Genomic DNA, 144,179 nt, shown 5'->3' on the forward strand with positions numbered 1-144,179 from the left:
TCTTGTGCCATTACCAGGCTGTTTTGATTACAGTGGCTTTGTAGTATAACCTGAAATCTGATAATATGATTCCTCCAACTTTGTTCTTCTTTTTCAAGATTGCTGTGGATATTTGGGGTCATTTTTGGTTCGACATGAACTTTTGAAGTATTTGTTTGGGTTCTGTGAAGCAAGTCATTGGTATTTTGATGGGGATTGCATTGAATCTGTAGATTGCTTTGGGCAGTATGGACATTTTAATTATGTTAATTCTTCCAATCCACGGACAAGGTATGTGCTTCCACTTTTTTATATCTTCCTCTATTTCTTTTTTCAAAGACCTATAGTTTTCTGCGAATAGGTCCCATATTTCTTTGGTTAAGGTTATTCCTAGGTAATTTAATTTTTTTGCTGCAATGGTAAATGGAATTTTTTTTTTTTTTTTAGTTTCTTTTTCTGTGAGTGCATCATTCTTGTATAAGAATGCCGTCAAGGAGGGATTCCAAAATGGCAGTGGAGTGAACGGAAGCTACACAGACCGTCTCCCAGAACCAAACTGGAATTACAACTATAACACAGACAAATCGATGGGAAAAAGCAACAGAAAAGCAGCTTGCAAGGATCATATAACCAGAGACATTGACTCAATCCTGGTAGGATTGCGAAGGTGGGAGATGGGGCTGGGAGCCTACAGGCAGCAGCTCAACAGTGGCCTTAGCTGGGAGTAGAGCCCTCGGGTTAAACTTCCAAGCGGCTCCACAGAGCAGAGCCATGACAGAGGCTAAAAAAGCCACAGCAATTCACCTTTGGCACCGGCAGAGGGAGGGCAGACTGGACTGGAACTGTGTGGGGACACTCGGGATTTGGAGGGCACTCAGAGCTTTTTCTGAGTTGCTGCCATGCAGGACGGTGGCCATATTGCTCCTTCCCAGGGCTCTGAGGAGAGGCAGCAGCCCCTACCTCCAGAGATCCAACCCCACCCTGTGGGCCATTAAAATGCTAATTGAGGCTCATTAACAACCAGCATCTGCCCCACCCTTGGGAAATCACCTTGTGCTGAGCACCTGAGGGAGTTTTTCAATCAACTTACAAGCCTAAACTCTTCAAGTAACCTGGACTGCTAGCCTCCAGGTGAAAAACTAGAGGATAACAGTACCTTTCCTGGGCTGGCAACTTTAACCAGGAAAGTAAGTCTTCACAGTGGTGTTTAACGTGGGTCCTCCCTTGCTCATCTAAATCCAGAAGAGGGAGCCACAAACAGCAGAACACCAACACCCACACGAAAACCTGACAGGCTCCAAAGCCCACTGTGATAGTCAAAATGGTGAAACAGAAAAACAGAAGCCAAATGAAAGAACAAGAGAACTACCCCAGAGATGAGATCAATATGGAACAGTTAGGCAAGTTAACAGAGCTAGAATTTGGAGCCATGAACTTGAGGAAGCTCAACAGCATTAGTAAAGACATAGAGATGCTAAAAATAAACCAATTGGAAATTAAAAACCACCAAGAAGAGACCATAAGTGAGATATCAGAAATGAAAAACACATTAGAAGGTCTAAAAAGCAGAGTAGAGGAAGCTGAGGACCGGATCAGTAAATGAGAAGACAGGGTAGAAAAAAATCAACCAATCAGATAACCAAAAGAAAAAAAAAAAAAACAATTAAAAAGCAGGAAGACAGCTTAAGAAAACCATGGGACAACTGGAAACATAATAATATTCGCATCTTAGGAATCACCAAAGAAAAAGAAAATGAGCAAGGGTTAGAGAATATACTCAAAGAAATAGTGACAGGAATCTTCCCTAATTTGGAGAAGGAAGAAGGCTTCAAGTTCAGGAAGCACAGAGAGCCCCAAGTAAGAAGAACCCAAACAGGCCCACACCAAGACATAGTAATTAAAATGCCAAAAATTAAAGACAAAGAAAGAATCCTAAAAACAGCAAGAGATAAGCAACAGGTTAACTACAAAGGAAACCCCATAAGACTCTCAGCTGACTTCTCACAAGAAACACTACAGGCCAGAAGGGAATGGCATGAAGTAATCAAGGTCATGAAAAACAAGGATCTGAATCCAAGACTACTCTACCCAGCAAGGCTATCGTTCAAAGTAGAAGGTCAAATAATGAGTTTTCCAAACAAAAATAGGCTAAGGGAATATATTAGCACCAAACCAGCACTCCAAGAAATGTTAAAAGGACTGTTGTAATTAGCAGGAGAAATAGGAAGAAAACTATAACCACACTAAACAAAAATGGCAATAAATAAGTACATATCAATAATCACCTTAAATATAAATGGACTGAATGCTCCAATAAAAAGACACAGAGTAGCTGATTAGATAAGAAAGCATGACTCACATATATGTTGTTTAAAAGAGACCCACCTCACAACAAAAGACTCACATGGGTTTGAAAGTGAAGGGATGAAAAAAAATTTTTTTCCAAGCAAATGGAAAGGAAAAAAAAGCTGGGGTAGCAATACTTATATCTGATAAAATAGATTTCAAAATGAAGGCCATAACTAAAGACAAAGAAGGCCACTATAATATTGAAAGGATCTATCCAACAGGAAGATATAACCTTGAAAAACATATATGCACCCAATATAGGAGTACCAAAATATACTAAAAATCTTCTGGAGGACTTCCAAGGAGAAATCAACAGCACTACAATCATAGCAGGGGACTTCAACACCCCGTTGACACCACTGGATAGATCCTCTAGGCAAAAAATTAGCAAAGAAACAAAGACTCTAAATGAAGAACTAGACCAAAAAGATTTAATAGATATCTACAGAGAATTACACCCCAAAACTACAGAATTCACATTCTTCTCAAGTGCACATGGAACATACTCCAAGATAGACCACGTGATAGGACACAAACTAAATCTCTACAAGTTCAAGAAGATTGAAATCATATCAAGCATCTTCTCAGATGGTAATGGCATGAAGCTAGAAATCAATTGCATCAAGAACATGCAAAGACATTTCAACACATGGAGGCTAAATAGCATGTTATTAAACAATGAATGGGTTATTGAAGAGATCCAGGAAGAAATTAAAAACATCCTGGAAACCAATTGAAATGAACACACAACAACACAAAATCTATGGGATGCAGCAAAAGCAGTTCTGAAAGGGAAGTTCATAGCACTACAGGCCAACACCAAGAAACAAAAAAAAAATTCAAATTGACTGTAGAACCTCACAACTTAAAGAATTAGAAAGCAAACAAAAAGAAACCCCCAAAGGAAGTAGAAGGAAGAAAACAGTAAACATCAGAGCAGAATAAATGACATACAGAACAAAACATCAATTTAAAGGATCAATGAAACAAAGAACTGGTCTTTTGAAAAGATAAACAAGATTGATGGACCCTTAGCTAGACTCACCAAGAAACAAAGAGAGAGAACCCAAATACACAAAATCAGAAATAAAAGAGAAGTAACAACCGACACCACAGAAATACAAAAGATCGTTAAAAGCTACTATGAACAGTTATATGGCAACAAATTCAACAATCTAAGTGAAATAGACAAATTTCCGGAAACATACAGTCTCCCAAAGCTGGACCAGGAAGAGAGAGAAGACTTGAACAGGCCAATAACAACTAAGGAAATTGAAGAGGTAATCAAGACTCTCCCAGCAAACAAAAGCCCAGGCCCAGATGACTTCAGGGGGGAGTTTTACCGAATATTCAAAGAAGAACTAACACACAATCTCCTCAAACTATTTCAAAAAATTCAAAAAGAAGGAAGACTTCCAAACTCGTTTCATGAGGCCAGCATAATTCTAATTCCAAAACCAGAAAAAGACACTACAAAGAAAGAAAAGTACAGGACAATATCCCTGATGAACATAGACGCCAAAATCCTGAACAAAATACTAGCAAATAGGATCCAGCAATACATCAAAAAAATCATTCACCATAACCAAGTGGGATTCATCCCAAGGATGCATGGCTAGTACAATGTTTGCAAATCAATAAATGTGATACACCACATAAAGAAAATGAAAGATAAAAATTATATGATCATATCAATAGACACTGAAAAAGCATTCGACAAAATCTAGCATCCATTTCTGATAATATGCTCAGCAATGTGGGAATAAAGGCATCATATCTCAACATAATAAAGGCCATATATTAAAGAGCTACAGCCAACATCATACTCAATGGGCAGAAACTAAAGACATTTCCATTAAGAACAGTAACAAGACAGGGATGTCCATTTTCACCACTCTTATTTAACATAGTACTGGAAGTTTTAGCCACGGCAATCAGACATGAGGAAAAATTAAAAGGGATTTAAATTGGAAAGGAGAAAGTGAAACTGTCATTATTTGCAAATGACATGATATTTTACATAGAAAACCCTAAAGACTCCATCAAAAATGTACTTGATTTAATACATGAATTTGCAAAGTAGCAGGATAAAAAATTAACGTCAAGAAATCGACGGCATTCGTATACACCAATGATGAACCCACAGAAATGGAAACTGAGAAAACAATCCTATTTACCATTGCCACCAAAAAATTAAGATACCTAGGATTAAACTTTACCAAAGAAGTAAAGGACCTATTGGCAGACACTACAGGACATTGGAAAAAGAAATAGAGGAAGATGTAAAAAAGTGGAAGCACATACCTTGTTCATGGATTGGAAGAATTAATATCATTAAAATGTCCATACTACCAAAAGCAATCTATAGATTCAATGCAATTCCCATCAAAATACCAACGACATATTTCACAGAACTAGAACAAATACCTCAAAAGTTCTTATGGAACCAAAAAAGTCCCCGAATAGCCACAGCAATTTTGGAAAAGAAGGACAAAATAGTTGGGTTCACAATACCAGATATCAGGTTATACTACAAAGCCACTGTAATCAAAATAGCCCTGTACTGGCATAAGAACAGGCATATAGACCAGTGGAACAGAACTGAGAACCCAGAAATGGACCCAAGGCAATATGTTCAATTAATATTTGACAAAGGTGGCAAGAGTATACAGTGGAGTAAAGAGACAGCATCTTTAATAAATGGTGTTGGGAAAATTGGACAGCTACATGCAAAAAAATGAAACTAGATCATCAACTTTCACCATACACAAAACTAATCTCAAAATGGATAAAAGACTTAAATGTGACCCGTGAATCTATAAAGAGTTTAGAAGAAAATGTATGCAACAAAATTTCGGACATCATATGCAGCAGAATGTTCACTCATACATCACCTAAGGCAACAGAAACAAAGGAAAAAATGAACACATGGGACTACATCAAACTCAAAAGCTTCTGCACAGCAAAAGAAACAACCATCAAAATGGAAAGGGATCCCATTATATGGGAGACCATAATCACCAATGATGCATCAGATAAGGGGTTAATTTCCAATATATATAGAGTGCTCATACAACTCAACAAAAGGAAGACAAAGGACCCAATTAAAAAATGAGCAGAGGACTTGAATAGACACCTCTCCAAACAGGACATACAAATGGCCAAGAGGCATATGAAGAAATGCTCAACATCACTAATCATCACAGAGATGCAAATTAAAACAACAATGAGGTATCACCTCACACCTGTCAGAATGGCCGCCATCAACAAATCATCAAACAAGTTTTAGCGAGGGTGTGGAGAAAAGGGGACTCTAGTACACTGCTGGTGCGAATGCAGACTGGTGCAGCCACTATGGAAAACAATATGGTGTTACCTCAAAAAATTTAGAATTGTACTTCCATTTGACCCAGTGATCCTGCTTCTAGGAATATACCCTAAGAATCCTGAAACACCAATCTGGAAGAATATATGTACCCCCATGTTCATAGCAGCACTATTTACAATTGCTAAGGTCTGAAAACAGCCCAAGTGTCCATCAGTAGACGATTGGATAAAAAGCAGTGGTACATATACACAATTGAGTACTATGCAGCTGTAAGAAAGACAGATCTCTTATCCTTTGAGACGACATGGAGGGACATGGAAAGTGTTATCCTAAGTGAAATAAGCCAAGCAGAAAAAGACAAATACTGCAGGATCTCACTTACATACGGAATATATTGAACATAACAGTCTGACGAATACGGTAGACCCAGAAACATGGAAGTAGGGCACAGACTGACATCTCTCAGAAGAGGGGTTGGGGGGATGGGAAGAGATAAACCACAGAACTTAAATGCATGTTTTCATAACCAATGGACATGGACAACAAAGCTGGGGATGGGGTGGGGAGGATGGGGAGTGGGGTCCAATGGGGTAAACAAGGAGAAATATCTGTAACCAAAAAAAAAAAAATTAAAAATTAAAAAAAAAAAAAGAATGCCGTAAAGTTCTTGACATGAATTTTTCATCCACCTACTTTGCCAAATTCATTTATTAAATCTAGTACATTTTTTATGGAGTCTTTAGGGTTTTCTTAGTACAATATCATGTCATCTGCAAATAATGACAATTTCTCTTCCTCCTTTCCCATTTGGATCCCTTTTATTTTATTTTTTTCTGTCTGTTTTCTGTGGCTAAGACTTCCAGTACTATGTTAAATAAGAGTGACAAAAGTGGCATCCTTGTCTTGTTCCTGTTCTTAAAGGGAATTATTTTAGTTTTTACCCATTGAGTATGATGTTGGCTCTAGGTCTTTCATATATGGCCTTTATTATGTCGAGATATGATCCCTCTATTCTCAGATTGCTAAGCATTTTTATCGGAAATAGGTGCTGGATTTTGTTGAATGCTTTTTCAGCGTCTATTGATATGATCATATAATTTTTATCTTTCATTTTATTTATGTGGTGTATCACATTTATTGATTTGTGAATATTGTACCAGCCTTGCATCCTTGGGATGAATCCCACTTGGTCATGGTGAATGATTTTTTTGATGTATTGCTGGATTCGATTCACTAGTATTTTGTTCAGGATTTTGGCGTCTATGTTCATCTCGGATATTGGTCTGTAGTTTTCTTTCCTTGTAGTGTCTCTTCCTGGTTTTGGAATTGGAATTATTCTGGCCTCATGAAATGAGTTTGGAAGTCTTTCTCCTTCGTGAAGTTTTTGAAATAGTTTGAGGAGAATGGGTATTAGTTCTTCTTTGAATGTTTGGTAAAATTCTCCCATGAAGCTGTCCGGGCCTGGGCTTTTGTTTGCTGGGAGATTCTTGATTACATCTTCAATGTCTTTTGTTGTTATTGGTCTGTTCAAGTTTTCTATCTCCTCCAGGTTCAGTTTTGGAAAACTATGTGTTTCTAGAAATTTGTCCTTTTCGCTTAGATTGTCAGATTTGTTGCCTTATAATTGTTCATAATATTTGTTAATGATCCTTTGTATTTCTGTGGTGTCAGTTATTATTTCTCCTCTTTCATTTCTGATTTTGTGTATTTGGGTTCTCTCTCTTTGTTTCTTGGTGAGTATAGCTAAGGGTCCATCAAACTTGTTTATCTTTTCAATGAAGCAGCTCTTTGTTTCATTCATCCTTTGAATTGTTTTTTGGTCTCCATGTTATTTATTTCTGCTGTGATCTTTACTATTTCCTTCCTTTTGCTTACTCTCGAGTTTTATTTTGTTTGCTTTCTAGTTCTTTAAGTTTTGAAGTTTGATAGTCTATGAGAAATTTTTCTTGTTTATTGAGGGAGGCCTGTAGTACTATGATCAGAACTGCTTTCACTTCATCCCATAGATTTCGTGTTGTTGTGTCTTCATTTTCATTGGATTCCAGGAATTTTTAAATTTTGTCCTTGATGTCTATGGTAACCCATTCATTGTTCAATAACATGGTATTTAGCTCCAAGTTTTCATATGTCTTTGCATGTTCTTGATGCAATTGATTTCTAGTTTCATGCCATTACCATCGGAGAAGATGCTTGATATGATTTCAATCTTCTTGAACTTGTAGAGACTTAGTTTGTGTCCTAACATGTGATCTATGTTTGAGAATGTCCCATGTGCACTTTAGAAGAATGTAAATTCTGAAGTTTTGGGGTATAATTCTCTGTAGATATCTATTAAATCCATTTGATCTACTGATTCATTTAGAGACTGTGTTTCCTTCTTAATTTTTTTCTAGATGATTAATCCAGTAATGTCAGCAGGATGTTGAAGTCCCCTGCTATGCTTTTATTGCTGTTGATTTCTCCTTTGAAGTCCTCCTGAAGATTTTTAATATATGTTGGTGCTCCTATACTTGGTGTATATATATTTACCAAAGTTATATCTTGCTGTTGGATAGGTCTTTCCAATATTATGTAGTGGCCTTATTTGTCTCTAGTTATCTTCTTCATTTTGAAATCTATTTTGTCAGATATGAGTATTGCTATCCCAACTTTTTTTTTTTTTGCTTTCCATTTGCTTGAAAGATTTATTTCCATCCCTTCACTTTCAACCTATATGTGTCTTTTGTTGAGAGGTGGGTCTTCTGAGAACAACATATATGTGAGTCATGCTTTCTTATCCAGTCAGCTATTCGATGTCTTTTTATCAGAGATTTCAAACCATTCACATTTAAGGTGATAATAGATATGTACTTATTTATTGCCATTTTTGTTTAATGTGGTTCTATTTTTCTTCCTGTTTCTTCTACTAATTGCATCGGTCCTTTTAGCATATCTTGCAGTGCTGGTTTGGTGTTAATATATTCCCTCCCCCCCACTTTTTTTTTTTTTTTTGTCTGGAAAACTTTATCTGATTTTGTATTTTGAATGATAGCCTTGCTGGGTAGAGTAGTCTTGGATTCAGATCCTTGTTTTTCATGACCTTGATTACTTCATGTCTCTCCCTTCTGGCCTGTAGTGTTTCTGCTGAGAAGTCACCTGAGAGACTTATGGGGTTTCCCTTGTAGGTAACCTGTTGCTTCTCTCTTGCTGCCTTTAGGATTCTCTCTTTGTCTTGAATTTTTGGCATTTTAATTACTATGTATTTTGGTGTGGGCCTGTTTGGGTTCTTCTTACTTGGGGTTCTCTGTGCTTCTTGAACTTGAACGCCTACTTCCTTCACCAAGTTAGGAAAGTTTTCTGTCACTATTTCTTCAAATATATTCTCTAACCTTTGCCCATTTTCTTCCTCTACAGGGACTCCTACGATGTGAATGTTATTACATTTCCAGTTATCCCACGGTTCTCTTAAGCTGTCTTTCTGGTTTTTAATTATTTTTTTCCTTTTGGTTTTTTGATCGGTTGTTTTTTTTCTACCCTGTCTTCTAATTCACTGATCTGGTCCTCAACTATCTCTACTTTACTGGTTTGCCCTTCCAATGTGTTCCTTATTTCTGCTATGATATTCTTCATTTCCACTTGGTTAGTTTTCAGTGTTTCTACCTCTTTACTCATGGTGCTGATGTCCTTACTCATGCTGTTGAGCTTCCCCAATATCGTTTCTGAACTCTACTTCTGATCATTTGCTTAGCTGCGTTTCATTGATATCTTTTATGGAGTTCTCTTGTTCTTTTATTTGGGATTTGTTTTTTTGTTTCACCATTTTGGCTTTCTCAGTGGGTTTTAGAGCCTGCCTAATTTTCCCTGTGGGTGTTGGTGTTCTGCTGTGTGTGGCTCCCTCTACTGGGTTTGGATGAGCCTGGTGGCCCACATTAAACACCACTGTCAAGTCTTACGTTCCTGGGTAGATTTGCAATCCCAGGAAATGTTCAGTTATCCTCTGCTTTTTCCTGGTGGCTAGTTGTCTCAGGTACTCAGTGCCTTGGAATGTAGCCCTGGTGTTCTGCATAAGAGGATTTCAAGAGGGTGGGATAGATGCTGGTTGTTAATTAGTCTCAATTTGCATTTTGTTGACTCACCTGGGAAGGGATGAATCTCTGATGGGGTTTTTCTGCTTTCCCCCACAGCTCTTGGAAGGAGCACACTGGCCACCATCCTTTGTGCCCGCAACTCACCAAAAACTCTCAGTGCCCTCCAAATCCTGGGTGTCCCTACAGAGTTCCAGCCCAGTCTGCCCTCCCTCTGCCAAAACCCTCACGTGAGTGGCTGTGGTTATTTTAGCACTCTGTCCAGGGTCTCTGTGCTGTGGAGTAGGCTTGGTCTTTATTCCCCAGGGGCACTGCTCCCAGGTAAGACTGCTGCTGTTATTGGGTTCCCAGCCTGCCATCCTCTCGTGCCTCTGCAGATCATACCAGTGTCCCTGGTTATATGGTCCTGTCCTGCTGCTTTTCTGTTCTTTATTGATTTGAGAGTGAGAGGAAGAGAGAGGGAGAGCGAAATAGAAACATCGATGAAAGAGAACATCGATTAGCCACCTCCTGCATGCCCCCCACTGGGGATTGGGCCCACAACCTGGGCATGTGCCCTGACTGGGAATTGAACTGGTGACCTCTTAGTTCCTGGTTCAATGCTCAACCACTGAGCCACACCAGCACAGTCCTTTCTGCAGTTTGATCTCTGGCCTTGCTTGAGCAACTATGACGTTCTGCAGTTTGAATTCTCAAAATAGTTAAAGAACTTCACTCCCTGAATTGTTCCTTTAACCACACAACTTTTTTTTGCCAATTTAATATGCAGACTCCAAGGGAACTTAAGCTATTGGCCCATGCCACGAACCATGTCTTATAACACTGTATCTCATGACTGCAACCTTGGCCATATCTAGTGACTTTACCTCCTGACCATGAGTCGGCAGAAACTGAGGATGCCCATGGTCCTGACCAATCTCCATGCTCCTTGCATGTATTTGCAGTTTCCCTGCTTGCCTAACACATCCCCTGAAAGATGAGCTGTCTGTGGTTTCTACTTTTAACCCTCCCTCTTCTGAAGGTACTTTTGATCTTTGCTGAAGGCTACTTCTGCTTAGTTTGCAAACCATGTATGAATTTAACTCTCTTTTGCCTACCAACATGATCTTCTGGAATTTCTGTTGACAATAGACATGCATGTATAGGAAAAAAAATAGTGTATAAAGGTTTCAATTATCTGTGGTTTCAGGCATCTATTGGGGGGGAGGTCTTGAAACATATCCCCTGTGAATAAGGGGAAACAAATATACTGTGACTATAAGATGTATTTTAAGCGTTCTTCAGCAGATTTTAAAATTCAAGGCAAAATAAGTGAAATCTTAAATCTTATTGTTTCAGATATATAAACATTTTAGTGAACAAAATGAAACCCAAAAAAGTCAATAAATAATGGCCTCCCTCAAGAACACAACAACCAACCCCACCAACCAAGAAGAGTATGATATTGTAAAAGGGATGAATTGTTTTTCATATTTATGCTAGAATGTCTGTCATATTTAGTGTTAACATTTATTTTCTGTTCATCTTTTGTTAAATAGCTTTCTACTTTGTTTAGTATTTCCATAAATGTATCATTTTTTCTGAAAAAATTACTGTACCACATTGATTCTGATACTCAAACTACCACCTTTATCACAATTGTCATCCTACAGGAAAAAAGATCAAATTTCTACTCTTAGCTCTGCAATTGTGCCAAACATATGATGTTCATTTTTAAATTTAATTTCTTTAACAACCCTGTGAGGTCAGTGTTGGTAACTTCATTTTATGGTTGAACCAACTGAAGCTTAATGGCATCAGATAATTTGTGCAGAGAGAGATCACAGTTGACCTGGGCATGATGCCCAGTCTGCAGGCTTTGATAGTGTGTGTTCTTAGCTCCTATGTCTCCTGGGTAAGAGCACTTCGCGGTCCGTAGGGCAGTCATGACCATGTCTAGACACTGAAGGATTTTCTTCTCTTGACCCAAACGTCTTTTTGTATCCTTGGATCATTTTTCAACCCATTATGAATGTTTGGATTGGTAAAAAATAATTCATAGTTTTGACACTTTTGAGAAATGTGAATTTCCATTAAACACATCTTGAGGACGATGGCTGCCGGCTGACTAGATCTAAGACATTAGAATCTTGAATCTTTGTATACCAAATAAGTGAATAATTATCATCAAAAATCTGAACTTATATATTTGGGATCATCCATACATATCATTGTTTTTGTTCACACCCAGGTAATTATTATGATGTAGACACAATTCTGCTTTAATTCTTTGAAGATGAACTTGAGAAATGTTGCAATGTTTAAAACAAAGAGTATTTTGCACAGTATCTCAGCATTTTCAAGAGATAGGAGCATTAGAACCATTTTATAGTTACACAGAATTTTGAAAGATTATTGACTTGATGAAATTCTTACAATCTGGTCTTCACCAGAGTCTATGAGTCTAGCCATTAAACATATTGCCTTCTGTAGAGCAAGTAAGAATGCCGCCAAAGGATCTGATATATACTTTGTGATTCACAGGGAAGGTCGGCCTCATCCTGGGAGTGGATAGAAATCTTCGAAGAGCCCCCAGATGGGTTTGAATGATTGTTAATAATCCAGCAATTTACATATTTCCAATATTAACTGATGAAGAGGTCAGGTTATAACAAAGAACCAGAAGCATTGATGCAAAGCAAAAGGATTGCAGTTGGAGAGGCAAAGATCCAGGTAGCAACCCAAAGTGAGCTCCGGTGAGAGCAGAAAAAGAAAGGCAGAATTTATAAAGACAAAACCCACACAACATAATCATTCCATACCAATGACAGATCCTGGCTAGGTGAGTAGGGATTGGTTAGTTCAAATATGCAAACCAGGGAGCAAAAACTACAAGGTGATGTTCATCTGTGTCTATGTGGAAGTTGCTGGTACAGGATGTTTGTGGCTCAGCCTTGGCTGAGTTTAGCAACAGATTTAGCAACTTAGTAGCCACTTTGAGCAGGAGACACAAGATGTGCAAGTCTTCCCAGCTTCTTCATAGACTCCTGACTCTGTAGGGGACTCTCTTCCCAATGTTCACTCCGTTTTATTCTTCACTGTTACCAAGTTTGCAGACTCTGAGTGAGTGCAGCCAAAGCTCCGAGGAGGGTGAGGCCTGCAGTCATTTGCTTTCTGACACTGAGGACAAAGCTGTGTCTCCCCTGAGCTCCTCCCTCGTGCCCACCATGTGCCGAACGCTGACTGCCAGCCGCTTGCTGCATCCCATCTGTGTCAGCCCTTCTGCGGCTGCATGCCGAGTTAGCCCTCTGGCTTTGAAGCTTTTAGGACGATGATTCTTTTTAGTATAATAACGTGTACAACTGGCATTGTTTGGAAAAGTCTCATTTTTTCCTAGAAATGACTCTTTAGAGAGGAAAGAGAGTTCTCAGCTCACTGCTCAGACTTTAGGTTGACTATACATAGATAAAATTAGGGAGCAAAGGAGGTTGCCATCAAATCCTGGGAAATCAAGGCACAAAGTGAGGACAATGTTTGTGATGGGCCAGGTATTGGTCTCAGCACTAGAAACAGAGGAAACCTTACGATGAGCAAATAAGCATATAAATTCACAAAGTGACCTCAGATTACTGCAAGTACTATGAAGAAAAATATATCAGAGTTAAGGGTCTGAGTATCTTTTTAAAAAAAATATTTTTCTTTATTGAGTTTAGAGAGTGAGCAAGGGAGAGAAAGAGAGACAGAAACATCAATGAGAGAGAACATTGACTGGCCACCTCCTACATGCCCCCCACTGGGGATCAGGCCCACAACCTGGGCATGTGCCTTGATATGAATTGAACCAGCGACCTCTTGGTGCAGGGGTCGACACTCAACCACTGAGCCACACCGGCCGGGCAGGGGCTGAATATCTTAAATGCTCAGAGAATGCTTTGTTTTTCGATCGGCACCTTCAGTAATCAAGGGTTATGTTTGAAAGGATTATTTTCAAATGCTAGGATAAGTAGTATCATGTGCAATGAGGGAAGAGAGAATATCTCCCATCCTCTGAACAAGGTTGTCATTTCTGACAGGGTTCAAAGGGCTCCGGGAGCCCTTGCAATGTGTCCTCCGTCTCCCATCCAGCCCGTCTTCCTGCTGCTTCCACCAGCACAGCTTGACTTGTTCCACGTGCCAGGCTTTCTTGTCATTTTTCCTTTGGAAACGGGTTTCACATTTTAAAAAACTTCCTTTCACTAAATATACATTTAACACAGCAGACAACTGAGCTCCAAGGGAAGTCACTAGGCGAAGAGTGCCCGTGCTCCTAGTAGCTGAGGTGCTGCCCCTGGTCCTCGTGGCGAGGGCAGCGGTCGAGTCTGTCTGTGAGGCAATCCACCTTGTCCTAACCCGGGCAGGCTCAGCCTCTGCCCCAGCTGTGCGCACCGGGAGCTTGATCAGCACTGTCCCCTGGGGGCTGAGCGCTGCTTGCCTTGGCTGCAGTTCAGACACCAACGCCCGGCAGGAGCAGAGGCACCCGCTCCTCCATCCCGGAAGCTGAACCAAGCCGGGGGCAGGGGGAGCAGGTGGAAGGCCCCTAAAAGATCCTTTAAAAGCCACTGATCTAAGGGAAACCGTAGAATGGTTGTCCTTTGCCTGGGTTTGCAGTTACTTAGAAACTGATTGCTCTGTCCCTCATGCTCACTGGGAAGCCCAGAAGGTGAATGTCACTGGTTCAAGGTGCACAGGCATGATGAACAGCAATCTCAGAAGGTGAATACAGAAAGTTGGGTTTATTTAAAGAAAAGGGGGTGGGGGATGGGGGTATCCAAAGGGAAGGGCTGCACATCACAGAGCCACGGGGTATGGGTGGATGGTGGCAGCCCCTATGAGCTAGAGTTTTGTCCTTATAAGCACCCACTGGCAGGAAGCTTTCGTCAGTCAGTGGGTTTGGGAGTCTTGGTTTGTGGGTTTGGGCAGGGCGTTGGGTCTACAGCAATTTGAATACGCGATTGGGTGCTTCTTCGTGTCCTGTGGCTTTTCTTGTCTGGAAAGTTCTCCTGTGGCAAGAAGTTCAGTCTTTGATCTCCTGTGGCAGGGAGACTTGCAAAATGGCCCTTAGGAATTATGTTGCTGTGTAAGTCTTAACAAAGCCAGTCTGAAAACAGGATCACTTTCCCGAGTGCAGAATAAGCCAGAACAATAAAAACAAGTACACAGATATATGGGAAAATGTCATTCCGTGGGTAACAGTAACACAGAGTTGGTGGGACAAGTGGAAATGATCTCTCATAGTCCCACAGGGGATATAAACTGGAGCCAGCGATTCAGAAACATCATGGTGATTTCATTATAAATTATCTGACAAATGACTTTAGTCAGCGTATGCAAAAATTCTCCAAAACTCATCTAATGCACAAGGATGACCATCGTTTTATACAAGACAAAACAGCAAATACTCATCATTTAGCAAAAGGTGGACATCCCTACCTTAAAATGCATGTTCTCAGAGCATAGTTAATGACTTAGAGCACGTACTGTTCACTACAGTATAATCCCAATCTTATACAATAAAAACATATGCTTATAAAAAGATCCCTCATTCCTCTAATTCTGTGGGGTGCTAGGCCTCCCAGGAAGCCCCAGTGCCAGGGGCGGCGGGAGCTCCGGGCCCTGCCCGTGCCCTGAGGACCTCAGCGGATGGCTCACTCACCATTCATCCCATTTCCTGGGCCAATCACTGTGTTATGGCTGCCTTGGTGTTTGGCTGAATTGTTACTGAATTCCTCCCTGACTTTTTTTTTTTTTTTTAATTTCTGAAGACGAAAGAAAAACAGCGCCCCCTCCCAGGGACACGCCAGGCCCAGCCCTCGGCATCTGTGCAGCAGGGAGCTCAGGAGGGCAGCTGCGCCTGTGCCCACAGCAGGCAGGTGGCGGTGGGTTTCCCGCGGAGGACCGAGGGGAGTAGGTACAGAGCCCGGAGGGCCGCTGAGTGGGCTTTCAAAGCAGCAGGCACGGGTGGGAGCTCTCCGGCTTTTCCTACCGCTTCTGTGTCTAATTATCTCTTCTTTTCCCCTAGGGAGGGTGCTCATTGAAGGAGTAGCTGGATGTTCCAGGGGAAAAGTCGGCGGGGATTTCAGCGGAAGGATGTAATGCGGAGTGAGACGTTGCCCTTTCGCAGGTGTGTGCGCGCTTTGCCAGCTCCGGAGCAGGTACTAAAGGCGGCGTGAACGCTGAGCTGGAACGCGGCCCGTCTGGTCAAGTCTTGGTTCAGCCAACAGCTTGCTGTGCTTTATGTGTTAGGTATCAGCACCCTGGGAGCTGTGAGTCTTGTATAAAATAAAGAACAATCCGGCTAAATATTCTGTGGTCCCTTACAGTGCTAAAATTCCGCTCTCAGTTATATTTTTAAAAATCACATTTCAAGATGGTAGCTGGGAAGTGACATCACACATCTGGACAGCGACGCACTGTGATCTGAAGAGCGCTCGTATCAGTCCACTCCGAAGTACACGCTTTTCTGCACACATGTACACACCCACGAACACACACAAACATACATGCAGTCGTGTTCAGGTGCCTGGAATTCCATCATTAAAACCAATTATGGCCCGGCTGGTGTGGCTCAGGGGCTGAACTTTGACCCATGCCCCAGGAGGTCGCTGATTTGACTCCAGGTCAGGACACATACCCAGGTTGTGGGCGCGATCCCCAGTGGGGGGCATGCAGGAGGCGGCCAATTGATACTTTCTCTCATCCATGTTTCCATCTCTTTCTCCCTCTCCCTTCCTACCTAAAATTAATAAAGAAGAAAAAAAAAAAAAGAATCCTAATTCTGACTGCCTCTGAATGTGGTTTTCTTAGTATTGCTTAATCCCTGCCAGACCTTATCTTCCTTAATGATGGGTGTATATGTCGTCTATAACTCTGTAATGGGGTGTAAATGAGAAAACTTGTATAATGCTAGTTCTTGCCTGGAAAATAAGAGGAACACATGGGTGGCACAATCTGATCCCAAAGTCATTGGAATTTGAGCAGAAACTGTGTGCTGGGTGATTATGCCATTTCTCCAGCGTCCTGGGGAGCTCGAAGCATGATTGTAACCGGTTTTCCACACACCTGTGTTGGCTAGATCACAGCACAGGGGCTCCTCCCCGTGAGGAACAGTGCCTGAGCCGAACTTCTGCCCTTCCTCCGACGTGATGCTGTCCCCGTCTTGCAAACCCTAGTGCTCACGAGGGCTGAAAGGTGCGCAGCAGCGTCCCACTGATCCCAGGCTTTCTAGAGGCTCTTTCTGCCACACTGGATTTGCAACATTGTTGATATATAACGGTTTTAGTCTGGGATATAACTGATGACACCTTTCTAGATTCTTCTGGCACAAGTAATCATCAAAGTAGCACCTGTGCAGCAGGGTAACAGAGAAAATGTCCAAAGTGTATTATGGATGTACATGTGGGGGTGCCATAAGAAAAGGCGACCTTAGCCCTGGCTGGTTTGGCTCAGCAGTTAGAGTGTCAGCCCGCAGACCAGAGAGTCCCGGGTTTGGTTCCCACTAAGGGCACATACCTCAGTTGCAGTCTGTCCCGGGCCCCAACTGGGTCGTGATGAAGGCAACTAGTTGATGTTTTTCTCTTTTTCTCCCTCTCTGCTTCCTGCTCTATCTGAAGATAAATGCAAACACACATACACACACACACACACACACACATACACATATATGTATCTCCTCGGGTGAGGATAAAAAAATTAAGATAAAAGAATATGAGACCCAAGACCCATGGGCAGTGGAGACTTATATGCCATTGTAGACTAAGGAGAGGGGGGTGGAATTCTGAAATTTCAAAAGACAGTGGACAATAGCCAGGTGGACAAGAAAGAGCAAATGTGTGGTAACGAATCCTGCTGGGCAACCCAGAACCCACGGGGCCCAGGGGTCCGGGTCTGACACACTTACTTCATATGTGATACAGTGACTATGCTAAGATTCCCTTGCTGCAGCAGGGTTTTTTGTTGTTTGTTTGTTTTAGTCTGAATTTCTTCAGGCATATCAAGTGGGGAGGTCAAAGGTTTTTTCTGAATCTTTTGTTTCTTAACAACTCGCTTAAACTCAATATCCTGGAAGTGACATTTTGCCACGGCCAAACGCTGGTCCCCTCGACAACGTACACAACTGGAAAAATAGGGGCTTCTTTAGCTTTTTTTTTTAGAATTAATTTTCTTAATGGAATGTCAGCTTGTCAATGTGTCTTGACTTCCTGGAATTCAGAGGGCAGAAGAAGCAGAATGTGGGGGCCACCCTGGAGATCTTACACCGTGCGCCTCATTCACCACCAGCCAGGTTCGCTTGCAGGGAAGCGGCCACAGCAGAGGTGCTATGCCCGTCCGCTCCTCACAGGACAGAGCGGGGGGTAGGGTCACTCAGACTCATGTTGAAAAGAGTCCAGGCGGTGAAGTTTAACCCCATTGATTTGAGTCCTGTCTGTCACTTCTTCTCTGTAATCTCAGGCAAGGTGTGTAGTCAACCTGAGTCTCCCTTTTCCCTTAGGTGACCTGCAGGTAACACCTACTTTCTATGATGATTGTGCGTATTAAACAGAGAAATAGCCTGGCCGTGTGGTTCAGTGGTTGAGCATTGACCCAGGCACCAAGAGGTCGCCAGTTTGATTCCCAGTCAGGGCCCATGCCCAGGTTGTGGGCCCGATCCCCAGTGCAGGGCATGCAGGAGGAGGTCAATCGATGTTCTCTCTCATCAATGTTTCTCTCTCTCTCACTCTCCCTTCCTCTCGCTCTAAAATCAATAAAGAAGAAAATTTTAATAGAAATAGAAAACAAATAGATAATTTACAGAGCACACCGAGCACAGTGTCCACATGGTGGTGCGAGGCCCACACTCTCAGCTCCCTGCATCCCCAGCTCCCTGGGGGAGGAAATACGCCCTCAGCAGAAAGTGATGTCTGTCCAATACCAGGAAGTCTCCCGTAGCACCGGACCCAGAGTGACGGAAAATGACACCCTAGCCTGTCTCTCTTTTCCCTTCTTCCTTCTTCTGAGGAGGGCAGGTGTGTGGTTTGACCACAACGGCGAGTGCAATGCCTTCACGCAGACACTGTCTCAACGGCAGGATCTTATTTTCAAAAACTCAGTCGAACAAGTGTCCCCAGGGCCCAGACGTGCCAACTTTGGATAAGTAGCTTTTCTCTGAACCAGCTGGGCCCTGGCCTGGGCAGGGCCACTGAATTTCAGGAAGGTTCGTTGTAACAGCATCTCTAGGAATTACAACCTTTGCTAAACCCTCCTGGTGCTCCAGGGGAGGATGGTGACTCATTAATTCACTGGGATGATTTGTCCTAATTATTCTAATTACTGCCTTGTCTCCGCAGAGCAGCTGGCGCCTGGACGCTGAGGCTAGGTCACCAGTCCTGAGCACGCAGCGGTTGCTGGAGATCCCGACCCGGGCTGCGGAATCGCTGAGCATCAGGAGGCCTGGCTGCTGCGGCTGCGCCCCTGCGAGGCTCGGGTCTGCGTGGCCGTCCTCAGTGCGCCTCTTCCACGCCTTTCTGACGTCTCCCTGAGAAATGCTGCTTCTCCGGTCCCCAGCCTGCTGCTCAGCCGGCTCAGTTCCATCTGTTGTGTGCTCTTTGCACCTCTTTCTGTTGACTCGTCCCTGTCTGAATGGCCCTTAAACTTGGTCTGGACTTTTCACAGCTCTTGATAATAAACAAACAACAATCGCTGCTCACTGCTCACGACCGGGTACCAAATCGGGTGCCCATAGCTTTCCTCACAGCACGTCTATGTGCTGCTGGTGGGACCATGAGGAAAGCAGCCCACGCACCCGTGCACATGACGTGCTGGGGTGGAGGGTTCACTCCGGTGGAGAGAGGCTGCCCCTGGGTTTCCACCGCCTCTTGTGCATCAGTCCTGCCACGGAGACAGTTCAAGCGTGTCGTCCTCAAGGCCAGGACAGAGGCCAGTGTCCCGAGTTCCAGTATCATATCAAAGCTTAGCCCTCGGGAGCCCTGGTGGTCAGCAGGGCCCCAAGCAGCTGCCACCCTCAAGGCTGCCCAGGGAGAATCTGCGAGCAGTGGGGTGCACATGCTCCTAGGAGGGTGAGAGGAGGGGCCGAAGGGGGCACCTGTTCCTAGGAGGGTGAGAGGAGGGGGCGAAGGGGGCGCCTGTTCCTGGGAGGGTGAGAGGAGGGGGCAAAGGGGGCACCTGTTCCTAGGAGGGTGAGAGGAGGGGCCGAAGGGGGCGCGGGTTCCTAGGAGGGTGAGAGGAGGGGGCAAAGGGGGCACCTGTTCCTAGGAGGGTGAGAGGAGGGGGCGAAGGGGGCGCCTGTTCCAGGGAGGGTGAGAGGAGGGGGCGAAGGGGGCGCGGGTTCCTAGGAGGGTGAGAGGAGGGGGCGAAGGGGGCGCCGGTTCCTAGGAGGGTGAGAGGAGGGGGCGAAGGGGGCGCCGGTTCCTAGGCGAGGAGAGGTGGGGGGCCTTGTCTTTGTCAGGCTCAGGTGACAGCATCTCTGGCTTGGGAAGGACCGGGAGACTTTTCAAAACATCTAATCACACCCCCAATCTTTCATGGACTGGAGCCGGGCCTCCACTGTAACCAGTCTATCCTTTCCCCAGGCTACAGGGACAGGCCTCTGTGGTCTCATTTTGGCTCCTACCACAACGGCCTGCGGAAGCCCCGCCCGCCCCTGCAGCATGTTGACTCTACTGGGCATGCGCAGACCTCTCCCTGCCCCCACCCCTGACAATCCACCAGAGGGCAAGTTGCTCGCTATGTGAAGTTCCCAGTGCCAGGAGGTCTGTGTCATGGGAGCCTGTGCCGTGTACCCAGCAAGCTCTGCCACATGGCCAGTCCTCTCGAGGGTCCCAGCCATGGCTGGGGGTCACCCATATGGCCTGTGCCAAAGGAGAAGCTGACCAGGGAAGGTTGTTCACTAGGTGAAAGGCTGTATTTCATTTTGCAAACAGAACTGCAGACTGGCTTGCCGGGTTCCATTTATTTTACATCTTTTTTTTTTTTTTTTTTTAAATCCCCACCTAAGGATATTCTTCTATTTATATTCAGATAGAGTGGGAGGGAGGGAGAGAGAGAGAGAGAGAGAAACATTGACATGAGAGGGACACAGTGACTGGTTGCCTCTCGCATGACCTGACCAGGGCAGGGACCAACTTGAACGTGCTTTTGGCTCAGAATCCAACCCGCGACTCAGATCAGCCAGGACTCAATTTACATTTTAAAGAAAACATAAAAATAGCCTGGCCAGTGTGGCTCAGTGGTTGAGCATCACCTATGCACCAAGAAGGTCCCAGTTGGATTACCAGCCAGGGCACATGCCCAGGTTGTGGGCCTGATCCCCAGTGGGAGGCGTGCAGGAGGTGGCCAGTCTATGTCCTCTCTCATGGATGTTTCTCTCTCTCTCCCTTCCTCTCTCTCTAAAATCAATAAAGAAAAAAAGAAAACACAAATATAAAACAAAACACTTTGAATTCTTAATAAAAACATCTTATATTTTTTTAATAATGCAATCCAAGGTCATGGAATTCAGTTGAACCATTAAACTGTCCAGTGAGTAGAAATCGTCAGTGTTTTAAATCATTTTTAAATAATGAAAGAAACGATTTAGACTTTTATAGACTGTAGATTGGGAGAGAAACATTGATAGAAAAAATAAAACAAACTTCAGGACCTCACTCAGCTGTGTGGGAAATTACTGCTCTCGAGTGTAATTTGAAACAGGAGGTTTGTAAGTGAGGCGCAGCGATCGCCCACTGAGGAGCTGTCCCCTCTGCGCTGGGCAGAGACAGGCAGCTGGGCAGTCCTGGCCGAGCAGGGACCCCGTGTCCTGAAGGAGAAGGTACTCTGAACCCAGTGGGTGCAATGAACAGGCGTGGTGCTGGGGCCAGCGGGACAGGCTGGTCTCGGGCTCCATCCAGTTCCCTTTGGGGATGAGGGGGATTACTTAATAATCATTCTAGATCAACTGTGTTAACTGGAATGGCCTTTGCCAAATCAAGACCCTGCTTCTATCTAACCCAAAGCCAGTCACTTAGTAATTCTCTGATTTCATAAAATCGTCTTCGACTTCCTGGGTCTCAGTCACCTCATCTGTCTGTCTGTGCCTACGAACCCTCAACTGTGTTATGAGGATTTGGTGAGTAATCTGAGTCTGAGAACCTTGAAATGAGTGGAAAGGGGGAAACGGCATTTGGAAACATACTCACTGCAAAGTGAGTGGAGGTGACTTTCCTAGAAACCACTTATTTTTCCTCCATTGGAAAAAAGAATCATAAGTCATTGAGACAAAAATTTAACTAATTAAGTAGCATTATATGGCTACACATTCTAAATGTTACACCTTAAGTGTGGGTCATTTGTTTACATTTTAGCACCAAGGTTCCCATGTATTATTTGTCCTCTAAGACCTTCAAAATTGAAGCACAATGATGTCTTTCTTTTCTAATTTTTAAAATTGTTTTTAGTGACTTTTTTTTAGAGAGAGGGGAAGGGAGATGGAGAGAGAGAGAAACATCGATGAGAGAGAACATCGATTTGCCACCTCCTGCATGCCCCCCACTGGGGATCTGGCCCACAACCTGGGCATGTGCCCTGACCGAGAATCAAACCAGCAACCTCTTGGTGCATGGGTGGACACTTAACCACTGAGCCACACCAGCAGGACATGATGTCTTTCAAATATTAAAAAAAGAAAAACGTTCTCAGTAGTACCTATGACTTCCACAGTTTTGGCTTTAATGAAACATGGGTGTGAACACCGTTAGTGACCACAATTCCAGCTGAATGGAGAGGAAACGAACCAATGCAGTATTACTTAGTGACAAATTAAAACATTCCTTCTGGGCTGAATACTGAGAAAGGAGGCTAAGGATCAAGAATTCCTTCCTTTAGAAGGGATTAAGAAGTCCAGACTGGCAGTTACAAAACAGTCACAGGAATGTAGAGTTAAGCATAGAGAATATAGTCAATATTATCGTAATAACTCTCTGTGGTGCCAGGTGGGTACTAGACTTATCAGGGTAATCACTTCATAAGTTATGTAAATATCTGATCATTATCTTGTACTCCTGAAACTAATATAATATCATATGTCAACTGTAACTGAAAAATTTTTTTAAAATAAAAGAATCCCTCCTCTACCCCAAACATATGTACATGATTGTCTTCTCTTTCGGGTATTTCTTTTCTTTTTTTTTCCTTGTAGATGCATGCATATGAAATGTAGGCTAAAATATCACTTTAAGAAAAACATGAGAAAAATTGAAACACTAAACAGTGGGAATCCTATCAGGATGGGCATGGCAGGGCTGGTCTTCCTATTCTGCTGGTGGAAACTTGCTGGAGCCAAGGGGGACCCCAGTTAGAAACCAGGAAACTGAACCCTTACACCTGGCTGGAGTGAACAGAGGGATCTGACAGAACCGAACTCCTTTCCAGCCCAGCAGGGGTCCACTTGGAGGACATGAGTGAAAGGGTCAAGGTCAAGCCTGGTTTTACTCATGGACAACCAGCATGGGATGAGTTTCAGTACTCTGTTGACTCTTTTGTTGGTTTGCTTTTTTTTTTTTTTTTTAATTTGTTTTAATGTTTTTTCCTTTTTATTGAATTTAATGGGGTGACACTGGTTAACAACATTATACAGGTTTCAGGTGCACGATTCTACAACACATCATCTGGGCTCTGAATGTGTGTTCACCACCTCAGGTCAGGTCTCCTTCCTTTACCATGTATCCGCCTATACCCTCCATCACCTCCCACCCGCCTGCCTGCCACTCCCTCCCTCCACCTCCTGCCCCCCTTCCTCCCTCCTTCCACCTCCCAACCCCCTCTTCCTCCCTCCCTCATCTCCCTCCCTCCACCTCCCACCCCCCCTCCTCTCCCTCCCTCCACCTCCCACCCGCCTGCCACTCCATCCCTCCACCTCCCGCCCCCCCTTCCTCCCTCCTTCCACCTCCCAACCCCCTCTTCCTCCCTCCCTCCTCTCCCTCCCTTTCTTCACCTCCCACCCCCTCCTCTTCCCCCCTCCACCCCTCCCCTCCACCTCCCACCCCCTCTCCTCTCCCTCCCTCCACCTCCCACCCACCTGCCTCTCCCTCCCTCCACAACCACAACACTGTTGTCCATGTCCATGGGTTTTATTTCTTTTTTGTTTGCTCAATCCATCCACTCCCACCACCACAAACTCCCCCTACCCCACCGCACCCTGGCAGCTGGCAGCCTGTTCTCTAACTGAGTCTGTCTGTATTTTGCTTGCTAGTCATTTTGTTCATTAGACTTCACATTTGAGTGAAATCTGACGGCACTTGTTATTCTTTGGCCAGTTTATTTCATTTAGCATAATGTTCTCTAGGTCCATCCATGCTGTCACTGTGAATAAGATTTCCTTCTTTTTTATGGCCATGTAGTATTCCATTGTGTATATGTACCACAACTTTTGTATCCACTCATCTACTAATGGACACTAGGTTGATTCCAGATCTTAGCTATTGTAAATATAAATAGTGCTGCTGTAAACACAGGGGTGCATATGTTCTTCCAAATTATCCTCTCTCTTCTCATTTTGTGTGATGTTCCACTTTAAATGTGTTTCTTCTTCTCTTTCGTCCTCTCCTCTTCCTTCACTTCTCCTCCTCCCCTTCATCTTCCTCCTTTTTCTTTCTCTTCTTTTTAACTCTTCATATTTATTCTCACTGGGACTTTTTTTATTTAATTATTTTTATTTTATTAATTTCTTTGGAGAGAGAGGAAGTAAGAGGGACAGAGAGATAGAATCATAGATGAGAGAGAACATGGATTGGCCGCCTCCTACATGCCTCCCCACTGGGGATCAGGCTCACAACCTGGGCACGTGTCCTGACCAGGAATCAAACCGGCGACCTCTTGGTGCCTGGGTGGACGCTCAACCACTGAGCCATACTAGCTGGATTCTCTGGGATTTCTAAGGGCCCTGTGTGAAGACTCGGTCCCACTCTTTATGGTTGGAGCTGCATTTTAGAGCTAGCCTTTGCGCCATCTGGGACTTCAGAAATGCACTCAAGTCAGCGAGCTCAGACAGAAAGAAAAAACGTGTGGATCAGGCCACAAGTCCGCTCCTCTCTCCTTTAATTTAATCACTACACCCCAGTTATGCCAGAGAACCGGGAAAAAGCTCAAAGATCAAGTGTCTTTTACAATGAGGTAAGAAAGGAATTTTCTGAGATTTTAGAATACTGTGAATATTAAAAATAAACACCATGATGAAGTGTGCTTAAAACCAGAATAAAATGCAGATAAAGGATAATTAAAACCCATGTGACCAAGGGGTTGATTGGCTATTATGATGTGTGATAATACCTGTTAGCTGAGTTCTTTTTCAGATTCATCAAAATTAATTTAGGAAAAATAAAGTGGATAGCTCAACATATCTTTTTGATTTAATCATCTCTAAAATAAAACAGATTCAATTTATGATTTATCTTTAAACTGGTTTCACAAGCTGATTTGGTATAATCAATATTTAAGTATATATATATATTTGAGAATATGCACAATTAATAAAATTTTCGATATTATTTTTTAAACAAATTATTTTCACTTTAAAATATGAACAACATATTCTTTGTATACCTAAACTGCTTGTGGTAACCCACTTGCTACCTTTTGTTTCTTTTTGAATGTGTCTTCCGCGTAATCAATAAGAACACCCTGGTCATGGCATAGCCCCCATGGCAGAGAAGTTGTAGCTAATGAGAGTCTGTGAGAAAGGAAAGAGTTGTGGATGAACTGACGTTGAAGCTAATTCTTTTCATTAGCCAGCACTAGATGTAAATTGCAAAGTGATGGAATTAATCATTGAAAATGGAGCTGTTTTGTTTTCATCTGTTTAATCAATTTGGTTTTAAAGGATTTGTTTGTATTTAAAGTGTAAAGGGAACCAAGGGGTTTGTGTAGCTCTGCTTGGGAGCAGGAATGAGTTGGGGAAAAGCTGGGGCAGGAGAATGTCAATAAGCCCAACACAGAGCAGATTAGTAGGTGTAGTCAGTGATGTCTACCTGGAGTCAGTGAGCAGGGCAGAATATACACCTTTAAAAAATGTCTCCTAAAGACTTCATCCATGCAGAACCAAGCGGAAACAGTGATTCTGAATCATGGGTATACATTATAAGTTTCTGGGACATTTTTAAGAAAGGCCAATGTCAAGATCCTACCCTAATTCAATTAAACCAAATTGCTGAGAGCTGGTGATGTAGAACAAATATAACGCCACTTTTAATTTCAAACACAGATTCATACGGGCTTTGAACAAAAAGGAATACATATTTATACATTCTTTGAGATGCATGAAGTAATGGGTTAGGAAATCTGGGTTTAAAGGGAACTAGATTCTCTTCGACAAGGCGAACACCATCAGTTGGGGGTATGAAATGCATTCATGTGCCTGAGACAGTAATTCCCAGTTGGTGGTGGGTCTGCTGTGTGCCACAGCTGTTCAGAAGGAGAAGTGACTTGGGACAGGAGAATTAAGGACATGCCCTGACATTCAGTAGGAGAGGAACCAGAATCTAAAGGACAATGTGTCACAAAGCTATTGTTATATATCAAGCCAGGTTTAAACACACAAATGCAGCCATTTATTATATTTATATTTATATTTTTCAGAGTCTAAATATATTTTAATGACTTGGTTGTTCCAGGTTGATTTTGATTGGTTCTGGCTTGTGTCGTTTTGAGAATGATCACAGACAGTTGGTTGACCAATGTATTTCAGAAAATAAATGTGCTGAAAATTTTTGTGGCAAATGTGACCAAAGTCATCAGTGGTTAAAGTATTTCACCTGAGACTGTGTTGGTCAAGTTAAGACTTGAGTCCCAGGCCCCTGGCTGCAGGTCCAGTGCTCATTCCCATTCTCCAGATGCAGATAAGATGGCCTTTGAGAAAGGGACCCATGTGCTATCTTACTCATATGAACTTATAGTTAATGAACCTCAAATGAACAGAGTTATTGCCACAACAGAAGAGGGAAGAGGACCATGATCTCTTAAGAACTCTCTAAGCCTCAGTCAATTATAAATCGTTATTTAAAAAAACCTTTACCACTACGTTCTTCAGTAGGTCTTTAGCCATTGCCCATGTGGAGACTGTCTCAGGAAATGAATGTGTCCCCTCAGGTGCACCGCGGCCGGTGGGGCTGCTCTGCGGTCAGCACTCTGCTATCTCTGACCGTGCTCTGTACACTGTCCTTCCAAATGGGACAAACTGTATTTTGCTTTCAACTGGAAGAACAGGTGAACAGTAGGTAAGGGAGTAGTGTTGACATTTAGGGACTGTACATTTGTACAGTTATTCTGCTTGATAAATGAGATGGTGCCTTCTTTGAATTAAACTAAAGCTCTTTCCAGAATTATATTAAATACATTCCAATGCATGTTCATTTTACATGGTTAAGATTCAGGGGGAATCTCAGAAAAAGCAACCTATTTATGGGGCAAAAGATAGTCCAACTACAGGGCTGAGGTAAGCAAGGTGCCTAAGGCACAATCTTTAAGGAGGTGGGTCAGCCTGCCTGGTGTGGCTCACTGGTTGAGCATTGACCCATGCACCAAGAGTTCGCTGGTTTGAATCCTGGTCAGGGCACATGCCCAGGTTGTGGGCCCGATCCCCAGTAGGGGGCACATAGGAGGCAGCCAATTGATGTTCTCTCTCATCAATGTTTTTCTCTCTCTCTCTCTCCCATTCCCTTCCTCTCTCTCTAAAAATCAATAAAGGATAATTTAAAAAAAAAAGAGGTGGTTCATTTCAGGGTCAGTCAAATGCAGGATCAATGACCCCCCAAATCAAGGGTCTTCTTACATGCTGTGTCCCAGGTACTTTGCTTACCTCACCATCCCCTGGGCCCTTCCAAAAAGAATCAGTCCCAGAGCTTTTCAGGTCACCTGCATGCAGAGAGCAACCAGCTGGAAGGCAGAGACTGATGTACATCTTCCGCTATCGCTGTCCTAGATGCTCACCGAATCCTCTGTTCATCCACTTGTGCCCAAGTCCATCCTTCCCACTCCTGTCCCCTTTGTCCCCACAGTGCCCTGTGTTTCTATCCGCATGCTATTAAATCTGTCGTAGTCCCATCTGAGTTCTTCCCTTTAGCCTCCTAAGTGCCCAGACTTCATGTGTAGCATGGACGACACCCCTTCTAAGTCTGATGAGGAAATGATTAAGATGGTGTCTCACAGAGCCCACGGGTGAGATGCAAAACCCTGGGCAGGCTTGGTGCACGCAGGGCCGACCGGCTTTCAGGCCACAAGGAGCACAGATGCCTTAGAGGACACAGGAGGAGTCAGACGGTCAGGAATAGAAGTGCAGATAACACAGCAGACGCACAGCACAATGGAAAGAGGGACCTAGAGGGAAAGCCACTCTCCCTGCACACAGGGAGGTTTTGTTAGCTGGGAACCTGCAGGATTGCAGACAAGATTTCATGGGCACACGTGAGTTATTCTACATGTCACGCAGGTTGGCTGGGATCAAAGCTAAGTTTATGGTACAACAAATGGTTTTAGACATGCAGGAGTCTGAATTAACCTTGCCTAGGTAAGGCATTGATGGGATCCAATGTCAGGAGCCTGAGCTAGCTATATAAACAATGTTTCCAAGTAAAATATATATATAAAAAAAAAAAAACTATTTAATGCTATTCACAATACATAATTTTATTATATATAAATTTGTACCAGTTATTGCATGAAGCATATTTTACGTGCGCGCGCGCACACACACACACACACACACACACACACACATACACACATTCTATCTGAAGTTCAAATCTAAATGGGTACACTGTATTTGTATGTTATTTATTTGCTTATTTTTATTGAATTTATTGGGGTGACATTGGTTAATACAATTATATAGGTTCCAAGTGCATTTTTATGATACATCCTCTTATGTTCCATTTTTCATTTGCTAAATCTCCAGCAGTATTTATACAAAATGTTGGAAATTGTCTTTTCTATTAAGTTTAGGACTGAGTATTTCTCTTTAAAAGCTGCTGGTAGGAAGTAGAGAAAAGTCTTGGCCACACAAACATCGTATGAACCCTAGTTTCTTCCTCTACAAAACAGGCATAATGATGAGAGCTGTGGCTTATAGGGTTGTAGGGAATATATATGAGGTGATCATGACAAACCGCAAAGCACTGGGCCTGGCAGATAGTAGATGCTCAATAAGTTTTAACCACCATTAAAACACATATTTTGTGAAGACGTGGATGGGTAGTGAACAAATAAATAATGTTCTTGTAAAGTAGCACAGCATGAGAATCTAAGTAATACTCTGAAGTATTTCATCCCATTCTGGATGGGAGATAATCCAGCTGTGTGGCCCGATGTCAGTGTTGTGGAAATGTCAGCTTGTCCTTTCAGGGGAAGCAGCCAAATCTTCAAGTGCACCTGAACCCTGACCAGAGGGAACTGACAGCCCAGGGTGCTGGCCGGGCACAGCCAGCAGTCAGGCGCCCCGACAACTCGTGTGCGTTGCTGATGGCACTGAGCCAGAGCTTGAAGAACTGGAAAGCTCTCTCTCTGGCAACAAAAGCATGAAGATCCTTCAGTAAAATGTGATCCTTTCGAAAACAGATTGTCTTTCTCAAGCTTTTGTGTGTGTGTATACAATACGTAATCGTATGGGAAAAGTCTCCCTAGAACACATAGCTCAGCAGATTTTGATGGAAAATATTCCCTTTCCGTTATAAACATCCAAATAATTTGTAGTGAGCATCAGAAGGTATCAAAGTCTTTCATGTGACGGTGATATATCCTTGCCGGTGGGATTCAGGCATGTTACCGAAGTTTTATTTAAAAATGAAAGTCTTATGTATAATGTATTTCAGATCATTTAACTTTTCTATCTTCTTTTATGGTCCAATGAATTTTATTTATTCTAGCAGCCTGTGCTGAATCTAAATACGTTAGGATTAGGATTAAGATTAAAATACTGAGTATCCGAATTAAGGAGGATAAAAAAAATAAATAAATATATATATATTTTTTCCTGAGGACATTTTTCCATTTTTGTTGTTGTTGTTGTTGTTCAGTTAGAGTGGGAGGAAGAGAGAGAGAAACATCGACGTGAAAGGGACACATCGAGTGGTTGCCATCTGCATGACCCAACCAGGGCCAGGGACAAACTGCAACCGAAGTGTGCGCCCTTAGCAGGAACCGAACCTGAGTCTCTCTGGACCGTGGGCCGATGCTCTAATCGCTGAGCCAAACCGGCCAGGGCTATATATATTTTTTATTGTGCAACCACTGCTACTTAAGTAAAATGCTAAAGCTCAGAGGTGAAGTGTAGGTGAAGGAACTGATCATTCGCTGTCCACAGCAACCACACCTATCTGGTTTTGTTGTTATAAATCGAGGTTGATCCAAGTGGTGCAATTCCCTGGGAAATCTTTCCTTGAGATATAACTTATGCTCCCATAACTGTATTTCAATATCTCTATCCCATGTTAATCAGGGAGAAAAAGCAGGACTGATCTCCAGACAACAAATATATCTCAGGTAGATTTCAGCTTCCATGGATTAGGTTAGTTAGAGTATAGAAATACAAAGAAGAAACGTCACTGAACTGAGCTATGAACAATTTCAGTTACCTGAACTGTGGTAAACTTCCACAGGTCAAGAAGATTCTGGGCAGCTCAGTTGGTGTGGCTCAGTGGTTGAGCATCGACCCATGCACCAAGAGGTCATCAGTTTGATTCCTGGTCAGGGCACATGCTCAGCTTGTGGATCCAATTCCCAGTGGTGGGGGGAGGGCATGTGGCAGGTGGCCAATTGATGTTTTCTCTTATCGATGTTTTTAGCTCTCTCTCCCTCTCCCTTCCTTTCTCTCTAAAGTCAATAAAGAAACATAAATAAATAAATAAATAAATAAATAAATAAATAAATAAATAAAATGGTTCCACTGAGCTCCAGTGTCTACAGTGGGCCTGAGAAACACCCAGATCCATAGAGAAGGCTGTTTGTGGGAGCTAATAGCACATTTCTCAGGACTTCTGTGAGCTAGGGTGTTAGCACGGCTACTGTGAAATACTGAATTGTGTGCATTTAAATTAATTCTATTAAAAAGAAAGATAAACAAACTTGAAGTTGACATTCCTAAGATTATCTTCTACAATGTCCTGTCATCTGTGTCTTCGAGGCTGCATGAGGTAGGAACACCACAACGGTGTGCCTCTCTGTGACCCTACATTCAGTGCTCTCCCATTCATAGCTCGAAGTTACACCCAGGTGATCCACCCGTACAGCACGTCCTGCAATACGCTGTTTCATTAAATGATGCTTTGTTATACTATTGACGAGGAAGAGCAGATCAGTGCCAAGCCAGGGCCACTGTCTGCGTGGAGTTTGTACCTGTGTGGGTGTCTCCAGGGACTGCAGTTCCCCCGTGTCCCAGAGAGGTGCATGGTAGGGAACCTGCCGAGCATGCCTTGTCCCAGGCTGGGAGTGTGGGTGTGTGCGAGCGGCCCCCACCGGGTGGGCTCATGCTTTGTGTCCTAAGTGACCAGACAGGCTCCTGCCACCTGCGGCCCAGAACCAGAAAACACTGGTTGGAAAGAATTATCTTACTTGTTTTTATTCACCTTTCTTGAATGTATATGTAGTTCACATTTATGTCAATGTTTACTATTAGATATTTATTTATAAGTTTGGTGATGTTTTTGTGACCAGAAATGTGCCATACAAACTCAACTGTGGTATCTACAATTAGCCTATTAAGTAGGATTTTCCTTACCTAAGGATGGAACTGTGGGTTAAGTGTATTCCACTTTCTTGTACTAAAAATTTTAAAATCACTCCATATCTTAGTGGCTTAAAATACAGCTGTTGTTGTATTGCTGTAGCTCACAGCACAGTTCTGTGGTCACTGGAAGGCCAGCTCGGCAGTCCTGCCAGTGGTCTTTCTTCCTTTTCTTTTAAGATTTTTTAATTTTTATTTATTTTTTTCTTTATTGATTTAAGAGAGAGAGGAAAGGAGAGGGAGAGAGAGAGGTAGAAACATCGATGAGAGAGAACATAGATTGGTCGCCTCCTGCATGCCCCCCACTGGGGATCGGGTCCACAACCTGAGCATGTGCCCTGACCGGGAATCAAACCGGTGACCTCTTGGTGCAGGGTCCAGGTCACCCACTGAGCCACCGGCCAGCCTAACGGTCTTTCTGTCATTGCCAGAGCTGGAGCAGGTAGCCCACCTCTCTCCACGCTCTCTTCTCTCAGTGGTCCTGGCTGGGCATCCTCACAGCAAACTGGTCTCATGTTGCTGTTAATTCTTGCTTGGTTTTCAGGCAACTGTCGGAGGAAAGAAAGCGGAAGTTACTTCACTTTTCACTTCTTGGCCTCAAGGGAGAATCACTTCTATAACATTCTGTTGGTTACAAACAAGTCGTAAGCTCGCCCAGACTCAAGGGGAAGTGAGCCAGTTCTAATACCAATAAGGGCCAGATTTAAGAATAGCACAAGAAATGGGAGGTAATTTGGGGCCATCTTCAGAAAATGTTATGTCACAGAGCCCAAACTATAAATAAGTTTGAATCAAGGTTCTGTAGCTGCCGCTGTGGTAGGCACTCTGGGGGGTCCTTTTATCAATTTGAGACAAAAAATTTCATGCATGAATTAAAATATTATCTCCAAATGATACAGCATACAAAGTGATAAGGGAGTTTAATTTGAGGAAATTTAAAGGAATTTTGTGGCGTGAGGAAGTCCAGCCTAGGATGATGATTATTGACGATAACTATTTTATCTCCATGCGTATGGTTGTTTGCCCATTTTTCCTGATCACAACCTGGTGTCTCTGAACAGGGGACAGCATGTCTATTCCTCACCTGGTCAGGCTGTGTCAGGACTTTTGGTGATGGATGGGGGAGAAAATGTCCCTCTTCCACTACTGCTGATTCTCCCAGTGAGAACCCGAAGTTCAGAAACAAAGATAAAAGAAGAAATTCTGAGCAGGTAAAATGTATATTATATTGTCAAATAATTAAAAAGATAATCCTGAAAAAGTTTACATTAATTAACAACTATCTGAGTGAAGTCCACATTTTAGAATGTTTCCCACATTTCAGAAAAGAACACGTTGCTGTATTTGTTTTATAATTGAGAATGAAAAAAGGAAACTTAGAAGTAGATACTAAAATCTATGCAAACTCTTTAGCTATTTTCTAAATTCAATAATAATTTATTGACTGCCAACCAGGTGCCAGAGTTCCATCTCGATTTTAGAAACAATGAGAAATATGATAGGAATAAGCAGCTAGTAGGCATTTAAAAGATATGTTCACAATTAAGTGATACTGTAGACTGTCAGATAGAAACCTACTGTCTAGTTTTTGAGATGTGACAAGTTTTCATGGAAATTAAAAGGCTAAAGAAAGTGGAAGTTCAGGTCTACAGACAGAAAAGTGGAATGAGATTTTTTAAAAACCCTGGCTTGTGCACCAATTCCCTGGGTACCAGTTAACTCAGTTATTAGGTGATTGACTAACTTCTTTCTAGTTAAATAAACTATGGTAAATGTTCTGAACCACTGGTCTCCACACCTAGTGTCTTCCTAGAAAGACCAGGCAGATTTAGACAAATGACTGATGGATGTGAGCCACACCAGGTGACTTGAATGAGAGGATCCGGTCACAGGGCGAGGAGGGCAGCTTCTTATGTTGTTCAAATGAGCAAACGACACTGGAAACTCCTGAGCTAATCTCCTTTCCTTCCTCTTTGTGAACCATCCCCTCTGCCACCGTATTACCTGGTTATCTGAATTCTGTGGAAGAACACTTCAGGAGTTTAGGTTCTTAGGTACCATGGCTTTTAAACTATACATTGAAATATCTTGTAGAACTATGAATTACACCTATATTTGAATGTTACACATTCCTCCACCAAAAATTTAGTTAAGTAACCATGAGGTGTAGCTTAAATATAATAATGTTAAAGCTTCATACATGCCTGGCAGGCGTGGTTCAGTGGTTGAGCATCAACCCATGCATCTAGAGGTCACCAGTTTGATTCCTGGTCAGGGCACATGTCCAGAGTGTGGGACAAAGCCCCAGTGGGGGGCATGCAAGAGGCGGCCAGTCAATGTTCTCTTTCGTCAATGTTTCCATCTCTCTGTCTTTCTCCCTTTCTCTCTCTCTAAAAATAAATGAATAACTATTATTTTTTTTAAAGCTTTCTATGTAACTCTAGTGTGTGGTCAGGTTTGAGTGCCACTGTTCTAGAAATTCTCAATGGTAAAAATCTGACCTTCAGGTCAGATGTAATTTAACTGTAAAGAAGTTCTTAACTGAAAACACAAACATAAAAGGCTTCAAGTGGCAAGCAGGTGCTACGAGCTAGGAAGCAGGTCAAGTGGGGACATTGGTGAATTCAGGAGACCATGCTCCTCTGCTTCTTCCAATAGACCATCAGGAATGTGGAACCAGTTTGCAACATCAAATTCTTATTCAATGGTAGTCACACATTGGATAGCATTTGTATGTGCAGCCTGTCAATTTTAAATGTTGGTAACTATTTCACTTTATACAAACATTGAATAAGCTTAAGAAAACCTGTTAGGTGAATTCAGCTAAAAGCTGTGACTTTTCTCTTAGCTCGAGTCCTTGTGTTGCTGCATTTTACCCTCCCCAACTATACTGAGGTTCCCAGAAGCTCCGTTCAGCTTCATTCCCAAGGAAAGGAGGCAGTGCTATTTACACTCACTAGTCAACATGGGAAGAGTGTTCTCTCTGTGTTCCATTTACACCCACTTATCAACATGTGAAGGGTGTTCTCTGTGTTCATATACACCCACTTATCAACATGTGATGTGTGTTCTCTCTGTGTTCATATACACCCACTTATCAACATGTGATGTGTGTTCTCTCTGTGTTCATTTACACCCACTTGTCAACATGTGAAAGGTGTTCTCTCTGTGTTCCATGTACACCCAGAACCAGTAGGAGGCAGGTATCAGCAGATATTCCACTTTATGTCACCACATTGAGGAATGGGCTCTAGCTCCTTCCTGCCACGACAAACACCCAAACCAAACTTTACAATACTGTGTCATCACCACAAAATCATTAGCAATTTCTCCACTTCCCACTGTGCAGGATGAGCTTCTCTCTGTAGATTACACATTAGAGAAAAATATCAGCTAGCAAAGTGAAATAGGATGCTCAGTCTTCCCACACAGGCTTCCAAGAGCACTAATGAGCTCGCTCTCCCATCAGGTCCACAGCTAGCAGGAGATGCCCTAGGAAGACGTCAGAGATGCTCTCTATTGGAGGGACTTTATTTTACCTCTAAATATACAATGAAAAGTGGGCCAAATGGTATTTACAGAGCTATTTTAGTTCAAGTAGAGAAAAATTAACTGAATTTTACAAACAACTCTTGAAAAATTAATCTTCTTTATTTTGCATGGAAATGAAAAACAAAAGACCTTTAATTTAAACACTTTTTTTTTTTTTCAAACTGAAGAAATGTGTTTTTGCTGTCCTCACTCCACACATTATGTCCATATAATGAGGCCTCTGGCCGGGACCCCAATCACTTGTTCATTGTCCATTAACCCCTGTGACTTCTATTCTCATTGTCCCACCATTATTCACATACTGTGCATGGAACACATGTTTGTGGGAGCAGGAATATGAGGTAGGATGTAGTTTCAGCGGGATGACTATGGACACTGGGCTCTGCTTGTAATGACCAACAGAAGACCATGTGAAAGCTCTCTCCAGATGGTGGTGCTGCAGGAGAAAAGAACGGAACAATGGATGTATCTGTGCATACTTGTTATTTTCTGTCTCCTGCTGATCAAAATCTTTCCAAGGGCAACCGCCATCTCCTCCCTACAGCTCTGGATGGCTTCACGGCAGCTGCCTGGGAACTAGATCCCATAGCTGTGGTGTGGTTCTCCTTTCAAGTCTGCAAGGGGTAGGGGAGCCAGAGCTGCCGGACTGCCAAAGGCAGGCTTGTGACGGAGGCACCAACCAGTCCCCAGAGAACAAGTCTGCATGAGTACTGGCAGCTGCTAAGGCAAAGCAAGAGGCCCAGGGACTGAAACACATGAGTCCAAGAGGTTCTGAGGAAGAAGGACAAAACTTGGTTTAAGAAAGAGTAAAACATGCGAGTTTTGAAATGAAGGCAATGTTTGACATCCAGTTCCTAACATGAGGTTGCAATCTTACTAGTCAATTGAAAATACGTGATAATATTTTCTTTTCCTAGCAGAATTGACTTGTGGTGAGTGTTTTCTTTTTCATTATAGTTTTCTTGACTACAACAACATAAAATAATTTTTCAGTTAGTCCTTTTCACGGTTTTTACAATTGGTTTTACTTCATTATTATTATATTGATCTCAGAACATCCGACGCCATCGCTTTCAGTACCATGAAATGGGGGATTATTCAAGAGAGAAATGTAAGGCTTAGAGACAGCACTGTCTAATATCAGTAGAAAATTAGCACAAATGTAAGCATCACACGAACTTTTAAATTGTGTAGTAGTCACAGTAAGAAGAGTAACTATGAAAAAGTAAAACTGATTTTAGTAACATATTCTATTTAATCCAACATATCAAAAACAATTATTTCAATATGCAATTGATATAAAAAATGTTATTGATTAAGAGAATGAGAAGACAAGCCACAGACTGAGATAAAATGTTTGCAAAAGAGCCCTGGCCGGTTTGGCTCAGCGGTTAGAGCGTCGGCCTGCGGTCCTGAGAGGCCCGGGTTCGGTTCCCGCTAAGGGCACGTACCTCGGTTGCAGTTTGTCCCCGGGCCCTAGTCAGTTGTGCGGGTGGCAGCCACTCGATGTGTTCCTTTCACATCAATGTTTCTCTCTCTCTCTTGGTTCTTCTCTCTCCCTCCCACTCTACCTGAACAAAAAATGGAAAAATGTCCTCAGGTGAGGATAAAAAAAAAAAAAAAAAGAAAGAAATATCTGAGCCCGGCCATGGCTCAGTTGGTTGAGCATTGTCCCACACACCAAGACATCACTGACTTGATTCCTGGTCAGGGCACATGCCCGGCTTTCAGGCTCAATCTTCAGTAGTGGTCATGCAGGAGGCAGCTGATCAGTGTTTCTCTCTCATCGATATTTCCATCTCTCTCTTCTTCTTCTCCTTTCCTCTCTCTCTAAAATCAATACAGAAAAAAAAATTATTAAAGCTCAACCATAAGAACATTAAAAACCTAATTTAAAAGAGGCTATAGACCTAACAGACACCTAAACCGAAGAAGATATATAGATGTCAAGTGAGCACAGAAACAGATGTTCTAATCCTATGCCATCAGGAAATTGCAAATTAAAACAACAGTGAGGTATTACTACACCCATTACAATGGCCAACATTCAAAACACTGATAACAGCAAGTGCTGGCAAACATGAGGACGGAAGGAACTGCCACTCACTGCTGGTGGGGATGCAGAGTGGTCCAGATGATTTGGAAGGCAGTTTGGCATTTTCTTACAAAACTAAATGTACTCTTAGCATATGACCCCACAGTCACACTCTTTGGTATTTATCAAAATGGATTATAAACTTTGTCCAAACCAAAACCTGCCCTTGGATGTTGATCACACCTTTAAGCATTATTGCTGAAACTTGGAAGCAAGAAAGATATCTTTCAATAGATAACTAGGTAAATAAACAGTGATAATCTTGACAATGAATTATTATTCAGCACTAATAAGAAATGAGCAATCAAGCCAGGAAAATATTTGGAGAAACCTTAATTGTGTAATGCAATTATACAAGGGAAAAAAAGACACTATGAAAAAGCTATATATTACATAATATTGTGGAAAAGGCAAAAATATAACGACTGCAAAAAGGTCCAAGGTTTCCATGATTGAGGAGAGGAAGGGATGAAAAGATGGAGCTCAGGTTTCTTAGTCAGTGAAACTGTTCTGTATAATACAGTCATGTTGGATAAATGTCTTTTTACAGTTGTTCAAACTCATAAAATGTATTCCACCAAAAGTCAACCCTAGTGTCACTGTGGGCTTCGGGTGATGATGGGCAGGCAGGGCCCCTCCCTGGCGGGGTGTGAAGGTGGGCGGTGGGGTGTGCGTGTGTGCGGGCAGGAGGCAGACAGGAGACCTTTGTTCTCACCTCTGAATCTTGCTGTGAACTTAAAATTTGCTCGAAACTATGGCTATTTTCCATTTTTATAAAGTCTTTGGAATTTGAACTCTTGCAGCCTTACAGCAATCTCAGTTTGGACTCCCCACAGGAACGGCTCCCTACCCCGCGGGGCCGCGCAGCTCGGACCAGGACGCCGCTGGGAGCGCAGCCCAGGGACGGGCGCGGAGACCGGTTCTCACTTCCTGGGCCTCAGAGCACTGCAGCCGGAACAGATGCCGAGCCCATGCCCGGGGGCCATGCCCATGCCCTGGCTCCTTCACACAGGTGCGGATGGGCCTCACTTCCATTTCTAACAAGTGCCCAGAGGATACCTGTGCTGCTGGCCTGGAAGCACTCTTTGAGAGCCCTGGGAAAGACCAGGTTTGGGAAATCAACTTTGTAAATTTTTTTTTTTTGTAGTTATATTTAGTCTTTTTCTTGTTTTTCAATTTTTATTAGTTTATTTTTGTTACAGATGTTTCTTCTTTTCCCCCACCGATACCCTCTTCCTGGTCCTGCGGCGCCCCAGCATTGTTGTCTCCCCCTATGGTTACCCCTACATGCATTTAAGTTCTGTGGTTTATCTCATCCTACCCCACCCTCCTCTGAGGTTTGTCAGTCTGTTTCCTGCTTCCATGTCTCTGGGTCTATTTTGTTCATCAGCTTACTTTGTTCATTATGTTCCACAAATAAGTGAGATCGTGTGATATTTATCTTTCTCTGACTGGCTTAGTTTGCTCAGCATAATGCTTTCCAGATCCCTCCATGTCATTTCAAAAGATAAGAGATCTTTCTTACAGCTCATAGTATTCCATTGTGTATATATGCCACAGCATTTTATTTATTTATTTTTTCTTTATTGATTTTAGAGAGAGAGAGAGAAACATCGATGAGAGAACATCAACTGGCCGCCTCCTGCATGCCCCCCACTGGGGATCGGGCCCACAACCTGGGCATGTGCCCTGACCAGGAATCGAACCAGCGACCTCTTGGTGCATGGGTCCACGCTAAACCACTGAGGCACACCAGCCGGGTTTATTTTTTAAATAGTAAAAAAGACAAGCAGTTTCTAAATACGACATAGATACCTCCTCCATTGCGATAACGTCAGATGCAGTGTGGTTTCTTCGTGATGCAGCCATCTTTGCGGTCTTGTCAACCATTTGTCAGTGAAAATGCAGTCGTACGATCTTACATACACAGAGGTGGCATGTGCAATTCAGTGACTTGTGCATCACAGTAAGAACTGAGTCTTTTTTACACTTACGTTTACTAAAGGAAATGTCTAGGCACAATTTGAATAAACAACTATTTTGAGACTAGAAAATTATCACATGAGTATAATTCAATTCTTTAAATTGACTGTAAGTCACCATTAGTCATGAGTCCTCCTTAAGGTAGACAGATCTCATATTTACTGTGGTATTCCTAGCTTTTATCATCTTCATATACAGTAGGTATCTAATAAATAGATAGAAAGTAAATAGTTTTACTTGCTTCATATAATTTTTAAAAATTGAGTCTGTCCATTCTGAATGTTTACATACAACACTAAAGTGACAATATAAAGGTCAGTAGAGTAGCCCAGCCTATGTGGCTCAATGGTTGAGGTCGACCCTGCACCAAGAGGTCGCCAGTTCAATTCCTGGTCTGGGTACAATGCCGAGGTTGTGGGCCTGATCCCCAGTGGGGGGAATGCAGGAGGCAGCCAATCCATGTTCGCTCTCATTGATGTTTCTCTCTCTCTCCCTCTTACTTCCTCTCTGTCTAATACCAGTAAAGAAAAAAGAATGTTTTAAATAAAAATAAAGGTCAGTAGAGAATGCTTGTATGCAAAAATAGACATAGTTCGCCCTGGCCGGTTTGGCTCAGCGGTAGAACACCAGCCTGCGGTCCAGAGAGACCCGGGTCTGGTTCCTGCTAAGGGCAGTCCCTCGGTTGCGGTTTGTCCCGGCCCCTGGTTGGGTTGTGCGGGTGCCAGCCACTCGATGTGTCCCTTTCCCATCGATGTTTCTCTCTCTCTCCCTCCCCACTCAATCTGAACAACAACAACAACAACAAAATAGACATCGTTCTTAGTTTTGTGTTCATTTGGGTAAATATCAGAAATAAAGTGTAGTCCAGAGTAAACCCTGAATGTCCACAAGCAGAGTGTCCCTGTGATTCTGCGCGGCGTGATTACAGATCCATCTCTGGGCTCCTGGCGCTCAGGGGGAACCGAGAGCTAATCACAAAGCCTGACTCCAGACCCCAGGCGCAGCGCGATGCCTCCGCTCTGTGCGCAGCGAGGCTGCCCGGACTGCCCAGGTGTTACAGAGACGGCCCAGTGACGCAAGGGAGAAACTTGATGAATCTAACATTATTTCTCAAGTGGGCTCAGCAGTACAGATTTAAAACCTTGAGTGGAGTAGAGCTAATTCAGACTGGTGACTGGTTAACATCTGTGCTTTTTTCAGATAATTAATGCTATTGTTAATTTCTGTAAGTCACCTGTGAAGTCCACTTAATAAGTGGATGATGGTGTCACGTACATGGAAATCCACACGGGGTGTTTCCATATGTTGTTTGGAGGCTGACACTGAGAATGCTGACCTCCCCGGGCTCCAACTCTGCGCCAGGAACTGTGTGTTTACTTCTGTATAATTTTATAAAATAATTGACATTTAACACTAGGTAAATTTAAGATGTACAACATGCTAATTTGATGGGTTTTCACTCATAGGTGGAACCCAGTGAACAAGCTGAACTAACAAACAAACTAGAGACAGCAGGCCTGCAGCTTCTGGCGGGGGCAGGGGGGAGCGAGGGCAGTGGGGGGCAGGTGGCAGCTCCTGGCGGGGCGGGGAGAGCAGACCACAGCTCCTGGCGGGGGCAGGGGGGAGCAGGAGGGACTGAGCAGAGAAGGAGCTCAGGGGCTTGGCCAATGGTGTGGTGGTCGGGCAGGGGGGGTGGGGGTGGAGAGGATATAAATGGTAATAGGAGAAAATAAAATAATTGTCATTAAATGTAGGTCCACAGTTGTGAGTACACAAGAATTTGTTTTTGTATTATTATTTATTAAATATCATATTCTTTTCCATACAAACATCTGTGAACCTACTTTTTCTAAAAATACTTTTTCTTTATTTATTTTAGAGAGGGAGAGAGAGAGAGAAACATCCATGAGAGAGAACCTTGATTGGCCATCTCCTACATGCTTCCCACTGGGGATCGGACCCACAACCTGGGCATGTGTCCTGACCAGGAATCGGACCAGTGACCTCTTGGTGTAGGCTCGATGCTCAACCACTGAGCCACATGGGCTGGGCTGTGAATCTACTTTTGTTCACCCTGTAGATTGCAAATGATCACCCGCAGGCATTAGCGAACACCTGTATGCCTTCACATGAATGCTTTTTTTTATTTAATGGTGAGAACACCTAAGATCTATCCTCAGCAACTTTCAAGTATTAATGTAGTATCATTGGCTATAATCATCCTGTTACACATTAGATTTCCATAATTTATTCATTTTAAAACCGGAAATGTTTACCCCTTGACCAATATATCCCCATTTCCCAGATGCCCAGCTCCTGGTAACCACCAGTCTCCTCAGTTTCTCTGTTTTACTTTTTTTAAGATTCCACATAGAAGCAATAGCATGTGGTATGTGTCTTTCTTTGTCTGACTTCATTTACTTAGCATAGTGTCCTCAGGATTTAAATGTGTTATCACAAATGACAGGATTTCTTCCTTTCTCATGGCCAAATAATATGTATGGTATATACACACCATGATATATACCCAAAAGTAGAATTTCTGGATTATACGGAAACTATATTTTTAATCAGTTGAGGAAACCTTCATACTGTTTTCCATAGTGGCTGCACCAATTTACATTCCCATCAAAAGTGCACAGGGTTGGCTTTTTACCTCATTCTTGTCACCTCTTGTTATCACTTATCTTTTTCGTAATAGCCGTTCTAACAGATGTGCGATGATATCTCACTGTGGATTTGTTTGGGGTTTCCCTGATAATTAATGGCGCTGGCCGCCTTCTGAGGTCTCTGCTCTCAGGACAATGTCTATTAAGTTCCTCTACCCAATTTTAAAATACAGGTCATTTTGCGATTATTTTCTTTTTGCTATTGAGTTGTAAGAGTTCTTTATATATTTTGAATATGAACCCTCTATCTGATATATGATTTGTAAATATTTTCTTTAATGCCATACATTTTCTTCTTATTGTGTTGACTGTTTCTTTTATTGTGCAGGAGTTTTTTGATGTAGTTTTATTAAATATTTGTGATTTGGGTGTGATATCCACAAAACTTGCAACCCATACAAATAGTAAGAAACTTAGCATTTGTTTATTTCCGGGAGTTTTACTGATTCAGCTTTTATGTTTAAGTCTTTAATTCATTTCTGGTTAATTTTTGTGAATGCAGTAAAATAGGATCTAACTTCACCCTTCTGTTTGTGGTTATCCAGTGTTCTGACACCATTTATTGAAGAAACTACCGTTTCCTCATCAGAATTAGTGCCTCCCTTGGTAAATGTTTGTTACACCGGGGACGTTTTCATCACTCACATACTGGCCACGAGTATCTTATAAAGTAGGAATGGTCTTTTCCTCCCATTTCATATGATGTAGGCTGAAGCTGTGTGAATTCAAGTAATTTACCCAAAGGTATACAGACGATAATTGGTCAAATCACCTTTGGGGGTTTCCTCTGACGTTACATCCTGCCCGCCCCACACTGAGCTCTTCTATTTAGTCAGGGACAAAGGCATCTGGGGAATGTCCATCAGGAAAGAGGCTTTTTATGGATAAACATATCTAAGTCATGTCAGTACATAACTAAAATAGACCCTAAAGCAAACAAATCCTTAATAGTGACATCATAACACTTGTCTTTCCCTAGAACATTTCACTGAAAAGGGTATTTTTAAATGCACTGGGGTCCTGAGAGCTGCACCCCCTCACTGAGCTGAGGCGTGAGGGCTTTGTGGGGCACAGGTGAGTGCCATGGCTGTGCCCTGAGCTATCCAGGTTGGCCACAGACTTGTTTCCTTCCCCCAAAAATCTATTTGATAAAAAATGTCTCTGCTCCGATAGGGGATGAGGATTACCAGTTGCTCCATTTCTACAATTTTGGGGATCAGAGTACAATTCTCATTTCCTATATTTTAAGCTCCTGAACATGCTTTATTTTGAGTGCTAATGAATAAAAAACAAAAAGCATTATCATACACATTAATGCATTAAGCACGTTAGGCCACTGTAGTTCAGATAATATAAAAGACAAAGGGTAGAAATGCATCCCAGAAGAATTAAATGACTATTTTCTTCTTCCTTGCCTTTGGCATGAAACCCACAGTGTGGATTTTGGCCGCAACAGACACTCTCAGCTCGCGGTTCACACTCGGGCCTCAGGGCAGCACTGCTGTGCCTCTGACCTGTCGTCAAACACGCGCCAAACACACGCTCCAAACATGCGCTCCAAAGACGCACTCCAAACACAGCCACCTGTTCCTGAGAGAAGCAGTCACCGACTCCCCCTGCTGAGAAGTGAAGCATCGAGATCCCCTCTGCTCCAACAGACTGATCTCCTCCACTAGACCATTTTCACGTCCTTATCCTTGATGTCAGTTCTCATTTTTATGAAGTCAGCTGAGACAGGGCTCAGAATATGGTCTTTACTTCCCTCGAGGAGAAAGATGATATGAAACCATCTTCAGATGAAAATTTTGGAGCAATACGTTACTCAGTTTGAAATAAACATCAATAAAGAACATAAAGATGTTATAAAACATTTGCAACCAATTGTTTCATTTACCCTCTCAGTCAATTCAAGAGAACAGCATAATCTTTCCTTACGGCTTAGTGAAACCAAGTTCATGCTTTAAATTAGATTAAAATCTAAAGGATTTGCCTGGCCAGTGTGGCTCAGTGGTTGAGCATTGGCCCATGCACCAAGAGGTCGCTGGTTCGATTCCTGATCAGGGCACATGCCCAGGTTGTGGGCCTGATCCCCAGAGGGGGGCATGCAGGAGGCGGCCAATCAATGTTTTCTCTCATCCATGTTTCTCTCTCTCTCTCCCTTTCCCTTCCTCTCACTATAAAATCCATAAAGAATTTTTTTTTAAAATCTAAAGGATTTATACTTGTACAAGCCATGTGTTTTAGCATTGTATTCGGGAAAATAGTGAAAACTGTTTTCTATGTTCTGAGACTCCAGGAGAGACATTGCATTCAAGTACATGTACAGTGTTACGTCAACCCAATTTTTAGATGAATATGAATGACCAAAGAAACTATGATTTCAAACTACTTCGAATAATTTCCTCATAATGTCCACACTGCAATTTTAATGAATTACAGATAAATACCAAAAGCTAACTGATTTTAACAAAGTAGAGATTTAAAAAAAAAATTGTTGCATCCTTATATTCACTACAATCTTAGTAATTAACAATGTAATTTGGTCATGATACGAAAGCTTAACAATTCATTACTTTATTACCTGTCCATTATGTACAGAGCACTAGAAATTCTATGCAAGTTTGTTACTGAGTGGTCTCTGAGCAAGCTACTGTGTTAGAGCTGGGGCTCAGCAGTGAGACTCACACGCAGAGTTCCTTCCCTCGTGGAACTTACATTCTAAGAGAAAAGAATCAAACTAACTAAGATAAATAAAGACACATTATTCTTGAAAGTATTAAGTACTAGAGTGAAAAAATTACTGAAGGGAAAGGGTTGCAGACTACCGTTGTGGGGCGGCGGGGAGTCCTACTGCAGACAGGCGGTCAGGGAAGGACTCTCAGAAATGGTGGCACTTGCATTAACAGCAGTGACAGATCAGGACACTCATCATGAGGGTGTCTAGAGGCAGAGCCCACGGTAGAGGAGCAGTGAGTGAGAAGGAACATTCTCAGTTAGCATTCCGTGGACAGGTAGGAAGCCTATGGCCACTCAGTGAGGGGCAGGGAGGCGAGCGGAGCCGAACACGCCAGCACACGCAAAGGAATAGCTGACGGAGGGCGTTAGAGGGAATGTGAAGGATTTTCAGTAGATGGGGACCACTGGAGTGATGTAAGGGGAGCAGAGTAGATCTGAATTATGATTTAGAAGGAAGCACTCTAACTGCTGTAATGAGACTAGACTACAAAGTTATTGTCCTAATGTCAATAAACTCACACTTACTTTGAAAGTCTAATATGGGTATATGTTTAATGTAGTGAGATAAGAGAATTATTAGGGAATTCAGAGTGCTGTGAGGGTGGATAGGAACAGGTAAAATTCCTGCTCACTCCTCAGCCTACTCGAATCTGAATTCCACCACCGAGGACCCCTGAAGTCATTTTAGTGAATGATTCTGGTCGCTTTTATTTATTTATTTTTTAACTTTTTTTCTTTATATTGATGTTAGAAAGAGAGGAAGGGAGAGAGAGAGATATAGAAGCATCGATGAGAGAGAACATTGGGTGCCTCCTGCATGGCGCCACTGGGGATCAGGCCCACAGCCTGGGCATGTGCCCTGACTGGGAACCGAACCAGCAACCCCTTGGTGCAGGGTCGACACTCAGCCTCTGAGCCACAGCGGCCGGACTCTGGCCACTTCTATATTGCCCAGTTCAAAGTCCTTTCTTTCCGTATCTTACTCGGCGTCTCAGTGGCAGTTGGAACGTTTCACATTGATCTTCCTAGGACAGCGTCTTCCCTTAGTGTCCCTTGCCATACACTGCCCGCATCTCCTCTTGCAGGCACTCACTTAGCAGCCACCCTTCTGCCCCTTGGGTGTTAGGTCCTTACCCAGGTCTCTGCCCGGGTCTGCCAGGTCAGACAGCTCCAAGGGGCTCATCCGCAGCGTGGCTGGAGGACCTGATGCTTTTGGGAGCTGAGCGTTGATGTCTCATATGGTGCACGATGAAGCAGCTCATCTCTGTTCTAGTCTTTCACATGTTTTTCTTTTCTTTATCTAAGCAATCTGAGTCATGAGTGAGGCTTCCAATAAGATTAATTTACACGTTCATGTCTCTGTCTCAGGTTCCTTGCTATAGAACATACTCATATTTAGTTGGCTGGTTGACAACCCCTGTTGGGTATCTTAAATTTATTTCAAGTTTATTATATGCCAAAGTGAACTCAAGGGCCTTCCTTTATACTAGGTCCTCATCAATGTCTCCTGGTGAATGGCTAATACATCCTGTTACGCAAGCCAGAAACCTGAATCTCCCTTGATACTACTCTACCTTCTGAATCCAAACCATTAACCAATCTCTTCATTTGTTTTCATAACCATCACCATAGTTCATCATACCATGATTTACTGCCATTTATTCCTCCAGGAATTCCTTCTCCACACCACAATTAAATAGCAATTTAAAAATGCTAATGGAGTCATAACATCAGCCACCACCATGTGTGAAGTACTGCAATAAATATGTGTTTAGACAGATTTATCATGATCACCAACTTTCTAAATATTCTAACCTTTGCCTACCTCTCCTAGCTCGTCTTGTTCTGATGTTTTCCCTTCGTACTCTGCACTCTCGCTACTGGCTTTTTACAAATATCTGAACAGAACTGTTACAGTAGCTCTAGCTGAGATACTGGAGGAAAAGCCATGCTTTATCTAAGTATATTTTTCTGAAAAAAATTATCACTGAGGCACCCTAAGTTTCCAAAAATATCTGGACCTTGGCATGTCAAGCAAAAATTCTCTTTTATACAGAAAGTGACATTAGCATCCTAGCACAGAGAGAAGACACCCTTGCTCTCCCCTTAAACTCACATGTCAGACAACTGTAAATCAACAGAGGATGCCCTGCTCATCACTCACACATGCCTGGGAGATCCTTCAGAGCCATCGGGCTGCAGCCCACATGGCAGCTACATTCCAGCCCAGCTAGCCAGCACCCACTGCTTCCACACTGGGGACAAGGTCAGCGATGAGGCATGGGGGTGTGGCAACTACAGACTAGTTGGTTGCCAGTACTGGCAAGAAGGAAAAACTGCAAATTCAAGGGCACATGCCCCTTGCCTCCCCTCACTCGGTCCCCTGTCTCCCCTTGCTGTGGACCCTGGTAGAGGCAGAACCAGGTAGACACAGTGGAGACACCTCAGTTGGCACCGGTGGCTGGCAGCCCCTGACTGTAAGTGGTCCGTGTTGAGAATGCCCACCATGGGGGTGGTGCCCAAGACGAGGTAGCCAAAGAGGACGCTCACTACCTCCAGGAAGACAGCACGCTGTCCATGTCTGAGATCACGCCACCAAACCGAGATCACAGGTGCCAGTGACGAAGGAAGGGAAATAAAAATGTGCACTCTCGCAAAGTCTCCTGGAAAGCGACAGGAAAGCCTCCACTGAGCAACCTGATAACTTTTTAAAATGTTTAACTATTTACTGATTTTAGAGGAGAGGAGAGAGAGATTGGTTGTTCCACTTATGCATGCATTCATGGGTTGATTCTTGTATGTGCCCTGACTGGGGATCGAACCCACAACCTTGGTGTATTGGGACAATGCTCTAACAAACTGAGCTACCTGGTTAGGGCCTCAATCTGCTGAATTTTTATAAAACAAACAGTATTTAAAGAAAAAAAAAGTTCTATCTCAAATGCCCAGGAAGAGAAACCATCCATCAAGTACTATGAATAACCAAGGTTACAGGGAAACTCAGAAAGAAAATAAAACATTTCCAAAAACCAAACTCAAATACATGAAAGACTGATTTAAATGACAGAGAATTCAAAATTGCAGTTACAAAAAAAAAAAATCTCAAGATACAAAACAGCTCAGGAAAGAAGCTCAATGAGCTCAGGAATCAAACTAACAAACAAAGGAGTATCTTACCAAAGAAATTGAAACTGTGAAAAATGACCAAGTAGAAATTCTGGAGCTAAAGAACCCAACAAATCAGATGAAGAACACGGTAGAGAGCACTGGACACAGAGCCATCTGGGTGGGAGGAGATTAGTAAGCGCAGAGATAGAAATCCAGAGATAACTTGAGGGGAAGAGGAGAGAGAACTGGGAGTTTTAAAAACAATGAAGTATTTCCACAGGAATGTCTGACTCTGCCCAAAGGGAGGCGAGGAGGAGAACAAAGAACCCATTCAAACAAATAATGAATGAGATCTTCCCAAACCTCTGGACAGAACTGGACCATCTAATTTAAATAAACTAATAAAACACCTAATTACCTCAATGTAAAAGACCTTATCCAAGAAACGTTCTATTAAAACTGTCAAACGTTAATGAAAATGAAAGAATTCAGAAGGCACTGAGGGAAAAGAGAAAGACTCTAATCTATAAAGTAAATGCCACTGGATTCTCATCAGGTTTTTCAGCAGAAATCTTACAAGAGAATAAAATAAATCATTCAAAGCATTGAAAAAGAGACAACAAAAGCCAGAAATAATAAATCTAGCAAAGTTATCTTTTATATATTAAAGAGCCATAAAGGTTTTCTCAGATTATAAAAAAAAAAAAAGCCGAGGGGATCCACCACCACAAACCCTGTGTTGTAATACACGTGGGAAGGAGCCCTTCCAATGGAAACAAAAAGACACACACACACAAACTTTGAATAAAATGACAAAAAGACAGAAACAAGAAGTTGTAACGCTATTCCAGAATATGGTATTAAACACTTAAATATAACATAAAGGTTAGAGGGGAAAAGACATGTTTTTTTTTTTTTTATCCTCACCCGAGGACATTTTTCGATATTTTGTTCAGATAGAGTGAGAGGGAGAGAGAGAGAGAAACATCGACGTGAAAGGGACACATCGAGTGGCTGCCACCCGCACGACCCAACCAGGGCCGGGGACAAACTGCAACCAAGGTACGTGCCCCTAGCGGGAACCGAACCCAGGTCTCTCTGGACTGCAGGCCGACGGGAAAAGACATTTTTAATAAGACTATCAGTTCTGTAATTTGGAAACAAATGCATGAAAAGGGTAATTTGTAACACGAAAACCTGACGGTGAAGAGGGAAAGGCCTGACCGGTGAATGGAAATAAGATGTAATCACAAGAGGAAAGACTATTACAAGTAGGAAACATATTTATTTTTACATAAAGCTAAAGGTAACCATAATACTAAAATCTAGAACTGATACATAAAATTTAAAAAGAGAAAATAAATAAAAAATTCATAGAAAAACATCAGACTAAAATAGGAGACAGAAACACAAGAGAAAGTAAATGATAAAGGTACAGAGTGTGTGTGGGGGAAATAAAATACTTGTAGTAAGTCTTCATATATTGATAATCACCCTAAATGTAAATGGACCAACCGTACCCATCAAAAGGCACAGAGTAGCAAGACGAATTAAAAAACAAGGCCTGCCCAGCTGGTGTGGCTCAGTGGTTGAGCATCTGTCCATGCACCAATAGGTCATGGGTTCAATTTCTGGTCAAGGCACATGCCCAGGTTTCTGGCTCAGTCCCCAGTGGGGAGCATGCAGGAGGCCGCTAATTGATGTTACTATCTCTCTCTCTCCCTTTCCCTTAATCTCTATCTAAAAAAAATTAATAAAAATATATTTTAAAAATAAGAAAAATATATTTTTTAAAAATAAGGCCGAATTATATGTCACCTTCAGGAAACATTTCGGTTTTAAAGACAAATACAGGCTCAAAGTGCAGTGGTGGAAGATGTATCCCAGCTCAAAGTGAAGTGGTAGAAGATGTACCCCTGCTCAAAGGGAAGGGGTGGAAGATGTACCCCAGCTCAGAGTGCAGGGGTGGAAGATGTATCCCAGCTCAGAGTGTAGGGGTGGAAGATGTATCCCAGCTCAAAGGGAAGGGGTGGAAGATGTATCCCAGCTCAGAGTGTAGGGGTAGAAGATGTATCCCAGCTCAAAGGGAAGGGGTGGAAGATGTATCCCAGCTCAAAGGGAAGGGGTGGAAGATGTATCCCAGCTCAGAGTGTAGGGGTGGAAGATGTATCCCAGCTCAGAGTGTAGGGGTGGAAGATGTATCCCAGCTCAGAGTGCAGTGGTAGAAGATGTACCCCAGCTCAGAGTGCAGTGGTGGAAGATGTATCCCAGCTCAAAGGGAAGGGGTGGAAGATGTATCCCAGCTCAGAGTGTAGGGGTGGAAGATGTATCCCAGCTCAGAGTGTAGGGGTGGAAGATGTATCCCAGCTCAGAGTGTAGGGGTGGAAGATGTATCCCAGCTCAGAGTGTAGGGGTGGAAGATGTATCCCAGCTCAGAGTGTAGGGGTAGAAGATGTATCCCAGCTCAAAGGGAAGGGGTGGAAGATGTATCCCAGCTCAAAGGGAAGGGGTGGAAGATGTATCCCAGCTCAGAGTGTAGGGGTGGAAGATGTATCCCAGCTCAGAATGTAGGGGTAGAAGATGTATCCCAGCTCAAAGGGAAGGGGTGGAAGATGTATCCCAGCTCAAAGGGAAGGGGTGGAAGATGTATCCCAGCTCAGAGTGTAGGGGTAGAAGATGTATCCCAGCTCAAAGGGAAGGGGTGGAAGATGTATCCCAGCTCAGAGTGTAGGGGTGGAAGATGTATCCCAGCTCAGAGTGTAGGGGTGGAAGATGTATCCCAGCTCAGAGTGCAGGGGTGGAAGATGTATCCCAGCTCAGAGTGTAGGGGTGGAAGATGTATCCCAGCTCAGAGTGTAGGGGTGGAAGATGTATTCCAGCTCAGAGTGCAGGGGTGAGAGATAAATATGGTATCTCAAGCACAGAGCATCTAGAGAAAAGCAGGTGTAGTCATCTTGATATCAGAAGAAGACAAATTTTAAAATAAATAAAGGTAACAAGGGACAAAGGCATTTCAAAATGATAACAGGGATATTAATCTAGAAGACATACACATCAATACATATCACTGCATCTGGAGTACCAAAATACATAAAGTGATTAATAACAGACCTAAAGGAAGAAACTAACAAAAATACAATTACAGAGGGAGACTTGAATGCCTCATTGACAGTAATAGATAGATCATTTAAAGAGAAAGTGAACAAGGAAATACTAGCCTTAAATGACAAATTAGAGCAAGGGGCATAATCTATATTTATAGAACTTTCCATCCTAAAACAACAAAATATACATTCTTCTCAAGTGCACATGAAACATTCTCAAAGATAGACCATAAATTGGTGCACAAAACTAGTCCAAATATATTTAAGAATATTAAATCATACCAAGCATATTTTCTGACTACAATATAAAACAAAAAATTAACTACAAGAAGAAAGCTGGACAAACTATTACTGTATGGAGATTAAACTGCATGCCACTGAATAACTATTGGGTCAAAGAAGAAATGAAAGAAGATATCAAAAGATACAAAGAGCCCTGACGGGTTTGGCTCAGTGGCAGAGCATCGGCCTGCGGTCCAGAGAGACCTGGGTTCAGTTCCCGCTAAGGGCATGTACCTCGGTTGCAGTTTGTCCCCAGCCCTGGTTGGATCGTATAGGTGGCAACCAGTCAATGTGACCCTTTCACATCGATGTTCTCTCTCTCTCTCTCTCTCTCTCTCTCTCTCTCTCTCTCTCTCCCTCCTACTCTATCTAAACAAATAAAAATGGAAAAATGTTCTTGAGTGAGGATTAAAAAAAAAAAAAAATACAGATGAAGGAAAATGGCAACGGAGTGAATGGAAGCTACACAGACCATCTCCCAAGACCAAACAGGAATTACAATGAAAACAAAGAAATCATCAGGAAAAGGCAACTGAAAAGCAGCTTGGAGGACCACATAACCAGGGACACTGACTCAATCCTGGTAGGCTTGAGAAGATGCAAGAGGGGGCCGGAAGCCCATGGTCCACAGCAGCCTGGGCTGGGACCTACAGCGGCCTCAGCTGTGACCTGCGGCCTCAACTGGGAGCTGCACCCTTGGCTAGGAGCTATGCCCTCGGCTGGGAGCTGCCACAGCCTTGGTGGGAGCAATGACCTTAGCTGGGAGCGACGCCAACGAGTTAAATTCCCCAGCCGCTCCACAGCGCAGAGACGAAACAGAGGCTAAATTAGCAGCAGCCACTTACCTTGGGCTCCAGTAGAGGGAGGGCAGACTGGACTGGAACTGTGTGGGGACACTCAGGATTTGGAGGGCACTCAGAGCTTTCAATGAGTTGCAGCCAATCAGGACTGTGGTCAACTTATTCCTCACCAGGGCCCTTGAGAGAGGTGGCGGCCCCTCCCTCAGAGATTCAACCCCACTGGGTGGCTGTTGAAATGCTAATTGAGGCCCATTAACAATCAGCATCTGTCCCACCCTTGGGAAATCCTCTTACACTGAGCACCTGAGGTAGTTTTTCATTCAACTCAGAAACCAAGGTTCTTCAGGTGACCGCCACTAACAGCCTCCAGGCAAAAATAAGCTAGAGGATAACTACCATTCCCTGGGCTAGCAACTTTAACCAGGAAAGTAAGAATTACAGTGGTGTTTAAAGTGAGTCCTCCCTGCCTCATCCAAACCCAGGAGAGGGAGCCACAAACAGCAGAACACCAACACCCACAAGGAAAATTTGGCAGGCTCCAAAGCCCACTGTGATAGCCAAAATGGCAAAACACAGAAACAAAAGCCAAATGAAAGAACAAGAGACCTCTACCAAAGATGAGATAAATGAGGTGCAGTTAAGCAAGTTAACAGAACAGGAATTCGAGCCATGATCTTGAGGAAGCTCGACAGCATGTGTAAGGACACGAGCACCATAAGTAAAGACATAGAAATGTTGAAAATCAACCAGTTGGAAATTAAAAATTACCAAGAAGAAATGAAGAATGACATATCAGAAATATAGAACACATTGGAAAGTCTAAATAGCAGAATAGAGGAAGCTGAGGACTGGATCAGTGAATTAGAAGATAGGGTAGAAAAAATCAAACAATCAGAAAACCAAAAGGAAAAAATAATTAAAAACCCAGGAAAACAGCTTAAGAGAATGGTGGGACAACTGGAAACGTAATAACATTTACATCATAGGAGTCCCCAAAGAAGAAGAAAATGAGCAAAGGTTAGAGAACATACTGGAAGAAATAGTAGCAGAAAACTTCCGTAGTTTGGTGAAGGAAGAAGGCATTCAGGTTCATGAAGCACAGAGAGCCCCAAGTAAGAAGAATCCAAATAGGCCCACACCAAGACACATAGTAATCAAAGTGCCAAAAATTAAAGACAAAGAGAGAATCCTAAAAGCAGCAAGAAAGAAGCAACAGGTTACTTACAAAGAAAACCCCACAAGGCTCTTAGTGGCTTCTCAACAGAAACACTATAGGCAAGAAAGGAATGGCATATGGTAATCAAGGTCATGAAAAACAAGGATCTGAATCCAAGACTACTCTATCCAGCAAGGCTATCATTTAAAATAGAAGGTCAAATAAAGAGCTTCCCAGACTAAAAAAGGCTAAGAGAATACATTAGCACCAAACCAACAATGCAAGAAATGTTAAAAGGACTGCTGTAATTAGCAGGAGAAATAGGAAGAAAACTATAAACACACTAAACAAAAATGGCAATAAATAAGTACATATCAATAATAACCTTAAATGTAAAGGGATTGAATGCTCCCATAAAAAAACACAGAGTAGCTGATTGGATAAGAAAGCATGACTCATCTATATGTTGTTTAAAAGAGACCCACCTCACAACAAAAGACTCACATAGGTTGAAAGTGAAGGGATGGAAAAAAATCTTCCAAGCAAACCGAAAGGAAAAAAAAAGCTGTGGTAGCAATACTCATATCTGATAAAATAGATTTCAAAATGAAGGCCATAACTAGAGACAAAGACTGCCACTACATAACATTGAAAGGATCTATCCAATAGGAAGATTTAACCTTGATAAACATATATGCACCCAATACAGGAGCACCAAATAAAAATCTTCGGGAGGACTTCAAAGGAGAAACTTATAGCAATACAATCATAGCAGAGGACTTCAACACCCTGCTGACATCACTGGATAGATCCTCTAGAGAAAAAATTAGCAAGGAAACAGAGACTCTAACTGAAGCATTAGACCAATTGGATTTAATGGATGTCCACAGAGAACTACACCCCAAAACTACAGAATTCACATTCTTCTCAAGTGCACATGGGACATTCTCAAAGATAGACCACATGTTAGGACACAAACTAAATCTCTACAAGTTCAAGAAGATTGAAATCATATCAAGCATCTTCTCAGATCACAATGGCATGAAACTAGAAATCAATTGCAACAAGAACATGCAAAGACATTTGAACACATGGAAGCTAAATAGCATGTTATTAAACAATGAATGGGTTACCGAAGAGATCAAAGTAGAAATTAAAAATTTGCCAGAAACTAATAAAAATGAAGACACAACAACACAAAATCTACGGGATGCAGCGAAAGCAGTTCTGAGGGGGAAGTTCATAGCACTACAGGCCTACCTCAAAAAACAAGAAAAATCTTTAATAGATTATCTAATCTCACAACGTAAAGAACTAGAGAGCAAGCAAAAAGAAAACCCCAGAGCAAGTAGAAGGAAGGAAATTGTAAACATCAGAGCAGAAATAAATGACATACAGTGCAAAAAACAATCCAAATGATCAAAGAAACAAAGAGCTGGTTTTTTGAAAAGATAAACAAGATTGATTGACCCTTAGCTAGACTCACCAAGAAACAAAGAGAGAGAACCCAAGTACAAAATCAGAAATAAAAGAGGAGAAGTAACAACTGACACCACAGAAATACAAAAGATCGTTAACAACTATTGTGAACAAATTCAACAATATTAGTGAAATGGATAAATTCCTAGAAACACATAGTCTCCCAAAACTGGACCAGGAAAAGACAGAAGATTGAATAAATCAATAACAATAGAAGATATTGAAGATATAATCAAGACTCTCCCAGCAAACAAAAGCCCAGGCCCAGATGGCTTCATGGGGCAGTTTTACCGAACATTCAAAGAAGAACTAATACCCTTCTCCTCAAACTATTTCCAAAAATTCAAGAAGGAAGACTTCCAAACTCGATTTATGAAGCCAGCATGATTCTAATTCTAAAACCAGAAAAATACACTACAAAGAAAGAAAACTACAGGCCAATATCCCTGATGAACATAGGTGCCAATATCCTGAACAAAATACTAGCAAATCGGATCCAGCAATACACCAAAAAAATTATTCACTATGACCAAGTGGGATTCATCCCAGGGATGCAAGGCTGGTACAATATTTGCAAATCAATAAATGTGATACACCACATAAATAAAATGAAGAATATAAACCACATGATTATATCAATAGATTCCCAAAAAAGCCTTCAACAAAATCCAGCATCCATTTCTGATAAAAACGCTCAGCAATGTGGGAATAGAGGGATCATATCTAGACATAATAAAGGCCATATATGAAAGACCTACAACTAACATCATATTCAATGGGCAAAAACTAAAAGCATTTTCCTTAAGAACAGGAACAAGGCAAGGATGCCCACTTTCGCCACTCTTATTTAACATAGTACTGGAAGTCTTAGCCAATGCAATAAGACAGGATGAAAAAATAAATGGGATTCAATTTGGAAAGGAGGAAGTTAAACTGTCATTTTTCACAGATGACATTATACTATACATAGAAAACCCCAAAGACTCCATCAAAAATTTAATAGACTTAATAAGTGAATTTGGAAAAGTAGCAGGATACAAAATTAATGTCAAGAAATCTACAGCTTTCTTATACACCGATGATGAACTCACAGAAAGAGGAACTAAGAAAATAATCCCATTTACCATTGAGGCAAAAAAATTAAGATACTTAGGAATAAACTTAACCAAAGAAATAAAGGACCTATTCACAGAAAACTACAGGTCATTGAAAAAAAAAAAATCGAAGAAGATATAAAAAAGTGGAAGCACATACCCTGTTCATGGATTGGAAGAATTAACATCATTAAAATGCCCATACTACCCAAAGCAATCTATAGATTCAATGCAATCCCCATCAAAATACCAACGGCATACTTCACAGAATTAGAACAAATACTTCAAAAGTTCATATGGAACCAAAAAAGAACTCGAATAGCCACAGCAATCTTGAAAAAGAAGAACAAAGTTTGAGGGATCTCATTACCAAGTTTCAGGTTATACTACAAAGGCACTTTAATCAAAACAGCCTGGTATTGGCACAGGAACAGGCATATAGACCAGTGGAACAGAACAGAGATCCCAGAAATGGACCCAAGGAAATATGCTCAATATTTGACAAAGGTGGCAAGAACATACAGTGGAGTAAGGACAGCCTTTTAATAAATGGTGTTCGGAAAATTGGACAGCTATATGCAAAAAAAAAAAAAAAAAAATGAAACTAGACCATCAACTTACACCCCACAAAAGAATAAACTCCAAATGGGTAAAAGACTTAAATATGACTTATGAATCCATAAAAATCCTAGAAGAAACTGTAAGCAACAAAATTTCAGACAACCTACACAGCAGAATTTTCACTGATACGTCACCTAAGGCAATAGAAACAAAAGAGAAAATGAACACAGGGGACTACATCAAACTCAAAAGCTTCTGCACAGCAAAAGATACAATTATCAAAATGGAAAAGCTACCCACTGAATGGGAGAGCATAATTGCCAATGATATATTCGATAAGGGGTTAATTTCCAATATATATGGAGTGCTCATACAACTCAGGAAGACAAAGAACCCAATTAAAAATGGGCAGAGGAACTAAATAGACACCTCTCCAAATAGGACATACAAATGGCTGAAAGACATATGGAGAAATGCTCAACATCACTAATCATAAGAGAGATGCAAATTAAAACAACAATGAGGTATCACCTCACACCTGTCAGAATGGCCGCCATCAACAAATCATCAAGCAACAAGTGTTGGCGAGGGTGTGGAGAAAAGGGGACTCTAGTGCACTGCTGGTGGGAATGCAGACTGGTGCAGCCAGTATGGAGAACAATATGGTGTTACCTCAAAAAATTAAAAATTGAAATTCCATTTGATCCAGTGATCCCGCTTCTAGGAATATACCCAAAGAAGCCTGAATCCCCAATCAGAAAGAATATATGTACCACCATGTTTGTAGCAGCGCTGTTTACAATAGCTAAGATCTGGAAACAACCCAAGTGTCCATCAGTAGATGAATGCATAACAAAGCTTTGGTACAGATATACAATGGAGTACTATGCAGCTGTAAGAAAGAAAGATCTCTTATCCTTTGAGACTACATGGAGGGACCTGGAAAGTATTATCCTAAATGAAACAAGCCAAACAGAGAAAGACAAGTATTATTTGATGTTACTTATTTGTGGAATATAATGAACATAATAGTCTGAGGAATGGGGTAGTTCCAGAGATGGGGAAGTGGGGTACAGACTGACAATCCCCAGAAGAGGGGGTGGTGGGGGGAGAGATAAACCACAGAACTTATATGCATGTGTGCATGAACAATGGACATGGACAACAAAGCTGGGGACAGGGCTGGGAGGGAGCGATGGGGCGAATCAGTGAGGGGAAAAGAGAAACGTTTGTAACAAAAATAAATTAATTAATTAAAAAATACATAGAGATAAATAATAATAAAAATAGTATATATCGAAAATTTGGAGCTTCAGCAGAAGTGGTACTAAGAGGGAAGTTTATAGTAATATAGACCCATCTCAAGAAACAAGAAAAATCCCAGTTAAAAATCTAATATTATACCTTAAAGAACTCTGTAAATAAAGCCCTACCAGTGTGGCTCAGTTGTTGAGCATCGTCCCAAGAACTGAGAGGTCCTGATTCAATCCCTGGTCAGGACACATGCCCAAGTTGTGGGCTCAGTTCCCAGTAGGGGCTGTGCAGGATGCACAATTGATTTTTCTCTCTCACATGGATGTTTCTACTTCTCTCCCTTCCTCTTGCTCTAAAAAATCAATGAAAACATATTTTTAAAAACTGGGTAAATAAAAACAAATGAAGCCCAAAGTCCTAGAATAAAGAAAATAATAAGATTTAAAGAATTATTTATTTACTAATAAATAAATGCAGAAAAGAACAAAACAAAAATAATTAATAATGAAGCAAAGACCTAATTGTTAGAAAGGATAAATAAAATGGACATACTTGTGACTACATCACTAAGGAATAAACAAAAGCAACTCAGATTAATAAAATAAAAAATGAAAGAGGAGAAGTTACAATGGACACCGCAGAAACACAAATAATCAGATAAGAATACTGTAAAAGGCTGCAAGACATCAAATTAGATAATGTGGAAGATTTCCAAAATTTGATAAGATGCAACAACTAATTACGATGAAAACATTCAATAAAATAGGTGTAGAAGTAAAGTACCTCAACATAATTAAAGCCATATATGGCCAGCCCTCAGCCGATATCACACTCAATGGTGAAAACCTGAACCTTTTCCCTGAGGTCTGAAGCAGGGCGGTGATGGCCACTCTCACTGCTGTTACTCAACATGGAACTGGAAGTCCAGCCAGAGAAATGAGGCAAGAAAACAAATACAAGTCATCAAACTCAAGAATTCAGAAGCAAAACTGCCACTATTTGTAGATACTATGATTCCATATATAGAAAGCTCTAAAAAATCTACCTAAGGATTGTTAGAAATAATAAGCTAACAGAACAGTTGCCACTTACAAGTTAATATGCAAAAATTTCCTGCATTTCTATATAATAGCAACAAAATAGAGAGATAACTAAAATAATCCCTTTTACAACTGCAACAAAAAGTGTAAGCTACCTGGGAGTACACTTCACAAAGGGTGCAAAGGACAGCTGCACTGAAAACTATAGGACATTTTTAAAGAAACTGAAGGAAACACAAAGAAATGGAAAAAATATTTCATATTCACAGATGAAAGAATTAACATCTTTAAAATGGGCATGTTTCTTAAAGCAATATACAGATTTAATGTAATCTCTATCAAAATCCCAAAGGCATTTTTCACAGAACTAAAGCAAAAATCTTCAGATTTGTCTGGAAACACAAAAGACCCCAAATAGCCTAAGTAATCCTGAGGAAAAGAAAAACAAAAACAAAGCTGGAGCTAGGACACTCTGTGAATTCAAACTAATACTACAAAGCTAGGACCATCAAAACCAATATGGTATTAACAGAAAAACAGACACACAGATCAATGAAACAGAATTAACAACCCAGAAGTAAACTCACACTATATGGACAATTAAATGTCAACCAAGGAGCCAAAAACACAATGGAAAAAGGGAAATCTCTTTAATATATAGCGTTCGAAAAATCAGGAAGGCCAAATGCAGTGATTACACTGCTAGGAATAGATCCTAAGAATCCGGAAACACCAGTCAGAAAGAATATATGCACCCCTATGTTCATAGCAGCACTATTTACAGTAGCTAAGATCTGGAAACAGCCCTAAAAAGCTGTGGTACATTTATACAATGGAATACTATGCAGCTGTTAAAAAGAAGGCTCTCTTACCATTTAGGATGGCATGGAAGGACCTGGCGAGTATTATGCTAAGCAAAGTATGCCAGTCAGAGAACGACAAGTATCATATGAATTCACTTATATGTGTATTCTAATGAATAAAATAAACTGATGAACAAAATAGATCCAGAGACATGGAAGTAGGAAACAGACTGACAAACCCCAGAGGGAAGGGAGGGGTGGTGGGAAGAGATAAACCAAAGAGCTTATATGCACATATGCATAAACCATAGACACAGACCATAGTGTGGTGAAGGCTGAGGCGGGGAAGGGTGGGCAGGAGGGGGATGAGGGGGTCAGTGGGGGAATCTAGGGGAGACATCTGTAATATTTTCAACAATAAAAATAATTTAAAAGAAAAGAACTAAACTAGACTGCTATTGACACCATACACAAAATTAACCTAAATGGATTAAAGTCTTGAATATAAGTTCTGAAACAGTATCGTATATAGAAAAAAGCATAAGCACTGAACTTATGAACCTTGGTCTCAGTGTCATTTTTGTGAATTTACTCCAAAGGCAGGGGTTAAAAAGCAAACATAAACAAATAGGACTGCATCCAACTGAAAAGCTCTGCATATTGAAAGAAACATCAGCAAAAACAAAAGGCAACCAACAACATGAAAGAAGACATTTGCAAGTGATACCTCCAATAAGATTTCACATCCAAAATATAAATAATGCATATAACTCAACAACAACAAATACCCGAACTGATAAAAAAAAAAAAAAAAAAAAAAAAAAAATAGGCAAAGGACATGCATAGACACTTTGTCCATGAAACCATGCAATTGGCCAAGAGATATGTAAAAAGATGTTCAACATGACTAGTCATAAGGGAAACACAAATCAAAACCACAGTAAGATACCAACTCACATCTGTTGAAATCGCTATTTTCAATACAAGAAACAACAAGTGTCAGAGAGGTTGTGATGAAAAGGGAACCCTCTTACACAGCACTGTTAAGAATGTAAATTGTGTGGCCACTAAGGAAAGTTGTAGGGAGATTCCTCAAAACATGAATAGAGCTACCATAAGACCTAAAAATCCCTATTCTGGGTATCTATCTGAAAAATTTGAAAACACTAATTTATGTGTGTGTGCGCGCATATATATCCCTTATGTTCATTGTAGCATTATTCACAATAACCAAGACATGGAAACAACTTAACTGTTTTTGACAGATAAGTGGATAAAGAAGATGTGGTACATATATACTATGGAATATTACTCAGCTATAAAAAGGTTAAGTATTGCCATTTGAAACAACATGAATGGATCTTGAGAGTATTATGCTATGTAAAATAAGTCAGATGAAAAAGTATAAGCACTGGCCTGGCCGGTGGTTGAGCGTTGGCCCAAGCACCAAGAGGTCGCCTGTTCGATTCCCTGTCAGGGCACATGCCCAGGTTGTGGGCCCGATCCCCAGTGGAGGGCATGCAGGAGGCAGCCAGTCCATGTTCTCTCTCATTGATGTTTCTTTCTCTCTCTCCTTCTCCCTTACTTTTTCTCTAAACTCAATAAAGAAGAAAAATTAAAAAAAACAATAAGAACTGTATGAGTTCACTTATATGTGATGCATTTCAAAAAAAAGCAACAAATAATCAAACAAAACATACAAACAAACACACTCATAGATACAGGAAATAGAATGGTGGTTACCCCGGGGAAAGGAAGTGGAGAGGACAAAAAGGGCAAAGGGGGTCCAATATATGGTGGTGGGAGGAGGCTAGGCATCTGGTGGCGAGCACACAGTTGAGTATACAGATGTCCTGTTATAAAGTTGCACACCTGAAATATTATATGCCGTTAGCCAATGCTATCCAATAAATTGAATAAAAAATAAAAGAAGAAAAATATCACTCTATAGAAAATGTATGGAACATTTAAATATTTAATTTAAAAACATTATGGACAAAAAGATAATTTGATTTACTCAGAGAGTTTATGGAAGGCCCATAGGATTTTCTTGGGCTATAAACTCATCACTTCCACATTTAAATAGTTATTTTGGACAACTTGTACAAGGTCTCCATGCTGTCATCTATAAACAAAAATATCATGAGCATTGAAACCTAAAAAGTAAGAAACTGACATGTATCTTGCTAAGTCTTGTCAAATAGTAGCTCTATGCCTTGAACTTTGTAGAATATGTTGCTTGACTTTCCCTTCCATTGAATGTCCTTACTGATTGAGACAGAGCTTCTTTGATTCAGGTATGGCGTTACGTTTTCATCTGCGAGGTTCTTAGCCATGATCTGGTGAGTTTACACTGAACAGGATGTGCACACAATGATGTGAGCCAGCCAGGAAAAGGCAGGCAAGGCCATCCGCTCTGGTCTGGGGAAGGGAAGGGTCCTCACCTGCAGTCGGGGTAGAAGCTACACTGAAGTTCAGTCCTGCGGGAGTACCTCTCGCGTTACTCAAAAGGCCGGTAGCTGTGTCTTCCAGCCGGATCTGTGAGTAGCCCTAACTGCTCAGCGGTCTATTAGTACCACAGAAACTCCTGGCTGCTGTTTGTCCCCAGAGCTGTTCCTTTCTGTAGAGTGTTGTACTGAATGTCCTTAAGGTTTTAATTAAAGTAAGTTTGCTGCCATGTCTGTTTGGCTCAGTAGTTAGAGCGTCGCCCCATGGACCAGAGAGTCCCGGGTTCAGTGCCTGCTAAGGGCACGTACCTCGGTTGCAGTTTGTCCCCGGCCCCTGTTGGGGTCCTGTGAGTGGCGACCAGTCGATGTGTCTCTTTCACGTCAACGTTTCTCTCTCTCTTCCTCCCTCTCTCCCTCCTGCTCTATCTGAAGATAAATGCAAAAATGCCCTCGGGTAAGGATCAAAAATAAATATAGTAAGTTTGCCAAGCCAATTGTATGTAAGTGCTGTACAAGGATTTGTCTAACGGAAGCAACAATAGATGACTTCCCCTCTACACAATTAGAGTGACACTTTGAGGCTTTAGTCATCCCAGCCCACCCCACGATCTGAGTCTCCTGTCTGGTTTTCAGTTTCCGTAAGTAACCAGTACTGATGCATTATGTATAAACAACACATCCTACCAAAACTGGATCTTACAAAATGTCAAATATTCTTGTACAACATGGTAGGTCTTTACGATTACTGAGATTATGATTATAACAGTGAACAATTATAGAGTGTTCTGCAAATTATAAATAATTTGCATTTAGTGCCTGTACTGGATCTGAACTACATGTTAGATTTAGTGTTCAGTTCTCCAAATGCTTTGTCCTTAATATAAGGTTTGCAGATGTACCTGTAGACCACCTCTCACAGCTGGTCCATTGTTACACACTTTGATTGATTCCTCATAATTATTGCAAGGGGCAATTTTGCTTTTTGTATATTTTTATTGATTTTGTTTAAGAGAAAGAGGAAAGAGGGAGAGAGATAGAAACATCGACGAGAGAGGAACACCAATCAGCTGTCTCCTGCACGCCCCCTTCTAGGGATGCAGCCACAACCCAGGCATGTGCATTACCGGGAATCGAACCAGTGACCTCTTGGGGCACGGGACAACGCTCAACCACTGAGCCACACCGGCCAGGCGACGCAAGTATGTTTTCTATCTTTGGTTTTCTAAAGAGAAACTGGGATCTAGATAGATTATCACTCACTTGGTGGTGACGTGTGGATTTTAACTGCTGGGCCATGAGCATGATGTTTGCATTCTTTCTTTTTTTTATTCTCACTTGAGGACATTTTTCCATTTTTTGTTCAGATAGAGTGGGAGGAAGAGAGAGAGAGAGAAACATCAATGTGAAAGGGACATATCAAGGGGTTGCCACCCACATGACCCCAACCAGGGCCAAGGACAAACGGCAATCAAGGTACGTGGCCTGAGCGGGAACCGAACCCGGGTCTCTCTGGACTGCAGGCTGGCGCTCTAACCACTGAGTCAAACCGACCAGGGCTGTATTCTTTCTTTACTGACTGAGTACAGTTTGTTTCTGTTTGTCTCCTCTGTGCCAATGAGCAACTCCAGGCAGCTGCAGGAACGAGGATTTCGGTGGCAGGGCTGGCAAAGAGAAGGGGCAGCATGTCAGAGCTCAGCGACGAGCCTGGGAGAGCACCCCGGGGCCTGAGGAAGGTCTTGTAAAACACCGCCTTCTCCAGCACGCTTGTGCTGGCCAGAGTAAGCAGCTCCTGTCATTTTGAGCTACACTATTTTTGAACTAGTCTCATAAACTATCTAGATAATTGATGCTATAGAGCTACTCACTTTTAAAAAGAAAAACATAATTTTAAAACAAAATTACTTTCTTAGAATTTGGAGAATTGGAAAACATTTATTTTGTTGCTAAAAAGAAAATCTGCTTTTTCACAAGAAAGGGAGAGCTCATGTGTGTGTGTGCACGTGTGTGTAAATATATACAAAAACATACATGTATGTTCTGCTAATCACAGGGATTATTTTTCTTAATTATCAAAATAACCTTTCCAAGACAAATCTATTATCTCCTTTCCACAGAAAATGTAAACACCACAGACAACTAACGTTTTCTTTGCTTACCTCCACCTTCTCCACTTTCCTCCTTAAAAGATAACAAGATAACATAATTTAGACCTTAATAATCAAATGTGGCATAAAGTTAGTTAAAAACCTTCTCTCTGTAATTTAAATAAATGTATTAGAATTGTTAAACTGGCCAGGCTGGTGTGGCTCAGTGGCTGAGCATCAACCCATGCACCAAGAGGTCGCTGGTTTGATTCCTGTTCAGGGCTCATGCCCAGGTTGTGGGCCCAATCCCCAGTGGGGGACATGCAGGAGGCGGCCAATCGATGTTCTCTCTCATCGATGTTTCTATCTCTCTCTCCCTCTCCCTTCCTCTCTCTCTAAAAATCAATTACAAAACAAACAAAAAACTTCCTTGTCTTTTTCTACCAAAAAGGAAGGGCAAATAAAGTTGCATTTTTTTGTTAAATAGAATAGAGAGACTAGTTTTTTTTAAAAAGAGGGGAAATATATGCTAATATGACAGACAAATAAAAATTTTTTTAAATAGCTACCAGAGGGAAAGGAAGACAGATTTTCCATAAAGTAACAGCGATTAAACTGACAAAAGACTATTCATCACTAAAAGTAAACAGTCCAGCCTGGCCAGTGTGGCTCAGTGGTTGAGCATCGACCCAGGCACCAAGAGGTCACCAGTTCAATTCCCAGTCAGGACGCGTGCCCAAGTTGTGGGCCCGATCCCCGGTGGCGATCCCCAGTGGGGAGCATGCAGGAGGCGGCCAATCGATGTTTTCTCTCATCGATGTTTCTATCTCCCTCTCCTTCTTTCTTCCTCTCTGTCTCTAATATCAATAAAGGAAAAAAAAAAAAAAGATTCAATGAAATAAAATTGTCTGTGTTCTCTAAACCAAACTTTTAAGTATTTAAATCTGAACTGAAACCTAAGTTGCATTATTTTTCAATTAAAACTTCAATTTGATTTTAAAATGTATACAGAAATGCAAAAGACCATGATACTCAAATTAATCTGGAAGAAGAACAAGCTAGACAATTACACTTGTAGGCCTCAAGATTTATTTACACACTAAATAAGGAAGAGAGTTGGTATTAATATAAAAAATAGAACAAGAGCCCTGGCTAGGTGGCCTAGTTGGTTGGAACATCATCCCCTACACCAAAAGGTTGTGTGTTCAATTTCTAGGCAGGGCACTTGCCTCAATTCTGGGTTTGATCTCTGATTGGGATGCATAGGGGAGGCAACCGAATGATGTTTCTCTCTCACATCAGTCTCTCTCTCTCTCTCTCTCTCTCTCTCTCTCTCTCTCTCTTCCTCCTTCTCTTTCTAAAATCAATAAAGAAAAAAAATATATATAGGGAATACAGAATTTAAAAATTAAGTATAAAAATGTCACCCCAAAGTGACTGCTATTACTACTGATACATGCCCAGCCATTGCTCAAAAAATATTTATATTAATTTTCAAATGAAGAGAATTTACCAATAAATACTAAAACTAAATGAAAATACTACCAAAGACAAAGGCTCTATTGGGAATATAAGTGATTTGAAGACAAGAAGTGGAATGCAATAACAAAGATGAGCATCAAATGTGGTAAAATTTACTTTAAAATGGAAAAAAAATCAACATAAGCATAATAATTTAGGGAAATAAAAAGTTTAAAATTCAAGGCCAAAATAATATAAAAAAAGATGTTGTGGAAAGGAAACAAAAAGATTAACATATAACTTAAAATCTGCTGTGTTTCCCATCATTTGGGAGAAAAAGCAAGATATTTAATAAATACTGACATTATTATTATTGTTTTAATCCTCACCTTAGAATATTTTTCCATTGATTTTCAGATAGAGTGGGAGGGAGGGAGGATGGGAGAGAGAAAAAGAGAGAGAGACATTGATGTAAGAGACACATAGATTGACTGCCTCCCGCACGACCCAGACCAGGACTGGGGATCCAACCTCAACCAAGGTACATGGCCTTGACCAGAATCGAACCCGTGGCACTTCAGTCTGCAGGCTGACCTTCTAAGTGCTGAGCCAAACCGGACAGGGTTAAATATTGACATTATTTTTAAAAGTCACAGACAAATATGTGGCTAGATATATGGTGACTATCCTCAAGGAAACCTGAACCAGAAGTATGATGGGCGTGTCCCCGAGGAAATGTCACCGAGGTGATAACCATCAAGGAGCTTCGGTCTCCCAGTGAGCCCAGTGGTGCAGACTAAGACCATGAGGACAGGCATCCTTGCAGCCATTAAATCTGCAGCATTTAACAATTTTGACAAATGGGAATTTTAATATTTTTATAATTCATTTTATTCTGCATAACATGGAAAAAATATCATGTTATTTCACTTTGGATGTAGAGAAACTGGCAGGAGGTTTTATTAAAGTATCCCAAAGTTGAACATAAACATTATTAGAAAAATCATAGACAAACATGTATATTAAATATACGATAACTACCATAAAAAGAAGCCTGAACAAAACTATGAGGGCCATATCACAGAAAAAAAAGTGGGGAAGTAGCCCTGGCCAGTTTGACTCAGCAGCTGGAGCGTAGGCCTGTGGACCATAGAGTCCCGGGTTCGCTCCCACTAGGGAAACATACAAAAAAAAAAAAAAAGTGGGGAAATAATGACAGAGTTCCAGAAGCCAGGAGATGGTTAAACAGACCAGATGGTTAAACAGAAGTTTATACGGTGTGGTGGCATAGAGCAGGTAAATTAGATACAAATATGTCAATAACTATAAACACCAGTGGCTAAAATACGAGTTTGAATGAATAAATCATGCTGTGTGATGTAATGCGCTGTTCGAAGCCATTTCTGTGAACTAGAATCGCCAGTCGCCTCATCTAGTTTATTGGCATGTAAAGGTAGCAGGAACAGGACATGTGCTAACCACACACCCGCATTCATAATGGTAGCTGTGTGTGGGGTGGAGAGTAGGACTGGGAATAGGGATGTGGGCATTTTGGTGATATATACATGTGTGTTTTTATATTTTTCGTATACTTCCCTGATGTATGGTGTTTGCCCTCACCTGAGGATATTTTTCCATTAATTTGTAGAGAGAGTGGATGGGAGGGAGGGACGGGAGTGAGAAAGAGAGAGAGAGAAACACAGATGTGAGAGAGACACCAGGATTGGTCACCTCCCACCAGCACCACAACGGGGGTCAGGGATGGAACCTGCAACCCAGGTATGTGCCCTTGACTGTCAATCAAATCTGTGGCGCTTTGGTCCATGGGCCAATGCTCCAACCATTGAGCCACACAGGCCAGCGCTCCCCAATATCTTAATGTGTAAAAACATGAATATTGAACAGAAAAAGGAGTGTAAGTGTGAAAGCCTGAAGGGTCTGTTCCCAACTCTGCCTCTGAACTAAATTACTCATGAGCACCCGTTCCCTGAGCAGCACTGCAGGCCCCCACTTCAGGAAGCTCTTAGGAAGCAGTCTATGAAGGCGCCTTCCGGCTCTGACTGCCTACAGTCGGCACAGGACTCCCAATTCGTCTCTGTTTCTTGACATAAGCTGTCCTTTAGGCCAGATAATCTCTAAAATCAGTTCAGTTTAACATGCCAAGATTATTCTCTGCTTTTTAATACAGGTGGGCATCCCTCAGTACAGGGCTCATGAGCCGGATTATGGCTGAAGCCCAGACCATATGGATGGACGGAAGTGGCATGGGCAGCCTAGGAGGGGAGGCTTCACTGTGCACAGTCCCTGTGGAAACATGAAAGCCGAGGGGATGAACAGGTCACGTAGGTCACCGTGTGGGCAGTACTGGTCCTGGCCCATCTTCAGCACACAGGGAACTCTGAGACTGTGTGCCAAATGGGAGAAATTGAAGATGTGGTAGGCCTGGATTCAAATTCTCCTCACTGCACAACATGTGGATGTGTGACTCTGAGTACATGACTTAACTCCTCTGAGCCGCAGCATCCAACCGCTTACAGTGACTGAGAGAAAGAAATACAACACAATGAGGCAGACAGGACATCTGTGTACCTCCTGGCACATAAAATATCCTAATAAATAGTAGCTAGTATTTCTTTTAGTGGTATTCCCACTTAAATTCTAGCATCATCATATTAGTAACAATAACACCTACATTTATGGTTTTATACATGCATTCATAAGCATTCATTCACTATAGATTTATAATATACATGAGTACGTAGTGTTCTTGAAACAAAGCCAGGTTCCCACTCCATTTTATCAACATTAAGAGGTTTCTACAGTCTTATACTATAAATTATGTACCTAAGTCCATGAATTTTTTTTTTTTTTATCCTCACCCGAGGACATTTTTCCATTTTTTGTTCACGTAGAGTGGGAGGGAGAGAGAGAGAGAGAGAAACATCTATGTGAAAGGGACACATCAAGTGGCTACCACCCACACGACCAACCAGGGCCGGGAACAAACTGCAACCGAGGTACGTGCCCCTAGTGGGAACCGAACCCGGGCCTCTCTGGACCAAAGGCCAAAGCTCTAACCGCTGAGCCAAACTGGTCAGGGCTCCATGAATATTTTCTATAAAGGATCTCAAATCAATCCACTTGGAGTGTGTGGTTTATAGCTCTCCTTATAATATGTGCCAGGTAATCAAAAAATGCATATTATGTTTTTCCACTTACAATGTAGATTTGAGATCATTGTATAATTAAAATATGCTTAATGTAGAGACCAGTAAAACTAAAAAATAATAATAATATTAATAATACCTTGCCTTTTAATAAAGTTATACACTTTCTAATATTCTTTCACCAGGAAATAAAAATCCAAACCAACATGTCATAAAAGAGAGATAACCCCATGAGGGATGTTGTGTGTTTATATAGACAACTGACAAAAGATATATTCAAAGTTTTCCTCTTTTGTGTACACTGTTATCTTCATAATTTGTAGGAGAGCGAGGCAATGTCTTTGAAAGAATTTACTGTGCAGGGAACCAAACTTGAGTCATGTGTGACTCTGTACAAACTATTAGTTCCCTTGAATTATAGTTTACCATCTGTTAGAGATGATCATTATATTCACTCCTCAGATGTTAACATATCAAATTGCCTCTCTATAGAATCATATCTACTGTATTATATAAATATTGGATAAATGGTGAATTCTTACTTTATTTTACTCTCTCCTCTTCTTACCAGGCTGGGCTTCATTTTTTGTATGTAGCAGTCCAATTTTCCCAACACCATTTATTGAAGTGACTGTCTTTTCTCCACTGTATATTTTTGCCTCCTGTGTTGAATATTAATTGTGCATACACTCTTAGGTCAATTTTTGAGTTCTCTGTTCTGTTTCATTAATCTATATGCTGGTTCTTGTGCCAGTACCAGGCTGTTTTGATTACAATGGCTTTGTAGTATAACTTAATAACTGGTAATGTGATCCTTCCCACTTTGTTCTTCTTTTCAAGATTACTGTGCCTTTTTTTTTTTTTTTTTTTTTTTTTTGTGGTTCCATATAAACTTTTGGAGTATTTGTTTTAGATCTGTGAAATAAATGATTAGTACTTTAATAAGGATTGCATTGAATCTATAGATTGCTTTGGGTAGTATGGGCATTTAAATGATGTTGATTTTTCCAGTCCATGAACATGATATATGTTTCCACTTTTTTATATCTTCCTTTATTTATTTTTTTTAATGTCCTGTGGTTTTCTGAGAACAGGCCCTGTACCTCATTGGTTCAGTTTATTTATAGATACCCTTTTTGTTGTTGTTTTTGTTGCAGAGGTAAATGGAACTTTTTTTTTTAATTTCCCTTTTTGAGTGTGCATTATTGGTGTATAAGAATGCCATCAATATCTGAATGCTAATTTTGTATCCTGCTACTTTGCCAAATTCAGTTATTAAATCTAGTAGTTTTTTGATGGAGTCTTTGGAGTTTTCTATGTACAATATCATGTCATTTGTGAATAATAACAGTTTCACTTCTTCCTTTCCAATTTGGATCCCTTTTATTTTTTCTTCATATCTAATTGCTGTGGCTAAGACTTCAAGCATATGCTAAATAAGAGTGGTGAAAGTGGGCATCCTGTCTTGCTCCTGTTCTTACCGAAAATGTTTTTAGTTTTGCACGTTGAGTATGATAGTTGCTGTAGGTTGTTCATATATGGCCTTTATTATGTTACAATGTGATCCCTCTATTCCCACTTTGCTGAGTGTTTTTATCAGAAATGGGTTCTGGATTTTGTCAAAAGCTTTTTAGCATCTATTGATATGATCATATGATTCTTATCATTCATTTTCTTTATGTACTGTTGCTGTATCATATTTATTGATTTGTAAATATTGTACCAGCCTTGCATCCCTGGGATGAATCTCACTTGGTCATGGCAAATAATGTTTTTAATATATTGCTGGATATGATTTGCTAATATTTTGTTAAGGATTTTGGTATCAATGTTCATCACAAATATAGGCCTCTGGTTTTCTTTCTTTGTAGTGTCTTTATCTGGTTTTGGAATTAGGATAATGTTAGCCTCATTAAAAGAGCTTGAAAGTCTTTCTTCCTCTTGAATTTTTTGGAATAGTTTGAGGAGAATTAATGTTAGTTTTTCTTTGAATGTTTGGTAAAACTCTCCTGTGAAGCCATCCGGAACTGGGCTTTTACTTGCCAGTAGTTTCTTGATTACAGCTTGAATTTCAGTAGTTGTTATTTGTTCAAGTTTTCTGACTCTTCTTGGTTCAGTTTTGGGAGACTGTATGACTCTTGAAATTTGTCCATTTTGCCTAGTATGTCCAATTTCTTGGCGTATAATTGTTCACAATATTTTCTAACAAACCATTGTATTTTGTGGTGTCAGTTGTTACTTCTCTTGTTTTGTTTCAGATTTTGTTTATTTGGGTCCTCTCTGTTTCTTGGTGAACCTGGCTAAAGGTTCATCAATCTAGTATATCTTTTCAAAGAACCAACTCTTTGTTTCATTGATATTTTGAGTTTTTTTTTTTTTTTCTTCTTTAGTCTCTCTGTCATTTGTTTCTGCTCTGACCTTAACTATTTCTTTTCTTCTATTTGCTGTGAGTTTTCTTTTCTTTTTTTTTTTTTTTTACTGTTTAGTTATTTCAGTTGTAGGGTTAGAAATTCAATTAGAAATTGTTCTTGTTTCTTGAGGTAGGCCGGTAGTGTTATGAAGTTCCCTTTTAGACTGCTTTCACTGAATCTCATAGATTTTGTGTTGCATGTTCATTTTCACTAATTTACAGGAAGTTTTTAATTTCTTCCTTGATCTCCTTGGTAACCTTTTCATTTATTAATAACATGCTATTGAGCCTCAATGTGTTTGAATGTTTTGGCGTGTTTCTATCATAATTAATTTTTAGTTTCATGCCATTGTGAGCTGAGAAGATGCTTGTTATGATTTCAATCTTCTTGAACTTGTAGAGATGTAGTTTGTGTTTTAACATGAGTTCTATCTTTAAGAATGTCCCATGTGCACTTGAGAAGAATATGAATTTTGAAATTTTGGGGTGTAATTCTCTGTAGATATCTATTAAATCCATTTGATCTAGTGCATTATTTAGAGACTCTGTTTCTTTGTTAATTTTTTGTCTAGAGTATCTATGCAGTGATGTTAACGGGGTGTTGAAGTCCCCTGCTATGATTGCATTGCAGTTGATTTCTTCTTTGATGTCTTCCAGAAAAATTTTAATATATTTTGATGCTCCTATATTGGGTGCATTTGACCTTCATTTTGAAATCTATTTTATCAGATATGAGTATTGTTACCCAGGTTTTCTTTCACTTTCATTTTCTTAGAAAAAATTTTTTCCATCCTTTCACTTTCAACCTACGTGAATCTTTTGTTTTGAGGTGGGTTTCTTGTAAACAATATATATATGAGTCATGCTCTCTTATCCGTTTAGTTACTCTATGTCTTTTGATTGGAGTCTTTAATCCGTTTACATTTAAGGTTATTATTGATATGTACTTATTTATTGCCATTTTTATTTATTATGGCTATGTTTCCCTCTCTATTTCTTCAGCTTGTCACAGCTGTCCTTTTAACATTTCTTGTAGTGCTGGTTTGGTGCTAATATATTTCCTTAGCCTTTTTATTTTGTGTTATTTTTGTCTGAGAAGCTCTTTATTTCACCTTCTATTTTGAATGACAGCCTTTGTGGATAGAGCAGTCTTGGATTCGGATCCTTGTTTGTTTGTTTGTTTTATAACTTTTTTTTTCTTTATTGATTTGAGAGAGAAAGGAAGGGAGAGGGAGAGAGAGTTAAAAACATCTCTGAGAGAACATTGATTGGCAACCTCCTGCATGCCTTCCACTGAGGATTTTACCCACAACCTGTTCATGTTCCTTGACTGAGAATTGAACCAGTGATCTCTTGTTGCATGGGTGGACACTCAACCATTGAGCCACATGGGCTGAGCCAGTTTGTTGTTTTTAATTACCTTGAATACTTCATGCCATTCCCTTCTGGCCTGTAGTGTTCCTATTGGGAAATCAGCTAATAGCCTCTGAGGATTCCTTTGTAGGTAATCTGTTCCTTTTTTCTTACAGACTTTAAGATTCTTTTGCTGTCTTTAATTTTTGGCATTTTAATTGTGCTTTCTCTCAGTGTGGGCTTCTTTGAGTTTTTCTTACTTGGGGCTCTCTGTGCTTCCTGAACTTGTATGCCTTTTTTCTTTACCAAGTTAGGGAAGTTTTCTGCCACTATTTCTTCAAATATATTCTCTAACGCTTGCTCACTTTCTTCTTCTTTTTGTACTCTATGATGCAGATGTTGTTATGTTTTATATTTCCCACAGCTCTCTTAAACTGTCCTATTTTTTATTGCTTTTTCTTTCTTTCTTTTTTTTTTTTTTTTTCTAATTGAGTAATTTTTTTTTTTCTACTCTGTCTTCTGATTCACTGATCTTATCCTTGGCTTCCTCTACTCTGCTGGTTATTCCTTCCAATATGTTCTTCATTTTTGCTATGTCATTCTACATTTCAGTTTGGTGGGTTTTTATTTCTAATTGGTTAATATTTATTGTTTCCATATCTTTACTCATGTTGTTGGGCTCTTTACTCATGCTGTTGAGCTTCCTCATAATCATTAGTATGAACACTACATCTGATAACTTGCTTAACTTCATATCATTTAGCCCTTCTTCTATAGAATTCTCTTGTTTTTTTCATTTGGGATTTGGTTCTTTGTTTTACCATTTTGTCTGTCTCAGCAGGGTTTGGAGCCTGCCAAATTTTCCCTGTGAGTGTCAATGTTCTGCTGATTGTGTCTCTCTGATGCATTTGGATGCGTATGGAAGGAACAATGCTGGACACCAATGTCTAGTCTTACTTTTCTGGGTGGTGTCAAAGGTCAAGCAAAGATTCAATTATACGAGAGCTTTTGCCTGTAGGCTGATTATTAGTCACAGTTACTTAATTAACCTCAGATTGTAGCCCTCAGCTGAATAAAAAAATCCCACAGGTGGGCAGGGTAAGAGGATTTCCAGCAGGTGGGGCAATTGCTTACCCAGGCAAAAGTTGCTTTGAGAAGAAAATTACTCCTGCTATGTGGGTTAATGGCTCAGCACAGGAACCCAGACCTCAGCCTTCACAGCTCAGTCCCCAGAGCCAGGAGACCCAATACTGAGAGCCTAGTCCACAGCTCAAAGCCTTCAGAGGCTCATCTCTGCCTACTGGATTACTGGTAGTCTCTGGCTGTTATTGTGCCTCAGATTGCACTTCTAAGGGCCTGGTGGTGTTAAATTTCCAAGGGAGGGGCAGTTGCTTGTCCCCAAGGTTAAGCTGTTCTAATGGGAAGGGGCTTCTTGAGAGAAATGGCTATTGGAGCATGGGGGAGTGACTCAGCAGAGGTACCCAGGCCTCAGCCTTCACGGCTTAGTTCCCAGAGCCAGGAGACCCAATACTGAGAGTCAGATCCACAGCTCCAAGATTTCAGAGGCTCTTCGCTGCTTACTGGCTGGCAGGTAATCTCTGGCTGTTAATGACTTTTAGGGACAGGGTGGTGTCAAATTGCCAAGGGAGGGGCAGTTGCTTCTCCCCAAGGCTAAAGCTGTTCTGATGGGAAGGGGCTTCTTGAGGAACATGGCTATTTCCATGTGAGGGAGTGACTCAGCATAGAGCTCCTGATGGCCTCCTTCTCAGTGCTATGAACCCCTGACTCCTCACACAACTCCAATCCAGTCCACCCTCACTCTTCTGGAGCGAAGGTGAGTGGCTGTAGCTGTAATTTAGTGCACTGGCCCTTCAGGGAAGTATCAGTGTTCCCAGTGCCTCTCTGTCTTCAGAAATTCTGCTCTGGTGATTTTCTCAGCCAGATGTTATGTGGGTGCCTTTCCATGTTCTGCCACTGTGCTGGAGGGCTGGCTTGGGGTTTTAACCCCAGACTTCTCAGAGAGAGAGTTTCGCATAGCTAAGACACCCCTCAGCTGCTGCCTGTGGGCACCCAGCCAGCCTTCTCATGCCTCTGCACCTCTTACCAGTCTCGATTTGGGGTCCTCTTTATGTCCCTGATTATAAAGGTTCTCTTCAGCTGCTGTTCAGTTGGCTTTTCCTTATGACTTGTCTTTATTTTAGTTGTAATTCCAGTTTGGTCCTGGGAGATGGTTTGTGTAACCTCCATTCTCTCTACTGCCATTCCCCCCCCCCCATCTATCAACTCTTAAATCCAATTTTTCTTTATGAACTGAGCAAATTACATGCTTATAAATGATCAGTACAGTCAACCCTCGCCACTTCACACTTAGACTTTCGTGGCTTCACTCTATTGCTTTTTTTTTTTTTTTTCAAATATATTCATTAAAAAGTTGATCAAGACAGTAAAAATGATACAGCACACACTTGGTTGTCTGAGTCAATTATACACCCCTGTATTACAATTAAAATTAAATTGCTGTACATATGGACGATAGGCCTATGTATTCAAGAACCCCTGCAAATCCTTCTATTCCAGGTGCAATTGCTCAACCACTCTTTGTGTGTGGGCAATAACTTTTTTCCAAAAAATCAGGTGTGATGAAACTAAGCCAATCAGAGCATGCTGTTCACTGATTGGATATCCTATCCTCTTCCTACCCTGGCCACTGATTGACTCAGACTCATGCAAGTTCATTTTTTTCATACACGCATCTACATCGCTACACATCAGAAGCATCTTTGTTCTTGTCAGTGTTTGCAATTTCTGAGAACTTGTATCTAAGCCCCACAGTGGCTCCTAAATGTGCTACTTCTTCTAAGCCTCCTGACAATGAAACTAAGCATCAGAGGAATATGCTTATCATCCAGGAGTAGGTTAAACTCTTACATATGATCAAAGATGGCAAGAAAATTGTGGAGATTGCCCGCCATTACGACTTGAATGAGTCTACCATTCGCTCCATCCGTAAAGATGAAAAGAACATCTATGCTACGGCTACTGTCTCTTTCAACAAGGAAGCAAGGCACATTGTAACAAGTTGTAAAAAGTTCATAGTGAAAACGGAGTCTGCCCTAGCCATTTGGATCAGCAACATATGCAAGAAAAACAGTCCATTGTATGTGCTGGTCATCTGAGAGAAGGCGAGGCAGCTCTGTCAGCATTTTACGGTGGGCCAACCTCAACCAGGACCCTCTTCTGCAATGTTCATGGATTTCATGGTGAGCAAAGGTTGTTTCCAGAAGAAATATCATCTGAAGAATGTCATTCTCCATGAAGAAGCTGCCTGTGCTGACCAGCCTGCAGCAGAGGACTACATGAACAACATGTTCCAAAAGATCCTTGAGGAGATCGAGTGTCATCCAGAATAGTAGTTCAATATGGACAAAACAGGACTGTTCTGGAAAAGAATGTCTTCCCGGACATTCATTTTCAAGGATAAGGCCAAGGTCCATGGTTTCAAGGCATATAAGAATTGCATGACTACATTATGTGTGGAAATGCTGAGGGATTTTTACTCAGGCCTGCCCTTACCTACAAGGCCAAGAACCCGAGGGCCCTGAAGAGTGAAAACAGGAACCTGCTGCCAGTGCACTGGATGCACAGCGACAAAGGCTGGATCACGAAGCAGCTGTCATTGGACTGGTCCCACCAGTGCTTCATCCCCCAAGTCAGCAGCATCTCATGGAGAAGGGACTTGAGTTCAATGTCCTCCACCTCATGGACTATGCTGGAGGTCATGCACAAGACTTAACATGTGACGGTGTGTGGATCAAGTTCCTTCCTCGCAACACCACTTCGCTGATCCAACCCATGGATCAAGGCGTCATTCACACGTTCAAGGCCCTCTACACCCTGCAGCACCTCGTCGAAGGCATGGCCTTGAGAAGAACTTCTTGCTGAAGGACTACTGGCAGCAGTTCACCATCGCGACCTGTCTGAGAACATCCAGGCCATGCTGAAGGACATAAAGACAGAGACCATGAAGGCCAGCTGGAAGATGCTGTGGCCTGATATTGTCCACTACAGAGGAGTCACCCCAGAGGATATAAGCAACTTGACAGTGGATAGGCAGTTAGGCTGGCCCGGATGCTGGGAGGAGAAGGTTTCACGGATGTGACCTGTGATGACATGGATGAGCTGTTGGAGACACATTTGGAACCCTTGACTGATGAGGATCTAGTGTAGAGGACTAAGTCTGCAAGTGAGGAGGAGGAAGAGCAGCCAGAGGTTCCTGGGGGTTAGGAGGAAAAAGTTGGCCTTACACTTGAGCGTCTCTCGCAAGTTGTGAGAACTATTATGGTAGTATAGGGCATGATTGGTGAATGGGACCCACAAATGATGCTTGCATTGTGGTTCCAAATGCACTTGATGGAGCGATAGAACCCTACAGAACCTCCTCACGCATATGAGAAAACAGCACCAGCAACTGCCTATCACGATGTTCTTCAGCCGCACACCCAGACACCCACTGCCTATTCCTAGTGCTCGTTCAGGGAAGAAGACGACGATGCACCTGCTGAAGATACTGCACCACCTGAAGACTCTCCACTGAGGTTGTGCCTGCAGAGGAGCAGTGACCTTGCTCCTCTTTGCTGTGCAGGACACCTCCATCTTCATCACTTCATCACCGAGCAGGTTGCACTGTTTTCATAGGTTAGTGGTGGGGTGTGAGAACTGTGTGTGTGTAATTAAATGTACAATAATAATAATATGATATTTGTAACTTCTAATATGTCTTATTTTCTCTTGTTTTGTCTAATATATTGGGTAATACGAGTGTAATGGTGACTAAAGGGTGTTATTTCATTTGTAGAGGGCTCTAATAATGTTAAAAAACATATTTAGAAGGTTGTAAACAGATTTTCTATGCTCTAACTGTGAAAATATTAGATTTTTAAATAAAGAACCCTACTTCACAAAAATTCATTTATCACGGTAGAATCTGGAACAGATTAACTGTGATAAACGAGGACCGACTGTATATTGCATCATATATGATGTGAATTCCAGAGAAAGACCATGAGGTTGCAGTCAGATCTAACTGTGTTCACTCCCTCTCTGCTGCGTACTGGCTCAATAATGTATTACAAATAATTTAACCTTCGAACTTAAGTTTCCTCATTAAAATGGAGACGAAAATATTTGTCTTGAGTTTCTCTTCCAGGTAATATGGCACACTAACTTAAATATTGAGATGCAGGATATAAAGGGGAAAAGGAAAAGAGAGATGAAAGAAACTAAGAAACTAATGTAAAATCTGTGCAGAAGTATTAAGACAGATGGCGATTAAGTGCCATGGAGGGGAAAGCAGCAGCTTTGAGGTAAAGATCCTCATCCGTGGTCAGAGAATATGTCGGGATGCTCTTTCCACCATGACTTTTTCTTCCCACTGTTTCTCAGAACAGACTGTTGCCCATCCCTTGACCCAACGTGGTAGGTCAGGAACGGCCACACTGTCCACATGCCACCCAGGGATGCTGGGGTATCAACAGAGGAGCTTTTGAGAATTGCTGGTGAAAAGTGGATCTCAATATATCTAGGAAGGAAAGTTGGTATGCCAGAAATACCACATAGCACATAACTCTAAGGGCTAGGCAATCACACACACACACAAACAACAAACACGTACCAGGGAAAAGAGACAAGCAAGCCCCACGTTACTGACAAGGGATTGGCAAACTGGTTGTAAGTCTGCACCGGCGATGTGTCCTTTCCCAGGACAGATACACTCCCCTGTCCCATCTGGTCCCAGACTCCAATAATGGCATAACCTGAAGCCTAGGGATTTCTTCCTCTCCCCAGGAATACAGCCACTGCTAAAGTAGCTGAGAGCTCCCTGGAATCATAAGATAAGAGGGAAAATAACAAGACACTTAAGATATAAACTTTGAGAAGAAAACCAATAAACTAAACTCTATTTGATGACTCATTGAGAATAAGGATTAAAAATATAATAATATTCAAAGATAGAGAAGGTAATATTGGTAATAAGAAAATAACAAAGTAAAATGGCTACACAGAAAGAAGTCATACTAAAATACTTAATAAGAAAATCATAGAAGTTGAAATAATTGATACACAGGTACAGAAAAAATACAAACGAAAGTAACAATTTGTAGCTCCCTTTTCCAGAACTCATCAGAAATAAATGTAAACATAAACAGAAGGAGAATGAAAGAACAGATATCAGCTCAACTGGCGTGGCTCAGTGGATTGGGTGTCAGCCCATGGACAGAGAGGTCCTGGTTTGATTCCCTGTCAGGGCACATGCCCGGGTTTTGGGCTCGGTCCCAAGTAGGGGGTGCGAGGAGGCAGAAAATCGATATATCTCTCTCACATTGTTGTTTCTCTCTCTCTCTCTCCTTTCCTCTCTCTCTAAAAAATAAATTAAACATTTAAAAAAAAACAGATAACAAAGAGATTTGGAAAAGTATTAACAATATTATGACTGCTACATGCTAATATATTTGAAAACAGATGAAATTGTAAATTTCTATAAAAAAAGAGAAATGGCAAAAAACTGTCAATGAAATAAGAGCATAAGTCTTTCAGTCTGTGTAAAAGCAATTGATGTGCTCAGCAAAGAGTAGCCAATAAATTCTACAAACTTTCAAGGAATAACTATTATTATCTTACAAAAGTTTTTTCAAGAAATAGGGAAAAAAGAATAAAGGTTTACCCAGTTCATTTTATGAAGCTAGAGTAATATTTATTTCAGTATGCACAATATTTCTAAAAAGCCATCAGGGGATAGGTATGGCCAATATACTATTGATGAAAAATTGACAGAGATTTAGATAAAAGGTTCATAAACATACATATCTATTTATAGTAGATAACAACTGCATGCCAAAATAGAACAATGTTAAGGATATAGGCCTACTAAATGGAGAAAAGTAGAGTTGGATTTTTTTCATTCAATAGGTAAATGTAAAATCCAGAATGCTTAAAAATCTTAAATGCTACAAAGCTAAAGGAAGAAAATGCAAGAGAATTGAAAGGTCTGAGCTTGCCAGAGATCACATCCACAACTCAGGGCTGAGGCAGAGTAAAGCAGTTTTATTGTAAACACTTGGGAGCAGGTGGGCTGAGACCAAAAAGGCAGTCATCCCCAAACGACAGTTGGGGTGTAAGTTATATACTCTGCTTCTAGCTTCCGGCAGTTCCTGCTGAGGTACTCTGCATGGCCCATTGTCCACTTTGCAGTAGGACTGGTCTGGTATCTCATCCTGCACCTGTTGGGTGGTTCCTGCCCTTGGGGATAATCCAATAACCTGTACTCAAAAGAAGGCTGAGCAAAGGTCATGCAAGCAACGCATTTTTAATTTTCTGCTTATTGCAAGCTTTTACCTTTACCCTTTAAAACCTTATTAATTCTTTCAAGAATATCACTGGGACATGGAATAAGGGTAGAAAGAAGAGAGAGTATCCCAGATTCCCAAACAGAACTTTAAGGAAAAAAGAGTTAATGGGTTTCATTACATTAAAAAATCAGAAATTCTTTTAAGAAGCAAAATATAGATAATGTTATCAAACACATGGCAGATTGAAAGAAGGCATCTGCAACAACAAAAACCAATTAAGAAATAAGATCTTGCATTTAGAACTTCTACAAAACAGCAAGAACACATGGAAGTATCACTAAATAAACTAAAGCATTCATTGGAAATGGATGGATAATATATCATAATGAGACTATTTTAAAAAGAAATAATTTCATATGATTTAAGATTTAAAAATATATAAAAGACATCTAACATTATTTTAAAATAAAGAATTAAATTATACAGCATTGAGATACCACACTTTTCCTGTCAGATACATATAGAGAGCATAATAGAAATATTTCGTGTTTGCAACCATGTGCAGAACTAGTCCCTCATCTATACGTTAGCATACAACTAAAATAAATTTATAATAAAATAATTTGAAGTGTGAATGTTTTTTTGCTGTGCATTGTTGCTTTATTTGTAATAATAAATTGGAAACACACTAAGTGCACAACATTTGAGGCTTCTAAAACTACATTACAGCACATCAAACAGAGGATAAGCCACTGAGAGTAAAGTTACAAGCATTTTTATTTATTTATTTTAATTATTTTTCTTTGTTGATTTTAAAGAGAGGGAAAGAGAGAAGGAGAGACAGACAGAAACATCAATGAGAGAGAGCATCGACTTGCCGCCTCCTGCATGCCTCCCACTGGGGATCGGGCCCAAAACCTGAGCATGTGACCTGACTGGTAATCGAACTGGTGACCTCTTGGTGTATGGGTCTATGCTCAACCACTGAGCCACACCAGCCGAGCCACAAATATTTTTATTAATGAGAAAAGTTATTTCTATTCATGTGTGAATCATAATACAAAAATAATATTTTAAATTATTCATTGTTTATTATTTATGTTATGTGTATATATTTAGGTAAATGCATATTAATTTGCATTTATATATATTGAAAAAGGTTGCATTTAGAATGAACTTAATGAGAGTATATTTATTTAAAATTTTAATTTTTCAATAAACCTGTCCTTTACAATGATTTTCATGAGGAAATATTTAGAGTAACTTCAAAAAATGTACTCTTGAGTATCCAGCCAAAACCAGAGATTCAATAAGGTTTATAACATAAGAGAGATAAAACTTAAAAAAAATTTTTTCTAAATTTTTTTCTCATTTCTCTGATTCAACCTGCTTTGACCTAGATTTTATGTTCTTACCAACGAGAAGCAATTTATTTCAAATCCTTTCATATTTTTTTTTCATTTTTTATCATGAGGAAAACATAAGCTGATTTTTTCATTCTTATTTAAAGCATAATTCTTACACTGTATCTGCACCACTTATGTCACTTTCTGCGTAATAATATTGTTATTTATGTGCACGTATTTCTTCTACTGGGTTATAAATTTCATGGGGTCTGGCTCTGATTAATTTCTGTAATGTATCTCCCACAATGTTGAAACTAAGTGTGTATTTGTACATAATAGATTCTTAATATATTTGAGGCAATAAATTAACTTCCTTTTCCTACATTTTTCTTTAATATGGGACCTGAAATGGGTTAGTCTTTGGATGCACCTGTTCTTTTCATTCAAGCTATCTTATTTCTCTGCTAGAACCTTTTTCAGATGTTGTATGATGTCGGAGGGAACATATCTTCAGTGGCTAAGATATGTAGGTGTGTACCCCCAAATGGCTACGTGTTCATTTTTCATGGTACGAACCTGTTCCATTACTGGAGTGCCAAACTGTTTTCTATCTTTTTCTAATAGATGAACAGCATTCCTTTTTTTTAGGAGTCTAGCCATTGAGTCCAGCTCCGCCCCGCAGAGAAGCAAAGAGTGGACTCGGGATCACACGCAGCCGCCCCCGCCCGGGGCCCTCAGACACCCTTCTGCGGGGCCACGTGGCTCTCGGCCCTGGTGCGCGGTTCCCTGCTCTCGTCTCGCGCGGCGTGACGGTGCCTCCTGAAGGCCTTCCCAGGAGGAGCGTGGTTCCTGCTTTCGCCAGCCCCTGGCAGAACAAAGTAAAGCCAGCATCACCTGTATTTTGGAGCATATATTCCTGTCATACTCACCTGATGGTTTTACCTTTGTTTTCTCACCATGATGGGCCACTGCCACTTTACATAGCTCTGTATCTTTGTTCCGGTCTCTCAGTGTCTGTTTACATTGTGTGTGTTCTCCAGCCTGCAAGTGTGTGCCACTGATACACAGTCAACGATTCCAAGCCTTCTATTCTTTCCATCTATTATTTTTTTCACCCTAGCTATCGCTGTAAATGAACATTTGTAATGCATCTTGAAAGTTGATTTTTTTTTATTATACAAATTTTCCCCATGGATGTACACTGGTAGAAACCTGCAGAACAAGAGGCCAGATTTAAATATAGTGTTCACAAAATATCGTCACTTAGAGAGCGGGTCAGAGCCAGCTTTGCGTACACCTGTGCGCTGCCACAGCTAACACTTACTGGGTTCATTTTACAATCTGTTCAGTAAAGCATCTCATGCAATCTTCTAAACCACTCTGCAAGACAACTTTCTTTCCCCTCATTTTACATTTCAGGAACATAAATCTTAGAAATGTCACATTCTTGCCCCAAGGAGGCTCTCAGGTTCTGGAGAAGAGACATCTCCTCGCTCCATATTTCTGCCTGAGGAATGCTACCGCTGTCATTCACTCTCTTAACCATCTTCCCTGATCCAGATGGATCAAAACTGAGATACTCATCGAAGATTTCTTTCTTTTTATTGATTCTAGAGAGAAGAAGGGAGAGGGAGAGAGAGAGAGAGAGAAACATTGATGAGAAAGAACATTGATTGGCCGCCTCCTGCATGCCCCCCAATGGGGATGGGGCCCACAACCTGGGCATGTGCCCTGACCAGGAATTGAACCAATGACCTCTTGGTGCAGGGTCGACGCTCAACCACTGAGCCATACTGGCCGGGCTAAGTTTCACTAGTCTGTAGATGCACCCCTGTAAGGAGCACACAGCTGACCCTCGCCTTCATGTCTTGTTGTCTGTGCTCTGCGATGTGCTACTTGGCTCCACGAGAGAAGACGTATTGGCGGAGCCTGTCTGCTGAGAGCCCAGCTGAAGGTACACTTTCTGTTCTGTCCTCTCAGTGTGTAGGAACAAGGTGCTTGACTAGCCTGTCCATAGGACATTGGTCTGGGGAATGGTTTCATACACCTAGTTCTTCTAGATCTGAGGGAAAGAAAAGCAATATGCCCTCCATAGGCTCCTGACCTACGCCTTGAGGGTGCTGGGCAAAGATCTGCCCAGGGTTGTCGCAATGTAGCAACCATGCCCTGACACAGCAAGGGAGAGAAGCATATGTGTGTGTGTGCTTTTTCTAGTTCCTTTCGGTGATTTGTGCTGAAATCTATGCATATATGGTACCTGTGCAAACAGAGTTTATTCCCTGTGAAACTGGAAAGAAGGTGAGTGGTACAATTTGTGCACCAAAACCCCTGACTCACACAGTACCCTAACCGGTAACCTCATGTTGGCTCCTCCCTGTCCTGGGCATGGGGGCACAGGGTAATTTAGCTGCTTCCTGTAGGAACAAACATGATATAGCCTCCAATAAATCTGCTTAACTTGAAATAACCTGAGAATCATTTTTACGGAGGCAAAGACCTTCCTCTTCCTCCTTCTTAGGACACAAGTGCACAGTTTAAGTTCTGTCCAGAATACCCCTCTGCCACACTCCAGCATGGCTCTGCTCCCCTCCCAGGAGCCTTTCTGCCCACCTCCTCCTGGGTTTAGATCCAGTGTGTTCTCCCAGGCTGGACAGCAGAAAGAGCCCATGTGAGCCCACCTACTCTTCTCCAATCACAGTTTCCCTGGTAAAATGACTCCCCTCCTGCATTTTGTTTTACGTTGCATTGCATTTCCTGTTGGCGCAGAAACCAATATTAAGCTTTTCCTGAGGGCTGGAGGTGAGCAGCTTGTCAGAGGAGAATGAAAGTGAATATAAAAGGAGTAACATTTTCTTTTTTTTTTTATCCTCACCCGAGGACATTTTTCCATTTTTTGTTCAGGTAGAGTGGGAGGGAGAGAGAGGAACAGAGAGAGAGAGAGAAACATCGACGTGAAAGGAACACATTGAGTGGCTGCCACCCGCACGACCGAACTGGGCCGGGGACAAACTGCAACCGAGGTACGTGCCCTTAGCGGGAACCGAACCCGGGTCTCTCAGGACCGCAGGCCAATGCTCTAACCGCTGAGCCAAACCGGCCAGAGCAGGAGTAACATTTTCTTAACGCTGTGAATGGGATGCTTCCTCAAGGGCACCAAGAGAGCTTGTCATATTCTGCTTATTCATTTGTCTCTGTCTCAACCATCAGGCTATGAGTTCCATACCTCCTCCTGCCTTTATTCAATAAAATGGAAAATCCAGACAAGTAAACATGCAGAGTATGGGAACTGTTTGGAGGTCCAATGATGCCTGTAAATCCCTGGAAGAAATGCACTTAATCTGCTGAGACTGGAGCAGCTCACATGAAATAAAGATCTGAAAGATGAGCAGTTACTCCAGAGAAGCGGCAAGGCGGGTTTCAGGGGCAAGAACCCCTCCTGCACTACAGAGGGCGCTGTGGTGGGGCAGCCTTCTGGTCAAAGCACAGTCAGGCTCAGGGAAAATGGGGTGCTCAGTGTGCAGAGCAGGTGTGAGGAGTGTAGTGAGTTATGCACTGGAAAGAGGCTTGAAGCAGTTAGTCATCTACTCTGTGACCCCCACCATGTGGCCTCTGCCTGCCCCCACCTGCTATCTCTACCTATCTCCAACTTTGTGCCCTCATTTTCTTTTTACCTCCTGCATGCCTACCACTGGGGATCTGGCCCACAACCTTGGCAGGTGCCCCGAGAATCGAACTGGTGACCTCTTGGTGCATGGTCGATACTCAACCACTGAGCATCAACAGCTGGGCTGTGCCCTCATTTTCTAATGGATAACAAGTGAAGAACCAAGTAGACATTCCAAGACTATATCCAAGATGTACACACACACACACACACACACACACACACACACAAAAGAACGTTACTGTTTAAGTATCATTAATTCTGTGTGCCTCTGTGTGTGTTTTCTTAATTACCTTAAATGGAAGCATATTTTAGCATTGCTGTGAATTCTACAAAGCAAATGAGCTACACAAGAGACTCAAACTATGTACCATGAATTGTATTTTCATCACATGGTGTTATAAATATCAGCCCTTGTTTATTGATTATTTCAGAGATTTGATTTTGCCATTTGGAATATTTTACCACAGGTATTTTAATCTGTGCTGAAAGCTCCAGAAAAAGGCAGGTGTACAGCCTGTTTAGATATAAGAAAAATAATTATAGTCTGGCCGGTGTGGCTTGGTGGTTGAGTGTCAATCCATGCACCAAGAGGTTACCGGTTTGATTCCTGGTCAGGATCCCAGTGGGGGCCGGATCCCAGTGGGGGGCATGCAGGAGGCGGCCAATTGATGTTCTCTCTCATCGATGTTTCTAGTTCTCTCTCCCTCTCATTTCCTCTCTCCCTCTAAAATCAATAAAGGTAAAACATTTTTTTTTAAAGAAAAAAAATAATTTATATATATATATATATATATATATGGAAAAAGTACTTTTACAGTTGTGAGTATGCAAACCACCAGTTTAGTCTTGTATTATTATTTATTCTTCTATTATTATTTATTCTTGTATTATATAGTTTTCCATACGAACAATTATAAACCTACTTTTTCTCACCCTTGTATAATAATTCCTGACATGGTAACTCTGAACTATGTACTTTATTAAATTTCTATTATTCATGTTTTCCTAACATTATAATGACTCTCAGGAAAAAAAGTGGAAATTAAATGAACTTTGGGAAAATGGTGGAGGAAATAGTGACTGATGAAGAGCAGAAAGACAGTGGGATCTGTAGTTCGCATTATCATGTCATTCCAGGCCAGTTAGCCCTTCGTAACGTGCAGAGAATGGCCCAGCATCTTCGGGATGTATTACGGTTAACTAGGTAATGCACACAAGTGGCAAGTACATTGTAATTATGTCAACAAATGGAGCCGTTGCTATCATTATTGTTGCATCCATTTCTCTCAATGAGCAGAGGAAAAACTGAGCTCTTGTGGAAGGTCACCTAGAAGCTAGTGACAGAACTGGAGTCAGTTCCTCTGACCCAAAACCAAATTCTCTTCCTGCAAAATCACCTGAAATACTCGGTTCTCTCTGAAGACCTTGAGGTCCCTCTTAGACTACTTCCAGTTCCTGTCGTCCACAGGTGGAATAACATCAGACTAACTGCAAGAAGCAAGTCCTGGTCCACCTGCCGCAGAAAGACGTACACTGGCCAGGAGGGCACCCCCTCTCCATATCATGTTCCCCGCAGCTCCAGTGACGACTGAAACCCACCATTAATAATCTGGAACTCTGGTTTTAACATTGCCTTTTTTCCCCCGCATTTTCTAAGTTGTTTCCCACCATGTAGTAATAGGAGTGTCAGCAACTTCTAACACTTCAGAGCAAATATTCTTGAATTTGTTTCGAGTGGCTGCACCACTCGAAAGTTTTTTTTACCTTTGGGAGGAATACTTTGATGTTTTCATAGGCTCAAGTTAAAGGAAGTCAATAAACCAGGCATCATTTATTGTAGGTTCTGTGTAAAAAAGAAAATTTCCATCCGGCCGGTGTTGCTCAGCGGTTAGCATCGACCCATGCACCAAGAGGTCTCTGGTTCGATTCCCAGTCAGGGCACATGCCCAGGTTGTCGGCCAAATCCCCAATGGGGGACATGCTGGAGGTGGCCAATCAATGTTCTCTCTCTTTGATGTTTTTATCGCTCTCTCTCTCACTTTCTCTCTAAAATCAATAAAGGGAAAAAAGTTTAAAAAATAAAAGTTCCCATAAAAGGGATAACATGGAAATGACTCCTAACAACTTTTCATATGTAGGTCTAGTTCAACAATGGGGTGACTGATTTTCTTTCCATGTTTTTTCCTTCCAGGACAGGTTGTGGAAGAAATACCTAATGACATTTTTTTGGGGGAAAAAAAAAGAGTGAATAGGACAAGTGTGGTACATGGTAGTCATTGCTGATAAAGAAAATATCGGTAACATGCGTCCTTTAAATAGCTTCAAATTAGTGAGTCACATATTGGGTTCAGGGCATAGATCCAAATAAAACTTTTGTTCAAAGGCTAGCATAGCTTGTTTGTATGGTATTGGAAAAGTTACTTACCCCTTAGAGTGTCTCAATGTCTTTATCTGTAAAAGAGAAATAAAAAGATCTGCCTCCTGGGTTGCCATGAGTATTAAATTGGATCAAGTGCCTTCTATTGTGTCTTTATTGGAGGAGCTTTTTAGAAGATACTCTTTCCAAAGTATTTGATATAAAACAATTTTTATTTCACCTCTTATGAGAAACATTTTATTGCAAACGTGGAGTGGCTCAGAGTTCTTCCCTCCTATTCAGGATCCTTCAACACCTGTTGCTGAACTAAGATGAATCCCAAGGTTCTGGCTACACCAAGAGACGCGGGACAGGATCTATATTCTCTTTGTGCAGGATTTCTTTAAGTTAAAATAACTCAAAATGTTTTAAAATACTAAGATTTCATATTAGATGTAGATTTCACCCAGTCTTCAAGCCATCTTGTATCTCTTTGTCTTATATCTTGAGAATGTGTTTTATAGTCAAGAGGAACAACTGGAGTCCAGCCAGAGTGGCTCAGTGGTTGAGCATCAACCCTGCACCAAGAGGTCGCCAGTTTGATTCCTGGTCCGGGCACACGCCCACGTTGTGGGTCCGATCCCCAGTAGGGGGCATGTGGGAAGTGGCCAATCCATGTTATTTCTCATTGATGTTTCTATCTCTCTCTCCCTCTCCCTTCCCCTCTCTCTCTAAAATCAATAAGGAAAAAAAATTAAGAGTAAGAAATGGACGGAGCCCCTACTATTCCAAACTCCCTGTCGCCAAAGGGAGGGACAGGGGATTCAGTCAGGACAGGGTGATGATCATCTCAGACAGGTGAACTCCCACCAAAACCCAGGTGATGAAGAGAGATGAACCTTCTTGTGTTTAACTTTCCCTCCAGAAAGTGCTTTCATGAGCCCTGAGCTGGAGTCTGGTGCTTTGTGTCCGGACCAGACAGACAAGAACAGATTCTTGAGAAGCACGGTGTGAACCACCGCTGGGAATGAGCCACACAGGTTGGGAGGAAGCAAGGCCAAGCAGGTGCAAACGTTCTTCAGAGCTGTGTCCCCAGGCCCAGAATATTAAGGCTGGTAGGAACATGCAGAGACATGAGTTCGGAGCCCTGCAAACACACCTGTGTTGAAGGTCACGGTACCCGAGTATCAGAGAGTAAGACAGTCAAGAGAAAAGCCCTGACCACAAGCCAAGAGGAGTGGTGAGCCCGTAAGTCTGTAAGGAGTCATTTTCTTTAAATACCTCATCCTAGGTCATGTGATATAAATGTAGATATTGCTTGTTTTCACCCCAGTCCAGGGTCAGCCCATTTTCTTAATTGTGCCAGGGAGATCTGGTAAGTCTAGATCAGAAAGCTCAGCGTACAGGAATGGCTACTATAAGTCTTTTGCTTCCTTTCCCACCAAATAATGTCAGAGGCTATTCTATCCACCAGGAAAACCAACGGGAAAGGTTGATGTGTATGAGAAAAGTTGTTGACTAGGAGTCGTGGATGTTAGAAATGGGCTCCCACTGGGTCCTTTTGGTATTCAATACATGTGGACTAGGTCACATACTTCAAAAACATGTTCTGCTTTTTCAGGAACAGGACATTAAAACTTAATGTCTACATTGCTGTATACCCTTCGAGATAACACAGAAGGTTTGGTTCATAAATGAGTTTGTGTCTTGCTGCTGTTTAGAAGTGGCTTGGTGACGATGTTCCTAGACATGCTTCTCTGAAACACACAACTAGAATATTGTAGCTTTTTTTTTCCCGAAGAACCTTCCATACAAGGTGTTTTTAAAGCTGCAAAATAGAGCAGTGAGACTTTATTTTCACACCCTCTGGTTAATGTTTGTATACATGGCAGGATTTTTTTTTTTATCCTCACCCGAGGACATTTTTCCATTTTTTGTTCAGGTAGAGTGGGAGGGATAGAGAGGAACAGAGATAGAGAGAGAGAAACATCGATGTGAAAGGGACACATCGAGTGGCTGCCACCCACACGACTGACCAGAGCCGGGGACAAACTGCAACCGAGGTACGTGCCCTTAGCAGGAACCGAACCCGGGTCTCTCAGGACGGCAGGCCGACGCTCTAACTGCTGAGCCAAACCGGCCAGGGCTACATGGCAGGATTTGACCTGGGGTTTGATGTCAACATTTCCGGGTAGCTAGGTTATAAGAAAGTGCGAATTCTCCCTTCTCTTTAATTCCTGGGCGGCACTTGTGAGATCGTCAAAAAGAACCGAGTCACTGCATGAGCAGGGTGCTCAGGGACGGTGCAGATAGACAAGAACAAGATGATCTGGAGATCAAAAAGATGGAGAGCACCCAGGCAGCTCAAGGTTCAACAAACGCACTTGCTCTCGGGGGACAGCGCTCGGCTGGGCGCTGCTGGGCCTGCGGTGGAGGGAGGAGCCAGCTAGCTTTGTACAAAAGCACTCTAATTACCCTTGTGAATTAGTTTTCACTCTGGGCCCCCGCTTGTGTTAGACAAGATATTCTCAGCTGGAACTGCATACTCTGGTGAATGCAGGAAGTCTCCAGAGGCTTTGGTCCCCGCTGGAATCTGAGGGTTATACTCCTTCACGTCCGTCAACCCACTGAAGCCTCAGTATCTCCTCTCTGACATGCGGGCAATGATATTAACGTCAAAGAGATTGCTTTTGATATTAAGTGACATGAGAACATGACAGGGCATGTTGCATAAATAAGGCTCAGTAATGTCAGCTCATCCCTCTCTTCCCATTCCTTTAGGCTCAAACAGTTTACAATTCTATTAATGAAGAAAAAATGAAGATGGATTGTGATATAGGCAAAGTGATTCAGGAAATGAGAATGTTATTTTCTCAGTACTGATCTTGAGATACGTGATGATAAAAAAGTCTCTTACTTTAAAAAAAATTTTTTTTTCCTTTATTAATTTTTAGAGAGAGAGGAAGTGAGAAGGAGAGAGAGATAGAAACATCGATGAGAGAGAACGTCGATTGGCCGCCTCCTGCATGCCCCCCACTGGGGATCGGGCCTACAACCTGGGCATGTGCCCTGACTGGGAATCGAACTGGTGACCTCTTGGTGCGTGGGTTGACGCTCAACCACTGAGCTACACTGGCCCGGACAGAAGGCTCTTACTTTTGATGTGTGATGGTGAATGTGGAACTGAGGGGATATGTGTTTATACAAACAAAGGAAGACACAGTTTTAGGTTGAATTCTGCCCTACAAGCAACAGCAAAGGCATAACACTCCAAAACAAAGAAAGCTCTGTGACTGCTAGTCAGGACTCCAAATGCAGATGTCCCCTTGTGATGGATCAGGATTTGGACAATGAAGAGAATTCAGACAGCATGATGACATAAACCACCATCCACCGCCCCAGTACCAGTGGCGCAAAACACCACCTTGGAGAGGGGCCTTGCTCTCTGTGTTCTCTCTCTCTCTGTGTATATATGAAATACAATGTATAGCACTATATATTTATACAAACAGGTTCTATATATATGTATGTATATATAGTATATATTTAGTAGACCTTAAAATTATGGAATTATAATAGAGTGTGATTTCAGTCATCAACAATTGCTTTTGTCTTAAGTCCTTAATTAATTCCTTTTAATGTCTCTATCTGACAGTTCATTTACAAAAGGATTTACTTGTGTTGAAACACCTAAGCAACACTTAAAACAGAAGCTGGACTTCAGTGGCTGAAGGCAGCCTGGTCCATGAAGGAGGAGCCCTCACTGCCGGCACTTGATGAGCAGGTGGCGGTGGAGGCAGGCAGAGGGCAGACAGCGGGAGGCTGGCCTGTCTGAAGGCTGGAATGGAGAGCGGTTTCCTCTGTCCTGGGACAATGTCTCTTTACGGGCCACGTCCAGTGGATCGGGGTGGCACACAGAAGCCTTCTTTGTTACAAGTTCTCTGTGTTGAGATCTCAGAACTTCTGTTTCTTCTTTCATTTCTCCTCTTCCCAACCTCTCTTCCAACAGCTTCTCATCCAGAAGGTGGGCTGAAGGCATGGACGGACACTTGGGCACGCACACTCTGTCACCTCCACCCATTCTATTTATTTCATTTATTCTTTATTTTTCTTTATTCTTGAAAGTATTACAGATGTCCCTCCTTTTTCCCCATTGACATCCTCCTACCCACTCCCCATCCGCCCACCTTAATGATGCTGTTGTCTCTGTCCATCAGTTATACAATAAGCATGTACGTCCTTTGGTTTGTCTTTTCCCGCCCTCACCCTCCTTCCCTCTGAGGCTTGTCAGTCCATTCCCTACTCTACATCTCTGAATCTGTTTTGTTCATCTGCTTATTTTGTTTACCATATTCTACCAAATAGGGAGATCATATGACACTCCTCTTTCTCTGACTATCTTATTTTGTTTTGCATAATACTCTCCAGGTCCCTGCATGTCATTTCAAAGGGTAAGAGATCTTATTTTCTTTGAGCTGCATAGTATTTTGTTGTGTTCATGTACCACAGCCTTTTTACCCACTAATCTACTGATGGACTCTTGATCTTAGCTATTGTAAATAGTGCTGCTATGAACATAGGGGTGCATATATTCTTTCTGATTGGTGTTTCCAGCTTCTTACGGTATATTCCTAGAAATGAGATCACTGGGTCAAATGGTAGTTCCATTTTGAACACTCATAAAGAAAAACTTAAAAAACAATCCCATTTACCTTTGCAACAACAACAAAAAATATTAAGATACATTAAGATACCTGGGTATAAACTTAACTAAGGAAACGAAAAACCTGCTCTCAGAAAACTATAGGACATTGGAATAATAAGTAGAGGAAGATACAAAAAAATGGAAGCATATACTATGTTCATGGAATGGAAGAATCAACATCATTAAAGTGTTCATACTACACAAAGCAACCTATAAATTCAATGCAATCCCTATTCAACTACCAGTGGCATATTTAACAGATCTAGAACAAATATTCCAAAAGTTTATATGGAACCAAAAACGACCCCCAATAGCCACAGCAATCTTGAAAAAGAACAAAGTTGGAGGGATCACAATACCAGATATCAGGTTATACTACAAAGCCATTGCAATCAAAACAGCCTGGTACTGGCACAAGAACAGGCATATAGATCAATGGAACAGAACAGAGAACCCAAATATTGACCCAAGACATTATGCTCAATTAATATTCGACAAAGGTGGCAAGAGCATACAATGGAGTAAAAACAGTCTCTTCAATAAATGCTGTTGGGAAAATTGGACAGCGACATACAAAACAATGCAGCTTGACTACCAACTTACACAATATACAAAAATAAACTCAAAATAATAAAAGACTTGGTTATAACTTATGAAACAATAAAAATCCTAAAAGAAAATGTAGACAGCAAAATCTCAGAAATCACATGTAGCAGAATTTCCACCTAGGTCAAGAGAAACAAAGAAAAAGTTTAATAAAAGGGGCTACATTAAACAGAAGCTTCTTGTTTAATGTAGCCCCTGTTTAATGTAGCAAAAGATACCAGCATCAAAATGAAGAGGGAACCCACTATTTGGGGAGAAAACGTATTTGCCAGTGATACATCTCATAAGGGTTAATTTCCAAAATATATGAAATATTTATACAACTTGAAATAGGAAGAGAAACAATCCAATTAAAAAATGGGCAGAGGCCCTGGACTGTTTGGCTCAGCGGTTAGAGCATTGGCCCACAGACCAGAGAGGCCCAGGTTTGGTTCCTGCTAAGGGCACGTACCTCGGTTGCAGTTTATCCCTGGCCCCAGTTGGGGTTGTGTGGGTGGTGACAACCCAATGTGTCTCTCTTGCATAGATATTTCTACCTCCCTCCCTCCCTCTCTGTCAGAGGATAAATGCAAAAATGTCTTCGGGTGAGAATTAAAAAAAAAAAAAATGGGCAGAGGTAAGCCCAGCCGGTGTGGCTCGCTGGTTGAGTGTAAGGCAACCCTGTTCACACTCAGACTCTGGGCATTTAGAGTAGGACCTGAGCTTGAGATTCTTGCCACGAACTCCTGCTTTGCCTTAAACAGAGCACCTTTTAAAATAATCTCTTAGGTCTGGCCAGTGTGGCTCAGTGATTGAGCATTGACCCATGCACCAAGAGGTTGCTGGTTCAATCCCCGATCAGGGCACATGTCCAGGTTGTTGGCCCAGTCACCAGTGGGAGGCATGTAGGAGGTGGCCAAGTGATGTTTTGTCTCATTAATGTTTCTATATCTCTCTCCCTTCTTCTCTCTCTAAAATAATTAAAGAAAAAAATTTTTTTAAGAAAATGGGCAGAGGACCTAAATAGATACCTCTCCAAACAGGACATACAAATGGCAAAGAGACATATGAAAAAATGCTCAATGTCACTAATCATCAGAGAGATGCAAATTAAAATGACTATGAAGTATCACCTAACACCTGCCAGAATGGCTGCCATCAATAAATCCTCAAACAACAAGTGCTGGTGAGGGTGTGGAGAAAAGGGGACTCTAGTACACTGCTGGTGGGAATGTGAACTAGTTCAGCTACTAAGGAAAACACTATGGTGTTTCCTCAAAAAATTAAAAGTGGACCTCCACCCGTTTCAGATTGTGGTCTGCATGAAACCTCCTGGGCATTCTTCATCCTTCATTGCCTTGCTGAATGATTATGTGAGCAGCTATGGTCTCCCTTTTCAGGGAGATATGAATCTTGCCCAAGTTCTGGTTAAGCACCTTCTATCAGCCTTTTACTTCAGTTTGACTCTGTTTCACTGTATTTAGCAAATAGTCTTCAAGCATGACAGTTGGAGTTGTAAACATGTTCATGTTGTAGTGAAAAAGAGTTTGGTCTTGATTTGTTGTGTGTGGTTGTTTTTTAGAATTTTAGCAAGTTTAATATGATGAGAAGTGGAACAGAAATGGTTTTATTTAACCCTTTTTAACCAGAAGTCCCATACCTGGCAAGATTTGGGGGCTCGAGTGTGTTTCTTAAAAGCTTATGTCTTAGCCAGCTTCTATTTATTTAATTTTAGTTTTCGTCGGATTTTACTTTATTTCTGCACTACTGATAGAAGAAAACAGCTGTATAGGTAACAACAGGCAGGGATTAAAAATCTGAAAGGCAGAGGTAGAAACATGTTCTTTATTTAATAACCAATGGATTAAGGCCTGCACGTGTTTAAGGGGGAGTTCTGATTAAAGAAATATAAACAAACGAAGTGAAAGATGGAAAGGAGCAAGGTTCACATGTGGCCATGTGCTTTCTGTCTTATTTCTGTGCTATTTTGGGGGACATTCACACCCCACTTAGACTCCGTGAGGCCTCCCTTCCTATCTATCACCCTCCGCCAGGCGGGGCTATTGTTCGACCGCTTAGCTTTTCCGCAGGAGTGCACTGCTCCACGTCTCGGGTGTGTATTGGCTCTGCATGTTAGAACCGGAGCACTGTGGCTGAGACATTAAACCCTTTGGAATTAAATGATGTTAGGCGATTATTTTCACAGGAGCCTGTAAAAGTAACTGTATCCAATTACTGTGATTCCAGTTTTTCAAATGTTAGTGCTTTTGACATGTTACAGTTCTGTTTACAGGTGCTTATAGGAGCCTCATGATTTCCCCCAAAAGAGCAGCATGAGGCTGGAATTTTTAGTTTATCAAAGAAAATTACATGCATTTTCCTAAGACAAATTGCAGACCAAAGACATTTGTGGATGAATGGAAAAGTATGTGAAAGGGAGCACACTACTGTGTTTGCCTACTTGTAACTTCAACCAAATTACCCTTTGAAACACTATTTGAAAATCTAAAGAATCTCAAAGGCACCATTAATGGTCATGATGAAAATAGAACCTGCTTCCTCGCCCCAAACCCAGAGTTTCACTAGTCACCAACTTTACTGTCCCTGAGGCTTTAACTTAAGTTTATGAATTTCACAGCACAGTTTACATGAGCCTCCTTAGCACTGTGAGATTTGTCTCATGTGCCAAGAAGATGAGGGCGTCCTGGATTCATGCCACAGTCTGTCCCCAAGAAGCATGGCCGATTGCAACTAGTCACACATGAGAGAACAAACCCTTTGTTTTAAAAAAGGTCAATGAACGTATGGCTATGGATCGAGGCGCAGAGGTCGAAGGAAACCCAGGGCGCTTTGGGAGCTAGAATCCAGGCAGCTCGGGGTTTCAGCAGGAAAGTGCTGCTTAAGTACAGCTTCTGTTCCCTTCATCGCAGTCACTGAAAGCTTCACCTGCTGTGCTGGCAGTGCCCACACTGGCTCCCCGTGTTCATTCTCCAGTGTGTTCTTCTGGAGGACGATCACCCAGGAAGGCACCACCTGAGATCCCTCGATTCTGGGCCCCAGCCACTGGCTGAGGAGAGCTGGAGGAAAGGATGGAGGGTGGGAATAGAAAGATCGGGCACTAACTGTCCCGCTCCCTCCTGGTGCCCATCATGCCTGCGCATTCTGCAGCACTGGTGTCACCAGAGCAAACCAGATCCAATCACGGTGCGCTTCGCAGTCAAAAGCCAACTCAGAGAAAATTTTATGAAAAAGAATGTACTTTATTGAAAATCATCAGACAAGAGTCCTCCCCCAGCAGGCGGGGATCTTCACTTCACCAGAGCAGCTGTCTGCAAGCAAAACCCCGACCCATCTTTATTCAGGGGTCCTGCACAAACACCACGGGGTGCTTTCTGGCCGCAGGTATAGCAGGGGACATTCCTACGCAGGCGCAGTTAGAAAACACGCCTTAATACGTGGCATGTTCAAAAACGAAGAAACATCTCTGCCCCCGGGAGGATAGTTCAGTATTATAATAAGGGTACAATTAGAGTCGTGCAAGCAGAGGTACCCCGTGGGTCCTCCAGGCTGCTCTGGCCAGCCCAGCCCAGGCAGGTAGAGTAGGATCAGCCCCGGGGCCTGAAAATGATCCTGGGCTTGTCCCTGGAAAGGCAGGCCTGGCAGTCATCAATGCCAGGGATGGCTTAGGTGTAGGAGGGAGTCTATCCAGTTAGGTCTCAGCCCTTCAGTTCAACTCCCAGCAAGAGTAGGATGTGGTTCCACAAACCTATCACATCTAGGGTTGGTCTAAGCAAAGTTATAAATTCTAAATAAGAGTCAGTCCATTCTAGGATGACAGCAATGCAGGTTGTCCCTGCTTCAGCCACAGCTCTTCACTGAGCTCACGGACACTGTTTTGTCCCTTAGGTGTGTTAGGACTATGGGTGGACATGACTCCCCACTGGTGTTAGCCTCTGGGTGTCTACGTATGTGTCATGGTTCCCCAACTCTGTAAGCACCTTGATAAAAGTCACCTCGTTAAGATGTTTCTTCGAGAAATTCCATCTGAGCATGCCGTGTGTTTAATGCAAAGGTCCTAACATGTCATGAATACTTAGTGACCACAGAACTTATATGCATGTGTGCATGAACAATGGACATGGACAACAAAGCTGGGGACAGAGCGGGGAGGGTGGGGGAAGGGGTATCAGTGGGGGAAAAAGGAGAAACATCTGTAACAAAAATAAATAAATTAAAAAATAAATAAATAAAAAATAAGTGTATTTCATGCTTTGCTCCTGACTACAATTATGGTGTCTACCCTGTGGCTGGATAAGAGCTAAGCACCGTCTCTGTCACTGATGGGCAGATAGGCACTGGGGTGCTCAGACTTAAAAGCTGCCACCAAGATAATTTCTAGGGAGAGCAAATTCCTTCCGCACTGGACAGCCGAGTCTACAAATGCACATATGTTCTTCCCTTGGTGTGAGCGTCGGGCCTGTGGCATCTGGCCTCTCTCCGCTGTGGTTTCTGTGTCCCATTTGGGGCTGCTGATCCTGGGTCGCCACACCCTGCTGGAGGTCTCCAGCTGGGCGATGTTTCAGGGAGCAGTCTGTCAAGGCTGGCGACAGCCATTTGCTTCATACTGTGAGCAGGGAGTTCTGGGACCCAGAGGGGCCATAGATAATTCTTTATTTTTGGTTTGGGGGTACTTTTGGCATTTATTCCTTGAAATGTGTGTAAGATATTCCGAAAACTCTGGTAATGTGTCTTTTTAAGAAGCAGACGTTTAACTTCTTCATCGTATATGACTTCCTCTTGCTCCCCCAGTTCTGCCTCAAAGAATTATTCCGGTCTGTTCCGCAATAGCCAGCACTCGCCAAGATTAATGGAATTCCCCTATCAAAATATAACACATACCATCTCCCTCTCAATTTTATTTCTACCATTTGATCTATTGTATCTTACTCCATTTTCCCGGTCCATTATGTCAGAAGCTTAATTTGTTGCTTTACTTGAATGGACTTTTCCTTGCAACTCAAACTAAATTTTGCAGAATGCATGAGAAGGAAGAAATATTTAAAGGAAAATGACAGTTTGATTGAGTTTGAGTGTACTGATAGTCAACAGTCAATGGAAATGATTTATTGGAGGTTTTCAAATATAAATGACTACTCTATATTCAAAGTGATAATAATAATAAAAAACACACACGTATGAATGAAAGCATGTGAAAAAGCCAATATAATCCCAAACGACAGAGTAATTGGTCTCAGGGTGATTGATAATTGCCTATACTTAGATCTTTTTGCCATCTACCAATTTTTCACTTATTCAACAAATATTTTCTCCAGCTTCTATAAGTAGGCAAAGCATTTCTGAGGCAATGTTAAATGTGCAATATATCTTTTAGCCTTAAAACAGACTTTGAAAAACATAGGTATTTTTAAATGAAGTACAAAGCTAGTGGCCAACACTCTGAGCAGGAAGAAGACCAATGCAGCTCTTCCCCGAGGTGGACACTGGGGTTCCTGCCTCTGCCACCGCACAGTGAACACATCATTGATAGGAACATTGACGCTTACAAAACAGGATGCCTGTCCACAGCTGTAGCTGTTGGTCCCATCCTGGAAAAGCACGTGATACATATGGGCTCATTAGACAATGGAGCATGTGTGTGTGTCTGTGTGCGTGTGCGTGTGTGTGTGTGATAGAATGTGCCAACCCTTGCTCTAGGAAGATGGAGAATCCCCTGTAGTAGAGAAGGATGAGAAGTAGGGGATCGTGGAGAAGTGGAAAAACTGATCTTTTAGCCAATATCCAGGACTCATCTCATGAATTTGATGGGCTAGGAGGCTCAAGGTTCAAGAGAAACAGTGTGCAACCCATAAAATCAGATTCTGGTTTATCATTTGCTGAATAGTTTCTAATAGGTGATTGGTAATTCAACTGGTGGTATATTCAGGCAGAATGATAGAAGTAAGTTTACCTAGACAATGTTCTGTGTAAAAGACCTAGCATGCCTCGCCAGTGTGGCTCAGTGGTTGAGCATCAACCCATGAGCAAGGAGGTCACCGGTTTGATTCCTGGTCAGGGCACATGACCAGATTGTGGGCCTGATCCCCAGTGAGGGGCATGCAGGAGGTGGCCAGTCCATGTTCTCTCTCATCAATGTTTCTTTCTTTCTCTTTTCCTTCCTCTCTCTCTCTCTCAAATCAATAAAGAAAATAAATAAATAAATAAATAAATAAATAAATAAATAAATAAATAAATAAAAGGCCTAGCACTGATGAAAGAAATAAAAGGTTATTTAAGTACTCCCCTACCATTTATCAACCACATAATGGAGCACAGCGAGGCACCTTCTTAAGCTTTGGGTGCCCTTAACGATCACCTTCCGAGAAGCTGGATCATGAGACACAGTGTCAGGAAAGCATTATCAACAAATATGTCTCTGCCTCTTTGCACTGATCACGACAGGTTAAAACAGGTTCCACAAAGAACTGACTATGTTTGAAAAAGTGTAGAATGTGGGCTACCAGTACAATTGTAAACACACATGCTGATCTTACGGAAATGAGACCAAAGCACATGGGAAACCCCAAGACCTACCGGGCCTTTCCCCACCTCTATGGGCTTAACTTACAACGAGCCCACTGCCCAACTGCTGCAGTTAAAATAGCTTTTATGATTGTATCTTTCGCTGTGCAGAAGATACAATCATCAAAACGGAAAGGCTACCCACTGTATGGGAGAGCATAATTGCCAATGATATATCAGATAAGGGGTTAATTTCCAATACATATAGAGTGCTCATACAACTCCACAAAAGGAAGACAAAGAATCCAATTAAAAAATGGGCAGAGGAACTAAATAGACACCTCTCCAAACAGGACATACAAATGGCTAAGAGACATATGAAGAAATGTTCATCATCACTAATCATCAGAGAGATGCAAATCAAAACAACAATGAGGTATCACCTCACACCGGTCAGAATGGCCGCCATCAACAAATCATCAAACAACAAGTGTTGGCGAGGGTGTGGAGAAAAGGGGACTCTAGTACACTGTTGGTGGGAATGCAGACTGGTGCAGCCACTATGGAAAACAATATGGTGTCACCTCAAAAAATTAAAAATTGAACTCCCATTTGACCCAGTGATCCCACTTCTAGGAATATACCCTAAGAAGCCTGAAACACCAATCAGAAAGAATATATGTACCCCCATCTTTGTAGCAGCACTATTTACAATCGCTAAGATCTGGAAACAGCCCAAGTGCCCATCAGTAGACGAATGGATTAAAAAGCTGTGGTACATATACACAATGGAGTACTACGCAGCGGTAAGAAAGAAAGATCTCTTATTCTTTGAGACTACATGGAGGGACCTGGAAAGTATCATCCTAAGTGAAACAAGCCAAGCAGAGAAAGACAAATTTCATATGATCTCACTGATTTCTGGAATATAATGAACATAACAGTTTGAGGACAATCCCCTAAGGAGTGGGGAGCTGAGAGAGGGATGAACAACAGAATTTATATGCATGTAGGCATGAACAGTGGACATGGACAACAATCGGGGAAAGGGGCAGGGAGGGAAGGGGGAGGGGGGAACCACTGGGGGAAAAAAGGAGAATCATTTGTAACAAAAATTAATCAATTAAAAAAAAAAAAAAACCTTTAGAAAGAAACAAAAAACATCTTTGTGACTCTGGACAAAGAATTCTTATATTAAAGCATGATCTATAAAAGAAATAGACAAATTAGACTTAATAAAAAAAAAAATAGCTTTTATCTTGGAGAAGATCATTTGCTGTATGTGTGTGTGTGTGTGTGTGTGTGTGTGAGAGAGAGAGAGAGAGGGAGAGAGAGACAGTAGAGAGCTAAACCTGTTCTGAAAGTAGGATTGCCAGATAACATACAAGACCCCTAGTTAAATTTTGCTAGATTTTGAATTCATATCTGAACCAATGAGAGGTTTTATCCTGTTACTGTGACATCCTATGTATCTTGTCCAGGACTTGTGAGGCTGAGGATGAGGAGAGACTTCCTCTCGTCCTTTCTGTCCTTTGTATAGTTTCCTCTGCTTTGCTGTTGGGCCCTCATGCACACCTGTGGCCGACCCTGGTTTTGACCTTCCCCTTGGGCTGACTATCTGCATTATCAAAGGAAACTCACAAGCCCCTCCGTTCAGACACACTTGTTTCCCTTCTCGATGCAGTGAAGTGTTCATATGCATCCCATGAGAATCGCTCCTACATACCGCGCTCGGGAGCCCAGTGAATGGATAACCATGAGCAATGTCCATCTTGAAACATTTCCATATCCATGTTTGGAAATTTGATTAGCAGTCTTCTTGTAGGGGTTAAAGAAAGCACCATTATCCTTTTCAGTAGCTTGAATAATTCCATCCTAGAAGATAGATTTACTTACCTGAGCTGCTCTAAATGTCCTCTCTCCTCCGCCTCTCCCTGCATCATCTGCATGCACACATGTGTGCACACGCAGCAGGTGCTGCATCTTAGAACTGGCAGGTGTCACGTGCATTTTACATATACAACTGGTGCAAAAGAGAGACATTTATTGAAAGTAAAAAAATTCAGACAAAATATCATTTTGTTTTCTAACTATTCAGACTATTAATTTCCCTCTGTGCTTACTTAGAAGTAATTTGTCCCCTGTGGTCCATTTCAAGGGCCTGTTCTCTCTGGCTCCATTCAGAAGTGATCACTTCCCCACTCCCTCTCCATCTTGCCCCAGCAGATGAGCCAATAACTGCAGGTCACAGTCTCTGTCTAAAGCCTGCCCAGCCTGGCTGGTGTGGCTCAGCTGGTTGAGGGTCGTCTGTGCACTGAAAAGTTGTCAGTTCCGTTCCCAATAGGGCACGTGCCTGGGTTGTGGATTCTTTCCCCGACTGTCGCATGAACAGAGGCAGGCAGATGTTTCTCTCTATCTCACTCTCCCTCTCAAATCAATAAAAACATATTTCAGGCTGGTGTGGCCCCATGGTTGAGCATCAACCCTGCACCAAGAGGTTTCCAGTTTGATTCCTGGTCAGGGCACATGCCCAGGTTATGGGCCTGATCCCCAGTGGGGGGCACGCAGGAGGCGGCCAATTGAGGTTTCTCTCTCTCTCTTCTTCTCCTTTCTTCTCTCTCTAAAGTGAATAAAACAAAACAAAACAAAATTTTAATTAAAAAAAGCCTGACGAGGTAAAAAAATAATAATTCCTGTGCCAGCAAGTAGGAAAGAAAAGAAAAGGAACAGTAACAGTATTTCTATTAGTCTGAAGGATAAACACATGGTCTGAGTGGTAGCATTTAACTGTCATTATCCAGAACACTTGCTTAATTTAAACTTCTTCTCTACTTAACATAAACCTCCTGAAGCTCGTATCCCTGCCTGGGACACGTTTAGTGACAAGTACTCATTGTCAAAGACAACAGTCATATTTAATTTTCCTTCTGACATGTCCCAGCATTCTATTAGACACAAATGGCTCTGGACTGCTTCCACGAACGCAAAGAAGGGGCCCAGAGCTCCGAAACGGTCGGTGGAAATCATCCCAGGAAAAGCCAGCACAGGGCAGGGCCTAGTGAAAGCTTCAGGCGGTCGTTTCTGCCTGAATGCTCAAGAATCAAGCGTGTTATTGATTATATCCTGTTAGGTGGAAGCAGATCAGATATCTTGATTGGATGTAATTTAGTTATTTTAATATATCTCCCACAGTTATAATTGAGGAAAATTATGACATATGTCTTGAGCCTGACATAAATTTTTAAAAGGTATCTAGTTGGTAGCCTTATTAACTGAATTTTAGTTCAATGTTACCTTCATTTCAATATTTTTATTATTGCATCAAGGATGATAATTAAATAATACCCTTTCATTAGTTACCATAGCACTGTTGTAATATGAATAAAATTACCACAATGAATGCCTAATTAGAAAACCTCTTTTACATTCGCATTCACTTTTATAAACACAGCTTTGTTTCAAACCTATATTGAGTTTTTCTGAAAATTCTGGAGAACAAACTCTTCTGACCATCTTTAAGTCATTGAAAGGTCATAGCATAACTATGTTTTCCTTTTAAATGATTAAGATTAAAAGTGTGGGTTGTTTAATTAGTTATATCAGTTAACACAGACATATGAGGATCACTTGGGGCCCTAAGAGGCTGTGTACCAGAACAGGATCCTGGAGATTGTGGTGAAGACAAGCTCATTATACAGAACTATTATTGTTTACAAGTAGATGTCAAAACTGAACATGTGTTACCAATTAAAAATCAACTTCTTTTTGAAAAAATGATATAAATATTTTCTCCACACATAAAAAATATGCCAATAAGTGATTATTTTGTACAGAATGGTCTAGTCAATGACAGTACACTCACATAATTTATTCAGTCATCATTTTGTTATTTTATTTTCATAGATTACTATTTTATGATTGTTTATGTAAACATCCCTGTATGTTTCTGTGTATAAGAAACACAAGGAGTGGACATTTTAAGACTTTAAGATATTTCCAAATTGTCCTTCAAAAAGACTGTGCATAATGCAATAGATATCTTTCTACTGATCTCATTGAAGATCTTTCTGTTACTATTTGCCAAATTATATGAAATGTTATATCTGGTTATTTAATTTTTATTATATATGAGATTGTGTAGTTATCATATGTTTATTGAACATTTGTAGTTTTTGTGAATTTCTTTTTTTTGAATATTTTTTCTTTATGGTTAGAAAGAGGAAGGGAAAGAGAGAGAGACATAGAAACATCGATGAGAGAGAACATCAACTGGCCGCCTCCTGCATGCCCCCCACTGGGGATCGGGCCCACAACCTGGGCATGTGCCCTGACCGGGAATCAAACTGATGACCTCTTGGTGCATGGGTCGATGCTCAACCACTGAGCCACACTGGCCGACAAGTTTTTGTAAATTTCTTAGTGTGTGCCAATCATGTTGCAAATATTTCTCAGTTGGTCAGTTAACTTGAAGTTTTATTATATTCAACATGAACATTTAATATAATTATTATAGTGATAAAAACAACTATCTGCGACAGCAGAATAACAACGTACACAAAGAAAGAATAAATGTGGTGCAATTTTTAAAAAAATATATGTTTTTATTGCCCGGCTGGTGTGGCTCAGTGGTTGAACGTCGACCCATGCACCAAGAGGTTGTCAGTTTGATTCCCTGTCAGGGCACATGCCCAGGTTGTGGGCTCAGTCCCCAGTGAGGGGCATGCAGGAGGCAGCCAATTGATGTTCTCTCTCACTGACGTTTTTATCTCTCTCTGCCTCTTCCTTTCTCTCTCTGTCAAATTATTGAAAATAAATAAATTAATTAAAATATGTTTTTATTGATTTTAGAGAGAGAGAGAAGAAAGGGGAGAGAGAGAAACAGCGATGTGAGAAACAGAAACATCAGTGTGAGGCACCCAGACCCAGGCTCTACAGTCTGGGCTTGTGCCCTGACCAGATAATGACCCTGTGACCTCTTGATGCATGGGAGAATGCTCAACCAACCGAGCCACAGCTACCAAGGTAAATGTCATGAGTGTTCAAGTCCAGGCATTGAGTGGGAACTGAGTGAAAAATCTGTCTTTTCATGCAGTGCATGGGCTTTGTGGTGGCCCCTCCTTTTACGTTGATCATGTCTCCATTTTTAGGGTGTCAGAAAGTTTATCTCAAGATAAGTGGGCATATTTCTAAGATGCTAATTGTTATTTTATTTACTTTGGATTGCAAAAATGGTTTTTTGAAAGTGAAATGATGGGAGTTGATTTCTTTCCACTTGTCTTCGAATCTGGATGCTGATTTGGTTTCACAGTACATAATGTCTACAGTCCTGCATAATGAGCACCTGAAGAGCTTGCCAACCGCGACATCAGCTCTGGCATGGCAAACGTGGCCCCCGCAGAAAGTCAGGTCGAGCCTGTATTCTCAGTACTAATTGCCCAGGAAGACATCTGCACTTCAATAAAGTGAATTCAAGGTTTTTTGTTTTTTTTTTTTGAGCCATTAGTTTCTTATATAAGAAGTTTATTGAGTTTTCTGTATTAAGTCTTATACTCAGCACTGGTGGATTAAAGATTATCTTTCTATCCAACAGATTATCTATCTATCTATCTATCTATCTATCTATCTATCCTTTGGTGAGCCCTTTCCTGGGGCGGCAGACAGCTGCTATATCTGGGACTCCAGCAACCTGATTCACACTGGTTGTCCCGCCCTGGTGACTCCTTGAGGCCCCGCCCCGCCCCACCTCACTGGCAGGCCCACCCAAGCTGTTGCCAGTTGCTTTACCATAGGATTGGCCTCTTGGATCCTGCTTCAGGTTTTCCTAAATTCTTTCAAACAAGCAGCATCTGGTCTCAGATAGCCCCATATTTCTCCTTAAGTAATACATAGAAACAAACACAGGGAGGCAGCCAAAATGAGGAGACAAATAAACAGTTTCCAAATAAAATAATAGAACAAAACTCCAGCAAAAGAACTAAGCAAAATGGAGATAAGCAACCTAACAGATGCTGAGTTCAAAACACTGTTTTTAAGGATGCTCAATGGACTCAGTGCGAACCTCAGTTAACTTAGTGAGGGCCTCAAGAGCATAAAAGAGGACCAGTCAGAAATTAAGGATGCACAGTCAGAAATGAAGGAGGCACTAACTGAAATAAAGAATAATTTACACAGATTCAATAGCAAAGTAGGTAAAGCCAAGAAGCAAACCATCAATTTGGAATCTAAGGAAGCAAAAAACACCCAGTCAGAACAGCAAAAAGATAAAAGAATCCAAAACAATGAGGATAGTGTAAGGAGCCTCTGGGACAACTTCAAGCATGTCAACATTCACATCTTGGGGGTGCCAGAAGGAGAAGAGAGAGAACAAGAAATTGAAAACCTGTTTGAAACAATATTGGCAGAAAACTTCCCTAACTTGGAGAAAGAAACGGACATACAAATCCAGGAAGCACAGAGAGTCCCAAACAAGATGAACCCCAAGAGTCTCACACCAAGACACATCATCATCAAAATGCTTTAAAAGGTTCAAGACAAAGAGAGAATCTTAAAAGCAGCAAGAGAAAAGCAGTGCGTTACCTACAAGGGAGTTCCCATAAGGCTGTCAGCTGATTTCTCAAAAGGAACTTTGCAGGCCAGAAGGGAGTGGCAAGGAATATTCAGAGTGATGGAAAGCAAGAACCTACAACCAAGATTACTCTATCCTGCAAAGCTGTCATTTAGAATCGATGGCCATATAAAGAGTTTCCCAGACAAGAAAAAGTTAAAGCAGTTCATCACCATCAAACCGTTATTATATGAAATGTTGAAGGGTCTTCTTGAAGAAAAAAATAAAAAATATGAACAAAAAAATGGCAATGAATACATATCTATTGACAATTGAATCTACAAATAAAATGAACAAGCAGAACAGAAACATTTTTATAGATACAGAGAAATTTTGTTGGTTGCCAGATGAGAGGCGGGTTGGGGGAATGGGTGAAAAAGGTAAAGGGATTAAGAAGTACAAATTGGTTGTTAGACTGACAAATCTCAAAAAGAAGGTGAGTTTGGGGGTTGGAAGAAATAAACCAAAGAACTTATAAGTATATATGCATAACCAATGGACACAGACAACAGTGTGGGGAAAGGCAGGAGGGGGGGATGGGAATGGGGAGGAGGGGGTCAATGGGGGAAAAATGAGGAACATCTGTAAAACATTCAACAATAAAGATAAGTTTTAAAAAGTAAAATTAAAATAAAAAAAAAAAATAGAAGAGGAAGAACATTAAATCCAGTTAATGACTGATTAGCTATATAAGGTTTCTTGATTTAATTATCTTATTTACTTTGCTCTAGAAATAGAAAAGAAAGTCTCAGAAAATTCTTATTAAACAGATCATAAGGTCTTTTTCAGATGAAGGAATTTTCCTATGAGTCTCACTCACGCATACTTACACAGACACCAGCAAATTTTAAACACAAAATCATTGTGTGTTATCCAGGTAGTAGACATTTTAATATTTAATATAAAATACCAAGAGCCATAAAATGCTATTTGGATATGACATTTTAATATTTTGCAATATTTGTTCCATATTTCTGAAGGAATGAAAGAATTATAGTTGAAATCTCTTTCGTATTTCCATTTTTGTGTGCCTTTCCTCATTTTTTCTTTTTGGGGAGGATATTACCTTACTGAATACTAAACACTTAGATCTAAGTTGTCCAGCTTAAAGGCTTCATAGTACGTATTTGTCATAATTGATTTACTCATTCTTCTATTAATGGACATTTATAATTATTCCCGGTTTTCTGTATTACAAAAGGTGCAATACATATTAGTATCTTTATCTCTTTAAGCACGTGTATCAAAGTTGCCCCTTAGAGCTTATGTCTGGAAATGGGAATTCTGAGTTGCAGTGTACATCAACATTGTTAAGTCTCATCCTCTCTCCCTATTTTTGATACCTCATGCCTGGCATTATTTCCACCTACTCACCGAAAGGGTGCAGGATTGCGTTGGGTGTGCCTGCAGGACCGTGATACCATGAAGCATATGCTGTTCACCAAAACTGCATGGAATGTACAGACTCATTCCCACTTTAGATTTAAGGAAGACAGAAGTAAGACAAACAAAATACGTTTCTTAGGTCTCAGCTAGCAGGCGGTATATACAGTATTGGAGCTCAAAAGCCTGACTGTTTCACCCAAACTCACAAGGCATGATTGGAGATGAATTTAGAAACAGTCTGTCAGAGACTCTATGAATATGTATATGTCAGTGTGCATGTGTGCGTGTGTGTGTATGTGTGTGTAAGGATATGCTACACAGCCAAAAACACAAGTGGATTAGCCTCCCACCCATTACATGTGTGTTCATGTACACACACACACACACACACACACATGCACACACAGGGTTATTACCAGAGTCTGACAGTATCAGATTAAAAATTACTGCCTTTAACAGCATAATGTTAAAGGCAGCTTCACAAGAAGTCACCGGTAAATGAATTTGAAGTGTATAGTTAAAAAATCTCCCTGATATCACGTATTTCCTTTGTAAACCTCAACAATGCCTGACATATTGACATGGTAGTTCATTTATGTGTTCTCAGTCATTGGGCTCTCCAGAGATCCTTTCTTTAAAGTAAAAAATAAATAAATAAATAAATACATATAGAAGAAACATATTATGCTACTATGCTTAGAATGAAGGAGTACATTAGGTATTGCTAAAGCATGACCACTTCCCTGTTAGGCTTGGCATGGGTGAGACGGTGAAGGGTGTGCAGTCCAAGCATGGGTGTGTCCCAGCAGACGAGCAGAGGGCAGGAGCACTCTGGGAACGTGGCAAGATGTGTGGCATAGACAAGCACAGCAAGAGAACCAAGATCAGCACAGGGAACGTGTCACTGGGAAGACAGGCAAGGGACCTCCTGTGACCACATTAAACTTTCACCTGCCCGGCCTCAAAGTGGAATGCATTGTGTGTTTTTAATCTGTGCCATCTGCTGGTGCTGGGATTTCAAAGTCAGACACAGCCCCTCACTGGGAGAAGGTGGTGCATGATTGAGGACCGATGCCGGGGACGAAGGTCAGCACAGGTCGAGGTGCTGCCGTGCTTTGCTGTTTGTTCTCTGCCTGCCATGCAACAAAAGGAACAGTAGTCTCTCTCAGAACATGTTGAAATGCAATGTGGAACTCTACAATATTTTTTATTTCAATATATTTTTATTTAATTTTTGTTTTTTTGAAAGAGAGATAGAAACATCTATGTGAGAGAGAAACATGGATTGGCTGCCTCCTGCACACCCCCTACTGGGGATCGAGCACACAACCAGAGCATACGCCCTAACCAGGAATTGAACCAGGGCCTCTCAGTCCATGGGAGGACGCTCAGTCCACTGAGCCACACCGGTTGGGCTATTATATGTTTCTGTAAAGAGGGAACATGCAGGCTTCTTACCTTATCAAGAAAACTTCTCCAATTGTCATCTTGAAACACCAATTTCCCTCCCCAAAGGTAGCTGATAAACTCTCCGTTTTCTCGTCCATTCAGGGTTCTCAATATAACACTTCTTCCTTTTGCACATTCTCCCCCTGCCCTCGGGCTCCGGGCTCCTCCCTGCCGCGGACAGCCTCCATCGCACCTCAGCCCCCCCAGGCTGGCTTGCTTTTCACAGCGCTCTCTGTTTTCCTCATGCAGTTCTCTCTTTATTCTAGTTCACACTTTCTTAGCCTTGACATCACCAACAGTGTGGGTTGCAGAATTCACTGCTGTAGGGTCTGTCTTTTGCAATATAGGGTGTCCAACAGCATGCTCTGTCTCTGCTCAGTAGATGCCAGTAGCTCCTGCCTGGTTGGAACAACCTGAAATGCCTCCAGCCATTGACAGATATTACCCAGGGAACAAACAGTTGACCCCAACTCTTTTCCTGGATACATTCTCTCACTTATTACGCTGGTAATTGCAATATGGAACAGGAAAGGATGTCAGGAAGAGTACTGAAAAGGTACCCAACACAGACTGGAGAGTTCAGAAAGGGCTTCCTGACAAATACCAGAAATGTCAGCACACACGGGAGGGTGTTTTCCACACTCAGAGGGCACCATGCGTGGAAGCCTGTGCAGAATGAGGAGAGGAGAACGTTAGCTGGTTCAGAGCTTCAGCGTAGAGAGAAGATGGACAGCCTTTGAGAGGGGGCCACTGAAGCATTGTGAGCACACAATCAGTATTGCTTTACAGCATTGACTCCGACAGCCTTATGGAGACTGAGCTCCAGACAATAAGAATAGGGACTCCGGAGGCTGTCTTAGGTCTTCGGCAGGTCCAGGTGAGGTTAGGACTGGGGGTCGTTGAAGGACACAAACCCCACGTCCTCCTTCTATGTGTAAGCTTCAGCCACTTAGAAAGGAAATATTTTCACATGTGAGACTTTGGACAAAATGGAACATGTACCCATGAGTTATTAATCTTTATTATATTGCATTTTCTTAGAATTTTATTTTATTTGTCATTTCTTAAATCTCAAAAATCTGAAATTTGCAAAGTTTTAGCATTTGGATTCTAGCTTCACACCCCTTGAGTGTCTAATGCAGTCTCCAGGCTGTAAGTATAACCTATATTTTGATGACTTCATTTCACATCTCTAGCGAGAATCTTCCTATTTAATTCTAAACTCATCAACTACTCAGCATAGACACGTAGATGTCTTAGGTACCTCTCAGACAACCTACGAGAACATCCTGAGAGCACTGCCAATGCACAACTCATAGTCCTTTCGAGTTTCCAGTATTGTTCCTTCTTATTCTTCCCTCAAATTGATTGTTGTGTGAGTTCCCGTTTTTATAATTAGTTTTTGCTCAGCCAACACTAGCTGTTATGCTATACAGTTGAACTTCAGTTATGAGGTTTAACCTTATGGATCACTATAATAAAAATCAATGTTTCATTTGGCACTTGGTGCCTCAAAGCTGCTTATTATTAAATTGTGGCAGTGCTATTACTTCCCAAGTGTGTTGGTGGTAACCTCATCTCTAAATCCTCATAGGCACACGTCAATGGGCTTGTTGTTAACCAAGAGTATTTGCTCATATGAGCTTACCAATTGGAACAAAACATAGAAAGCCTGGCGGAAAATGCCGTGCCGCGTTGATGGCCCACAATCTATCACACATTCTTCTACACAAATAAGCAAATATAAAAGTAGGTCTCCTCCTTACTCTGGTGTAATGACATGGTAAGAAAGCATATTTGAATTCCCAGTCTAAACAGGTATTTCCAATATTATTAGGTTTCATTTCATGTTTCTGGATGTTTGTGTTTGAGGAGGAAACTATACCACATAATGTCTGTAACTAGTGCATAGTTTTTTAGTTGTATACACAAGAAAGCCTAAACAAGAAACATAAGATTTTAGATGGACTTGCAATGGGATAGAGAATCATCTCATGTGGCCACAGGCTGAGATGCAGAAGCCTCCAAAATGAGTAGGAGGCAAGAACTGGACTTCACTGAGCTTTGCTTTGCTGGATCACTATGCTTTATTCTTCTCTTATGTTCTGTTCCACTTTGTTCTGGTTCCTTGGTTTGTGAGGCAGAGTTTGGCCTGTAATAATTATTGAGCTCCTGTGTTACTAGTTCCATCATGAGATCGAATACCTATCTCTCAATCCCAAAGTCCAGTTCCTAGGGAAGAAACTCTATTTGCTATTATCAAACATTGGCCAATTATTGGGATTCTGTTCCACTGAATAGTTCATTGTCTTTTGTGGTCAACCAAGGAAGTAGACACAATGGAAATAAAAAGAAATACCAAAATTTTCTGATGCAGAACATTTAATAATTAAAATAATATTATTTTCTCTTTCAGTTCAACACATACCAAACAAGTCATATTTTTGACATATGGTGCTGTGGATATTAAAAAAAAGAAAAGAAAAACAAAAATAGGAGGGAAGAATCTCAACCCTTTTATCTTATGATGCATTGAAGAAAGAAACACACTAAATAAAATTTATTTTGCCAAAATGTAGAAGGCCCTACTTGATTGGATTCCCTCCACTTTCTTGGATACTATTCCACCCACACCTCTGTAAGGTGTCTCAGTTCTACACTCCCTCGCACCCGCTGCACTCACCAAATTATTCCCTCTCCCCGGAGGTGCCCTTGGCTTCTCTTGCTCATCTAACTTTACCGAATCCTTAAGCTCCTCTCTCACTATTTTTATTAAACTTTTACTTTTGATTGCACACTGTTTAGGGTGCAAAAGTTGTACACATAGAAACATTAATTTCCATTTTCAAGTAATTTATAATATTCTATTTAGGATCCCAGACTTTAAAAATAAACAATACAGTCTTAGACATACAGCAAACAGAAGTATTTTGAGGGGACAAATGAGATTCAAAGAGGAAGTATAATTAGTTATTTCCTAATGTTAAATCATACGTATATATTTGGCGAGTAATAGAGAACAGTGAACATCTATGTGTATTTTCAGTGGAGGAGATGTGTTCTAGAAGCGTGACTAACAACATAGGAATTAATCAGTAAGGTGTGCCACTGGCCAGCTCTGTGTCATGGACAATTTTCTTATGTCCCATATATAGCTCCTCACCTAACAAAGGGAGTCATAGAATGTGCCAGTCATGGAGCTGTTGTGAGGTACGTGGATCTATAGTGCAGAGCACTGGGAACAGTGCCTTCCTGCACAGGTGTTTGGTGAAGGCTGGCTGTCACCACCACGGCTGCCGCTAGTGATGCCACCACCCCATTCCAGAGTTGTCGTTGTTGAACATTCTAAAGATATATTATTTCTTGAGTTTCATTCTTTTAATTGAGATTTTTATTGAATTATACTCAGAAACAGGTGCATGTTTTTATAAACCTTTATGTTCTAGAACACTATTTTTAGCCTGCGGTGTGGCTTAGTGGTTGAGCATCGACCCATGCACCAGGAGGTTGCAGGTTCGATTCCCGGTCAGGGCACATGCCCAGGTTGCAGGTTCGATTCCCAGTCAGGGCACATGCCCAGGTTGTGGGTCTGATCCCCAGTGGGGGGGGGGGGGGGAGGCGTGCAGGAGGCAGCCAATCAACATTCTCTCTCATCAGTGTTTCTATCGCTCTCTCCCTCTCCCTTCCTCTCTCACAGAATCAATATAGAAAAAAAAATTAAAAATCTATTTATATATATATATTTTTTAAGGTTCTTAGTATGTTGTGCACTGATGGTGAAAAATCTTAAGCACATCTTAATTTTCATTTTGCTGAATCAGCTGTCCTCACTGTGAAGTTTGAGTGCTGCCCACACAGTAAATTCTCATTTTCTTCATAGTCACTCAAATTGTATCCCTTATTCAGGAAATTAGCAGGGCTATGCACTTTGCAGCGGGAGGGAAGTAAATGCTCATATCCACCATGTAAGGGCCACTGCTGTGCTTTCTGCCAAGACCTTGCTTTTTCCTGTCTGTTTTGAATATACAGAGACATTCCAAAAGTGAGTGTCTATGAAATATGAGAAATGTAGACTGGGAGAGTTGGAATAAGGTTAGCGAGAGAGAGAGTACAAAGGTCCGCATCTACAATCGCGGCCTATTTACTTTTTCTTAATAATCTCAATTAATTTGGAAAACTACATTATTTTTAATTTTCATTCTCCCATGTCAGTAAAGAATTGCAGGATTTTGTTAAAAAGTACTATCTACAAGTCACATTGAATGAAAGACAGAACCAGTGTATTAGGAAATAGGATTGTCATTACAGGAATAAGACTTTATACAAATGTGGGTCAAGCTAAAGAAGTAAAACTGGAATAGAAACTGAAGGGTAGGTGAAATGTTACTGACAAACCCATTGGAGACACTGTGGTGGGTGTGAAAATCAGACCCAACAGGATACTAGGCAGCTGCCAGAGGTAGACCACAGTAGGGCAACCAATGAGGAGTCTAGGGAGTTCCCTCTGTACGGTTATTTCTTCTGTAGGTGGATTGGCAGGTATCAGGTGGTGGGCTCCGGGCTGCTACTGGTCAGCAGGACTGAGAGTCTGGAGGGAAGTCTGAATGCAGAGCTGGCAGAGACAGAAGACACACCAGGACCCTCCAGCAGCTCTGTCTATATCCATCTGCTGTCCCTGAATCTCACGAGAAAGCCTTTCCTGTTCATCTTCCAAAAGGTTTCAGGTTTCTCTGCAGATTAAATCCAACTCAAAATCACATGGAACTGGTAGCACAACTAAGTTGATGCAATGCAATTATAATAAAAAGTTCGGAGATGAGTAGGTATGGCAAATACAGAGAATAGAGTTCCTATACAACATGAGAACTGTCTTAAACTGTGGTTCTACCAAATGTCAGAAAAGGTAAACTAGCCTATTTCCTTTCCAGTAAATACATTTCTTTCAGTTACTATGCAGATCAAGTCTCCAGTTTATACATTTTTCTGTACTTCTCATCCAGACTAGTTTTGGATAACTCTTTTGGGCTATCATTCTTCTAGCTCCTGGCCTGACATGCATTTGCTGTCTGTGTGATAACTGGGTCAAAGAGGACTTATCTATACTCTTCACTGACATTAATCTTAAGCTAGTTTTTCAGTCTACATTTTGCATTCAACCTGAGTTCACTGAGAACCTGTCTTTCCTCCCTACATTAGTGCTTTCTGTAACCTTTGAATCAGCAACTCTCATTTTGTTTAGCAACTTTTCATGTTCTTTCTCTGGCTATTAATGGCTTTTGACAGTTATTGGGGTCCCTCATCTTGATAGTTTTGCCTTTAAGGAACATGTCTTATTATTCATCACAGTTCAGTTTTAACCAGGATCCTGCTTCCCTGGTTGTACACTCATCAGGGCCAATGGAGCATGAAGGGCCAGTTCTACACCCTTCAATTCCAAGTTCTTCCATTCAATGTCTGCTGCCATTTTGTTTCTGATGATTTAATGTAAGTTTGGAAATAAACAGGCTTCAGTTAAATGACTCTGATACTTTAGTCTTTACCTAGACAGTCCTCACCTAAAAAATATCTAATAAAAAATAAAAATAGGAGGGAAATAATGTCAGCAGAATGGTAGATTGGTAAGTTTCACATCCTCATCCCACATGTGAATATTAGAAACAAAAAAGAGAAAGAAACAAAACTAGAGACTGGAAACGTATGTTTGTAGGTGCTCTGGAAGAGTCAAAAGAATGTAGGAACCAAGAACATGATCCATCAAGAAAGTCACATTCAAACAATAAGAAATGTAATGTGGTTGTTGGTCGTATCCCACCCTTTTCAAGCATAGTTCACTTTTAGGGTGAGGAGGGGGCCTCCCCCTTTCCTATGTCCCACCTTGAATGGGAGAAAGGAGAAGAGACTTTATTTGTGGTGTTCTGATCTGTCAACGGCTGCCTGAAAAACTGGCTTCTGTTTTACCTACAAGCTCAGTGGTTATACGGTGGAACCCTGCTCTGTCTGGAAAAGGTGGCATAAACACTCAGGACTGAATCTTGCAGATGCCTGGGGCAAGAGGTAGGAGTCAGGGCTTAACACTGACCTCCTATATCCTCGGAAAAGCTTGAGTGGAACTAATTGGGAAGCTGATACATGCTAGCATTGCAGTGTGTGTGGAGCACCGAGCAAAACAAGCAAACCAGGCTCAAACCAGACAGGATAAGAGAACAGCTGAGAAGACCTCGTTTTTCTCATCCATCTGATCCCTAGGATCACAGAAAGCTCAGGAGTGCATGAAAGGTTACCCCAGGTCAGAGCTAGTGTACAAAGACTGAGAAAGTTGGCTGGCTTTTCCAGTGCCCAATGTTCAACAACAAAAATGTATCTCATACAAGGAAATGGAATAATATGGCCAATTCAAAATGGAGGGGAACAAAAGAAAACCATTTATGAAGAACACACAGGCAGTAAAGTCATTAGACAAAGATTTTAAAATAATGGTTAAATACAGGGTGGGGCAGAAGTAGGTTTACAGTTGTGGATAAGTGAACAGTTTATTCCTGCATTATTGTTTATTCATTATTGTGTTATTGCTCCATACAAATAATTGTAACCCAACTGTTGCCCCACCCTGTATACTCAAAGATCAAAAATATAACGTGCACAGGTAACTAAGGGAATTCAGGAAAATGATATATTTTAAAAAATAAGACTGTCAACAGAGATAAAAAGTATTTTAAAAAGAACTAAACAGCCCGGCCGGTGTGGCTCAGTAGTTAAGCTTCAACCAATGCACCAAGAGGTCGCCAGTTTGATTCCTGGTTAGGGCACATGCCCAAGTTGTGGGCCTGATCCTCATTGGGGGGCATGCAAGAGGCAGCTAATTGATATTCTCTCTCATTGATGTTTCTATCTCTCTCTCCCTCCCCCTTTCTCTCTCTCTCTCTAAACTCAATAAAAAAATACAAAATAGCCCTGGCCGGTTTGGTTCAGCGGTTAGAGCATCGGCCTGCGGTCCGGAGAGACCCGGGTTCGGTTCCTGCTAAGGGCATGTACCTTCAGTTGCAGTTTGTCCCCGGCCCTGGTTGGTCGTGCTGGTGGCAGCCACTCGATGTGTCCCTTTCACATCGATGTTTCCCTTTCTCTCTCTCTTCCGCTCTCTCCCTCCCACTCTATCTGTGCAAAAAAATGGAAAAATGTCCTCAGGTGAGGATTAAAAAAAAACAAAATAAATAAATTAATTAAAAAAAAAAAAAACAAACAGCTCTGGCTGGGCCTCTGGCTGGGCAGCTCAGTTGACTGGAGCATTATCCTGCTCACCAAAGAGTTTGGGTTCAATTCCTGGTCAAGGGCACGTATGTAGGTTGAGGGTCCGCTCCCCAGTCAAGGCACTTATAGGAGGCAATCTATCGATGTTTCTCACTCACATTAATGCTCTCTCTCTCAAAATCAATAAAACATATCCTCGAGTGAGGATGAATAAATTAAAAAAAAGAACTAAACAAATCTTAGAGCTAAAACACATAACTGAATGGAAAAATTCACTGCAGAAGTTAACAGCAGATTTAAACAGGCAGGGAAACTACAACCAGAACCTTTGAAGACAGGCCAATGGAAATCATTGAGTCTAAGGAGAAAAGAAAGAAGAAAAAAGAAGAGTGAGGGAATCATAAGGGGCTTACTATCTATCAAATAAATTAATATATACATTTCAAAATTCCTGGAAATGGAAGAGAGAAAGAAAGGGGCAGAGAACTTTTTTGGATAAATAATTGACAGAAATTTACCAAATTTGAGGAAAAGCATGGATATACAAATCCAGGAATCTAAACAATCTCCAAATAAGATAAACTGAAATAAACCACAGTGAGATACATTGTAACTGAATTGTTCATGGCCAAAAAGAGGGTATTTAGAACAAAGCAGGAGAAAATAAAAATTATTCGCAAGGAATCTTCAGTAACATTAAAAGTTGATTTCTCAGCAGAAAACGTAAGAAGCCAGAAAGTAGCACAAATATATATTTAAAGAGGAAAAAAAAAGAATAAAAACATGCAGATTGTTTATCAATAATTGTATATTCAGCAAAACTATTCAAATATAAAAAGAAAAATTAAGAAAGTCCCAGATAAAAAGAAGATTTATTACACTGTTTCAACCCTATTAGAACTTTTAAAGAAATCTGTTAAAGAATGCTACAAAGTAACTCATAGCCATCCTGGTCAATGTGGCTCAGCTGGTTAGGTGGTTACCTGCACCGAAAGGTTTCTGGTTCAATTCCCAGTCTTGTGGCTGGATCCACAAGCAGGGTGTTGTGCAGGATGCAACAGAACAATGTTCCATTCTGACAGCAATGTTTTTCTCTCTCCTTGTTCTTTCCTCTCTCTCTAAAAACAAATAAAACATATTTAAAAAAAATAACTCATACCCATATAAAAGTCTCTGGTAAAGGTAAATATATTGGTAGATATAAAAGATGATATGATTTATAAGTTTTATTTAAAAAATAATTTTTTTTTTATTTTAGAGAGAGAGGAAGGGAGAGGGAGAGAGAGAAACATCAATGAGTGAGAACATCTATTGTCCGCCTACAGCATACCCCCTAATGAGGATCAGGCCCACAACCTGGGCATGTGCCCTGACCGAGAATCGAACTGGTGACCTCTTGGTGCATGAGTCAATCCTCAACCACTGAGCTATACCAGCCGAGCAAGTTTGATTTTTAACTGCTCATTTTATGTGTTATAGGATTTATCAGACAGATCCATAGAAGTAATTACAATCTATGCCAATGCGTACACAATGCATAAATATATAATTTATTATATCAATAACAAAAGTGAGGAAAGCCAGAGTAAAAATATTATTTTCTCTGAAGTTGAAATTAAATTGGTATTCAAATTACTTATAACTTTAGGATGTTATATGTAATCTCCATGCTAACTACAGTAAAAATATTTATAGAAATACATACAAAATAATAAATGAGTCAAAACATAGTAGTACAAAAAGCCAACTAGATAAGCAAACAAATAGACAGAAATGGAGGAAATAAGAGACAGACAGTTATGAGACATAGAAAACAAACAGCAAAATGATAAAAATAAGCCCTTTCATGTCAGTTATTACTTTAAATATAAATGCATTAAATTTCCCAACTTAAAGGCATAGATTGACAGACATATTTTTGAAATCCACTGTATACTATCTAAAAAGAGACTATTTTAGATTTTAGGACACAAAGAGGATGCAAAAACAAAAGACTGAAAAATATATTACGTGCAATGAATAACCAGAGACCTTTGTTGGAAAACTAATTACCAGAGCAACAAAGTCGAAAGTGTTTTTAGGAGACAAAGAAAGACACTATATAGTGGTAAAATTGTCAATACGCAAAGAATACATGACACTTATAGACGTTATTTGCACCAAACATCAGGGCTTCAAAATATATGAAGCAAACATTGGCAGAACTGAACGAGATAGTAGTTCTATAGCCATGGTTGGAGACTTCAATATCCTACTCTTAATAAAAGGTAGACCAACCAGCCCGGCCTGTATGGCTCAGCGGTTGAGCATCGACACTTGCACCAAAAGGTCATTGATTTGATTCCTGGTCAGGGCACATGCCCAGGTTGTGGGTCCAAATCCCCAGTGAGGGCATGCAGCAAGTGACCAATTGATGTTTTCTCTCATCGATGTTTCTATGTCTCTCCAACTCTCCCTTCCTCTCTCTCTAAAATCAATAATAAGAAAAAAGAAAAAAAAAGACAGGCCAACCAAACAGAAAAATCAAAGAATGTAGAGGATCTATAAAAAAATAAAATAAAATAAAATAAAAAACTAAAGAAAGACAACTAGACCACATAAAGAATGGTCCATTCAACAACAGCAGAATACATATATTTCTCAAATGAGCATGGAACATTCTCCAGGATAAATCATATATTCAGCCACAAAGTTACTATTTTTTTTTTAACATTTTTTTCCTGTAGAGTAGTATGCTAAGTGAAATAAGTCAGTCAGATAAACACAAGTTCCATATGATTTCACTTATATGTGGAATCTAATAAACAAAAGAAACAAATAAATAAAATAGAAACAGATTCATAGATACAGAGAACAGATTGACAGCTGTCAGAGGGGAGGCAGATTGGGACTGGGTGAAATAGATGAAGGGATTAAGAAAAAAAAAATTATAGACACAGACAAGAGCATGGTGATTACCAGAGGGAGAGAAGTTGGAGGGGATGGAAGAGGGTAAAGGGGGGATAAACGGTGACAGAGGGAGACTTGGCTTTGGGTGGTGAACACACAGTACAGTATATTATAGAATTGTACACCTGAAACCTATGCAAATTTACTAACCAATACCACCTCAATAAATTCAATATAAATTTTTTAAAAAAGACTGAAATCAAAGTAACTCTTCCAATCACAATATAATGAAACTAGAAATCAACAGCAGAAGGAAAATCGAACCATCTTTATCAATGTGTGGACATTTAGCAACATGCCCTTAAATAACCATTGGTAAAGGAAACCATCCCAAGGGAAATTAGAAAATACCTGAGACTAATGAAAATGATAACATTGTATGTCAACATTTAAGGGATGCAGTGAAAGCAGTGTTAGGAGGAAGACATGCTATAGTTTTAAATGCTAACATCAAAAATAGAGACCAGCCAGTGTGGCTCAGTGGTTGAGCATTGAGCCATGCACCAAGAGGTCGCTAGTTCGATTCCCAGTTGGGCACATGCCCAGGTTGTGGGCCCAATCCCCAGTAGAGGCATGCAGGAGGCGGCCAATTGACATTCTCTCTCATCTATGTTTCTCTCTCTCTCTCTCTCTCTCTCTCTCTCTCTCTCTCTCTCCCCCTTCCTTTCTCTAAAATGAATAGAGAAAAAAAATTTAAAAAGAGAAAGCACTCAAATCAATAATGTATCTGGAAGTGGATTAATATCTGGAATGTATACAAAACCCCTAAAAACTCAACAATGAAAGACAAATAACTCGATTCAAAAGTGGGTAAGGACTTGAGTAAATGTTTCTTCCAAGAAGATATACTAATGATCAATAAGCTCATTAAAAGATGTTCAACATCACTAACCACTGGAGCAATGCAAATCAAAACTGAAATAAGATTGTACTCCACATCCATTTGATGGCTATTAAAACAACAAATCCACAACAAAAGAGAACAGAACAAACACCATAAATTAACAATTGTGAACAAGAATGCGGCTGATATTGAAACTTAGTACCCTGCTGGGAAATGTACAATGGTGCAGCCATTAAAAACATATGCATGGCCCTGGGCAGTTTTGCTCAGCGGTTAGAGCATCAGGCCATGGACCAGAGAGACCTGGGTTCAGTTCCCACTAAGGGCACGTGCCTTGGTTGCAGTTTGCTCCTGGCCCCAGTTAGGATCGTATGGGTGGCAACCAGTCGATGTGTGTCTCTCACATCAATGTTTCTCTCTCTCTTCCTCCCTCTCTTCCTCCTGTTCTACCTGAAGATAAATGCAAAAATGTCCTGGGTGAGGATAAACAAAACAAAACAAAACAAAACAAAACATATGCATGCCTTGAAAAATGCATAATGAGAACTACCATATGAACCGGCATTTCCTCATGGGGTAGGACTCAAAATAATTTCAATCATGGATACCAAGGATACTAAGAGCGACTTGCATGCCCATGTTCATAGCAGCATTCATTATTTATAATAGCCAAAGGGTGGAAATAAACCAAGTGCCCATCAAAAGATGCATAGAAATTGAAATGTGGTATGTATTTGTGATGGAATATTATTCAGCTTTATAAAGAAATGAAAGTCTGCAGTAAGCTACCATGTGGATGAGTTTTGATGACATTATACTAAGTGAAATAAGCCAATAACAAAAGACTTATTGAGTCCAGTAATATAAAATATTTGGAATAGTCAAATTAGTTGACACAATAAGTGGATATTTGGTTTCCAGGGCTGTGAGGGAGGAGCAAAGAGTGACTGTTAATCCACAGGGATTTTCAGGTTTACAAAATAAACAATTCTGTGGAAGCACAATGGTGATGGCTGTTCAACAAGGCAACTGAATGGTACTCTTAAAAATGTTCCACATGGCAAACTGTATGTTCATTTTATCATAATTTGAAGGAAATAATAATTTAAAATGACTAATAAAATGTATATACCTCAAGTCAGATCAGAAAAAAGAAGATAATGTATCTTCTGTATCAAACATATTTTATACAAAAAAAAATGAATAAGAGTAAGACACAAAATATAATACTGAGGTTAATTTGCTAAGTCGGAAGGTCGTGATGAAGGAAAACACAGGCATACCTTGTTTTATTGTGCGTGCTTCACAGATATTTCATTTCTTACAAGCTGCAGGCAAGGCCCTCCATGAGCAAACAGATTGTGGCTTGGTTCATTGAGCTATTTGCTTCACTGTTGTGGTCTGAAATCCAACCTGCAGTATGCCTCAGGTCTGCTTCTAGATACAGGTCCTGACGCAGATATAGGTACAGATAAACAGACATGTTTGGAAAAATAAAACCACTTCTCTTAAAGAGTCTAATGTCTTTCAAACCCAAAAATGTATCTAGTTTGAAGCTTCTCTGAAACCCAATGTGCTATAAGACAGAAAAGCAATTTCCAAAGATTTCTGATAGACAAAAATTCTGACTGAAAAATTTAATATAACTCTGAATGAACGAAACAATGACTTTTTCAGAAATATAGGTAACTTGGGACTAACATGTGCATTTTATCATCTTTTAAAAAATATACTCATTGCAAAGTGAATCCAATTAATTGCTCTAAGACTCCTAGATTAATTGTAGATGTAATTATCTCCCTTAGAGATTTTTTCTTAACTTCATATTAAAATGTTCATGTTTATATTTAAAAGTTTAAATCAAAACCTAAGCCAAAATTGGATCTGGTCAAACTGATGGAATTGTCATGATAATATCTATAAAGTTGAATGCAAAACTCCAAGAGTAGAATTCTAACCCTGAATTAGCACAAAGGTGAAATGAGCATTATCACATTATTAATGTACCAAAAAATATTTGCTTAATTTGTGATCAAGGGGTTGACCACATTTCTTTAAATATGTTTCTATTATTGCCCTGGCCAATTTGTCTCAGCAGTTGGAGCATCGGACTGTGGATCAGAGAGTCTGGGGTTTGGTTCCCAATAAGGGCACCCACCAAGATAAAATAAATAAAATAAAATAAAATAAAATAAAATAAAATAAAATAAAATAAAATAAAATAAAATAAAATAAATCTTTTATTTTTAATTTTTTTCTTTATTGATTTTAGACAGAGAGGAAGGGAAAGAGAGATAGAAACATCAATGTGAGAGAGATACATCAATCAGCTGCCTCCTGCATGCCCCCTGCTGGGGCTCGAGCCCACAACCTAGGCATGTGCCCTGATCAGAATCAAACCAGGATTTCTCAGTCTATAGGACGACACTCAATCCACTGAGCCACATTGGCCAGGCTAAGTGACCACGTGTTATTTACATATGTCATTGCTAAAAAGAGAGGGCTCTTCTGTTTAATGTGACCATGGACCAGAGGCGCAGTACTGATTGTACACCCCCAGTACCAATGTGAGAGTGGACAGAAATGGATTCCCCTGTGGGAGAGGAAGGAGGAAAGGAAACTGGAAGCTAGAATGATGAATGGAAGATTAAACTGAGGGGAACTGAGTCTTATTGGCTTTCACACCATCTTAGAGAGGGGAGATTTGACTATATTTTCCATACCTTTGAGGATCTAGAACTTAGCTACTTTTTAAAATATTAGGGTGATGAAGTACTACCTTATCTGCGAAACTACTTCTGGGGAGCCTGGCCGGTGTGGCTCAGTGGTTGAGCATCGACCATGCACCAAGAGGTTGCAGTTCAATTCCTGGTTAGGACACATGCCCAGGTTGTGGGCCCGATCCCCAGTGGGGAGCATGCAGGGGCGGCCAGTTGATGTTCTCTCTCATCAAAGTTTCTGTCTCTTTCCCGCTCTCTTCCTCTCTCTCTAAAGTCAATAAAAAAAATTAAAAAAAAGAAAGAAAAAAAAAGAGAATTGGACTTCTGGTCAAGATGGCGGGTAGGTAAACGCGGTATCACCTCCTCCCACAACCACATCAAAGTTACAACTAAACTACAGAACAACCATTATTCAAAACCACCTGAAATCAAGCTGAATGGAAGTCGTACAACTACAGAATTTTTAAAAAAGCAGCTACATCCAGACTGGTAGGAGGGGCGGCAGCGGCGCAAGGGCTGGTCCCACACCCACGTGTGGCGGATAAAAATCAGGAGGCTCCGGCGGCTGGGAAGGTCCTTCCTGAGGACTGAGGGGTCCCCGTCCCACACCAGGTGCCCCGCTCAGGGTTCCAGTGCCAGGAAGAGAATCCCCATAACTTCTGGCTGGAAAAACCAGCGGGAACTGAGGCTCCGGGAAGCTGAAGCGGCTGGAGCCCCAGGCAGCTCCTTAAAGGGCCCGCGCACGGACTTATCAGACTCTCTCCCTCTAAGCTCGGAGGGGAGGCAGCTCGAGGGGCACCAGAGACATACAGGGAAGAACTGAGCTGTTTGGCACTGGAGTGAGGGCTGGAGAGGGGGCTTCCTCGGGGACAAACATACTGTCAGAGGCCTTTGTTCCTTTGGTGAGCCCTTCCGGGGGCGGCAGACAGCCGCCATATCTGGGACTCCAGCAACCTGGCTCACACTGGTAGCCCCGCCCTGCTGACTCCCTGAGGCCCGCCCTGCCCCGCCCAACTTTCAAGCCCACCCAAGCTGTTGCCACATGCTTAACCATAGGATTGGCCGGTCTTGGATCCTGCTTCAGGTTTTTCCTAAATTCTTTCAAATGAGCAGCATCGGGTCTCAGCGAGCCCCATACCTCTCATTAAGTAATACACAGAAACAAACACAGGGAGGCAGCCAAAATGAGGATACAAAGAAAGAGGTCCCAAATGAAAGAACAGAACAAAACTCCAAGAAAAGAACTAAGCGAAAGGGAGATAAGCAACCTAACAGATTCTGAGTTCAAAATACTGCTTATAAGGATGCTCAATGAACTTAGTGAGAACCTCAGTGAACTTAGGGAGGGCCTCAAGAGCATAAAAAAGGACCAGTTAGAAATCATGGATACACAGTTAGAATTGAAGGAGGCTTTAACTGAAATAAAGAATAATTTACACAGCTTCAATAATAGAGTATGTAAATCCAAGGAGCAAACCATCGATTTGGAATATAAGGAAGCAAAAAATCCCCAATCAGAACAGCAAAAAGAAAAAAGAATCCAAAAAAATGAGGATAGTGTAAGGAGCCTCTGGGACAACTTCAAGCGTGCCAACATTCGCATCTTGGGGGTGCCCGAAGGAGAAGAGAGAGAACAAGAAATCGAAAACCTGTTTGAAACAATAATGGCAGAAAACTTTCCTAACTTGGTGAAGGAAACAGACATACAAGTCCAGGAAGCACAGAGTCCCAAACAAGATGAACCCCAAGCGGCCCACACCAAGACACATCATCATCAAAATGCAAAAGGTTCAAGACAAAGAGAGAATCTTAAAAGCAGCAAGAGACAGGCAGCTAGTTACCTACAAGGGAGTACCCATTAGGCTGTCAGTTGATTTCTCAAAAGAAACTTTGCAGGCCAGAAGGGAGTGGCAAGAAATATTCAGAGTGATGAAAATCAAGAACCTACAACCAAGATTACTCTATCCTGCAAAGCTGTCATTTAGAATCGATGGACATATAAAAACGTTCCCAGACAAGAAAAAGTTAAAGGAGTTCATCACTACCAAACCGTTATTATATGAAATGATGAAGGGTCTTTTTGAAGAAAAAGATAAAATGTATGAACAAACAAAATGGCAATGAATACATATCTATCAACAATGGAATCTACAAACAAAATGAACAGGAAGAACAGAAACATTCTCATAGATACAGAGAACATTTTGTTGGTTGCCAGTTGGGAAGGGGTTGGGGGAATGGGTAAAAAAGGTGAAGGGATTAAGAAGCACAAATTCATTGCTAGACTGACAAACCTCAAAGGGAAAGGGGTTGGGGGGGGGGGAGAAATAAACCAAATAACTTATATGCATAACCAATGGACACAGACAATAGTGTGGGAAAAGGTGGGAGGGGGGCGGGCGTGGGGAGGAGGGGGTCAATGGGGGGAAAATGTGGAACATCTGTAATACATTTTACATCCAACAATAAATATTAAAAAAAAAAAAAGAAAGAAAGAAAGAAAGAAACTACTTCTGGAAAAAAAATCTCGACCCCACATCACAAGGGGGGTCCTAAGGGCTCCCACCCTCAGGGCAGATGCCAGGAAAATGCATCCCACACAAAATAAGACCAGTCCAGGCCTGCTTTGCCCACATCCAAAAGATCTGAATTTCCACCAGCAGCAAGGCATACGAGTATCAAGAGAAACTGTTTCTACACTTCTCTGCTCACTATTGCTTTTTAAAGCTTAATCTTCTGTCTCAAATTAAATTAAATCCGATTGCAGTTGTGAAGCCAGAGGGGTAACACATCATGGGAACAAAAGCCAAGGTGCTGGACAGGTGCATTCCTGCAGACAGGCCCGTGTGTGGGCCTCTGGGAGGGAGCTCACAGGGAAACAATGTTACAAGTCTAAGGGGAACACAAAACACTACAATGGCTTTTTAAAAGGTGAACTATAAAAGAATGATACCTTATAACTGAAGATAATAAAAGTATCTTAAAGCAAATTAAATGACTAAAAGCCCAGCTTCTATCAGTGGCAACAGAATGCTATCAGGACAGGGTGGAGCTTGGGAGGCCACCGCCCCAAGGCTGCTGCCTGCAGCTCATCCTGGGCCCCTCCTCTAGCGGTGGGAGATCAGCGCCTCAAAGGCCACAGCTCCCCTGGAGGAGGCAGCACCGGGCACCCTGAGGGCTGTGTGTAACAGCGACATGTTAATATAACTTGTTTTCCTTTACTGAATTTTAGAGAAAGAGGAAGGGAGAGAGAGAGAAACATCAATAAGAGAGAACACCGATTGGCCACCTCCTGCATGCCCCGAACTGCGGCTCGGGCCCACAACCTGGGCATGTATCCTGGGCATGGCCCTGACCGGGAATCGAACTGGAGACCTCTTGGTGCATGGGTCACGCTTACCCGACGCTTACCCACTGAGCCACACCGGCTGGACGAGAGCATGTTAATATAAATGAACCAAATAAATGCCTTAAAAATAAGGGCGAGCATTACCCACAGGAATCACGAGCGCAGCTGTGCGCGGGCGGTGTGGACTAGTCGGCCCCACACGGAATGCGGCCTGACCATGCCGCGCCCTGCCTCAGTGGCTTGTCGGGACACTGGTTCGTGTTGTCCAGGTGTCTGTGGCTCAGCTGGGTGCCTCCGTCTGCTCTGCACCTCTACCCATGCTCCTGGGAGCTGCAACGTCCCTGGATATGGTGCTGAGGATCATCAGGGTGCAAGGCACAACCCAAACAGCGCATGCGTGCGAGGCTTTGCTTGGAGGCCGCTGTGACGGCAGGTCGGGGGTGCAGAGGCCCGATGCACGCCGGGAAGCCTCGCCGGGAACCCAGTACAGTTCTTCTCCGGGAAGAAGTAAAGAACCGAGGGACTGATTTAATTTGCCATCATGTACTCAGCCGATCAAGCTTATTTAAATCATTCCCATGTACGAGTACTCTTACTCTCCATGAGGCGCCCAGGCCTCCTGCATTCCTGGCAGCGGACCGGCGCCTGGGAGGTGGGATCTGCGGCACAGGCTCGGAGGACCTGCAAGCCGCCTCTAACAGGCCAGTCCCTTTCCCCTACAACTACAGACCTAAGGACGAGTTAGTCCACACGGAGGAAGTGCATCACTAGGTGGAAACACAGTCCCATAAACCCAGGGAGCCGACAGTGGGTCTGAGTATCATTACACCGCTCTCCTGCAGGCACCACGAAGGGATAGAGAGGTAAAAAGAAAGACATAAATATTGAAGTGAGAAGCATAGAATTAAAAATGCTAATATCTGTAAAGTAAGATTTACAAATGCTGAGAAAAATAAATGGAGAATAAGAAATATTTAAAAAATAGAGTCAGTGAGAATATAAAAATTGTTTTAAATACAGGACCTCCTTTGACACAGATTATAGAGCCTAATGAGTAAGAACTGATATTTACACCTGCCATAATCTAGTCAAGCTTTGAAAGAGTAAATGATAAGAAACAGTTCTCATATGTCCGCTTAATGGAAACAGATTATCCATAAGAAGTACAATTCAGAGTGACATGCCCGTAGAGTCGCCAAAAGCATGACTGAATTCAAAAAGGAAATAGAGTAATGCATTCAAAGAAGCGGGGCAGAAGGCAAAAACTCTAAATATGGAATTTCAGATGATGCTAAATTACTATTTAAAGGTTAAAAAAAATTGAGGTCATAGACACTTCAGAATGTTTATCACAAAATGGTTTACAGCAGGGGGTGAAGTCTAGGACAAAACAAAATTGAGGCAGTAAATAATTTATTAAATGTATTGTTATTAAAAACAAATGAATATATGTGTATATATGTCTAAGCATTAAATGGTACACTTTAAATATGTGAATTTCATAGCACATAATTTAAAGTTCAATGAAGGTATAAAAAAATTGATCACCCTATTAATCTAAGCTAAAATTAGACCTAGAAACAGCAAAGCAGTTGGAGTCGGGGAGAAGTCAAGGAGGAGGTCAGACTACAGCCATGACAGAAAATACATAAATAACATAAAAGTCAATAAGAGTATAAAATAAAATTTTTAAAAATGTGAATTTCATTAGTAAAACCTACACAAGAATAAAATAAGAATTTTTAAAAACATTACAAGAAAAATGTCTTTGTCTTTTGGAATAGAGGAGAAGAGAGGAAATAAAAGAAACATTAAAGTAGAGTACAGAGTAAACACAGCCCGGCCAGTGTGGCTCAGTGGTTGCGCCTCCACCCATGCACCAAGAGGTCGCCGGTCCGACTCCCGGGCAGGACACATGTCCAGGTTGTGGGCCCGATACCCAGTGAGGGGCATGCAGGAGGCGGCCCATTGATGTTCTCTCTCATTAATGTTTCTGTCTCTCTTTCTTCCTTCCTCCCTCTCTAAAAATCAATAAAGAAAAATTAAAAAAATAAATAAACACAGATTGAGGAAAGATGGCAGCGGGCAGGCCAGAGGAAGGGTGAGTGTGTGAGAGTGTGAGCAAGTGTGTGAGAGAGTGTGAGTGGACATGAAGGTGGACGACCAAACCCAAGCAGTGCAGAACCTCAGAGCAGAAGGTTCCTGTGCTTTGGATGGGAGCAGCCAGCTACCTTGGTAAGAGGCCCTTCAGGGTGCTTCTTTCTATGCCACGGGGAGGTCCCACCATTTTGGAAGATCTCGGGTCTTCCCTGGGAGGAGGCAGTGGGAGCAGCTAGGGCCCAGCAACCTGAGCCCTCCAGCACACCTGGCACCGTAGGACCAGTGGACACTGTGTCAATAAAGACCAGTGCGCAGTAGTGGAGCTCCCAAGGTGCCAGTTGTGGAAAACGGGGACAGCCAGGAGCCCAGCAAAATCCCCCACAGTAGCAGCCCGATCAGAGTCTAGATATACCCCCAGCAATAGAGGCTGGGGAACAGACATCCACCCCCAGGCAACAGAAGCACAGATCAGCAGCTGAGACCCATCCCAAAACTACAACAAAAGCTGAGCAGGGGTTGAGTCCCACTGGGCATCAGCACTCCCCAGCCACCAGCAGCAGGACCTGGGGCTCCACAGAGGCCTGTGTGGTCCAGTAGCTCACAAGAGCAGTGCAAAGCTGGAGCCACAAAGAAACTGGTATGATCCAGATGCCCACCCACCTGACCTGCAGGGTGCGGGGGCATGAGGAAGGCCTGTGTGACCCAGCTGCACACAAGATAGGCATAGAGGATGTAAAAAGTGGAGGCAGAGTGAATAGAAGCTATACACCGATCTCCCAGGACCAAAAGGGAATTACAACTAAAATAAAGACAAATCCTCGGAAAAAGGCCACACAAAAGCAGCAGGACAGGACCATATAACCAGGAACACTAGTAGAATCTGCTGAGGCACAAGAGGGTGGTGGGTTGGGAGTCCACAGACAGCAGCAGTGTTAGCTGTGAGCAGCGCCCTTGCGGAATAAAGACCAAGCCTGCTCCATAGCACAGAGAGCCAGGACATAGCACTAAAATAGACACAGCTACTCACCTGGAGGCTATGGCAGAGAGAGGGGAGACTGGGCTGAAACTCTGTGGGGACACCCGGGATTTGGAGGGCACTCAGAGTTTTTGCTGAGTTGTGGCCACAAAGGACAGTGGCCAGTGTGCTCATTCCCCAAGCCGTGGGGAAAAGCAGCAGTCCCTACCCACCTGGAGATTCAGCATTTCCCAGGTGAGGCAAAGAAATGCAAATTGAGGCTCATTAATAACCAGCATCTACCCCATCCTCTGGAAATCCTCTTATGCAGAATACCAGGGCTACATTCCAAGGCACTGAGTAACTGAGACTACTAGCCAACCAGGAAAAACTAGAGGATAACTGAACCTTTCCTGGGCTTGCAAATATACCCAGGAAAGTAATTCTTGACAGTGGTGTTTAACGTGGGCCCACCTAGGCTCATCCAAACCCAGTAGAGGGAGTCACAAACAGCAGAACACCAACACCCACAGGAAAAATTTGGCATGTTCCAAAACCCACTGAGATAGCCAAAATGGTGAAACAAAGAAACAAATCCCAAATGAAAGAACAAGAGAACTCTATCGACAATGAGATCAATGAAATGCAGCTAAGCAAATTATCAGAGGTAGAGTTCAGAGCCATGATGTTGAGGAAGCTAAAGAGCACAAGTAAGGACATCGGCACCATGAGTAAAGATATAGAAACATTGAAAACCAAACAAGTGGAAATGAAGAATGACATAGCAGCAATAAAGAACACATTGGAAAGACTAATCAGCTGAGTAGAGGAAGTTGAGGACAGGATAAGTGAATTAGAAGACAGGGTAGAATAAAATCAACCAGTCAGGAAACCAAAAGGAAAACACAATTAAAAAACAGGAAGACAGCTTAAGAAAACTGTGGGACAACTGGAAAGGTAATAACATTTACATCATAGGAGGCCCCGAAGGGGAAGAAAATGAGCAAGGGTTAGAGAATATATTTGAAGAAATAGTGACAGAAAACTTTCCTAACTTGGTGAAGGAAGAAGGCATTCAAGTTCAAGAAGCACAGAGAGCCCCAAGTAAGAAGAATCCAAACAGGCCCACACAAAGACACATAGTCATTAAAATGCCAGAAATTAAAGACAAAGAGAGAATCCTATAAGAAGCAAGAGATAAGCAACAGGTTACCTACAAAGGAAACCCCATAAGGCTCTCAGCTGAATTATCAGCTGAAACACTATTGGCCAGAAGGGAACGGTATGAAGTAATCAAGGTCATGAAAAACAAGGTTCTGAATCCAAGACTACTCTATCCAGCAAGGTTATCATTCAAAATAGAAGGTCTAATAAAGAGCTCCACAGACAAAACAAAAGAAAAAAGGCTAAGGGAATATATTAACACCAAACCAGCACTGCAAGATATGCTTAAAGGACTGCTGTAATTAGTAGAAAAGTAGGAAGAAAAATAGAACCACACTAAACAAAATTGGCAATAAATAGGTACATATCAATTAACACCTTAAATGTGCATGGATTGAATGCTCCAATAAAAAGTCACAGAGTAGATGACTGGATAAGAAAGCATGACTCACATACATGTTGTTTACAAGAGACCCACCTCACAACAAAAGTCTCACATAGGGTGACAGTGAAGGGATGGAAAAAAATTTTCAAGCAACAAAAAGCAAAAAAAATCTGGGGTAGAAATACTCATATCTGATAAAGTAGATTTCAAAAGGAAGGCCATACCTAGAGACAAAGATGGCTTCCAGGTAATATTGAAAGGATCTATCCAATAGGAAGATATAACCTTGCTAAACATATATGCACCCAATTTAGGAGCGTTCACATATATTAAAAATCTTTTGGAAGACTTCTAAGGAGATATCAACAGCAATACAATCATAGCAGGGGACTTCAATACTCTGCTGACATTACTGAATATATCTTCTAGAAAAAAAATTAACAAGGAAACACGGACTCTAAATGAAGCACTAGATCAAATGGGTTGAATAGATATCTACAGAGAATTTCACCCCAAAACCGCAGAATTCACATTCTTCTCAAGTACACAGGGGACATTCTCAAAGATACAGCACATGTTATGGCACATACTAAGTCTCTACAAGTTCAAGAGGATTGAAATCATATCAAGCATTTTCTCAGATCACAATGGCATGCAACTAGAAATCAATTGCAATAAGAACATGCAAAAACATTTGAAAACAATGAGGCCAATTAGCATGTTATTGAACAATGAATGGGTTACCATGGAAATCAAGGAAGAATTAAAAACTTGCTGAAAACCAATGAAAATAAACACACAACAATACAAAATCTATGGGATGTAGCGAACATAGTTCTGAGCGGGAAGTTCATAGCACTACAGGCCTACCTCAAGAAGCAAGAAAAAAATGCTAATAGAATATCTAACCTCACAACTTAAAGGGATAGAAAGAAGACAGAAAGAAAACCCCAGAGCAAGTAGAAGAAAGGAAATAGTAAAGATCAGAGCAGAAATGAATGATATGGAAACGAAAAAAACAATTCAAGGAATCAATGTTACAGAGAGCTGTTTTCTTTTTAAAGTTAGACAAAATTGATGGACCCTTAGCTAGACTCACCAAGAAACAAAGAGAGACAAACCAAATACACAAAATCAGAAATGAAAGAGGAGAAATAATAATTGACACCACAGGAATACAAAGGATTGTTAACAGATATTATGAACAATCATACGGCAACAAATTTGACAATCTAAGCAAAATGGACAAATTTTTAGAAACACATAGTCTCCCAAAACTGAACTGGGAAGAGATAGAAAACTTGAACACACCAATAACAACAACAAAAAATTGAGGATGTAATCAAGACTCTCCAAGCAAACAAAAGCCCAGGCCCAGATGGCTTCACAGGGGAGATTTACCAAACATTCAAAGAACTAATATCCATTTCCTCAAAATATTTCCTTGAATTATTTCAAAACACTCAAGAAGAAAGACTTCCAAATTTGTTTATGAGGACAGCGTAATTCTAATTCCAAAACCAGAGAAAAACACTACAAAAAAAAGAAAACTATAGACCAATATACCAGATGAACATAGATGCCAAAATACTGAACAAAACACTAGCATTTTGAATCCAGAAATATATCAAAAAAATTATTCACTATGACCAAGTGGGATTCATCCTAGGGATGCAAGGCTGGTGCAATATTCCAAATCAATAAATGTGATACACCACATAAACAAAATGAAAGATAAAAATCATATGATCATATCAATAGACATTGAAAAACATTCGTCAAAATCCAGCACCCATTTCTGATAAAAACACTCAGCAATCTGGGAGTAGAGGGATCATATCACCACATAATGAAGGCCATATATGAAAGACCTACAGCCAACATCATTCTCAATACAAAAATAAAAGCATTCCCCTTAAGAATGGGAACAAGACAGGGATGCCCACTTTTGCCACTCATATTTAATGTAGTACTGGAAGTATTAGCAACAGCAATCAGACAGGAAAAATAAATAGGGATCCAAATAAATAAAAGGGATCCAAATGGGAAAAGAGGGAGTGAAACTGTCATTATTCTCAGATGACATGATATTATACGCAGAAAACTCCAAAGACTCCATCAAAAATTTAGTAGACTTAATACAAGAATTTGGCAAAGTAGCAGGATACAAAATTAACGTCAATAAATTGATGGCATTCTTATACACCAATGATGAAGTCTCAGAAAGAGAAAGTAAAAAAACAATCTCATTTAGCAATGTGGCATAAAATTTAAGATACCTAGAAATAATACCTTAAACAAAGAAATAAAGGACCTATTCACAGAAAACTACATTGAAAAAAGAAATAGAGGAAGATATAAAAAGTGGAAGCACATACCCTGCTCATGGATTGGAAGAATTAACATCATTAAAATGTCCATATTACCCTAAGCAATCTATAGATTCCATGCAATCACCATCAAAATACCAATGACATACCTTACAGAACTAGAACACATACTTCAAAAGTTCATATGGAACCAAAAAGACCTCGAATAACCACAGCAATCTTTAAAAAGAAGAACAAAGGTATCACATTACCAGGTTATATTACAAACCCACTGTAATCAAAACAACCTGGTACTGGCACAAGAATAGGCATGTAGACCAGTGGAACAGAACAAAGAACCCAGAAATGGACCCAGGGCAATATGCTCAATTAATATTTGACAAAGATGACAAGAGCACACAGTGGAGTAAGCACAGCCTCTTTAATAAATGGTGTTGGAAAAATTGGACAGGTACATGCAAGGAAATGAAACTAGATCATCAACTTACATCATGCACAAGAATAAACTCAAAATGAATAAAATACTTAAATGTGACTCATGAATCCATAAAAATCCTACAAGAAAATGTAAGCAACAAAACTTCAGACATTATATGCAGCAGAATTTTCACTGATACATCACCAAAGGCAACAGAAACAAATGAGAAAATGAACACATGGGACTACATCAAACTCAAAAGCTTCTGCACAGCAAAAGATATAATCATCAAAATGGAAAGGCAACCCACTGTATGGGAAAGCATAATTTCCAAAGATATATCAGATAAGGGATTAATTTTCAGTATATATAGAGTGCTCATACAACTCAACAAAGGAAGACAAAGAACCCAATTAAAAAATGGGCAGAGGAACGAAATAAACACCTCTCCAAACAGGACATCCAAGTGGAAGGACATACATATGAAGAAATGCTCAGCATCAATAATCATCAGAGAGATGCAAATTAAAACAACAATGAGGTATCACCTCACACCTATCAGAATGGGCATCATCAACAAATCTTCAAACAACAAGTGTTGGTGAGGGCGTGAAGGAAAGGGGATTCTAGTACACTCCTGATGAGAAAGCAGACTGGTGCAGCAACTATGGAGAACAATATGGTGTTACCTCAAAAATTTAAAAATTGAACTTTCATTTGACCCAGTGATCACACTTCTAGGAATAAAACTTAAGAAGCCTGAAACACCAATCAGAAAGAATATATGTACCCCCATATTAGTAGCAGCACTATTTATAATAGCTAAGATCTGGAAAAAGCCCAAATGTCCATCAGTAGATGAATGGACTACAAAGCTGTGGTACATATACACAATGGAGTACTATGCAGCTGTAAGAAAGAAAGATCTCTTATCTTTTGAGCCAACATGGAGGGACCTGAAAAGTATTATCCTACGCGAAACAAGCCAAACAGAGAAAGACAAGTATCATATGATCTTACTTATTTATGGAATTTAATGAACATAATAGTCTGAGGTATAGGGTAGTTCCAGAGACGTGGAAGTGGGGTACAGACTGACAATCCCTAGAAGAGGGGGAGGTGGCGAAGAGATAAACCACAGAACTTATATGCATGTGTGCATGAACAATGGACATGAACAACAAAACTGGGGACAGCGTGGGGAGGTAGAGTGAGAAATAAGTGGGGGGAAAGGAGAAACATCTGTAACAAAAATAAATTGGTTAATAAAAAAAAAGAAACAACCTGGTACTGGCACAAGAACAGGCATATAGACCAGTGGAACAGAACAAAGAACCCAGAAATGGACCCAAGGCAATATGCTTAATTGATATTTGACAAAGGTGGCAAGAGCATACAGTGGAGTAAAGACAGTCTTTTTAATAAGTGGTGTTGGGAAAATTGGGCAGCTACATGCAAAAAAAAAAAAAAAAATGAAACTAGACCATCAACTTACACCATACACAAAAATAAAATCAAAATGGATAAAAGACTTAAATGTGACTGATGAATCCATAAAAATCCTACAAGAAAATGTAGGCAACAAAATTTCAGACATCACACGCAGCAGAATTTTCACTGATACATCCCCTAAGCAATAGAAATAAAGGAGAAAATGAACACATGGGACTACATCAAACTCAAAAGTGTTTGCACAGCAAAAGATACAATCATCAAAATGAAAGGCAGCCCACTGTATGGGAGAACAAAATTGCCAATGATATATCATATAATGGGTTATTTTCCAAAATATATAGAGTGCTCATACAACTCAACAAAAGGAAAAGAAAGAACCCAATCACAAAATGGGCAGAGGAACTAAATAGAAACCTCTCCAAACAGAATATACAAATGGCTAAGAAACATATGAAGAAATGCTCAGCATCACTAATCATCAGAGAGATGCAAATTAAAACAACAATGGGGTGTCACCTCACACCTGTCAGAATGGCCCCCATTAACAGAACATCAAACAACAAGTGCTGGTGAGGGTGTGGAGAAAAGGGGACTCTAGTTCATGTTTGGGAAGAATGCAGACTGGTGCAGCCACTATGGAAACAATATGGTGTTACCTCAAAAAATTAAAAATTGAACATCCATTTGACCCAGTGATCCCACTTCTAGGAATATACCCTAAAAAGCCTGAAACACCAATCAGAAAGAATATACGTACCCCCATTTTTGTAGCAGCACTATTTACAAGATCTGGAAACAGGCCAAATGTCCATCAGTAGACGAATGAATAAAAAAGCAGTGGTACATATACACAGTGGTGGAGTACTATGCAGCTGTAAGAAACAAAGACCTTTTATCCTCTGAAAAGACATTGAGGGACCTGGAAAGTATTATCCTAAGTGAAACAAGCCAAACAGAGAAAGACAAGTTTCATATGATCTCACTTATTTGTGGAATATAATGAACATAACAATGTGAGGAATGGGGAAGTCCCAGAGATGTGGAAGTGAGGTACAAACTGACAATCTCCAGGACATGGGGTGGTGGGGGAGAGATAAACCACAGAACTGATATGCATTTATGCATGAACAATGGACATGGACAACAAAGCTGGGGATAGGGTGGAGAGGGTGGGGAAGGGGAGAATCAGTGGGGGGAAAAGGAGAAACATCTGTTATAAAAATAAATAAATTAAAAAAAAAAAAAAGAATGCAATTGTGATTCTTATCCACAAAAGAAAATATTGATATAGTTTATTTGTTAGAGTAGTTTTAGGGTTACAAAAAAAACCAAACAAACAATGAATAGAAATTACAGTGTTTTCATATACTCTACTCCCTGTCCCCTGGTTTTCTCTGTTATTTAACCTCATGCATTGGTGTGGTACATATGTTACAATTATTTATTTATTCTTTTAAGACTCATGTTTATTGTTGAATGCATCACAGATATTTATCCCTTTTTTCCTCATTGATCCCCTCCTCCCCATTCCTGTCCCATCCTGCCTTCCCCCACTATTGTCGGTGTCCATTGGTTACGCATATATGCATAGAAATCTTTTGGTTTATCTCATCCTGCCCTCCCTTTCCCTTTTCCTTTGAGGTTCATCAGTCTAAGGACCAATTTGTACTTCTTAATTCCTTCATCTTTTTCACCATCCCCCCAATTCCCACCCATCTGGCAAGCAACAAAAAGTTCTCGATATCCATGAATCTGTTTCTGTTCTGCTTGCTCATTTTGTTTGTGGATTCAATTGTTGATAGATATGTATTATTTGCCATTTTATTGTTCATATTTTTATTCTTCTTTGCCTTCAATAAGACCCTTCAACATTTCATATAATACTGGTTTGGTGGTGATGAACTCCTTTAGCTTTTTCTTGTCTGGGAAACCCTTGATATGTCCATCGATTCTAAATGATAGCTTTGCAGGATAGTGTAATCTTGGTTGTAGGTCTTTGCTTTTCATCACCTTGAATATCTCTTGCCACTTCTTTCTGATCTGCAAAGTTTCTTTTGAGAAATCTATTGACAGTCTTATGGGAGCTCCTTTGTAGGTAACAGAGTGCTTTTCTCTCACTGCTTTTAAGATTCTCTCTTTGTATTTAACCTTTGGCATTTTGATGATGATGTGTCTTGGTGTGGACCTCTTTGGGTTCAACTTGTTTGGGACTCTCTGTGCTTCCTGGACTTGTATGTCTGTTTCCTTCACCAAGTTAGGGACTTATTCTGTCATTATTGTTTCAAATAGTTTTTCAATTCCTTGCTCTCTCTCTTCTTCTTCAGGCACCCCTATAATGCAAAGGTTGGCGTGCTGGAAGTTGTCCCACAGGCTCCTTACATTATCCTCATTTTTTTGGATTCTTTTTTCTTTTGGCTGTTCTAGTTGGGTTTTTTCTACTTCCTTATATTTCAAGTCAATGGTTTGTTTCTTGGCTTTACCTATTCTACTATTGATTCCCTTTAAATTATTTTTTATTTCAGTTAGTGCATCCTTAATTTCTGACTGGCCCTTTTTTATGTTGTTGATGTTCTCACTAAGTTCCCGGAGGTCTTCTTAGTTCCTTGAAGGTCTCACTAAGTTCCTTGAAGGTCTCCCCAAGTCCCTTGTATGTCTCACCAAGTTCCCTGAGAAACCTTATAACCTGTGTTCTGAACTCTGCATCAGTTAGATTGCTTATCTCCATTTTGTTTAGTTCTTCTCCTGGAGTTTTGTTCTTTCCTTTCATTAGGGACATGTTTTTTTTGTCCTTATTTTGGCTGTTTTCCTGTGATTGTTTCTATGTATCAGGCAGAGTTGTTTTGCTTTCTAGGCTTTGTAGGGTGGCCTGCTATTATAGGTGTCCTGTATGATCCAGTGGCACAACCTCCCTGATCACCCCAGCTGGGCCCTTGAGGTGCACCCCTAGTGTGGACTGTAAACCTTCTCTTGTAATTGAGTCTTGATTGCTGTTGACACATCAATGGGAGGGATTTACTTAGGCTGATTATCTGCAGGAACTGGCTGTGACCCCTGACCTCTACCTTGGAGGATCAGCTCTGCAGGGCCCACCACACAGAGCAAAACTTACTTCAGCAGGGCTCTGGTACCCACTGAGTTCACTCACTGAGTGTGTCACTTGTGGAGGTGGTTGGGTGGTGGTGTTTAGACGTGGTCTGAAGCTGTCCACTTGGTGTGCTGACACTGAGGCAAGGTCAGTCACAGCCTGGTGTTCTACCCAGGGCCCCCAGGCATAAGCTACAAAGTGATCTGCAAATGGCTGCTGCTTGTGCTGGGCTTGGAGGTGTCCAGGAAAAATGAAGTTGTGAACCAAGGCTGGCTGCTTCTAGTGCCAGGCTGGGGCCACTTAAGGAGAGGTATGGAGCTCATGGAGACTGGTCCCACTTGAGCCCCGGTTTCACACTGCTCTTGTGGGTAGCTGGGTCAGACGGGGCCCTGTTTAGCCCCGGTCCCATGGCTGGTGGCTGAGGATGGCTGCTGCCCAGTGGAGCTCAGCTCCTGTTCAGCCTTTGCTGTAGTTTTTTTTGTTTGTTTGTTTGTTTTTTTTGGGGGGGGGGGTGTGAGGAGGATAGTCCTCTGCTTCTGGTCTGTGCATCTGTTGCCTGGGGATGAATGTCTGTTCCCCAGCCTCTGTCTGATGGGGGGGTATCTCAACTCTGATCAGTCTGCTGCTGTGGGGGATGGTGCTGGGCTCTCAGACATTTGCGGTTTCTTCAAGGGGCACCTTGGCAGCTCCACTACTGTGCACTGGTCTGTATTGACACAGGGTGTCCACTGGCCCGATGGTGCCAGGTGCACTAGTGGGCTCAGGTATCAGATGCTGCTTGTTTGAGAGATTTTAGGAAACTCTAAAGCCGGATCCAAGACAGGCCAATCCTATGGTAAAGCCTTGGGAAACAGCTTGGGTGGGCCCAAAATCTGGGTGGGGCGGGGCCTCAGGGAATCACCAGGGCGGGGCAACCAGTGTGAGCCAGGTTGCTGGAGTCATGGACATGGTGAGGGAAGGGCTCACCAAAGGAAAAGCGGCCTCCACCAGCACGTCTGTCCAGGAGAAAGCTGCCCCTCCAGCCCTTGTCCGCAGGCCAAACAGCTCAGTTCTTTCCTGTTCTCTGGTGCCCCTCAAGCTGCCTTCCCTGGGAGCTCAGAGAAAGCAGGTCTGATTAAGTCTGTGCGTAGGCCCTTTAAGAGTAACTGCTGGGACTTTTGCAGCTGCAGCCCCCCTCTGCCTCAGTTCCCGCTGGTTTTACAGCCAGAAGTTATGGCACTGGGACCTTGAGCTGGGCGCCTGGTGTGGGACAGGGACCCCTCAGTCCTCAAGGAGGACCTTCCCAGCCGAGGTGTCCCTCCTGATTTTTATCTGCCACATGTGGGTGTGGGCCCAGCCTGTCCACACCCCCGCCCCTCCTACCAGTCTCCATGTGGTGACTTCTTTAATTTTGTAGTTGTAGGACTTCCATTCTGCTGGGTTTCAGGCAGTTCTGAAGAATGGTTGTTCTGTAGTTTTGTCATAATTTTGATGTGGTTATGGGAGGATGTGATACCACGTTTACCTCCGCCGCCATCCTGAACCACCTACAAATTATTTTCTATATTATCATTCCATTCCAATACCTCTGTTTTACACCATTAAATATTAGAGGAGGCTGACTACTGGGATGTTCAAAGGCAAAGGCTCAGGCGATGTTTAGCTCACACAGGTTTAGAGAAAAGCACGAGACCAGCCAGTGTGGCTCAGTGGACTGAGAGCCGTCCCATGGACTGAGAGTTCCAGGCACATGCCCAGTGTTGCACGTTCGATCCCCAGTGGGGGAGTGCATGAGGAAGCTGATCGATGTATCTCTTGCACATCGATGTTTCTATCTCTCTCTAAAATATCAATAAAAACATATTTTTAGAAGTACCTCAGAAGGTACGAGGTAGGTTCTTGAGACAGTGGTAAGATGGGTTGGATTTATGAGACCTGGAACCATTTAGTAGGCTACCCAGGGATGACTGGGGAAAGTAACAAGGGAAAACCCCAGGGTTCTTCCAGTAACCAGCGATGAACCCGTAGACAATTGTAGCTTGTCATGGACAAAATTATGACCTCAAAGGCCAGTGACCTATGGTGCATATAGTGTATGTTTATGTATAAATATACATTAGCAAAATTGGGATTATTCTGCATATACAATTTTATGTATTGCTTTATTTCAGGTTTTTATTTTAAATTAGGTGATAAATTGATTTGGAAAGCTTGACTTTTGGTGATTGCTTAATTTTACATACTAGAAATACATCAGAAATTATTTAAACATTTCTGCATTTTTGGACATTTATGTGTTTTTTGGGTTTTTTGCTATTATAAATAATACTAATATTGTGATGGTTAACACTGTACATAAGACTTAATGTGTATCTCTGATTTTTTCTGGAAATAAATCTGTGACTGGGATTATGGGTCAAAACAAAGAGAACTGGGGAGCTTTGATGTGCGTGCTGCGGAACTAGGGTCCCTGAAAGTGTCTTCACCCGTTCAACCAGGTGAGTTCAGGGAGTCACAACGTAATGGGGTCCTGCTTTGTGGAGGGGGGAGACATGTAGGGCTTTAGTCTCAGGTTTCTTATATTCCAGTTGGAAGACAATTTCTAGAAGCAAAAATAAGATAGTGCTAGAGAGTCATACGTTCTACAGAGAGAATAAAGCAGGTGGGGAGACAGAATGCAAACACCAGTGAGATGGTCAGGTAGCTCTTGTAGAAGCAGCTGGAAGATCTGAATCACACCTGGAAGCCAGCCATGCAAACAGACAATTCTCGTCTACTCCTAACAGTACTGGAAAGTACGCACCAAACACATCTTCTGATTGTATAGGTGGAAGTGGGATCCCATTATTATATTTAGTTGCATCCTCTTATTATTTTTGAGAACTTTTCTTTGCCGATGCTTGCGGGTCCTGTCATTGTTCTGTCATGCTTTTCGTCAGCACATTTCTTTGTCAGAATCCTGGTGGTTGTCTCACTAATATTCAAAGGCTTCTCATAATATTAAATATAATAACCCTTTACCTGTCAGTGTTTGCTACAAATATTTGTTCCCAGTTTTTCATTTGCCCATTACTTGTGTTTTTATTATTTCTATAGAACTGTCCTCTTTCTTCAAATTTTTACACAGTCAAATCTGTTCATCTTTTCCTTTCTGAGTTTTCCATTTGCAGCTCAGCTTTAAACATGACTTAAATAATCACTTTTGTAATTTGGATGCAAACATTTTCCTCGACAGATAGGAGTTGAATTTAAATCTATATATCTCTGGTCTGCAAATCTCCTTTTTTTTCCCCATTGTATGTAACATGCTACTGTAAAAATGAATTGATATGGATGGATGCAGTCTGAGATTCTACCTTTGTAATATGTGCTTTACAGACAGCTAGCTAAAGTTTGTCAATGCAAGAACAAATGGACTTTATTGTCTTTGGATTGTGAAATATTTTTCTTTTTTAATTGTTTTCTCTATTGACTTTAGAGAGAGAGGGAGAGAGAGATAGAAACATCGATGAGAGAGAACATTGGCCACCTCCTGCATGACCCAACTGGGGATCAGGCCCACAACCTGGGCATGTGTCCTGACAGGAAATCGAACCGGCGACCTCCTGGTGCATGGGTCGACGCTCACTCACTGAGCCACACCAGCCGGGCTGGATTGTGAAATCTTGAGCAAGACTCTTTCGGGCTCAATTAGTAAACCCAAGGCATCAGGAGAACCTAGCAGACAGAGGAGAGGAAAAGGTCCTCAAAGCTCAAAAATGGTGTCAAACTTCAGGTTCTAAGCTCAGGAAAACAAAACAAAACAAAACAAAACAAAAAACCTACTAAGAAATAGAGTCGGAAATGTATCAAGTGGAAAAGCTGCAGCTTTAACTGCAAAAAATACAGCTTGGTGCTTGGTTTTCACTGCGACTCTGGCTTGTGATGTTGGCTATGCCCAGGACTCAGTGGTTTCTGCCTTTGTCCTGACAGACATGGCGCCCAGAGTGGTCCGCTGAGTGGCTTCCTTAATGGCATTGAAGAAAATGCGCACTGTGATTCCACATACCCCTATATAAATGTATACAAAAACATGTGGAGCTTCATGTATGAGGCTTCATTAGGTTATCAACTGTAGCAGGAGTTATTTACAGTATTTTCATTTATTTTGACATGGTATGTCTCAAACAAAATTAGTTTTAAAAGGAATCATTTTCTTGGAAAGAAAGCATAGCATATTTGATGTTAGCTTTTTGCCCATGCTCTAATGAGAACATCAAAGATGTTTTGCTATTTCGCCTGGATGGTGTGGCTCAGTGGTTGAGAGTTGACCCATGCACCAAGAAGTTGCCAGTTCAATTCCCGGTCAGGGCACATGCCTAGGTTGTGAGCCAAATCCCCATTGGGGGTATGCAGGAGGTAGCCAATCGATGTTCTCTCTCATCGATGTTTCTATCTCTCTCCCTCTAATATCAATACAGAAAAAAAAATTAAAGATGTTTTGCTATTTAGCTTTATTTTCTATATTTTACTTACTTTTTTATGTTCTCACCTGAGGATAGAAAGAAGTATTGATGAGAGAGAGAAACATCCATTGTCTGCCTCCCACACCCACCCCGACCGGAGATGGAACCCACAACCTAGGTATGTGCCCTGGCCAGGAATTGAACTCACAACCTTTTGGTGTACAGAACAATGCTCCAACCAACTGAGCTACTCAGCCGTTGATAAAGTGGGCAGCCTGTATAAAACAAGGCCAAAGGAATTAAGGCTCTTCCTAAATTTTGTATCTGATCCCTTCAATAATTTTTGCCCAAGAATGGTTCTGTTCTACCTGCATCAGCACCATGACCCTTTCCATGGCCATTAGCTTCTTCACCGTCACTGAACACTCGTGCTCAGTCCTTGTCATAATTGCACATGGCACGATCTACTTTTCCATAAAGCCTGAAAAAATAAGCCTGGGGCTCACACCTCAGGAGGAAAATATAGATGTCCCTGTCATCTGGTAGGCTCATTTTCATGGAGCAATAAAAGAAGAGGAAGAAAGGAAGATACATGCAAAAGTGATTCCAACTCATGAAAAAAAATCGATCATTTACAGGCCGGTGGAGGAAAATGGTACAGGTTTTGGGGACTCTCACAGCTTTATGAATGAATCACTGGGGCACTTTATCTTGCCTCTCTTGGCTTCTGGCTTCTCCTCTGTAAAATGCATGAAAGGTTTTTGTAAAATTAATTTGTGTTATACATATACCACTTCTGGAGTAATGTCTGACCTGCTGTAGCTGCACATTAAAAAAGTAACACCAAGAACAGAATAAGTTATATTTTTTATTCAGTGAGTCAGCTTCAGTGTGAAAACGTTTACCTTGATTTGTATGGTAATTCATTTTGCTTTTCTCTTTAAAGTGATCCGAACAAAAAATCTCTAAAGTTTTGTGTAAATATATGTGTGTGTATGTGTTAATTTGTTTGTTTTTATCTATGTTTTTTAGAATAGTGAGAGCATGATATTATATTGCAAGAAGCTGTGTTTGAAAATTGCAAATTTGCTTTACAACATTTTCTATGATAAGCAACAAATAATATTTGTAACTACACTGCAGGTACTTACAAGAATGCTGTGTGTGTGTGTGTGTGTGTGTGTGTGTGCGCACAAAGTAAAAATAATTACAAAACCACTCAATTATAGCAGGTGCCCCTGTCTTGTTGAGTGCAGCAAATCAAAAGTCAGTTTCAGCCTCCTTTTTAGGATGTTAAATTTAAAAACCCAAATGAGGTGACATGGTTTCAATCAAAACAAAGAGTGGGAGCCAATGAGTGGAAGTGAGTTTATCTGGTGAGGCCTAAAAGAGCTGGGCCCCAGTTTAGGTTTGTGTTTAGGAAAAAATACCAAACTTTTAAGAATATTTTTTCTTAATTTTGTTCTTCTTTATTGATTTTTAAAGAGAGAGGAAGTAAAAGGGATAGAAACATGGATGAGAGAGAACATCGATTGGCTGCCTCCTGCATGCCCTTCCGTGGGGACCAGGCCCACAACCTGGGCATGTGTCCTGACCGGGAGTTGAACTGGTGACCTCTTGGTGCACGGGTCGACGCTCAACCACTGAGCCACACCGACCGGGCACTTATACTAAACTTTAAAAAATGTCCCTGTCCTTATTCGTCAGATGCTACCACGAGCAGTGACCCCACGTGCGGGGCTGATTGCTGACTCTGTGTCGGCGGGGCCGGGCACTCATGCCAGTTGTCCAAACGCTCGTCTCGGCGTTGCTGAGCGTGTCCTCCTGGATGTGTTTTCTCGCACCGTCGGTCGACATCAGTGCAGCACCCGGCGGGCACACTGTTTACCTTGTACTTGATTCCACAGGTGTGGCGTTTCCCACACGTTGAGCATACGCAGAACACTTAGTAAGTGGGTTGACAGTCTCCTCTGTCAGCATTTAGCCTGTGTGACTGGTGGGGGTGCGAGTGTGAAGGAGGTCGACTTCCAGTATCCTAACCTGTGAGCCCTGTGGGGTCAGGGCCCCAGCTGCACAGTCAAAAATCCACAGGCAACTTTTGAGGGGAAGCCTTACTGTCAGGTGAACAGTTGATGAACACATTTTGGATGCTATGTGTATTAGATACTGTATTCTACATTAAAGTAAGCTGCAGAGACCTGGTCGGTTTGGCTCAGCGGTTGGAACGTCGGCCCGCAGACCATGAGTCACGGGTTTGATTCTGGTCAGGGGCACCCACCTTGAATGCAGTTTGTCCCTGGCCCTGGTTGGGGTCATGTGGGAGGCAACCAGTTGATGTTTCCCTCTCACATTGATGTTTCTCTCTCTCTTCCTCTCTCTGTCTCTCATCCTCTCTCTCCCTCCTGCTTTATCTGAACAAAAATTGAAAAAGTCCTCGAGTGAGGATACAAAAAATTTTTTTAAAAAATTAAGCTACATAAAAGAAAATATCTGCAAAAAAAAAAATTATAAGGAAGAGAACATTATTTATAGTATTTATTGGAAAATATCCGTAAGTGGACTCAGGCAGGTCAAACCTGTGTTGTTCAATGTTCTGATGTATATGAAATTGAGTCTAAAACCTTTTCATGTTGGCTAGATATGTACGTGTGAATATCACTGTGTCTTAAAGAAACTAC

This window comes from Molossus molossus, unplaced genomic scaffold (genome assembly GCF_014108415.1).
Source record: "Molossus molossus isolate mMolMol1 unplaced genomic scaffold, mMolMol1.p scaffold_m16_p_11, whole genome shotgun sequence".
NCBI lineage: Eukaryota > Metazoa > Chordata > Mammalia > Chiroptera > Molossidae > Molossus > Molossus molossus.